General features: G+C 40.4%; 2 long non-coding RNA genes across 3 annotated transcripts; one reads left to right on the top strand and one right to left on the bottom strand.

Annotated features, from left to right (window-relative positions):
- Positions 1-55,475: 55,475 nt before the first annotated feature.
- On the bottom strand, positions 55,476-56,892 carry LOC131919275 (uncharacterized). Its single transcript, XR_009381205.1, has 2 exons — positions 56,738-56,892; positions 55,476-55,844 (listed from the first exon to the last, which is right to left on the bottom strand). It is a non-coding gene; the product is annotated as an uncharacterized LOC131919275 (long non-coding RNA).
- On the top strand, positions 56,876-135,618 carry LOC131919276 (uncharacterized). 2 transcript variants are annotated; one of them, XR_009381206.1, is made up of 5 exons: positions 56,876-57,579; positions 62,074-62,186; positions 98,203-98,360; positions 126,199-126,298; positions 135,441-135,618. It is a non-coding gene; the product is annotated as an uncharacterized LOC131919276 (long non-coding RNA). The 2 variants fall into 2 exon arrangements; XR_009381207.1 differs by lacking the exon at positions 126,199-126,298 and having other exon boundaries at positions 56,897-57,579.
- The last annotated feature ends 8,561 nt before the right edge of the window (positions 135,619-144,179 follow it).

Raw genomic sequence — 144,179 nt, 5'->3', positions numbered from 1 at the left:
CCTTTGTGGTGGGCTTCCTTCTTACCCTTCCCTCCCTTCCTTCCTTTCTTCCCCTCTCCTCTTTACTTCCTCCTTATCTTCATTATCACCTCAACATAGTCATAGAAACCATTGTCTGCAGCCATCTGTGATTCATAAATTAATTTTGATAATGGTACTTGAAGTTGTCTCAGTTTATCCATGAGGGAAGAAGGAAGAAATGCAGCATTTGGTACTTTCTTGGTGCTATACACACATTTTAAATTTATTATTATTACTGTTATTATTTGTGTGTGTGTGTGTGTGTGTGCGCGCGCGCGCGCGCGCGCGCGCTTTGGGAGTGAGTATGTGCAGGCAAGTGCAGGCTCTTGCCAAGGCTAGAAGAGGGTCTCAGATTCTCTGGAGCTAGAGTTACAGGTGGTTGTAAGCCTCCTGACTTGGGTGCTGGGAACTGAACTTAGGTCCTCTGCAAGAACATGTGTGTTCTAAGTCACTGCACCATCTCGCCTTCCCGACTTGGTGCTGTATTTGACAGCTTGTAAGAAGCTCATTTTCCTATTTTTCATGAACGTCTTTTCACTTGGAAGTCAAGTAGGCTTTCCAGTAAGTGCTAGTAAGTCAGGCATCACACACAGAGAGCTCTGCCTGTTCCATCGAGCAGGTCCCCAGGATCTCAGTGACTGAGATAAACCAGAAAATGCTATCCCACAATCTGTTGGTAGAGGAAAAAGTATTTCTGAGTAGGTTAAAGAAAGAAGCTAAGTGCTAACTGCAAAGACAGAAGATATTTTGGGGATGCAGGACAGGGTTCTGAGCACTATGTCCTTGGGAACTATGAGATGTACAGTGGGAGGAGGCTAACTCTGATACTCACTGAGGTGACTGCCCAGTAGTGTAGGTTAGGATACAATGAACAAGGTGGGGCTCTACCATAGCAAAGGTAACTATCGAGGCACCCTCATGATCGTGTTTTAGTACCACAACACGACAATTACTGAAACTGGTGAAAATTGATTTACTTCACTTTATGGAGGAAAAATTAAAATTCATAAGACTACTCAGATAATTTGTAGCGGTTTTTGTAGTATTTCTGCATAATTTGTTCCTTTTACTGAATGTAATTTTTATTCTTAAGGCTGGGTGGGAATAGCTTTCTTGCTCCTTGCCTATGGAAGATGGAAGATGAGGGAGAAACACACACACACACACACACACACACACTCACATACAAACACACACACACACACACACACACACACACTCACATGCACAGAGACTAAGATATGCTTTGAACTGAATAAACACTTCCCACTAATACAGTTCTTTGTCATTTCCATCCTGACCTGCTGAAAGGAGCCAGTTTTTTGGCCCTTTGCATACCTTTCAGCTGGTATCATCATATTATGTCAATCTATTATTTATTCAAGGGAATTCTTAGTGGAAGCATTAAAAAGGAGACCCCCAACTTGGTGGAAGCACTGTTTTGTTAGGGAGTTCCTTGCATTATTTTATGCCACCTTCACAGACAGCCAGGATTCACTGATGAGCAGTATAGGTCTATCATCAGCATTTTATAATGCAGAAGAAAAGCTCCGAGGAATCTAATACTTGCTCAAGATCATGTGTCAGGGAACAATGAACTCAGCCCAGATCTATAGAAAGCCAGACTCCACTGATGAGTAGCCACATGTCATCTAAGTATTGACAGCACAAAGCAGGCTGCCAAATGTGCACACGCAGTTCTTCAGCCATACTTCCTTGATTGCTTCACCCTGTAGCATTGAGAGTTTGTTCTAGGCTGTCCATAGCCTTGTATGCATGACTATGAACAAAGATCTTGGAATTTTTACTTTTTCAAAGATGACCTTTCTTTCATCTATTTCTGTTGATGGTATTTTTGTTTACATTTTCAAATACAATTTTTATTTGCTTTATTTATTTTACATCCTGACTGCAATTTCCCCTCCCTCCTCTCTCCCCATCCCCTCCTCCCATCCCTCCTACCCCCCTCCTCAATACACTCCTCCTCTGTTTCTGCTCAGAAAGGCACAGGCCTCCCATGGGTTGCTGTTTACAACATTTTTAATTTGCTTTGCATAGAGCCTTGAAATAAATGCCACCCCGACTCCTGTCAGGATACCCCAAAAAGACCCTGGCCCAAACTGATGGCTTTTATGAGGTCTTTGCAAGTCCTTCGGGTGCACATTCAAAGCATGAATAATTTTGGCTTTGTTGCTGGGAGATAGGAAACTTCTAAAGAGAGGGCTGAGAACTGAATCTTCTGCAAGCTAATACAGGTAGCTACATGATATGCTTCTGATATAGGTGCATTAAGTGAAATCCAGAAACCTGATGTTTTATAGGGACCTGATCAAACACCATAGTTCCAGAAGACCTGGAGTTTTCTCAACTTCTTTCTTTTCCTTCTAACTCTTGTAAGGGTGATCTTAACATTGGTGCCGTCTGGAGAATGACAGCTCACATTCTGAGAGGCCACTGGAGCTGTGGAATGAAGCCAGTAGTTCAATTTCCCAAATGGAAGTCTACCTGATTAGCGCCACTTGGCCTTCAGAGTCCTCAATCCAGCTTGATGACTTATGATAGACTGCAGTCAGAACCTCAGAATTTCCAAAGGTTAAAAGCATTGATGATATTTAATTAAAACAATGCTTTAAAAGTTTAACAGTGCCAGACATGAGCTTCTTAGAACAGTGCAAGGGTACTAACTTATGAACTGAGCTGAGGAAGCTCTTTTGCATCTTCAATAACCTTCTGCCAAATGCCCACCGGGGAGCAATCTGAAGCTCACAAGTTTCATTAGCCAGTTAATACAAAGAGAAATTAAAAATTTTCAAATGGTTACCAATTCACCCTTGTCCCTAAGAAAAGTTCATTTTATATGGCAATCAAACAATACCTTTGTTTTGGGGAAACCTTTTCCACTGACTATCTGATTTGACTCATTATAATTGACTTAAATCATACTAATTAAAGTAGAGCTGAAAAAATCATGTTTCTTATGTTTAATGATAAATTTTAAGCAGTGTATCAGCTAAAGCAGTCTAACACATTTCTGCAGTTAAATTCTATATGGATCTATAGTTTCCTTAAAACAGAACATAGACTGTCCCAACATAAAGTTAACTTATTGTGATCAGGTTTATAGGTTTAAAAGAGACTTTTATATCTTAATTTGCTAATAAAGAAAACATTGGTGGCTAGAAAGATGGCTCACCAGTTAAGAGCACTGGCTGCTCTTCTAGAGGACCTGGGTTCAAGCTCCAGCACCCACATGATGGCCCCTTTAACTCCAGTCCCAGGGAAACTGATGCCCTCCTCTGGCTTTGGTGGGCACCAGGCATGCATGCACAGGCACACATACAAAACAACACAGCTATGCACATAAAAATTAAATTAAAAAGAAAAGCCATTTCCTGTGATACGAAAGCTGAGAATTCAGTGGCTTAGACAAAGAGGTCTCATGAACTTATTCTTGATGCCTGCCTTTCGTTGTCAGTCATTCAAGGACCCACTTTCCTTCCATCTTGTGGCTCTTTTCTCCAGGCTGTGAGGGCTGATGTGAAAAAGAACAGTGGATGACCATCTACTTAACACATTTGTACTGGTGGTGACTCCAGGATTTGCACCCAAAGTTGTGATGGTATTGTGTTCCCCAAAATATTGTGCACGCTAATAAACTTATCTGGGGTCAGAGAACAGAACAGCCACAATATTAAACACAGAGGATAGGCAGTGGTAGCACACACCTTTAATCCTAGCATTTCAGAGGCAGAGATCTACCTGGATCTCTGTGTTCAAGGATACAGCCATGCATGGTGACTCACACCTTTAATCCCAAAAAGTGAGCCTTTAACCCCAGGGAATGATGGCAGAAAGCAGAAAGGTGTATAAGGCTTGAAGACCAGAAACTAGAAGCTTTTAGCGGGTTAAACTTTTAGGCTTCTGAGCAACAATTCAGCTGAGATTCATTCTGGATGAGAACTGAGAGGCTTCCAGTCTGAGGAAACAGGATCACCTGAGGAATTGGGGAGGTGAGGAAGCTGTGGCTTGTTCTGCTTCTCTGATCTTCCAGCGTTCACCCCAATACCTGGCTCCAGGTTTGTTTTAATAAGAACTTTTAGGATTCGTGCTCTACAAAGTGCATCATCAGGAATCATTAACATGTAGAAGAGAAGCTGAAGATGAACCAGGCAACCATCCCATCTATGCCTCATTCTGTTTTCCCGTTGACTTAGAATATCAGTTCTTGAAATGCTCCATTTTGTACACAGTCAGATATCTGAATAGTCATTTATGTGTGTCTGTGCATGTATGACTGTGTTGTACATGTGTGTACTGTGTGTGTGGTGTATGTACATGTTTGCATGCAGGTATAGGCAAGCAGGCACACAAAACCAGAGGAGGATTTTGGGTGTTCACCACCTTACTTCCTTGAGACAAGATCTTTTAGTGAACTGAAGCGAGGCTGGCAGCTGGAGGGCTCCGATAATCTTATCCGCACTCCTGATAGCTGGGATTACAGGAACAAATGTGGCTATGCCTAGGTTTTGACATAGGTAAAGGAGATTCGATCTCAGGACCTCATGTTTGTGTAGCAAGCATTTCAGCCCCAATATCTGAATTCCTTCACACATAGAATCAAGCTTTGAAAAATGGAACTTGATTTTATGATTGCCAATAAGTGACCGTATTGTATATAACAGTGAGGTTTAAAGACAAATACATTCATGTGGAAGGTGGGAATTAGGGATAATGAGAACACGTAGCACAAAGACAAGTTTATTGCACAAAAACCATAGAGCAGTTCTGACAAGTTTCTGACCTCCTCTTTGCAGTGGTCTTATGTCACTTTACTCTTCCCAAGCATGGACAGAATCTCTAGCATCCTAAGTCGATGATCAAAATCCTAGGGTAGTAGTTCAGCGTGATGCATTATGGAACTATAGCTCCACCTGCTTCGAGGCTGAAGCAGGAGAATCCTTTAAGCCAAGGAGTTTGGGGCCAGCCTGGGAACATTCTAAAAAATATCCCCAAGCCCTAGGTTGTATAAATAAGATTATATAGTCTATATGTTTATGTCATCTACTATATAGATTAGTTAGTACAAGAATGTGACTGATCTAACTATTCAGAGTCATTCTGCCTTGAGTTAGTGTTAATAGGGGACAAATAGTGTTTACTGAACACTAGCACTCATAATTATTAACAAGTTTTAAGATATAAAATGATGATCACTTTATAGCTTGCAGACAAAAACTGAGGCCAATATTAAACCCTCGATTTGGCTTCAAGTCCAAGTTTTCTTAACACTGGAGTCTGTGTAGGTTCTTTGGAAGATGGCCTCCAATTTCCCATAACATGAGGAGAAGGAGGAGCAAGCTGGATTCGAGTAGATATTGATATTTTTGTCCTCAGCTGTGTCTGCTCTTAAAGCTTTCAACCAGAGTGAGATGCTTCCAGAATCTGAACACATTTAGTCAGTGTAGTAGTGATGCTTGAAAACATGCCCCCTTTGTCATGAAGTGAAGATTCAATTCCCAGCACCTGCATAGAGGTTCACAACTATCTGTAGCCCTCTTCTGGTTTTGTGGGCACCAGACGTGCATGTGGTCCACTGACATACATGCAGGTAAAACACTGATAGACGTATAATAAGTAAACACAAAAAAACCTATTTTTACGATTTTAATTTTGTGTAGGTGTATATGTCTCTGTGAGGGTATGTGCGCATCAGTGCAGGTGCCTGCCAGGGACAGATATTTTGAATCCCCTGGAATGGGGTTTCAGACAGTTATGAGCCTCCTGGTGTGGATGGATGCTGGGAACTGAACTCAGGTTCCCTGGAAGAGCCAGAAGAGATCTTAATTATTGAGCTGTCTCTCCAGCCCTGTAGCAAGCACTTTTGCCTGGTGTTTTACAGCTAGGAAAAATTATGGATATTTATTGCTCTTGCTTGTGACAGCATTTCTGTTTCCACAGAACTCTGTCCAACGGGCTTCCCTGGTCTTCTATGTATGCCCCAGTGACTACTCCTGCTGAGACACTACAGGTACTAACAAGGATACAGGGAGACTGGTTTGTGGATGTTACTTTACATTTTGGAGCTTTTCCTGCTTTATATGTTTTCTCCTCATGCCTCGTGCTTCCAGAAAATTGGAAAGAACATTTTGATGGCTTTCAAGTAATAAACCCAAAGCCCTCAATTTATCAGTTAGATTGCCTACTTTCACATTAACTTTATATCTACTGATTATAACTTGATTAGTTGATGTATAGTTTCTGTTCTGTGAGAAAATGCTATAAATTAATCTTAGAAGCTAATGACTAAGCCAGGGATGGCAGCGATCATCTGTATTCTAAAAGCATTTTGTTGTTGTTGTTTTGTGACTCAGATTTGTGAAGGATCACAGACATTTTCCAAAATGAAGTTGTAATAGTTCATAAATAATTAAATGTTTGGAAAGAGGAGAAAGAAGTTGTTGGAAAATGTAAAGTTGACTTAAAATTTATAACCAGTCCTTCTAAATGTGTATGTTATGATAACCATAGGTTAGTGTTACTCACAGCCTTGGTCAGAGAAGCTTTTTTTCCCCCAGTGGGCAGCAGTTAATTCAGAGACTCATAATAGGTCAAAGAGCTGAGAAGAACTGACTGTTGAGTGCTCAGTCTTGGATAGTAGTTCTATATCCACCACCACAAAGCTCAGGAAACGTTGTAGAGAATGGGGTGGGGAGAATATAAAGCCAAAGGATAGGGAGGGATGTGTGTGTAATGCATTGGAAACAGCCAGGCATAGTGACTCACGCCTTTAATTTCAGAAAGCAGCCTTTAATCCCAGGGAGTGGTGGTTGAAAGCAGAAAGGTTTATAAGGCGTGAGGACCAGAAACTAGAAGCATTTGCCTGGTTAAGCATTTGGCTGGTTAAGCATTCAGGCTTCTAGCAGCAGTTCAGCTGAGAGTCATTGGGATGAGGACACAGAAGCTTCCAGTCTGAGGAAACAGGACCAACTGAGGAATTGGCAAGGTGAGATAGCTGTGGCTTATTCTGTCTCTCTGATCATCCAGTGTTCACCCCAATAACTGGCTTCAGGTTTGATTTTATTAATAAGAACTTTTAAGATTCATGCTACATCTGGCGCCCAACGTTCGTGGTACGAATTCATGAAAAAGGCCTTGTGGGCCCCAGCTCAGACCTGAGCTACACGTTGCCAGTTGTGGTGATGCACGCTGGTAGGATTTACTGAAGGAGCCAGAGGCAGGAGGATCCTGAGTTTGAGGCCGGCCTAGGAAGCTTGGGAGAAGCTTCCGCCCAGACGGAACCACAAAATGGTGGTGGGACCATGGAGCCAGCGGCTGCTGCTCCGAGTTGCCAGCTCCTTCTCATCGTGTTGGTGACTGCAGTGATGCTGCTACCTGGGACGAAGGGTTTACTGCTGCTGGTTCAGAGAAGAATTGCCAGGACCATCGTGTTACAAGAAAGCATGGGCAAAGGTCAGTTTGGAAAAGTTTGGCAAGACAAATGGTGGGGAGAAATTGCTGTGAAGATTTTCTGTTCTAGGGAAGAATGTTCATGGTTACAAGAAACAGACATTTATCAGACTGTGATTACTCCAAACCACAGAGGAGGCAAAAAAAAAAAAAAAAAAAAAAAAAAAAAGTCTGCAGGGAACCATGACCACGCCTAACAGTAACTTTGAAATCTTCAAAAAGACGACGGGACTCCACAATGATGATTCCACATGGACTATGGTAAAGCCATTAGGCTGATTAACACCTCGGAAAGATCTGCTTTAGACTACAAACTGTTAAGACTACAATTTTGAGATGGCTAGCTGAGATGATCCAGCCTGACAGACTACTTGAACAAGGACTTGAAACAAGCCCTGCACTTTCTTATTATGCAGCAGCTGGACAAATGATATAGGACTTGACAATTAACTCAAAAATTTTCTTTTCAGGATCCCCTAAAGATGGAAGTAATTTTAAGAAAAAGACGCCCACATTCCCAAGAAGTGGGGTGGGTAGTTTTTGGTCATTTAATGAGTTATGGATATTGTCATTGTTTATGATGGTTGGTTACACATTGTTAATTGTTAATGGTCAGGAAAAAAGCTGAACATGGAGATTAGATTTAGAGGTTTTGTTTAAAAAAGAAAGTAAAAAGAGAAAAGAATATAGATATGAGATAGATCACTGAATCTATTCTGAGAAAAAAAGATAAAGAATAATAGGATAAATGGGTAGATTACTGAATCTACACTAAAAATAAAAAGAGGAAGATATAAAAATGACAAAAGGTAGCCGGGCGGTGGTGGCGCACACCTTTAATCCCAGCACTCGGGAGGTAGAGCCAGGCGGATCTCTGTGAGTTTGAGGCCAGCCTGAGCTACCAAGTGAGTTCCAGGAAAGGCACAAAGCTACACAGAGAAACCCTGTCTCGAAAAACCAAAAAAAAAAAAAAAAAAAAAAAAAAAGACAAAAGGTAGATTACTGAATCTATTATGAAAAGAAAAAACACTTTTAAAAAGGAATTGTTTTAAATACAGTAAGTAATGAAAATTTTTTGTCTGAATTTGTCAAATGTTACTGAACTGGACATTGTTACATATTAATGGAGTTTTTTGCCTGAATCCGTCAAATGTTGATGGACTAGACATCGTTAATGTAACCTTGACTTATTGGATATAATTTTTCTTGTATTAGTTATAAGCTTTTTTAAATTTTAGACAAAAAAGAGGAAAGTTGGGCGCCAGATGTAGCAGGAATCTTAAAAGTTCTTATTAATAAAGTCAAACCTGAGCCAGGTATTGGGGTGAACTGGAAGATCAGAGAACCAGAACAAGCCACAGCTAACCTCACCTGGCCAACTTCTCAGCTGATCTTGCTTCCTCAGACTGGAAGCCTCTGTGTCCTCATATCCAAATGGGACTCAGCTGAACTGCTGCTCGAAAGCCTGAAAGCTTAAGCAGCCAAACTGCTTAACCAGCCAAATGCTCTAGTTTCTGGTCCTCACGCCTTATAAACCTTTCTGCTTTCTACCACCACTCCCTGGGATTAAAGGCTCGCTTTCTGGGATTAAAGGCGTGAGTCACCATGCCTGGCTGTTTCCAATGTGGCCTTGAACTCACAGAGATCCAGAGGGATTTCTGTCTCTGGAATGCTAGGATTAAAGGTGTGAGTGCCACCATTTTCTAGCCTTTGTATTTAGTGTCTGTCTGTTCTCAGACCCCAGATAAGTTTATTAGGGTGCACAATATTTTGGGGGAATACAATACTACCACATACATTTCAGAACATCTTTCAACCAATAAATCAATTACATATATTCAGTAAATATCCTACCATGACTGTGGCCAGTGCTGTTCCACACATGAGGGAGAAAACAAAAGAGAATTTATTGTGCCTTTGAGAATCTTATATTTCAATGGAGGAAGCACAGCATTGTGCTGTTAGCAATAAGGCAAATACTAGGGAGTCACTTTAGTCCGTGGCTCTCACCCTGCAGCCCTCAAGCACTGTTACTATAATATTTCACACCCAGAAGTAGAGTACTTGCTAGGTCTGAACAAAGCCCTGGGTTTGATCCTCAGCACCATATAAACCGCATGGTGGGGTATTCTTTCAGGAATCCTGGCATTTGGGGGTTGAAGGCAGGAGGATCAGGAGTTCAAGTTCATTTTCGGCTACACAGGGAGTTCAAGGCCAGCATAGGAGATGTGAGACGTGTCTCAAGACAGGCAAGGCAGAAGAAGCAGAAGAAGAAATGATCGAATCCACATGGACTTCTCTCAGTGTAACATGTCAACAGCATCTGAGATTGCCAAGATCGTCCTTATCATGGTGGAGCTGGGCAGTGGGTTCCTTCGTCCCCTGCTTTGATATGTAAAGTTCACAAAAGCCAAGATGAGTGAAGAACTAAGGGTCTCTATCAGAGTTGTTCAAATATTTGAGGCAGGATGTTTTTATAAAATCTCCTGCTTTTCCAAGTATGTTTACTTAGTATTGATTTAAATACTGAGGGGAAAGAGCAGGAGGGAGGGAGGCTTATGAAAATAGAGAGAAGACCTTAGAAGCCTCCCCTGGGGAACCCCTTGTCTGTTCTCTTTCAAATTATGACCAGATGGAATTTACTTTCACATAAGTTAAAGGATAATTTCTGATTTGTCATTTCCATAAACCCGATTGTGTAATTAAACTAAATTCCCTCTGCATATTAAAGTGAAGTTCAGCGAAGAAAGAGGCACCAGCTGGCACACTTAGCTGCTGAAGGCATTTTTATGAATATCACCCCCAGCTTCCATCTGAAACCCCCTCTCATTTCCCACCTGACCCATAATGAGAAAAAATAAATAAAAGAAACTAAACAGCTTGGTTTATTTTTGATCTATCCCGAACTCAAGTAAGGCATAGGTATTTCTGCTTCTTTTTCTTTTATATCTATCTGTCTGTCTGTCTGTCTATCATCTATCTATCTATCTATCTATCTATCTATCTATCTATCTATCTATCTATCTATCTATTACCTATCATGTGGGACATGGGGATTTAATTCAGGTTGGTGTTAGGCTTAACAGCAAGTGTCTCTACCCACTGAATTATCTTCATGACCCAAATAGGTATTTCTGAATGCTCTTAACACCATGAGGCCTTCATGGAGGATGCCCAGGGGTTGGTCTTCCTTCTTCAAGACCAAGTTCAAGCCTACATGTCCACGTGGCTCTACTCTCTTAGTCTCACAGATCTTTCATGTGTGTTTATTTCACAAACAGAATCTTGAGAACTCTCTTAGTCTGTCACTATTGTAAGTGATTGTAAGGCATTGCATTCTGTCCCCAAGGACACTCGGGAGGCTTTGGCAGCTCATGGCTCTGGCACTGGTCAGGATGGATGCAATGAACTGACACAGCATGACCAAGGATGGTAGAGGAAGTGATCAGAACATTTTAATGAGAGGCCGAGGATCGTATAGGTTTCCCAAGCCTCTTGTCTCATTAATGAAGCGTCAGGTGCTTCATTAACTGTGTGGCTTCTAAACCTTTCAGTCTATTTACAGCAGCATTGTACATACTTATGACTGATATATCGCTCTTGGTCTACTTAAACGGATAGAGTCTTCTCAAAAAACTCATTTATTATTATTGTGTAGCTTATGATGTGCATGTGGAGGTCGTTTGAATAACTCTGTGAAGTTGGTTCTCCCCCTCTACCTTTATGTGAGTTGTGGGGCTTGAACTCATGTCATTAGGTTATGCTACAAGCTCCTTTATCCACTGAGCCACCTCACTGGCCCAAGAAAGTTCTTCCACACATGATTTGAGATTCTGAATTTCCTATACATGCTTAGGATTATGTTAAGTTTTTTTCTAAACATGCCTAAGGGCCTTTGTAACCATGATTCTTCTTTCGATAAAATGTGAAACAAGCTGGTATTTTACTCTAAGATATGTTGGTGCAAGGACATATCCCAACAGTGTGGACAGCGTCATCCAAGTTTTTACAGATCCACAGTAACTCACTGAAAGCAACAATGTGTGGACCAATTAGCTTCTAAAACCATCTGCCGTGGGTCGCAAAGCTAAAGCGATGATCTTCCACATTTACTCTAACCTCCCATTCCTGGAAAGGCCATGCCATTTAATTTCATAAATGGAGAGGTCTTGACTTATTGCCAGGTGCCAACTTTCAGTGCACGGTTTTATAGTTCCATTTACACATCCTTCTGAAGAGCAGGGCTAGATGGAAGGGTTTATGATCTCTTTGCTGGTAAAACAAATGAAGCTGCAATAAAAAGTACATCTGCCAGCACCAGTTGTGACAGGCCTATATCTTCCAATTTTCAAAATGCAGTGAAATACAGCGGGGACAGAAGCGCCTCAGACAGCTTCCTGGCTTCTAGATCAATACTGACGTCTTTTCTGTGCAGTGGATGCTGATTTCCCTGGTTGGCTTCTGTTGTTTTTTTATGGTGTGGGCAATGTATTATTGTTATTTCTTGGTAGAATTGGAAAATTAACTTAATTTGTTCTCAGAAGAACCCCTGTCCTGTGTTTTGGAATTATACACAAAGTAATGTTGGGAATATTACAGAATCCATTCTTGTTTTAAAAACCCTGGTGTTATTGAGTGATTATTTTCATAATCCTAATTACTTTATGGAGAAAATTTAGAATTGGTTACTAAAATCTTAATAGATAGGAGAAATGAAATGCTTATGTTTTTATTTTTTGTTTTGGACACTGTTTTTGTGGCTGATGGTCTCCTGGGACACGAGTTCCCTGAATTACAATACTAGTGATGTTTCCTATAATTCCCTGCTGTTTTCTGTATCCTGCGAAACTGAACCTCTTCCCTTTCCCTACAGTTTCAGCTTTCTGTTTTATACTCACTCAACACTTTCTGCTCCTTCTAGCTCTAATCAGCTCCTCTAAAAGTATGCATTACTGTGCTGCATACAGACAATTTCTTCTTACCCATTCCAGGTTCTAGGCCACCATTTTCTACTGGTAGCCAGTGAAATCTTTGCTATGACCTCTCAAAGCTTGGTGCCTATCATATCAATTTTCTTTCCTCATGTGTGTGTGTGTGTGTGTGTGTGTGTGTGTGTGTGTGTGTATGCATTCACACTGCATGCCTGTGTTCTCTCTCTCTCTCTCTCTCTCTCTCTCTCTCTCTCTCTCTCTCTCTCCTATCTATCATCTCTATTATTACCATGTATCTATTTCTATTATCTTATCTTTTCTGGTAGTTTAAACTTCTTTTCCCCTGACTAATTCTTGTTTTCTTTTACTGTATACAAGTACGGCTTCTTTTAATAGCTGTTCATTAAATATTTATTGAGAAATCAATGACTAAAAATCTCCTAGGAGAGTACTGCGTAAAAGATGCCTTTAATGTTTTTGCAATGCTTATGGATTCATTGCCTGGGTCTTTGTAACCACTTCAGGTTTTACCATCAGACATTTTCTAAAACCACCCTCATTATGTCAAACAGGTCAGTCCTGGGTTAGACTAAAGACAGAAATCAGAACCCAGGGCACCCTCCCTATAGTCTGTCCATTTTTTCCCCTGTGCTTTCTTACTCTGAGCAGTGGAGAAATAGCCAAAAGTAGACCCTTTGGCTGTATGTGTTCAAATTCTCAACTTTATTTTCTTTACAATCAGAATAAGGTCACTGTCCTTTCATCAAATTATATTCTTTTTTTAAAAAAACACTGCCACATCACAAAAATATCTTGAAACTTAGCAACAAGACCATTATTATTTTTTCTCTTTGGCCATAAGTTATTGATCCTGACATGGTCGCTATATGTGCTTTCCCACCTAAAATTTCTTATATAAGAAAATTAGAGGCTAAGAGTGATCGACATTTCCTAGTCACAGACACTGGGGGATAATCTGCAGGACTATAAAGTGGCATTGGTTTCAGAGCTTAGGAAAGAGTCATGCCATGCCAAGGATTTCCTTACCATATATATTCATCTTTGGAAATCTCTAGAGTCATCTTAAAGGAAATGTACATTTCAGTCTGTAGACTATCAAAAGAAAGGAACATTATAGTTTTTAGGATTCACTGTATTTGTTGGAAAGCTGGTTTATCTAGACATCCTCATTTTTGATAAAGATATAGAGGCATGTTGAGGGATTGCTGGAGTACATATTCTGTGCTGGTCTTTGAGAGGTGGATGTCAGTAGAGGAGTGAGATTCAGTCTAGACAACATTGTCCCGAGTGCTGTAGGTAACTCAAAAAGGGTCAGCTAGGAAAGAGAGAGCACTGGACAACTAGAGAAATGTGAGTCAGGAGCTCAGACCCACAGGCATTCCCAAACCAACAAGTCCCTGTTATTACTGCAAGACCTCGCTCTATACCAGCTGAACAACCAGGCTAGTGAAAACCGAGATTGGTTTCAAGTGATTACTGTAAAATTTCTGAACAGGCCTAGAGCAAACAGAAGACTTTTTTAGATAGTTGTTAGGATAAAAGTCTAGAAAGTTTGCAGTCTGGGTTCCTGGGAAAATGTTCTGAGAAATGCTCCACTGTGGTGGGAGATCCATATCTCTTATTATTTATTTGAGAAAATATACTATACAAAGTTTAATTTTAATTCAAGATTAAATGTAAAAGGCTCATCTTAGAGGAGTTAGGGGAGGAGAAGCCATGATCAGACTATACTATATGAAAAAATATGTTTTCAATAAAAATAAAATAAATAAATTTAAGATGCCATCAAATTAGTCAAAGCAATTGCTTTTTTATGTTTAATTGTTAATATTCTTTCAGGAAGCCATGCTATTGATTTTGTATTTAGAATTTAAAGAGTTTAACAAGTTAGATTTCTAAATTCCTAAGATTTCTTTTTTTAGATTAGCCTTTTATTTTATTTATTCATTTTTTATTAATCTATTTATTTTACATCACAGTCACAACCTCCCCTTCCTTCCTCCCCTCCTAGTCCCTCTCCTTATTCTCCTCCCCTACCCCGAAATCTCCTCCTCTTCTCTCTCCATCCAGGAAAGGGCAGGTCTCCCATGAGTATCAATAAAACATAGCATATCAAGTTGCAGTGAGACTAAGCACCTCCCTATGTATTTAAGCTGAGCAAGGTGACCCAGTACAAGAAGTAGGGTCCCAAAAACCAGTAAAAGAGTTGGCTACAGCCCCTATTCCTGCTGTTAGGATCCCCATAAAAAGACCAAGCTACACAAGTGTAACATATATGCGGAGTGTCTAGGTCAGTCTCATGCAGGCTCTCTGGTTGTTGGTTCAGTCTCTGCGAGCCCCTATGATCCCAGGTTTGTTGATGTGTAGTAAGCCTTCCCATGGTGTCCGTGACCCCTCTGGCTCCTATACTCTAAGATTTCTTTTTAAAGTATGACTGATGTATGAAAGACTAGACATGTTTAAGGAATAGCACTTGATGCATTTGGAGCTAAGTGGAATCCCATTACCCATCACCATGATCTGCGGTGTATGCCAGTGTATCCCTTCCTGGTTTCCTCTGCTTTTATTCTTAGCATTACTGTTATGTGACATAAGAGCATTTCTGGGAGGTCTTAACAATTCTGCATATTTTAAAGCAGGCAATACAGCAGTGCTGTGACCCACAGTCACTGTGTTGGACACTAGATCTCCAGGATTTATTCATCTAGTATTTTCCTGGGACTGACAGCCTTCTTCCACTCCCATTCTAGCAATCATAGTCTACTGCTACGTGCTGGACCATTTTAAATTAGGACATAAACAGTGTCATGTAGCATATGTTGTTCTGTGCTCTGGTTTATTCTCTTAGTATAATGTCTTTTGGGGTCCTTGATGTTATCCTCCATGCCAGATGTCCTTCTCTTTTAAATGATGCATGAATATATCACATTTCTTTACTCACTTATATGTGGATGACCATATACGTTGCTCCTGTTGTGAGTGGTGTTTCAGTATATCACATCAAACTAAGACACTTCTGTACAGCAAAGGAAACAATTGAAAAGGAAAAAGTAAGTATAGCATATGATACAATATTTTGAAACTTTGTCTGATAAAGGCTTACTATGTAAAGTATATATGAGCTTCTACAGTAAATATCAAAACAAGCAGATAAGCAAATAATCAAACATAACCACCCAACCAAATAAAGCCAAAAAGTTTCAAACTCAAACCAAAGAATTTATCTTTAAAATGGACAAAGGACCCGAACAGACATTCAAAGGAGTCAATGAAATGACCAGTAGAGAGATGGGAGGGCACTCTATTCATATTACTAATCACCAGAGAAATACAGATCAAAGCTACAATGAGATCTAACCTGACGCCTGTTATCACAGTTATCACCAGACAAAAACCAAATAAGAGGAGCATTGATGGGCATGGGGAGAAAAGGGGAACTCTTCTATTTGGGAGAGAGGGTTATAAATTGGAGAACTGTTGTGGAAGACAGTATGGAGTTGCCTCAATGTAAATTAGGTGAACTATTTTATGAGTCAGCAGTTTTCCATCTGGGAGTGCATCCAAATGAATTTAAATGACAATCTCAAAGCATTTGATTAATTTCATCTTTGTTATAAATAATGAATGCAAATTATAGTCACCGGTTATTCACAAATTAATTAATTGACTGGGGGATTTAATGGAGGACCTCTTTGTGTCAGAGAAGTGTTCTACCACTGAGCTCTATGCCCTGCCTGTTTTTAAGTTTTCAACTCAAAATTTGAGTGAGGTTGTAATAGAAAGATGATCTTGAGTGAGTTGTGTGTGGCTGTGAAGAAAGAAGTGTATACTTTAAAGACAGAAATAAAAGGTGTTTCACTCATATCCCCCTGAAACAAAACACAGAACAAGGTCCTACTGAGAGCAAGCATAGATTAGAGTTACACTTTAGTCATGGACCTCAGCCTACTACTGTTGAACTGTTGTGGAGAAGGAATGTATACATGAGAGTGTAACCCATCTGTCAGGAGAGAGAAATGGGCTGATACATCTCAGTGTCATATGCTTTGCGAAGATCTTGAATAAGACACTTTCTCTAGGGTTAGGAATCTCCAGAGCTATGGTCTCTGCTACGGTTCCCATTTGCTTTTCATCTCATCCTCTCTGTCGCCTCTGTTGCCACTTACAATCCCTTTAAATAGTTTTCTTTGTTCAGGGGCAAGTGAGATGGACCTCATTTATATGAATTTTATTCTCTTCCTCTTTACACACACACCTCCCTATTCTCTCTGTTCCCCTCTTTCTTCTTCACTCCATCCTTTTATCATCTACTTATCTACAAACATTACATGAGAGTTCCCCTGATTCTTTAATTTTTCTATTTTCCCCACGGATGTTGAACACTTTCTTGTTTCACCCTGAACCACGTGTGGCTCGCCATAACTAATATTCACCCTCATTATAGATGTTGCATAGTATCGAGACCACAACTGCGCTTCTGCCCTCAGGGCTCTTTTGCTTCGTGTTCTTCAGCTGGTGGCAGGGCTTCCTCTCTGCCCGTCTTCTGTCCATTTGCTTTATGTTCCTTTTCTCTGCAGTCACAGCTTTCTCTGTCACTTTATCTTATCTGTCTCATGTAAAGACACATGTATTTATAACCCAGCTGAGAGACCTTGTCATTTAACTGGGTAATGGAAGTTACATGTATTCATGTATGTTTACATTTATTAAATATATTTGTTAAGTATATGTATTTATATATCATATATTTAGTTTTATGTATCAATATTTTAAGTACATTTTCCTGTTTTTCCACTAAAAATCTTGTTCTTATATCATACTCCCTTCAGTGATTTAGAAGGTATATATCCACTTTTCATGGCTCTGTTCCTCCGATATGAGTAACATGTAAGTTCTCCCTTATATAGTAAGAAAGCAATGACATAATTTAACTTCCCTTGCAGTTTTTCTGCTCCTGTGTCCACTCTTACGTTAATACAGAACAGTGTTCTGCTCCATTTATGACTATTTATCTCTAATCTCACAGTAAGACTGTGTTTTAGAGACTATCTTGCCTTTTTGCAAAGATCTTCAGGTAGTGTATTTTCTAACATCTTGCATTTCTGAGAATGTAGCTTTTGCATTAGATCAATAATTTCTGATGATCTAACTTTAGATTGTAACTTTTGCTCTGCAATACCCTGTCCATTGTGAAGCATTTGTTTAAATAAACTGACGTCTAAGGACAGCAGAGGACTAGAGCCATGGTACTAACATTCTGTGGACTCGAAGTTTTCTTTGACTCTTGGTTTTGTGTTGTAGAATTCTCATTGTCTTGGGACAGCATTAATATCACAAGACAGATAATGTTCAAATATCCCTTTTTCTTCTTCAAATATAGTTTATTTTCTAGTCTCTTAAATTCAGTTATGATGCATATTTCTTATTCATGTCCCCTGTTGATTTGTTCACTTGTCTTTGTCTGTGCAGAGCTCTCCTCTATCTTGGTCCTGAATACACTGAGGCTGCCTCTTCCTGTGGCTGTAATCCCTCACTTCTTTCTTTGGGGAAGGCTGCAAGTCCTGTGTGGCAAGATCCTACTGCCGGGGGTGCAGGGGAGTGGGTTGCAGCAAGAGCCAGGAGCAAACATCAGTAATGTCTTTCTGTCATGAAACTGTTGAGATAAGAGCCAACCTTCTGCATTTAAGTATTAGTATATCCTGCGTTACAGTTAAGCTTGACTATACCAAATTAAATTAGACTCTGGGGAAAAAAGGGACATGAGCATCGATATTTCTTAAGGGTCCCAGGTGATTCCAGCATGTAGCAGGGCTTGGCAATCACTGTCCATAGTGAGTTATGACTGGACTTTTGCAGGGCCTCTTGCACCAGAAACCGCATCACTTGCTGACTCTTCCCTTAGGTCTTCTAGAGTGATGGTGCTTGTGTGTAGCTGTCCAGCAGTGGTGAAACAGGCGTGGTATGGAATGCTCCCCTCCCATCATGGCCATTTTTTGCCTTAGCCTTCTTTTTTTTCTAACAAATGAACGCCAATGGCTTTGTGTGAAGCTGTGTTACCTGTCTTTCACATGATGCACTGTTCCGGTTTACTTTCTATCACTGTGGTGAAATATCCTGATAAAAGCAGCTTAGGAGAGGAGGGTTTATTTTAGCTCATAGTTCTGGGTTCTAATCCATCACCTCAGAAATTCAAGGTGGTAAGAGCCTGAAGCAACTAGTGACATCCACAGCCAAAAGCAGAGAGAGAATGAGGGCCTGCATGTTCACACTCGGCTCATTTTCACTCCTTATATATAGTTCAGGACCCAACCCCAGGAAACGGTACCACCCACTTTAAGACTGAATCTTCTCACATCAATTAATGTAGTAAAGAGAACTATCACAGACACAACACCTTGGTCTACACAGACCCTCATTGAGAAATCCATCCTAGGTGATTCTAGATGGTGTCAAGTTGACAATTAAAACAGGCATCATGCCACTTTGTCCATAATGGACTCTGAGTAGTTTACTGATAACATCACCAAATATCTGCCTGCTTTCTACTGCTGATACTTATATGTTCCCCTGGGAAGTTCAATTGCTGTCTATGAGGGAGAAAGATACGTATGCTTCTTCGTAATTACTTCTGTTTCTTTTAACTACTGTGGTACTGTTAGATGCCATAGCTGCATCCACGGATGGTCGTGTTTAACCTTCATGGCAACTTTGAGAGGAACACACTCTGCACCCATTATATATCAATGATCCTTCAGTGGTCATCCTCCACAACTGTGGGTGTGATTAGTTGTTTCAAGTTCTTATCACCTTGATTTTCTGCAGTGATGGACTAGAATCTGGACTGTGAGCTAAAATAAACCCTCCTCTCCTAAGGTGCCTTTGTCAGGGTATAGAAAGTAAGTGATAGAAAGTAAGCCGGAATAGTGCATCATGTGAAAAACAGAAAACACCTTTGCACAAAGCCATTGGCGTTCGTTTATTAGAAGAAGAAGAAAAGGAAGGCTAAGGCACCATATTTATTGAAGTATTCCATCTCATAATACGGTGGCGATGGTGGAATTGAATTAATGGGTGACAAACTGCTATTGATAACTCAGAGTCATGAAGGATCAGACTCAAGGAGAACCAGGCTTACTGATGTAGTTGGGAACTACTTTCCAACAAATATTTTTTAGAATTAGCCTGATTATCCCATTTCCTTTCATTCTTCTGGCAGTGACTCTAAGCATTGCTGGTGCCTTGGTGCCTAATGCCACAGATTTGGAATGTGGTTTCTATGTAATCACTAAAACTTAACTAAAACCCCTCACTGCTTGTGTTTGGTTTGCTTGAAGGGTTTTTAACTTAGCTACTTGGTGACTTATTTTCAGTGCTTGGGAGCTGACTAAACACCATAACCTATTATCTTACATTTAACAGCCTTTTCCAGTGGGAGTAGGTCTTGCATGTCCCATCTTCAATGGCTTATTTTATCTGCTGAAAATGGCCCCCGAGTCACAAACCTCATCACTCTGTTCTCTTGAGATGGACAATATCTTGTCCAGTGAGTTCTTCATTTATTTCTCAACAACCATCGATGACTGTTTATCTCTGGCTATGCAGACAGGAAGGAATGAACCGTCAGAAATGCAGAGGTTTCCCAGGCTTGGATGTACCACAAGAAGGAGAGAATGCACTTGAGTTGACCCAAAGCACAGGCTTTCACACCATTGCGTCTCTATCATCCGACGGCTGAAGGTTTTCAGCATGTTGGCAAGCCCACTCTATTATGCACTGTCTGTTCTCTCCAGGAGTTTCTCCCCCAGGTGTTCAAAAAATGTCAGTCTTTTGAACTTTTCACAACATTTTCCATTCCAGAGAGACAGCCCTTGGCTGGGAAATCGATTGGGTGCTTTGAACCAGAAGGTCAGGTTGCTGAGGACTGGGCTCCGCAGCAGGGGCAGGGATGAGGAAGAGAGCTTGGAGAATTTGTTTTGAGTTGCCTGCTGATTTTATTCTCAGGATATACAAAGACCAGCCTAGGAAAGAGCTCTCACTGATGACTTGGGATGTCAGCTCTTCTAAAATGTACTTGTGTTTTCAGGTGTTTGCTGAGCCCTGGGAAAATGCAATTCCTCTCATGACAGCAGGAAAGACATGATCTAGCAAAACAGCACTTTTATCTCTCATGGATTCCAACAGAAAACCACCATTGGCCTCCAGGTCTAGAGGTGCAGACCCTGGGGAGGAAGTGACAGGAAGGAATTAGGCAGAGGGTCCTTTCAATTACCGAAGGTCTTCTGGGTGTGATCTTCCTACTTTCTGGTTTTTACTCTGGTAGTTAAAAGGAAACCTCTTTCTTGTTCTTTTCAATGACTCCAGATCAACTCAGTGATTCCTGTGTTAAGAGTATTCATGGTCTTTTTGTTTTTGAGCAAGATGAATGTTTTCCTGTGTTAAGAAAGTTCATGTGTCTTTTTGTTTTTGAGCAAGATAAATGTTTTCCTGTGTTAAGTTTGAGCAAGATGAATGTTTTCTCGCTTGCTGGCTAGTGTGTTTCTTAATCAGGCAACATTATAACCAGGACAGTCTTTGGCAGTATTGAACAGGATCAGAAGAACAAATCTCATGAACAGACCTTCCAGGGAGAACCCGACTTCTCTGTGCTTCATTTTCTTTGCAAAGAAATGAGTCCATTAAGCCACTGGCTCTAGAGGGAATGTCCCGACTCCCGACTCTCCTTTCTGACCTCTATACAGATTTATTTGCAGTCCATGGAATGGATATTTCTTTCATAAATCAAAATGAAATAAAATTAGTTCAACAATAGAAAAAAGGGCATTAAGTAAAAAATTTAGCATCCAAGGATAGAAATACGTGACATTTGGTGGGTGCAGAAATATTATGCTAGGTCTAGTGCTCAGCTGTTTGCAATGTGGCTTTACTTCATACAACAAAATTTACGAAATGTCACTGCCCTCACTAATGTTCATAGACATTGAAGAGCTCCTTCTACCTCATACAACAAACACGGGGTAGAGCCTGCTCTTTAACTTGGATTGTCTGATTTTTAATCCCCACCTCAGATCCATCATGTGATGGATCTTAGTAAAAAAGACACTAGAAAACCATGGAGTGTGGTCTATGTCATTATTAGGCTTATGATAATCAGCTAGGTTGAGTAGGTATTTAATAACTACATCTTTTGTGGCGATGAGATGTCAAGTATCTGTTGTTTTATGTTTAAACCTACATGGAGGGTTTAGGGAAATGGCTCAGTCAGTAAGTGCTTGCCATACAGTGTAAGGGCCTGAGTGTGATGAACTCATACCAAAACAAGCAAACAAACAAACAAGCAAACAAAGATTTTTATGATGGCATGTGCTAATAATACTAGCACTAGGAGGCAGAGGGAGGTGGATCATGGAGTCATCTGGTCATCCACCTTAGTCCAATTGGTCAGTGAACATCCTTGTCTCAAAAGTCAGGGGAGGTGGCATCTGGCTTCAACACGCACATGGATCAACATCCATGTATATAGAAGAGCATGCACGTACATGATACACATGAAATAAAAAATAACTGTAGGATGTATGGTCTAAATCATGACGTTTCTAGGTTTTAAGGTAACCGAGAACGATGAGAGGAGCTTGGGAGGATGCTTACCCAGAGGCTCATGGTAGCATAATATGCTGATGCCCTGGATCTGAGACTGAGGCTCACCAGGTTGACGGCATTTAAAAGCGACCAGCGCTTTCAGCAAAACAGTCCTATGTACTTATGGTTGACAAATCTTCTTTCTAGAACATTTTCTTGTTTGACTTTAGTTGGAACCAGGTAAAAAAGGGAATAATTAACCTACTCTTATAGATGGGAAAACATGTTCAAAGGGGCTAAGTGGCTTGCCTAAAGCCAAAGACATCCTAATGCCAGAGAGTGAAAGTCAGTGCTAATTGAAAGCGAGGTGCCCCCATCATTCACAGGGTAGAGTGGGGCAACAGAAGCTGCAGCCTATGGAAATGTTTTTCAGTCTATAAAATCCAGATTAATTAGCATGATGGTCAGGTTTTAGCAATTTGTTCAGGATTTACTATTAGAGACTGAAATCTTAGTGAATCCTTCCATGCATAGGGTTTTTATAATAGAGGAGGAGAGAAACAGACAGAGATACAAAGAGAGAGAGACACACACACAGAGGAACAGAGACAAAGAGATAGACACAGGCACACACACACACACACACACACACACACACACACACACACACACACACCATGAATTCTAAGGGCTGCTTGGGCATGAAACTGAGCTCCTCAGCACAGAGCCATCAAGTGGTGGCATTTTGGTTATGGATCAGATACTTGTGTGTTAAAGAAAATTAGCCTTAGCTAATGTGAAACATGAAAGATTGTACAGTTGACAATGTCTCTAGACATTTACATCTGTGTTGCCTTCTTGCTTGTTACTCCCAAGTATTGTAGTGTTTGCCAGGCTGCTGCCATACCAATTAGTAGTGACCTCCGTAACTAGGGAACCCTATTTGAGTACAAGATGGGAGGAGCAAGAAAAGGTTTAAGCTCGACATTGAAATGTCGATGTCACCAGGCTCAGTGGTGCACATCTGGAATGCCAGCACCTGGAAAGCTGACACAGGAGGATCTTGAGTTCTGGGTCAGCCTGGGCTATATAATAAGATCTTGTTTCTGTTGGAGGAGGATGAATCAGTTTTCTTTAGGGATGCGGTAACTGAGTGGGTGGGTGCTCATGCTCCTGGAGTTGGTCCTACAACCTATGTGCTTACAGGCAGCAATAAGTGGACTAAGTGGTTTTATTTATTATTTATTTTAGAGCACATTAAGTTGGGAGGGGTAAGTGATGGGGGGTAGGGGGAGAATCTGAGGGGAAGGATGCACGGGGTGAATTTAATCAAAACACATTATATGCATGTATAAAATTCTCAAAACAACAAAAAATTAATTAATTAACAATGAAAAATAAACTAAAAACCCAAACAAGCAATACAGTGGTTTCTCCAGGATAGACTTTTCCCCTTTGTTTTCACTAAGATTTTAATTCCATTAGTTTTAAAGTCATTGAATGCAAACTGTGATTTCCTTGGCCAGGGGAACAATAGATAACTTCTGTATATTTAATTTAAAAAATGACTTTTAAGGCTGAGGATGTATCTCAGTAGATAAGAGTACTTGCTTAACAGGCACACAACCCTGGCTTTGATCCCCAGGTATGACATAAAACCAGGCTGGTGAATGCCTGGAATTTCAGTGCTTGGGAGGTGAATTGAGAATCTGAATTTCAAGGTCGTCCTCAGCTATGTAGTTCGAGGCCAGCACAGGCTGTGTAAGAACCTGCCTCAAAAAATTTAATTGGTAGTTATTATCAGTCTTTTTTTTTTCCAACCATCAATTCGATTCACAAGTATATTTTTCACATTCACTGAGGCAAAGCACACTGTTGATATTTTTTTAAAAACAATAATATTATATTCCTTATATTATCACATGACTCCCACCGAAGTATTTTTCTAGATCTCACTTAATGTACCACATACCTGTCTTACGTTATGACCAAAGCACAAGTAGACTTTTGCCGAGCAGGGAAAAATGAGCTGGTTCCTGAAGGATGAAGGTGCCAGTCAGGGGTTCTGAAAGGCAAGATGCTAAGTGAGAAGAGAAGATACTGAGATGGTAAGAAAACATGTGTGATGCCTGAGGTCAGCATCTCCCTCTTGCAAGCTTTTGATGTGATGTGGTGTGAATCCTAACAGATACTGTCACAGAAGATAACATAATTTTCATGAAACCACCAGTCTTTGCATCCAGACTGCCCAGTTTACTGATCATGATGTCTGAGTTCAGAGACTCTTGGAGATGGATTCTGAGCCATCAGAGCAGGTCCTGGTCCAAGTGGTCCCTTCATGTGAGATTCTGGCATTGGCTGTGGACTCAGACTTGAGATTGAGTTTAGGCTCAGGTACTATTTGGCTGGATAGCATTGTTGAGGTCTGAAACATCTCTGAGTGTAAGTCCTCAATCATATAATGCCAGCAATAATGACACTTGCCACTGTATATGTGTGCTGTTAAATCCCTAACAGCCAACTTACTGGAAAAAAAAATAAAAGCCTCAAATTGTATCATTTACTGATTCCCCTTATACAAGTAATCACTCTGATTTTTGAGCTGCTGTTATGATGCCACTAGATAGGGATCTGCAAAGTGAAGCAAACACAAAGAGATAGCCTCCTGGACTGATTCAAGGTGGCTCTAGCCTTTTGCTGCCTATCACAGGGGGTCCTGGGAGGACTGAGCAGAATTTTGCTGGTAAAGTGCTTAGTAGAGCGTATGTCAAACAGCAGGGGCCCAGTAATGTTTGCAGCTGTCTCCTGATGTGCCTATCTTCTAGCATCATACTGCTTTCCTACAACATTGCTCATACTCCCGTGACTCATGTCTGTTGTGAGACTTTGCCTGCACTGATTAATGCAAGTGGAGCGTAGCTTTGTCCCTAGGTGCTGCTGGCACCCACTTAACGCACTCTTTCTGTTTTAGAATCACAGTTAAAATGATTTGTCAAAGTCAAGTTGGCTGAGAGTTTGCTCCCTACGGACGGCATCAGTCCATTCTTCATCTTCTACACTGTAGGGTCAGCCTCCAGGCCTAATTTCATCTGCGGGGTTCCAATACTTCTTGGCATGAGGCATCTATTCCACATTCACAGTCCTCCAGACTTCCACAGCCATTGCCTCCTGCAGCCTAGAGGACAGCCAGGCTTGTGGGTAGGTGCTGAGCACGCCTGTGTTCACACTGGCAAGGCAGCCCCCTCATAGCTAAGGCTCTTTCTTGTCTGACTGTATCTCAAATCATGATGGTCTTTCGGACTCAATCACTTAGGAGGAGGCAACACATGGTACTCTGTTTTGGTTTTCTAAATAACCTTGTATTCATAATAATTAAAAAGAATTTGAGACCTGGTGAATCTTATTACAAGGCAAAATGGAATTTGTTACTTTTCTTCCTTCTTCCAACTTCATTCTGTTGTAGAAAATCTGTCATATTTGCATAAGATGCCTAAAACAGCAAAATGGATTTCTCCCTCTTCTTCCTTAAGGAACATTCTTCTTGTTTCTAAACTCTTATCTGCTAAGTGACAAAGGATAGTTCACAGTTAAAGAAATAGCTTCTTTTAGAACATGAAACTTATATTGGAGGAAATATCCATCTTTATCTATCTCTATGTACATATGTCCAAAATTCTGAACATGGTGGCCTGGATAGAAATGATGACTGGTATAGGCAGGTGGAAGAGAAGCATTTGGGGGTATAGTATTGAAGAGCCCACTGTCGGCATGAGTTAAGAGCTTCTAATGCTAGTAAGAGTATTGCTGTAAGCCAGACAATGTCTTGAAAAAGTCTTTAGCTTAAAATGATCATATCTTTATTCCTTAACAGGTAGGATTAATGAACTATGCATGGACCACTAGAATTGCGTATTCAATTCTAATTGTATATACTGGAAAGATGGCTCAGCAGTTAAGAGCAGTGTGCTGTTTGTCCAGAGAACCCAAAGTTAGTTCTCAGCACCCAGGAATATCTAACAACTGCCTGTAACTCCAGCAGATTTAGGGAGATCCAATACCTCTGGCTTTCTTGGACACTGCACCCAGATGTACATGCCACCTACCATACATATACACATAATTAAAAAATAATAAAAATAAATATTAAAAAAGAATTATATATCCAGAGGAATATTTAGCTGGAACTATTTCACAGACACCAAGTCCAGTAAGATTCTGTGCCATATTTTCCTAAACAAAACAGAACTGTTTGCAGTAGCTACCACATGCCATGTGGACAGTAATTCTTGCTAGTTTAGTGGGGCTAGCAGAGAAAGTACTCCATATAGGTCTCTTACAGTCTCAGGTCTTTCCAAGAAATGAAAGTACATGTTTTGCAAATACCTATTCCTTTGGGACTTAAAAAAGAATTATTTATTTTCATTTTGTATGTATATGAGTGTTTTGAGTGTGGTTCCAGAGGAGGCCAGATGAGGGATTGAATACCTCTGGCCTCCATGGGCACTGCACTCAGATGTACATACCCATCCCACCCCATACACATACATATAATGAAAAGTGATAAAATTAAATATTAAAAAGGAATTGTACATTCAGAGAAATGGCCTTACGGACAGTTTCAGGCTGTTCTACGTAGGTGCTAGGAGCCAAACCTGAGTCCTCTGCAAGAGCAGCCAGTGCTATTAACCACTGGGCCATCTGTTCAGCCCCTTCTTAAGGGTTTTTGTATTATTGGGTTTGAATATTCTTCTGAGATTCCTTGGCTCATGGGCAAGTGGTTCTCAATCTTCCTAATTCTGCGACCCTTTAATACAGTTCATCATGATGTGGTGACCTCCATCTGTAAGAGTTTTGTAACATGAATTCCTAAATGGTCTTAGTAGAAAACCCAGAACCAGATATTGGGGTAATTGCTGAAAGATCAGAGAGACAAAGGAACAAGCCCTCCCATGTCTCACTTCGCCAACTCCTCAGCCTAAAAAGGCCTCAACCAATAGGCCTCTAGCCCAATGAGCTTCCTCAGCCGAAAAGGCTTCAGCCGAAAAAGCCTCTAGCTGAAAGGGACGCTTCTGCGGAAAAGCTTTTAGTTCCTGTCTCCTCAGGCCTTATATACCATATATATATATACATACATAATATACATATACATATATACACATACATATATATATATATATATATATATATATATATATATATATATATATATATATAAAAATATATAAAATATACCCACCCAGCCATCATGTCCTGGGATTAAAGGAGTGTGTGCTTCCCAGTAGTGGGATTAAAGGTGTGTGCCACCACTGCCTGGCCTCCTTGTTTAATCTAGTGGCTTGTTCTGTTCCCTGATCTTCAGGCGAATTTTATTAGGGTACACAATATATCACCACAAGTATTTTCCTTGCTACTTTATAACCACAATATTGCTACTGTTATGAACTGTAGTGTAAATATCCGTGTTTTCCGGTGGTTTTAGGCGACCCCTGTGAAAGGGTCATCAAACCCTCAAAGGGGTCTTGACCCACAGGTTGAGAACTGCTGCTCTACATATTCCCTTTATCTATCTGCTCTGTTCCTGTAGGGTTTCCCCTTGTCTCAGAGGAGGCCACCGTGACTGCACGCTCAATGGAGTTGCTGCTTATACACTTGATGGGGGAGATTTCTCAGGGTAGCCTCCTCACATGGACACCTCTGCTTGGCGAATCAATCCATCAGGCAGCGGTATTGATTGTGCGCCTCTTTTCCCAAGGCAGCCGTCTGGGGTTGGTTCCAAGAACAATAATCTATTATATATTTATCAGAGGCCTTTCTGGCACAGGGAAGCTCTGAGTGTACATTCTTATTTTATTCTCCCTGAGAGAAATTAATAGAAATAGATTCCATTCTGCCTTGATTTCTAGTCACACAAGCCCAATGATAGTTTGTGACTTGTTCAAGGTCACATAGAGAGTGAGAGTGAGATGCTGACACCTTGTGTCATCATTAAAAAGGCAAATCAAATGGTCACAGAGGACTTTCAAGTTGCCAGCTAGTGTAGTACCTAGGACTTTTCCCCCCTGCGTGTTCTTGAGGGCTTGTTTTAGCAAATGACACCCTGTACAGGAGGTACTCTGTCCAATCGTTGACACCATCCATCTTCAGAACAGAGTGTCAGCATTGACTTTCCATTTGGCCATTTCGCCTGCTGGGCAAGGTAAGCATAATCCCAGGCAAATTTCCGCGCCTCCTCCTGTTCAGTTTGTGCTTACCTAGGGAGGATCTTCAAGCACAGCAAGCTGCTCTCTCAGAGTCACTCAGGCGTACTGTGACGTTCACCTCTCAGAGCGGAGATCTTCCTGACGCAAACTTGACAAAAACAAGACGTTGACCTTCAATCCACTGCTGGGGAAGGGAGTAAGACAGGTGCTGGTTATTTTTAAAATGCTGAAATGCAGTTTGATTGACAGTCACAGCTAACCTTGAGTACGTTTTGGGGGTACTGTTGTCAGAAAACATTTCTGTTCTAGTTTCTTGTCTTTTGCTTCAATAAAATATCCCGATGAAAGCAACACGTATGGGAGAAAGCATTTATTTGGAGTGTCATTCGAGGTTACAGTCCATATTCTGGTGAAGTGAAGGTGGAAACTCAGGCAGCCAGTCACACTCCATCCACAATCAAGAGCAGAGAGGAATGAGTGGCTCTCATCTGGCTTTCTCTATAGTATGTAGCTCAAGACCACCCCCACACCCCAACCCACCTGGGTGGTGGCGTCTTCACAAGGGACTAAACCTTCCTTTATCAACTAACAATCAAGACAGTCCCCCTCACAGACAAGCCCATAGGTCCACCTGATCTAGAAAATTCTTTATTAAGATTCTCTCTCTTCCCAGATGAGCCTGGGTTGTCCCAAGTGGATAATTAAAGCAATCAGCTCAAACCTTCAAAATCATTTATGAAGTGTATGGCTTCAGCATGGTTTCCTAAAGAGGAGATCTTAAATGTAAAGCAAACAATGTAAAACAAATGTGTTGTATTTTTAATGGTAAATGTCAGTCGTCCTGGCCATGTGGGGGCTTATCTGGTGAGATGCGGAGGGATAGGATTATTAGCCTGCTCATTTTGTATCACAATTCCACCCCCTCCATGCACGACTGGCAAACTTTGTTGGATTCTGACACTGCAGTATTTTTCTTATTGGGCGCTGGATAATTTTGTATTACTATAAATATTCTGAACAGTATAATACTAAAATACTATAAGAATTTAATTATATATATAAATATTATACAAATATTTTAAGTACTGTAATATTAAAATACTGTAAGATTTGCCATGCAGGTAAGTTTCTTGGCAACAGTGATCCTCAGGAGTCTTGCTTTCAGGATTGTTGGGAGGGATCAGAGCAACAACATCTCCCACTAGCCCAGGCTAGCCTCAGACTCACAGAGATCCATGCTAGGCATTTTTAAAAACACAAATTATTATCAACCATAGTAACGCTGCTGTCCTATAGCGCATTAGCAGTTATCACTCCCTCTAACTCCTCCTTCCTGTATTATTGACCATCTCCTTTTTTCCTCCTTCCCTCCCATATCTGTCCTAAGTTCTTGTAACCAATATTCTACTTTCTGCTTCCATTCAATTAATATTCCTTCCTTCCTTTAGTGACCCAGGAGCTCATCATTCAGTGAGATTGCCTAGCCAGCAAGCTTCGGGAATCCCTGTCTGCACCTTTCCAATGCTGGGATGGCAGGCATGTCTCACTATGCCTGGATTTTTGCTGGGTGCTGAGGATCCAAACTCAGGTTCTCCTGCTTTCACATCAAGCACTTTACTGACTGAGCCGTCTTCCCAGCATTCCCACTTCCCATTGCTATCCTAGCTTCCACATACGATGGAGGACATGTGTTGTTTATCTTTCTGGGCCTGGCATTTTATTTAATATGTTCTCCAGTTCCATACACACCATTACAAATGATAGAGTTCCATTTACTTTATGGTGAAGCAATCTTCCATTGTACACACACACACACACACACACACACGCACACACACACACACACACACACACTACATTTTTTTATACATTCATTTGTCAATCAACACATACTTTGATTCCTTTTTTTGGCTCTTGTGCTGTAGCAAACATGTGAGTACAGATGTATTCAACATATTGATTTCATTTCCTTGGCCATATGCCCTAGAGTGGAATTGCTGGATCATATGGTGATTCTATTTCTGGTCTTTGAAGAGACTTCCATACTGGCTTCCATGATGGCTGTGCTAGTTCACATTCCCACCACCAGTTTCCTTCCTTTGTGCTCACCAGGAGTTCTTTTTTTTTTTTTTTTTTTTTTTTTTTTTTTGATAAAAGCTTTCCTGCTGGGCAGAGGAGATTTCCCATTGTGGGATTATTCGCATTTCCTGCTGACTAGTGATGCCATGCATTTCCTCAAGTACTTCGGGCTCTTAGAACATCTGTTTGGAGAAATGTCTCTTCAGGTCATTTGTAATTGGGGCTTTAAAATTCTTGTCAGTCATCCTAGAGCTGACATCTGTCAGTTTTCTTTTTATCACTCAAGCAGAAATTTTCCTGGTTCTTGGCATTTTCTGTTTCCCCAGAAAAATGATCCTGCTTAGGTTTCAGCACATTGTGTGGGTGGATTTTATACGATGAAATGCCAGTGGCGTTTGAATTTTCAGGGGCCTTGAGGTTGTAACATGTTCATTTTTTTGTACTTTTAATGCTGCTGTGAAGATCTTAGTGGAGTTCTGTACTATAACTGAGTTTTCAGACTTTCAGAGTATAGGTTCTGGTCCATTGCCTTTCTGACTGGATTGGTCAGGCGCCCCATTGTGCTGTCAGGAATCCCTTCTACACCCTCCTTTCTCTTAGATCCTCCCCTGACTCTTGTGTTGGGAGGGCAGTATATGTTGGTCTGGAATAAGAGATTAATAGAGTGGGGTAGTGCTAATCTGCCCTTTAGGGTGTCAGGTCCCCTGCCTGGTTTCTACTGGTTCCACCAACAGGCCAGGAAGATGCTTTGTCACTACATTTCAAGTAGGGGATGGAATGCCCTGCTCAGTCTGAGCTGGTGCTGCAGTCTTGTGCCGAGGCAGTCAGTTAGGAATCTTGGATACATGGAGTCAGAACCATCACAGAGGTCTTTGCTCTGTGCTTCCTGCTTTTCTCATTCTTGGGTTAGAGTTTCTTGGGATGCCACCATGTATCTTTCTTTCTCCTTATTTTCTCCCCCCTTCCTACATATCAAGCTCTTTTACTTTGACATCTGTTGAAGGTCTGAGTTCTTTAACCTTTCTATCTCTTAGAAGATGTATACAGCAGATAAAAAGAAAAACCAGAGAACTCGCTATTTATATCAACCCCCAAAGCCTAGCTAGTCAGCCTTCCTTGTTCTTTAAAGCTAGTTTTAAAATTGATTATTATGACTTGGGTGGGGGGATATTTGTTTGAATTTATAGGAAAGGAGCTTGGAAGTAACTCTGATCTTTTCTAGAAAAGGGAGCTCCATCACAGTCTTTAAATATTGTTATGATATTAATACAATCTTTTATTTGCCTGCATGCTTTGTTTAAAATAGTGGCCTAGCATTTCATTTGCAGAGATAGTCTGAGAATGCAGTTTGCAATTGAATTCAATAGTTATGCTGTGCCCATTGTATATGCCAGGCACCGCACTGCAGGTTATAAGAATTTTAAAACTTATAAGAATCTCAACCTCATGGTGTAGTCAGGGATGTGGACTAGGCAATAATTAACCTGGGTCACAGAGCTCAGGCTTTTTTGAAACTTGTTTAAAAAGTGGCAAAAAAAAATTGATGAGAGGGCAGTTAACAGTGCCTGGTCAGGAAGGCAGGGGCTGAGAGAGTAATTTGGAAAGGAGATGAAAGGATGCAGCAGGGTAAAATTAGGCATGTTGGAATTTATCTGATTGTGAAATAAGATCACAGCAGTTTGGGCAGGGGAAAAATGGAATATAAGGGATATTACAGTATAGAAATATTGAGAAGCCTGATTTTCCAAAAGTAAAGGTTACATGGACTTAGACCAGAGTGTGTGGAGCAGCATGCTCAGGGTTTTTTTCCTGCTGTGTTACAAGTTTGGGAGTTACTTAGCAGGAAATGAAGTCCCTGCAAATCTCCTAAAGTGGAAACTTAGAATCACAGGGCCATTTCAGAAGGATTCTGACACAGAGTGTAAATGTGAACAGTGGGCTGTGAGATTGGAAGAGTGGAGACAGGGGGTTAATTAAAGGTGATGGCAAAGAGCTGTTATTCAGATGGATGACAAAAATTCAAATAGTGCAGAAAATGCACCAAGGTATTCTTCCCTACCTCTTGGTTAACCCCCAACTTGACTTCCTCTTTCAAAAAGGCGCTGTAATTCGGTGTGTGTTATTACAGAAGTTCTAATGAGTACAGAAGCACACATATATAGCACGGGGTCTCACACAGGTGTCCTTTCCATTTACATTTCTTTCCATTTTTGTTTTCTGGCCTCTAGGCACTTAGAAACCTTTAGTTCAGATGACAACTCACCTTGGTCTATGTAATGAAGCTGCATAACTGTCATCTGCCCACCTCTAAATCTGCATCCCATTCTCTCCCATGGCCACATGGTCTTGGGTTTTTATGCACACTGTATCACACTCAGTATTGTCTTATATGTTTCATTAGTTTGTATACACAACATTTATTCCCTCCCCTTCTTACTATAAACGCTATGTCAAATAGATGTTAGCATATCTAGTTTATTCCTTTTATTGGTAGCATAAGAATTCTATAAAACAAACCACTAGAATTTATTTAATGATGATAATTTACCTTTGTCACCACACTATAAAGAACCACACTGTCATAATTCTTATTTCAATGTCCTTATAGACTAATGAGAATTTCACAAGAATATCTCCCCAGCATTGGAATGTCTGATTGTTTATAGATAGGAAGAGACTTTGGTCTCATCAAGTCTACAGAGTGTTTTTCCAAGTGGCTGCTCTAGTTTATTCTTTTTCTTCTGGAGTGCAAGATTCTTGTCTCAACATCCGTTGTCAGTCCTTGAGATAACAGACCTGTAGAGCTGTTATGTTACATCTTTCTTTGGTTACTGGAGAATTGGATGGTTTGGTTCTTCTTGTTTTTATTTGTCCAGCCATGAAAAAGTTAAAGGAAAGTAATATACATCTATTGAGCACTTCATGTGTGCTTTATAATTTGATAAAGTGTGAATAGAAACAATTCCTTCAGCAAAATCCAACAAAGAGGGGCTGAAGAGATGGCTCAGTGGTTAAGAGTACTAGGTGCTCTTCCAGAGGACCCGAGTTTGATTCCCAGAACCCACATGGAGGTACACAATCTTCTGTAATTCCAGTTCCAGAGAATCTGACACTCTCTTCTGGCCATCATTGGCACCAGGCATGTGAGTGATAAACATATATACATGTGGGCATACAAATAAAATACGTTCATAATTTGGAAAAGTAGATAAGATTATGCTCATTTTAGGCAACAAAAGCAAGGCTTAGCATTGATCAAGATTACAAAACGCTGAGAGATGATGGCTCAAGGGTTAAAAGCTCTGGCTGGTCTTTCAGAGGACCAGAGTTCGGCTATGGCTATCACCAGTCACTGTAGGTGACTCACAGCTGCCTGTAACTCCAGCTCCAGGGTGATCACATGCCCTTTTCTGACCACTACTGGCACACACAGACACAGAGCCTCCCTACCTGCAAAAAAAAATGAAGCATTTTTTAAAAATTACTAAAAACTTGATGGTACCTCTGGTTTGTGAAGTTAGGTTGCTTGAACCTGGAGATCCTGAACTCGTAATTTTACTATGAAATGGTGTGAAGAGGAAAGCATTCGACTTCATTTCAAAGTTATGTTTGAGACATTTAAATCAGGAGAAATATAAATTTCGACATGGAAGAAATTGGGGGAAAGATACAATCCTGAAACCACATACAAACTGAAAGACAGCAATACAAATGGACTATTTTCAGGTTATAGCTGTATTTGCACACACACACACACACACACACACACACACACCTATAACAATAACACTCAAATGAAAAGAGAGTATCAACTTGAGAGTGGGGGCACAGGAAGGGTGGGAGGGAGGGAGGGGTTGGAAGGAGGAAAGAGGGGGAAAGTGATACAATGCTATTTCAATTAAAAATACATTTTTAAAAAATGGATGTAAAACTGGACATGACAATCTGAATCAAGGGAGAAAATGTCTCCCCCTCTTACGCATAGGCTTTTAATAAATTATTCTGTGGGTAAATATGGCTTTTCAGAGAGACCAGCACAGGGGACCGGCTTAAAAAAAAAAGACTGTTAGATTAATGGATGAAATCCACTAAAATACTAAATAGCTTTTATCATTTCATTATATAAAATACACAGAGGCTATACCCTACCATCCCCTGACTCCCATTCTGGCTCTGTTGCGGGGATCTTGGGTCTCCTGGGTCAGCCTTGTAATGGATCTGGGTGCCTCCAAACAAATCATCCCCGGCACTGGTTGACATTTATAGGAAAGTTACGCAAACCTTTGGCCCAGTTGAAACAACTCTCAAAGTAGAAAATGTTGCTTAGACATAAAGTCGTGTAGAAAAGTGAACCAAGTGAAGAAGATGCACACATTGCATCCTGGGTAATACAGATGCAGGGCGGCACAGCTGGATGTGTTTCAGAGGAAAAAGCACTTAAGTAATTTCAGGCAATTCAGATGTTTCAGAAGCAGAGGTCACTGGAGTCTTTGTTTAGAGAACAGATGATGTCTATGAGTCCCCCAGAAATGGAAGCTTAGGGCCATCCTGCATGGTTTTGTGGACTGAGTCAGGCCACGTTGCAGATGGAATATAAAGAGCTAGACAGGTGAAGGGCAGGGGGTCATAGCTGTCGTCAGCGAAAGCAGAGGCTAATTGCAATTGAAGCCTGTCTCCAAGACATGAGGTATTTGAGCAAGTGAAAGGTTTGCATAAAACGAAAGATAATAAATAGTGGTGCATTCTTTTGGAAGTGAACCAGCTCTTGTTTTAATCAGCTAAATACCTCATTTGGATAAGTGCTCCAGAGAGAGGGAGCTGGCTTTCTTTCTCATGTCTATGTAATTTCAAAGTATCCTCAAAACTCCCCTTTCCTTCTTTTTTTCTTTGTTCCTGTTTCTTATGTTTCTTTTTTTCTTCAACTTTAAAGAAATACTTCCCTGGGTCAGGGAGATGGCCCAGTGAATGAATCTCCTCATATACAAGTATATGAATCAGAGTTCAGACCCCAACACCCACATAAAAAGGTGGGTGGGCATGGTGGCCGGCCTGCAATCCCAGTGGTTGAGTTAGGTGGAGATGGGCCATTTCTGGGCAAGCTGGCCAGACAGACTGATAGAGTCAGTGAGCTCTGGGTTCAGTGAGACTGACTTTTTTTTTTTTTTTTTTGTGTGTGTGTGTGTGTGTGTGTGTGTCATCATTTTTTTTTAAATTTTTATTTTGCAATACAATTCAGTTCTACATATCAGCCACAGATTCCCTTGTTCTCCCCCCTCCCGCCCCCCTCACCTTCCCCCCAGCCCGCCCCCCATTCCAATCTCCTCCAGGGCAAAGCCTTCCCCACAGACTGAGATCAACCTGGTGGACTCAGTCCAGGTAGGTCCAGTCCCCTTCTCCCAGGCCGAGCCAAGGGTATTGACTGCACTTTTATACTGATACATAGGCTTCTTGATTTGGGAAGACTATAATACTAGGTTCTGATATCTGGTTTTTTCTTTGTTTGGTGGTTGTTTTTCCCCTTGGTTTCTGTTTCCCTCTCTGGTTCTTAGGAGAATGTAGTGGCTGTGTAATAACTGAAAGAAACTCTTCTGGGGCACTTTTAGATGTGGCCATTGAGGGTTTTGGGTAAAATGTGTTTCTAGGTATTGGAAGCTGACACTTAGGAATGGGGACAGGCTAGGAGTGGGGGCTGAGAAGATCCATAGGAAGGAGGGAAAGCAGGGTGTTCCACCAGGATCTGCTTCGTCCCATGGGAATCGGGGCAGGGAGCGAGGAGAGGCCACAGTGGAAGGCTCACTACTGAGCTATGAATGAGACTAGGGAATTGGACTTGGACAAGCAGAGTGAGAGGTAAAGATCTGTAGTTAGCCTCCCTGCTTCCCTGGCTGAGTGGCCCTAGGGCTTCCAGGGATTGCCTGCTGGTGTTGGGGGCTGGGATAAAGCATTTGGAGTGGGGGCTAAGGCTAGGAGGGAAAATCTATGTGACCCACTGGAGATGGGGCACAGGGTTACCGTAGCAAGTGACGAGCTACAGAGCTGGGGAGGAGACTGTGGGATTGGATTAGCAGGAGAGGAGCAATAGTTGAGGAGCTGATGTTAGCCTAGCTGTTTCCATGGTCAGAGTGGCCTACTGGTTAGAAGTTCAGAGAGCTTTGAAACATGAGAAGTTAGTCATATGGAGAAACAACGAGGAAAGAACAGAGCATACAGGAGACTGTGGAAGGAGGATGGTGCAACTTTGAACTCCAGTTTCCCTGGTTTTGTTTCCCTGCTGCCTTTCAAACACACGCGTGAGGCAACAGAGGCTAATCAAGACCGTTTCCCTCCACCCAGACCTCAGCTCCACGGCTTACACGAATGTGACTTGTAAAGGTTACTTAACCTTGAGGTCTTGGTTTTCTGATCTTTCAAAGGTGCTGAAGTTAACTATTTGACATTGGGAATGTCAAAACGAATAGTGAGTATGCATGAAAGACTTACAAGTGGTGGTGCTTGGCTTGTTGCAAGAGGCTGTCATCATGAGTTTAGTCCGTAAAACCGTCATGCTACATATGAAAATGCAAGACAGTTTTGATTACATTTGTTGATTAATTTTATTAAAGGTGTCAACTTAATGAAACGGGGGTTGCTTGTTGCATAAATCTTGATATAGCTATGAGCACTGAAATTCCTAAGTAAGAACTCTGCCAGATGTGGAGTTCACATCTATGGTCAGTGATGCCTTGGCCTCAGTTTTACATAGATAAAAAGTGGCTTGTCTACAGTCATACCTTTGAGTGTTGCAATGCTCCCAAGGGTGGGTGTGTTCTTTCCCAGACTATCTATTCCTGTCTGTCCATACTCTTTTAGTTCATTATCACTTCATTTTTCTGGCTTTCTTACATCTACCATTATGTTACTTCTGATACAACAACCTCCAGTCTACAAATGAGCAAAAGTAACAGAGTAGCCACAGCATCCCCTCCACTTCGGCACCCTGTCTGCAGCCACAGCTCCAACACTGAGTTGGTCCCTAGTTGGATGCTGCCTTTAAGCCTGGGAAGGAGCAAAGGAAGAAGAGGCTTGCTTAGGGGTTACAAAATCTTTCTCTGCTTAATAACAGTATTAGTTTTAAATTTTTGAGGCCAAGAGTCTCTTCAATCCCCAAATTTAATAATTGCTAAGATGACAGTATGATGCTCTTGGACTTCCTGGTATTTCTAAATCTACATCACCACAGATCTCTCCTTTCTCCATTAGGCATTCTTGGGTATTCTGACAGAGCAACAGAGAAGGGACTAAGACAAGAACAGAATTCAGAAAACTGCTGTCCAACTTTGCCCTGGGGGAATTGGAAGTTCTCAAAAAATAATAAGAAGAATGTTAATATCGTAGTTCTTCAAACACAGACATCAAATATTCAGGTGAAATAAAGTGTCCACTACTTTCTGGAGGCTGAAGAAAGACAGTCAGTTTTTATTACTGTTGTGAAAATGCCTGTATGAGTCTCACTGCTCACTTGGGTCATAAAGCTATGCCTTCTAATTGGAGCTGTAGAGTTTGCTTTGCTCTTGTAGAACCAAGTGTGAAATGGTCTTACTAATAAACAACCCAGAGCCAGGTATCGGGGTTAAAACCTGAGAGATCAGAGGAATAGGAAAAGCCACAGTTACCTCACCTCACCAACTCCGCAGCTTCCAAAGAGACCTACTTCCTGTGTACCCCACGCCTATATGCCTTTCTGTTCTGCCAACTCATTTCCTCTCTTCGCCCAGCTACATCACTTCCTCTTCCAGCTCTGTTACTTCCTGTCTGTCTGTACAGACCTCCAGAACTTTATGGTTAGTGCTGGGATTAAAGGTATGTACCACCATTCCAGGCTCTGTTCCCAGTGTGGCCTTGAACTCACAGAGATCCAGACAGATTCCTGCCTTCTGAATGATAGGATTAAAGGCATGTGCTACCATTGCCTGACCTCTATGTTTACTATAGTGGCTGGCTTTTTCTTCTGATCCTCAGATAAACTTTATTGGGGGGACACAGATAAAATATCACTACATGCTCTGAACTCACTTGACTCTGCCGCAGATAATCAGCAGCAGCTGGAGTTTTCAAGCACTGCGTGCTGTTGTCAGAATTACTTTCCTAACTGTCCAGATCGGGACCTTGCAGCTTCTTCTCCATCTCTCTTGCTTTGTTGCTTCCAGGTTGGATTGTTGGATCCTTGTTACTACAGCAGATCGTGAGGTGCTGGGGAGAATTCCAGCTCGGTATTTATTGAGGACTTACCCATGTAAATGCTTTAGCAGACATAACTCATCCAATCTCCATAAGAGTCATTTACACCAGCTACTCTCAGAATCTTTACTTCAAGCTCTGCCCTCTATACCTATCAAAAACTCATACTTCCCATGAATTCCCATATCATTAGTATGTGAGAAGATCAACCCTGCCCTTCATTTGTTTGTCAAAAACAGAACCAAACAAAAAAAACATCCCAAACACTTCATTTGTTAGAAAAAGAAAAATTCAGTTCTTCTATTTAAAAACTGCACAGCTAGTTAGTGATGGAAATGGGGTTTTGTGGTAATTGTTGTTTCCTACCTTTATGGTGGTTGCTTCCTGTTCCCCTGCCTCAAAGAAAACTTACATTGCGTGAGCCCACTGAGATGGTTTCTTATTGTATAGATACGGAATGAAAGTGTGAAATGAGGGCATTCCATAACATGAAAGTTACCAAGGTGAAAACTGACTTTGCTATGACAAATTCTGATACTGTGTACCAGAGGCTACAGAGAAGCCCTCTATGTGTGTGTTGGTCATATACTGTGTAATCACAATAATGAGATACTGGAGGTATTGGCCTTATAAAGAGAAATGGTTTATTTGGACTATAGCTTTGGAGATTTTAATTCATGATTATTGGGCTCTATTGTTTTGGGTCTGAGACATGGCAGCTGTTGGTGGAAGGAGGGCATGTCAGATCAACACATCCTACTAGCTAGGGATCAAGGGACAGGAATAAGAGGGGGTCATCATTCAAGGTCAACCTAATGACCTAATGATTTCCCATTAAGCTGAAGGTTCCACAACTTTTCAATAGCACCATACTAGACCACACTGTACTGCATGGGCTTTTCAGAGATATCTAGCACCCACACTATAGCACATACCTTACTAAGAATTCTGTGCATGTCCTGCAACCCTTCTTACCCCACGTACAGCCTGTAATGTCGGTCATGAGACATTCCCCTGGCCTGTAGCACTTCAGTCAGACTGAATCAAGGCAGGTGATGGACAATGGCAGTGTCCATCAAATCCTTTTGAGACCAGTAAACCATTCAGTGTATATGGACCTCCTTTCTTTGTCTGTAAAAGTTGCTTCTGTGCCCTGACCCTTTGGATGTGTGTATGATTTGTGCTGTGGGATGTATGGCAAATGTGTTGCTGATTAATCAATAAAACACTGATTGGCCATTGGCTAGGCAGGAAGTGTAGGCAGGACAAGGAGGAGAATAAAGCTGGGAAGTGGAAGGCTGAGTGAGAGAGACACTGCCAGCCGCCACCACGATGAGGAACAGCATGTGAAGATGCTGGTAAGCCACGAGCCATGTGGCAAGGTATAGATTAATGGAAATGGATTAATTTAAGCTATAGGAACAGTTAGCAAGAAGCCTGCCACGGCCATACAGTTTGTAACCAACATAAGTCTCTGTGTTTACTTGGTCGGGTCTGAGAGGCTGTGGGACTGGCCGGTGAAAGAGATTTGCCCTGACTGTGGGCCAGGCAGGAATACTCTAGCTACAGATTTGCCTAATATGTACAGCCTCAACTGAAATTGTCATCACAAATAAAGCTCTTTTGTGTGTGCAAGGTGGCTTATCTGCCTGAATTCTTCATGTTGTCAGTATCATAAGAATTCACAAGGCCTTCGATATATTAATTCTTACTCCTGCTTCTAAGTCTGTGTTCTTAACATTTTCCAGACTCAGAATGCCCTCGATAGCTTTGCTAATAACCAGAGCTACCAGCTGGGACTTGGAGCCATAAGTTGGTTGGAGGGTTAAAGAGGGCAAGATGCTTCAGACTTAGCTGAACCCCCTTGTCTCCAGGCGGTTGCTAGGGATCTTGGAGGAGGAGGAATGAAAAGTTACTAATTAATGGCCAATGGGCATGCAGTTTCAATTGAGTAAGATGAATGAATCCTAGATGCTTTGTATGCCATTATGCCCTGACTCACTAGTAGCATATTGTACACTCACACATATTTAGGAGGGTACATCTCATGTAGTGTGCTTACCCAAATAAAAAGAGTTGTAAATACATGCAACACAATTTTAAAAGCTCCTCTTATTTATGGTTGAGATGGGGATTTCATGAGTTGTGCAGAGATTTAATCACACCTATAGAATATAAGGCCAACTCAGAGCCAACTGCTCCATAGTCCACTATAGAAGAGTATCTGAGTTTTTGTTTTTTGTTTTTTGAAATAGCAAGAGGGCTTCTATTCCTAGGGGCTGGCTAGATAAGACATTATGTGTCTTATTTAGTCGGTTCCGCTAAGGTGTTTTCTATTGTTTTGAATCCCTGCTGCTGCTGGGGTTCCTGCTGGGATGTTTCAGCACAGCAGAAGGATGAGTTGATGGGCGGGAAGCTGAACTGAGGCTCAGCCTCCCACCTGGCTGCAAACCCAGCTCCATCTGTCAGTTGTTCCGGGTGGCTGATGAGTCCAGCAGTTCAAAGTCCTACTCTGATCCTGTTTTGAGCATTTCTTTACTCTCCAGGGACCTGGTATTTCTGGCCATAGGAAAGCAGGCTGGAGCCAAGTGCTCTTCAGCTCAGTGCCCAGAGTACATGGGACTGGCAGCCGCAGAGGGTCCGTACAGTGTTGCTCCTTGGGATTTTTTTTGAGAAAGAATGCTGTGTTTATTCCAGTTCATTTTACCATCCTATTTTTTATGACCCATCTGTGTGAGGTTTGGAATGATGTTTATACATTTAAAACCCAACCAGGCATGAAATTAATGTCGGGTGGAATTTCAATAACTGCACAGATAATAGGGCTGAGTGTGTATCGACTATGTCAGGTAAGAACAGCACAGCATCAGAGCGGAAGGATGATTAGCATACCAGATCCAGAAAGGGCTTTGTCAGAAGGATGGGGAAGCCTAGTTGATGAGTGTGCTTCCCTTTGAACATTCATCTTCAACAGTTACATTTTAATACTGGGATTATTGCAAAGATGGCTCAGTAATTAAGAACTCTGGCTGCTCTTCTAGAGGACCTGGGTTCAATTCCTAGCACCTACATGGTGGCTCATAACTGTCTTTAATTCCAGTTCCAGGGAATCTGGTACCTTGTTCTGGCCTCTGTGAGCACTACATAGAAGTGGTACACACTCATACATGTAGATGAAATACTCATACACATTAAAATTTTTTAAAAATTTAGTTAAATTTAAGGATTTAGGGTTATTAGTCTATGTCATAGTTGCATGAACCTATCAGATAAGCAAAAATTTTACTCTATTTTCTACCACTGTATATATGTGTGTGTGTGTGTGTGTGTGTGTGTGTGTGTGTGTGTGTGTGTGTATTTCCTGTGGTCTAGGAACCTAAGCTCAGTTTAGTTGTATTTTTAATCCAGGGTTCCACCAGACTGCAATGAAGGGGTAAGATGGGCTGTTTTCAGCTGAAGGACTGACTGGAAGAGTCTGCACCCAGAACTACCCTCATTGTTGGCAGAATTCCTTTCCTTGATATTATACTTAGGGCATCAGATTCTGGCTATCTTTTGTCATCTCCAGTAGCCATCAGCAGGTCCTCTCTGAAAACTTCCATGTGGCACTCCTTAGAGCACGTCTCTTTGATTGTTAAAAGCTAGAAAGATAAAAGGTAAACCTTCTACAGAACAACATTGTCTACATGTAACAGTTGCTGATGTTGCATCCCATCACTTTTGCCATGTATGGTCAAAAGCAAGTGAAAGTCTTGTCAACAGTCAGGGAAGAGTTAGATGTAAGAGCAGACCCCAGGAAATGGAGCTGTGGGTTCACTTCAGAGTCAGTCTCCATAGTCCCTAGCCACACACCCATTTTTAAGCAGCCAGTCAGTACTTGGATCAAGCCTTCGATAATAAACAGTGGGCCATCATTCTCTATGATGCTCCATTTCTATAGTTGCGAAATGATGAACAATTAACTATACTCTTGGCTAATTTATAAGCTCCTAATAATATAGTCTCAAATCCACATGTTCATTTCCCTACCATCAGGAGTGACCTAGAGATCTTTGGTCCAGATTTCCTCCTCTCTGTGCTCAATCTGAAGCTCATCTCTTATTTTGAGCGGTATCCTCTACCTTCATTTCTTGACTGATCTTGATTGGTGTTTTGAAGGACTTAGCTCATGTTCATCTCATTATTCCTCTTCTTCATGTCTTATGGGAGGGCAGGTTGCTCTTAAATGTGGCAGTAATTCTCTTGCCCATCCATTAGGGGTTATCTGTAGATGTGAGGTGGGATGTTCTACTTCACAGGATCATCACAAGGAAGAAATACTCCATGGAAAGCCCGTTCACTTGCTGTGTGCTCTCTCCAGTTGCTAGGTTCCTTTCTTCACCCTCTACTATTGCCTTGTCCCAAAGGGATCTTGCTTGGGATTGTGGGTGGCTTATTTGTCTGTTTTTCAAATGCTAAGTCTTTAATAAACTCTAGTAGAGTTAAATTGTGGGAGCCTTTCGGAATTACTCACTTTGGTAAAAAAAAAATGAATATGCTGATGACGGTGTCTAGTAGTATAGATAGGACAGGTGCTATCGTAGAGTAGTAGAGTTCTGTGACTCATTACTATCTGCCTCTCACACTATTGGGCAATTACTTAGACTTTTTTGTCTTAATTTCCATTGCAAAAAGATGTGGCCATAACACCAAAGTCTGGCTCATGGAATGTAAATAGAATTAATGCATGTCTCTTGTCATCCTGAATTTTAAGCATCTTCATTATCAATTTCATGGGTTTTTTTTGCCATCCTGCTGCTGAATGGAGTAGAAACGAGGGGGAAAGTGAAGGTACAGGATGGAAGGAGCCAGATCACTCAGTGACCACAGAGAACAAGCTACGCCCTACCCACTGACATTGGCATTCTCTACACTGTGAAGAGACTGTCACTGTGTCACTTATTCCAACTGAAAGAACTTTGAGTAGGCCTTCACCTCAAAAGAGTCTTAATAGAAATGCCTAAAATTCTCCAATTATGTATTCATTTCCCAAGTGTGCTCATCACTTTCCCCAGAGCATATTTTAAGATAAAAATGCCCTTTGAAAAAGGAAAGGAGAACTCCTTCAAACACCAGTGAGAAGCTCATAAAATTGTGTTCAGTGAGGGAAGTGGGCTAATTACACCCAAACCATGACTAGGAAGGAAGAAAGTGGAGTAGAAAAGCAACAGATATGGATTCCTCTCACAGATATTTGATGAACGTATATTGAGTGGAATGAACTGAGCAAAGCTCAGGAAAAAACAATTCTGTGTCCCCGTCTTTATGTGTGAATTCTTTGGGAGTGAAACCAAAGAATATACATATGTGAAGTATATGTATATAAGGTGTTTATGTGCCTATCTTTCTTTTCTTTGGTGAGGGTTGGGTGCTGGAGATCAACTGAGGTTCTTGTATGCTAAGAAAGTACTCTACCACTGCCCTGCACTGTAACCCACTGGTTGTGTTTGTCCTCCAAGAGTGACTGTTAACTTAATGTGTCTTTTCATTCATGCTATCTCAGCAGCAAAAAAATTGCCATGGCCTGAGGCTTCTCATACAGCGTTTCAGTAAATCCTCTGGACAACACTGTGACAAGACATTATTAACCCCATTTAGCTCAAACTTATCCGTTAGCTCTCGGTTCAATTACCTGGAAAATTGATCTGATTCTGTACATTATATCATTTTTTTTTATTAGTGACTCACGGGGACATGCTTCTTATCTCTTTAGGACCTGATTATACTCATGGATGTGTTTAATTTACCTTTTTCTACTGTACTGCAAGATCCATGAGGACAAGATTCATAAATGCTTTTGCCTTTTGAAAATCCACCACACGCAGGACACCAGTGACTGACAGAAAGTGTATTGAATGGATTGAAAAATATCATCTAGCAATCAGTTTTCTAATAGTGCAGGAAAGGGAAGATTATCTCTCAGTCAAAGGTGAGTTGCTTCTATGGGGCAATTTACTAAAGGCTACATCCCATCTTCAGAAAATGTTCATCCTTTCAAATCACGGTGGAGGTTCCCTCATGTCATGAGGCTCCAAGAGTAACCCAGACAGGACAGGCTACTTTCCTAATGCCCATTTCTATAGTGACTGAGATGTCCCAAGTTTTGAAAAGAGAGCTAGGTTCCCTTGTTCCATCCATTGTCTGATAAGATAGTTTCCCTTCTCTTTACTACAATTGAAACTACCAAATGGTCATTTTATATGATAATTAATGATTGCTTGTTAGAGACTATAATTTCCATAAAACAATGTTATTTTTACTTTCTCTTTCTCCTTTTCCTTCAGTACCAAACATTTTGAGGAAAAACAGCTTGAATACCTCTTGGTACTGAGAACATAAACCATATAATTTTTCTGGGATAAGAATTCTTCATAGAATATTTTTCTTTCTGTAATCAATTGCATGGTGGGGGATGCTAATGGGTCTCAGAATATTTAAAAACCCATTACTAAACTGAATTGCTACATGGGGTAGAGTGTAGGTGAAGCGTGATCATAGTGATCATAGGGGAAGTAGACATTCAAAGCTTATTAGAGAAGGTGGGCATTAAACCCAGCATGTAGATGTGGAAAGAGAAGTAAATCACTTGTAAGATCTTCAAACCTAACAATTTCAGATAAAATAAACATTAAGGCAGTGTAGTGTGATCTTTTAAGCTGTGATTTTCAGTTAATATGATTCATTTAGGAAAGTACTCTTTTTTATATCTGTCATGCTTATAATTTTAATATCTTTAATCATTCTGAAATACTTTGAGGGACAGAAAACTATTATTTTATTTCAATACATTAAAAATGGGCAACTCAACCATAATAATAATAGGTAGATTGATATGAATAAAGTCATTTAAAGTAACTTTATGCTCCTACCATAAGAAAACAAATTGGAATGGAGTGATCCTCTGCTTTAAGGTTCTGAAAGTTGAGGAATTCCAAATACAATGATCTTTAGACACAGGGTAACCGACAACAGAGGAGACAGGGAAGCAAATGAGGGAGTCGTCCACCCTGTGCCTCCCTTTCAGGGGGTGAAACTGTGGCCTGTGGCTCAGGGAATGAAGCTCTACAGTCTAACCAACCTCATGGAGCAATGAAAACGAAGTTGAAAGGACAGAGAAGGTAAAACATCTAGAATTCTGGGGAAAGTAGAGAAGGTGTGGAGAGATGCACAGAAAGAACTTTGGAATTGCTGAGGAGGGTCTTCACACATCTTTGGTTAAAGATTGCATACACATAAGGTGTGACCCTAAGAGGTTGGTGAGGGTGACTTCCGAAGAAAGAGAAAGCACTGAAATACTATAGGTGACTTACTCTTGTGCTCTCTCTGGTGTGGAAGCACTAAAGTCCCCCTGGGAGCAGTGGGGTGCTATCATTTAATGCACAAAAAATTAAGCAGAGGCCACAGAACAGTGATGTGTGAAGATGGGGCCAACCCTAGGAATGAGTCTACTCTGGATTCCTCCTAAAGATTATCAACTTGAAATGATGTATGTACCCTGTAAAGACTATTGCATGGAATAGTGCAGTTATCCTTCGGGGGGGGGGGGGCGTACAATACAATCAATTACTTAATAAAAGATAGCTCAGAATATTCAGCTTGTAACAAAAACAAAATCTAGCCACATGCTATAGACTGAATGTTGTTCTCTCAAATTTGCATGTTGAAATCTTGACCTTACCTGATGTGATTGTTATGAGATGAGACCTTCAGGATGTAATTAAGTCATGAAGATGGGATCTTTATAAATGGGATTCATATCTTTATAAAAAACTATCTTCACTACTGGTGCCATTGAGAAGGTGAGGATTCAGGGAAGAGATGGCTCTTTGTCAACCAGGAAGCATGTTCTCACCAGATGCTGCCTATGACACTGTGTTTAGCTTGGTCTTTGTTAGAACATGGGCCTGCTGTCTTGGGCCTCAACCTGTATATTGAATCAGACCATGCCTCCTCCAGCTCCCTCTGGAGGGAGTTAATAAACAGTCTATGCTATGACTTGACGACTCTCATTTTATGGGACTTGCCTACTCCACACTCCTTGTAATCTACAGTATGGTGAATGAAATCACATGATGTAAAACTTCTTGGTACCACCAGAAAGTTATAAAAGTCAGACTTTCTTTTTCCTTTGGGAATTTGGCCTGAGACTTCTCAGGAACTCTACATGGAGACTGGCACAGAGACAAGGGCTGCTATCTGAAGAGATTCCCCTACATTCCTCATCTCTCTCATGGTAGTTCTCTAGCTCTCTCCCTATCTCTTTCTTATTCTCATCCTTAATGAAGTTCCTCCCTAGGCTTCACATGGAAGCCTCTCCTTCCCTTCAAGACCCTGTCATGTTTAGCTCTCGACATACTATGATTAATGTCTAATGCTTCACCTCTCACCATGTGTTCCCGTCATGGCCTTGAGGCCCTCTCATTAGAATAAACCTCATTATAAGGGAATTCTGTGTCAGCTTCCTCTGTGGACTGACTGCTGTGGCTTGTTTAATCGTCTTCTCAGAACCCTTCTCTGTGTCTAAAATTAAGAGATCCAGTGTATGGTACCTCTTCTAGCCCAAATAAAATATGGTACCATATGAAGAAAAGGAAAATATGACTCATAACAAAGTAAAAAATATATAAATAGACTAAGAAATGATATATGCTAGAATTAGGTAGAAAAGGGCATAAAACAGCTATAATTAAAATGCTCTATACGATCAAAGATATGAGGAAAACACTGGCTACTGAAATTAGGCAAGATAAATAAGTGGATGACATAAAAACTGGAAAAGAAGTTAGAATGAGAGCTTTTTGAAGGTATCATGAACTTACACAATGGGTATTATAAAACAGGTTTTAGAAGTGACTTCTGTAATGTCACAGAAATTAAATATAAGAGGGAGAGAGAAGGGACAAATAACACCGAAGATTTGATAAAGCCTCAAGGAAGTATATTATTTTATATTTACCCAGAATTACAATCTCTCTCTCCCTTTCTAAGTTATATATACATACATCTTTATCTATGAGATGATGCCCCTTAATCTGACAATGCTCCCCACAAGAGTCATAGATCACCTGATAAAAATCTTAATACCAGTCATGAGGAACCTTCATTTGAGTTGTTGACCAGGGTAGTCAAAATGGCTCTCCAAACACCATAATTTATTGCTATTGTCCTTGGTTGCCTCCCAGAACTTCCCTATTGTTAAAGACAACACACTTTGGACCAGAACGTGGACTATTTGAGCTGAATCTGAGCTGAAAGCCTCCTTCCTGTGGTCAAGCTTTCACAGTACCAAAAAGCACTATGTAAACTTCCAAGGGAGGGAAGAAATCAGCAGTCCTATCCTGTTACGATATCAGTGAACTCTAACAATGATGGGCATGGCAAGTGTCTTAGTTAGGATTTCTATTGCTCCGAAAAGACACCATGACCATAACAACTGTTATAAGCAAACATTTTATTGGGGCTGGCTTACAGTTTCAGAGGTTTAGTTCATTGTCATCATGGTGGGACATTGAAGCATTCAGGCAGACATGGTACTGTAGACAGTGCTGAGGGTTCTACATTTTGATCTACAGGCAGCAGAAGGAGAAACTAGCACACTGGGAATGGCTTGAGCATATATGAGACCTCAAAGCCCACAGTGACATTTCCTCCAACAAGGCCACACCTCCTAATAGTGCCACTCCCTACGGGCCAGTCATTCAAACACATTAGTCTATGGGGGCCTTTCCTATGCAAACCATCATGGCAAGATATCCTTAAAGGTGCACTAGTAGCACTTACATCTTATATACACTTATATACAATTGTCTAATTGGACTTAAGGCTCTCTCAAAGGAAAGAAAACAAGCCTGATCCTGGAAACCTAGCCCACTACTTGGGGCTAATCAGGTTATGGATCTCAGAAGAGAATCCATACCTGCTACCATCACTTTACCAAGATAATTCCCAACGGCACTGTAAAACTTATCCACAAATGCAAAGGCAGGCATAGGAGCAAGGTGACCCAGTGGGAGCATGCAACCTTTCCAGAAATGATGAAACTCACCCCAGGCTTCAGATGGAGTGTAATCTGACTTCAGGCTTACAGATGATCATAAACATCAAAAATAGACTTCCAAGAGAAATGGGAGGGCATTTCTTGCCTTTGGATGGACTAAGATTCCTTATAGAATGCAGAACCTCCAAACATGAAAGAAAAGTTTGTTTTAATATATACAAGCTCAAACTTCTTCTCTTGCAGAGACCTAAAGCAAAAATGGAAGCCACACACCTGAGAGCTGATTTTGCTACAAACACTTGAGAAAGAACATGTGTCTAGAACCTGTAAGGAATTCTTCATTTCCCAAATAAGACCATATGCTCAATAAAAGTGGGGAAAAGGTTTACAGAATTTACAGAAGAAGACACTCACCCAAGTAAGTAATAAACACACAATTAAAGCTGGGCATGGTGGCACAAATTGTAACCCCAGTACTTGGGAGGTTGAGGAGAGAGGATTGATTGCATTGCCATGTGTGTGACAAGCTTGGGCTATAGACATCCACACACATACCACACACTTATGCATAGAAACACACTCATACATACACACATACTCATATATACATATCCATACAGACATATGCACATATACATACACACACATACACCTACACACACATTCTTGGTCTTTTGAGTGTGTGATTCTGAGTTACAACTTATAAATGGGCTGCTCAGTTCTTCTTCCTTCCCTTTAGGTGACAGGAGAAGTCCTGTCTACAGCAGACAGCAGGTAGATATTCTCCTTTGTAGGTGGCATCATGGGGGAATTATCTTGGTAAATTTGAGAGTTACTCTTTTCTTCTTCCAGGGAGACTAGACTGTTTTTTCATGACTCTTCATGAGTTTATGATAGGGATGCTGGAGGTAAAAACCAATGAAAATTAAAAACCATTTCCTTCCCTGGAGTTCCTGATGCTCTTGCTAGGCCACAGCCAGTTTCTGGCAAGCTAACCATCCAATAGCTGGGATTTGTCAGATAATGGCCCCAGTGGCTTCCTCTGAGGCTAGGAGAGTCTCTGCTGCAGTTAGGTATCTGTTTTTCTCCTCTGTCTACAGAGTAGTAGCTTGTCCTCTGATCTCAAGCCTTTCATGGAGCTAAGGACAGTTTGCTCAGTTTCTTGTAATGATGTAAAGGTTGATGCCCAGATTTTCTGCTGGAAACTGCCTGTGTTCTTATATACCTCATAATCTACTTCTATCTTACGCTGTTATTACTTAAGAAAACACTTTCTTTTAAATAAATGGGCACAATTAATTTATTTAAGCCAAAAATTTTAAGTCAAAGTTTAAATTTTGAAATATGAAATTAATTTCTAAATTTGAAATTTTAATTGTAGAAACCCATTCATAAGAAATCATTGAGTCGCCGGGCGGTGGTGGCGCACGCCTTTAATCCCAGCACTTGGGAGGCAGAGCCAGGCGGATCTCTGTGAGTTCGAGGCCAGCCTGAGCTACCAAGTGAGTTCCAGGAAAGGCGCAAAGCTACACAGAGAAACCCTGTCTCGAAAAACCAAAAAAAAAAAAAAAAAAAAAAAAAAAAAAAAAGAAATCATTGAGTCAACTGTGGGCTTTTAATTAATTCATTAATAAAAGACTTATTTAGTTTTAGTATATGTGTATCTGTGTATATATGTGAACATCTGCATGCCTGGGGACGATGGAGGCCAGAAAAGGATCCCATGGAAATGGAGTTATGGACAGTTGTGAGCCACCATGTATACTCTGGGAATCAAATTCTGGCTCTCTAGAAGAGCGGTATGTACTCTTAACCATTGAGCCATTTCTAAAGCCCCATAAACCATGGATTTTTTAATACAGAGTGATAACCTGGCTTATGAAAATGTATGAGGGGAAAAATCAATTATATTATACATAGTAAGTGAAAAATAAATATGTTGATCATATTTGTGAGTACATATAAGCAAGAAAAATGTGCACCTATGGTACTATAACTGAGTAAACTTTGAAAATAGTAAATAAGAAATGTGTTTGTGAGCAAAGAAATACCTGGAGAATTAAGAGCTCACAGGTGGATGGACACATGCTGTTCATGCTATGTCCTTCTAGGTTAATTGATTTTTAACACAGAATGTGAAATAATATATCTACTAGTTATAAAACCTACCTTACCTAAAATTATCCCAGTAATGATTTTAGACAGTGCGTCCATTTGGTTATTGAAACGTGGCTCACTGGCTGTGTCTGAAAATGAAATCTTTTCAGAAAAGACAAAGCATTGGAGAAACAATCAGAGAGAACATGAACAGTGTTTCTAAACAGAAGCACATAAAAAGAGCAGCGAGACATTCAAACACAGATATTGAGGGATTTTTAAAGCTTTGTTTCCTTGTAGTAGCTGAAAAGAATAATGCTTGGCAGTGACAAAACACATTGATTCCAGCAGCTGCAGAGAAAATCTAGCTTGTAGAAATTGGTGTTAAACACCAAAGATAATTAATTAGGAGAAAGAAGGAGAGCATGCCTTCCAGGGGGATGTTTGTTTATTAGCCCCTGGCACATTGTTATGAGTTTATTCTCATTTCTTGGATATAGTTGAGATTCATCCCTTTCAGTTTCCAAAATGCTTCTGGAACTTTCCTCTTCACTGATTTACTTGGGGATGAGAAATATTATTCTCTTCTCATTGCTCATACATTTGCTGTAAACAATATCGAAGACCTAGGGTAAGCATAATAAATACCCCGTATCATGCTTTAGAGTAATAAAAACTGCAACATTTTCAGCTAGCAGAATGCAAATATTTCCAAACACAGTCCCTCCCTCCAAAACACAGAACTCAGCGAAGAGGCAATGACCCACATACAAACTAGAATTTCTCGTTATAGTGATAGGAATTGAAGAAAATCCTGAATTTCAGAGACCTCTGAGAGAAGTGAACTCTATGTTCCCCCTGCCTGAAACCATGAGCTCTTCAAACTTGTGAGTATGGACACAAAGAAATGGGACCTGCAGAGAGTCTACTAAGAAGTGGAGTAGAACAGAGATAGATACCATACCAAAACAGTATGGTATTGACACAAAAATAGGCATGTTGATGAATGGAATCGGATAGAAGACCCAGACATAGATCCCCATATCTATGGGCACATGACTTTTGACAAAGAAACCAGAAACGCACACTGGAAAAAGATAATATTTTCAACAAATGGTGCAGGTCTAACTGGATGGCTGCCTGTAGAAGAACACAAATAAATCTGTTCTTATCACCCTGCCCAAAACTGGAGATCAAATGAATCAAAGACCTCAACGTAAAACAGGGTACACCTAACCTGTTGGAAGAGAAAGTGGGGAATAGGCTTAAACACATTGGCACAGGAAAAGACTTCCTCAGCGGAAGATTGTCAGCACAGGCACTAAGACTTAAGATTAATAAACGGGACCCCATGAAATGGAGACACCTCTGCCCTGCAAAGGACACTCTCATTTGGACAAAGCAGCAGCCTAGCGTGGGATTTTTTTTTTTTTTAACCAACTACACATCTGATAGAGTGCTAATATCCAAAATATATAAAGAGCGTCTTAGGGATTTTACTGCTGTAAAGAGACACCATGACCATGGCAACTCTTTTTTTTTTTTTTTAAATTTTCTTTTTTGGTTTTTCAAGACAGGGTTTCTCTGTGTAGCTTTGTGCCTTTCCTGGATCTCGCTCTGTAGACCAGGCTGGCCTCGAACTCACAAAGATCCACCTTGCTCTGCCTCCCAAGTGCTGGGATTAAAGGCATGCGCCACCACCGCCTGGCCTAAACAGTTTTTTTTTTAAAGGTTTATTTATTTACTATATATACAGTGTTCTGCCTGCATGCCAGATCTCATTACAGATGGTTGTGAGCCACCATGTGGTTGCTGGGAATTGAACTCAGGAGCTCTGGAAGAGCAGCCAGTGCTCTTAACCGCTGAGCCATCTCTCCAGCCCCCATGGCAACTCTTATAAAGGAAAATGTTTTTAATTTGCATGGCTTACAGTTCAGAGATTTAGTCCGTTATCATTCATGGCAGGACATGGCAGCATGTTGGCAGACATGGTGCTGGAGAAGGAGCTGAGAGTTCTACATCTTGATCTGCAGGCAGCAAAAGCAACCGTGTCACTGAGTGTAGCTTGAACATAGGAGACCTCAAAGCCTGTCCCCAAGGTGACACACTTCCTCCAACAAGGCCACACCTCCTAATAATGCCACTTTCTATGAGATTATGGGGGCCAATTACATTCAAACTGTCACAAACTAAAAAACATCAAGAAAACCTATAACCCAACTTAAAAATGGAAGTCTGTGACCATTATTATTTATTCAAATATGCTTTGTTGCTTTTCAGCTTCTTTCTTTTGAATCTCCTATTATGTGCAGATGGTATATTTTATGGAGCCCCACAATCTCTTAAAGCTTTCTTCACTATTCTGTCATTCCTTTGAACGGACAGATCTTCAATTTTATCTGTCTTTCTTCTTCCTGCCCAATGTGCTCTTGGTCTTCTCTGATGGAATTTCATCTAATTTGTACTGTTAACCTGCACAATTTCTCCTTCACCCTGTCATTTATATATCTTTATTGATAGTCTTTATTTCATGTTGATACTACTGTTTCCTGCATTTTCTTCCAGCATGGTTTCCCTTGGCTGTTTGAAAACATTTAAAAGAAATAATTTAGGGGTGTGTGTGTGTGTGTGTGTGTGTGTGTTTTAAATTCAATGTACAGAGCTTATGAATATTCTCTTCATGCTTACTTCTCTATGTATGAGCCAGTCTTTTTGTTTCTTTGAATTTCATAACACAGACATGCATGTGCATGTATAATATGTATTACATATAACACATACACACACATACTTCAAAGCCTTTGACTTAGTTACTGAGAATAAATTGACTATTTTCTAACATTCTTCTTCATCTTTTTTGGTTGTTGTTCTTTTTTTACCCTTGTGGAAGAGATTTAGTGTTTTCCAGCCAAACCTTTATTTGAGTGCCGTTTGAATGAGTCACAGCTGAGTTCATTAAGTTTCAGTGCCTCAGGGACACTGCTGAGAACCGGAAGTCGGTGTTTGTGGGATGTAAGCTACTGTGCCTGGAAAATAAAATAGAACACTGAGACAGTAGGAATCTATCTCTGTGTGATGTGTGTCTCTTGGTGTTTCTCGTGAGGATAGCCTCGGCTCACCTTCAGTGCAGCAAACGATCCGGAAGGAATGTTACATCATCCCATTCCATGAGGTTTCTCCCAGGTTCCAGCCATACCATCTCTTGACAAGCATCAGACACAGAGGGAGTATTCTATATCAGGTTACAATGTCAGTATCCCAAGAGCTAGGGAGATGGCCCAGAGGTTAAAGTGCTTGTTTGCAAGCACAAGTACCTGAGTTCACAACCTCAGTAGCTACATGAAAATGGGGCATGGTAGAAACCACTTGGAATCCCAGTGCCATGAAATAAGGAACAAATAGATCCCGGGGCTCGTTAGCCAACAAAGCTGGGCCAGCATAGATGAAACAATGAACTTCAGGTTCAGGGAGAGATCCTGTCTCAAAAACAATGTGGAGAGCAACAGAGGAAGACACTGGGTATCAACCTCTTGTCTGGACCTGCTCATGTACACACACACACACACACACACACACATGCACTCGGGAATTGATAACCCTTGACTTCAAGAAATAGTTAAAGGATAAGCATGTGGAATACATTCTTTGACTTCAAGACTGTGATCTTGTTGGGAAGTGGTGGATATGAGTGAGGAAAAAAACAAGAGTTATAATCCTGTAGCCTGGTTGTCTAGAACTTTAATCTCTAATAGGGTTTTAGGCTATTGTGGACCAGTGCCTATTGACAGTATACAGCTGCAAGTATATGCTACTTAGATTTTATCAGAAGTCCAACTCAGCAGAATACTTCTCAAGAAAAATGACTTATACCATTCATTTTCTCAAGATTAAAACTGTGTTGCTGGCTTCTGTCAGATCATTGGAAGAATGTACTTTTGACAATTTACCAAATTGCCTTAATGTAATTATATTTAGCATCTTGTCTTCAGAATTTAAAACATTAAATATGGGCTCAAGTCCCAGCTTTGTCCTTTGTATGATATTGGGAGACTTCTTAACCACACTTAATTTTCATTGTTTTAAATTTGAAAACATGTGATAATAACTACTTTACAGTTTTATACAGCTTCCATGATCCAGTCCACGGAGAGAAAACAGAAACCTACAGTTCTTAAAAATACCCTGTAGCTTAAAATTTGTAGGTAATAAACAAAGCACCATATGAAATTCATTTTGCTGTATTTGCAGTAAAATCTGTCATAAAAGCTGTTGTCAAGGTCATTGCCAATTTTCAAGGTCTCTTATAAAAAAATTCCATTTCAGTTTTACAACCAGATTCAAAAGGACTCTGCTTCTCCTAGAATGTGGCTATTCTTTCCTTTTTCCTCCCCAGTAACAAGAGTGCACTAATTTCTCATGGTTCTCCTACTGCCCTAGGGGTAGAGAACAAAACGGGGAAGTCCATTGGCTTGCCTGGCTTGTTTATCTATTTTCTCTCATTTCTCCCATTTTTAAACATTTGTTTGACAATCCGTATATACATTTGAATTTTAAGCCACCTCAAATTCTTTTGGGGCAGATGAGGTATCTAAGTTGAGTCAGAATGTTACATAAAACTTCAAGGTCCTTGTTTCTTTACCTGAAGGTTGAAAAGAATCATGTAGGGTCACTTAATGCCACCTGGGAAAACAGACACACAGCAAAGTCAAGTTCAGGTTGGGGGTGCAGGGTGCATCCTGGAAAGTATATCCCACTGGAGAACAGCCTAGGCTTAGATGTTTGGGGCTATGCAGAACCCACTTGATCACAAACAAATGTGAGCAGTGTAGCTGTCTTTCATCACCATTTTTATTTAAGAATAAAATGCTGTTGTTTTCAAAACTTAAGGGGAAAGCAAACCCTTTAAATGAAGCAGCTATCAATAAGAGGAGTTCTTTTATTATACATGGTGTTTACTCTGCTACAAGTATCACAGATAGTAAATTTCTAGCGGTCTCTGCATAGAGTATCACTGTTTTTGTGACAATTCTAGATGGCATTGTTTGTTGAGAGTATCTCAATGTGCAGTCTGTCACTCCTCCCAGAAATCTGGTTTCCCCAACCTTTGTACATCGCCGGTGGGGACCAGAGCATCCCTCATAGATGTCATCCTGAAGCAGCAACGTCACAAAGGGTGCTGTCAGCTACAGCCTGTTTCTGCTGCGGATGAACAGAGGGAACAGTACATGACACAAACAAAGAGAGTCTTTGCCCGGAGGGTGGAGGCACCACAGTGGAGTGCTCTGGAAGAGTTGCATCCCAGTGAGAACCGACAGAAAACTCATCCTGTGTCCAGGAGAGAAGCAGGGGCCAAGCACATCTGCTCACTTAAGGAGAGAAGGGTAGAGGACCAGCTTGTTGAAGAAGTGTTGTGCTGTGGTCACAGAGAGTGCTCCTCCAAACACAGAGGGAGACGCTTTCTGAAACATTCATCCTTTCAAATCCTCTTTAGTTTATTCACAGTTCATCTGCCCGTCCATTGTTACCCAGACTTGGTGCTCATCAGCTCCCATCTGACCCTAAGGTGAAGTAAAACTATGCTCTGCCATTTGGGAGTTCACAGTTCAGTGAGTGACTTAATGATCTGAAGACCCATAACCACAATAACAGGAAAACTATTAACTGAGGAGCAAGACACAGAATGTCTGGGTATTGAGGCAGGGGGATAGCTGCCAGCAGTGATTTGAGACAGCCCTTCTCAGTGCTGCAGAGGGTTGCAGGTCTCCTGGTTTCCCTAACCAGTGACAGGGTTTTCCAGTATGTGTCTTTCCCGAAAGAAGATCTCACCGTCCTAAACCACACTGGGCCATCAGCAGCTCTTTCAAGCCCTGCCCATCTATATGAAGTTCCAGTGAAAAGGTGGCACCAGACTCCACCTGAGTGAGAACTGGTCTTCCTGCCCTTATTTATTCCTCTAATTCCAAGAGTGGGTGATGATCCTGGAGTGGTTTCCTAAGGCAGTAAGTGTAACAGCAGATAGGACAATTGGGATAGGAAGAACACCCGCTCCCCCACCCCCCCACCAGCCATTTGCTGCCCGGCCTCTAAATGACCTGCAGGTGGTGAGTGGATCAGATCCACACATCCCAGAGGGCCCAGGTAGGAGCCACCTCAGCAGTTTGTCAATGGAATAAACTGAGCCGGAGGCATCTGGGACTGGGAGGTGCAAGTGGTAACCTCATCCCAGAGGATCATGACTCAGAGGACAAAGCTCTCACCTGATTCCAGAGCTGACGTCATAAAGCAGCTAGGCATTCAGGGCCAAGTCCCTGAGCTGTGCTCTGTAAGGCAATTGGGCATCACACCTGGCTGGTACTCAGGGTCCAACAGGAGGTCAGAGCTGAGGCTCTTGGAACAACTAGGAAAGAGGAAATGGCTTACAGAACACCACGGTTTAGATGGATCTGGATTTGGAGGTCCTCATTGCCGGTGAGGAAGGCAGAAGGGTTTTAAAAATTCCTGATGGCCACTTCGCACTGCAGACAGCTTAAATTAAAATGTGAAGGAAGTCAATGCGGTGATGATTCCTGTCCTTCCCCACCAAAAGAATCTAATGAGCGGAAAAGACAGAAACCCTGAACAACTGCAGCGCTCCAAGCATGGACTAACCAGTGGGCGGCACTCTGGAAATGACTAATGTTGTACCTGCTCACTCACTAAGCACAACACCTCAGACAGGAAGGACGTTTTGCTGTTTGCAAACCATCTCACACAAGTCATTTAACTGATCCTTACAGTGTCCTGGCAGAAAATACATGTCATATGTACAAGGGGCACCTTGACTGGCCAGGATCAGACCATGATTTCACACAATTCCAAGGAACTGAAGAGACCCGAAAAAGATTGCAGCTTCTCCTTTGTTACCCAACAGCGGCAGAACCCCGAGTGGCCTGAGGTTTTGTAACTCTGACTTCTGCTCCCACTGCCCCACTCCCTATTCTTTAAAACAATAGAATATTCCTAGGGAAAGGAGATCTTGTGCATCCAGTGTGATCTGGCCAAGCCTGGATTATTCCCTGAGGCAGCCTGGCATTTGAAACAATGTGTTTTGCTTGTTTTCTGCAGAAAGGTATTGGCAAGCCACTCCTGACCTGGCCTGCCTGTTAGAACTACCTTGGGAGCTTTTAAAAATCTATGTTGAAGTTCCTGGACCAATTAAGTCAGAATCTCCAGGGATGGCCTGAACTTTGATATTTTTAAGCTTTCCTACAATTTTAATGAGCAGCCCATGTAAGGGAATCTTGTGAGACTTTGGGACATGAACTGATAAAGTTAGGAAAGTACTTGACTCTGCCGTGTTCTTCAGAAGCTGTTTTGAAAACCCCATGTGTGTATGCATGCTTCTACAGGTGGAATCTTCATTTCCATGCCATTTGTGTTGCTCATAAACCGACATGGTGTTCTCTCTCCACCATCCTGACCTGGTGCTTCATCTGTTTTATCTCCTACCATGCAGTTTATGTCTCTCAGGATGTTTCCACTTGCAATTAACATGTAACCCAGTTTACAAATGCCACGGACATTTGTTATACGACATAATAAGAGTGTAGAGTAGGACAGCTTCCTGGGTGCTCAGTTCAGCAGATCAATGACATCATCAAGGGCCCAGATTTCTCTCCCCTTTCTACTTTGTGATCTTTCATGAGTCTGCCTTTTTCCCAGGCTTCCTTCCTCATGATCAGGCATTATAGAAATATGTTGAAAAACAATATTTATTGTTGTTCAGGGTTGAGAGTGAGAACATTTTTTTTCATCAAATACTTCGTTGATCAGAGCTAGATCACAATCTCTCTCCTCGAGTTCAACACACTGGGGTTTGCCTCACTGGCATAGACTTCTCCAAATTAAGGCAGGTACTGGGGTGCAATCATTTCCCCATGGAGTCTCTCTTTCAACAAACTTAGGGTTCTAAGATGGTCTGCATGATGAAAGGGGAAGCTGTTGGTTAGAAGCCAGCCATATTTGATAAGATAGGAGCTTAAGTTGAATTCAGAAGTGAAATCACTGCACATTTCTTCACTATTTTTGTCTTTGAATATGTCAAAGCCTCTTCAAATGTGTGTTCTCTCGGGTGAGAGGGGACCACTGTATCACTATGATGGGGCAGCTGTTACTACCAGATATAGGAGCTGCCCTGGAAAACACTGGTTCAGGACTGTAACATGCTGGTCATGCTGTACATGTCAATACGTTCTTCTCCTTTAGTCTTCTCTACCTTGCCTGGTGTGTAGGGTTCCTCTGGTAGTGGTTGTACTTAGCAAATGCAGTCTGACATCTGGTTTCTCCTTAGTTATTTTTATTTCCTATTCATTTGAAAGTTTCAAGATTGTTCTTTGCAAAGCAAGTGAAAAATCTTCTGTCTAAACAGTGGGGAGTTTTCTGTCTTATACCAAGTCTTAACATCTAGAATACCGTGAAGGAATCTACAGACAGAGGTGGTTACCAAGTTCAGGTCCCTCCGTGTTCATGGCAGGAGAGGTCGATTTTAGAAGACAATTAAGACTCTTTTAGATTTATGTATTTTGTACTATGCATGTGAGTGTTTTGCCTGCATGTACCTCTGTGCACCATGTGGGTGCTTAGTGCTTGCAGAGTTCAGAAGAGTGCGTCAGATGGCCTGGAACTGGAATTAGGGCTGGTTATAAGCCATCATGTGGGTGTTGGGAACCAAAGCCAGGTCCTCTGAAACAGTAGCAAACTCTCTTAACCACTGAACCCCTGACGTGCCCAGGCATTATGAGGCAATTTAGCTCTCATGCTTTACACATGAAGCAGCCAAACATCTGAAGTATTAAAATCCTTGCCTCAGGTGCACTGTAAGTAAACTTGCAGCACAGCAAAGCTCACAGTTCTGTATAGCTCCTTCCCCCATCCTATCAGGCTCTAGAGTCACTTTGAGGATGGAAACCTCATTTCTGGATCCCTTTCAGTCTACCACATCAGAATCTCCAAGAATCTGGGGAGTGTGTGCTTTCGATAGGTCCTTGGTTATTCCTAGGACTAGCCATGTGTGGAGTGCTGCTTTGTGAACTGCTTTTCAGCTAGGCTTTATCTTGTGGTCCTGACCATTATGGTAGCTTTGTATTTTGCTAGTTGTATCAAGAAAAAAACAAACTTCTCCTGCCTTAGGACTTTCTGGCAGGACATTCAAGTAGGGAGGCATAAAACAAGGACAGGTGAGCCAGTCTGGTCCCTCTCTATTCCTGTGCCCAGCCTACCCTGCATTCTCTCCCCGCCCTGAAGCACTCACTCTTGCTGGATGTTCTGGAACTTTAGTTCTTGACCTTGGCATGCTCTGCCCAGGCCTGGCTCTCCGTGGATGTCCCGTCTGGATCTGTGTCCTTTTGTGGCTCTACCTTGCTGAGAGGTATCAGAAGCTAGCTATTCCTGGCTCATTTCTTCCCCAAGGAAATATCTCCTCTTTTTCCTTTCCTGAATGACTAAGATACTTGAATTCTTTCAACTTTTTCTTGTACTTTCACTTTCAGAAAAATAAATGTGGACATTCTGAGAGAATGATGGAAAGTTCAGTATGATGCTTAAGATCTATTTTATATTTTTACTATGTGTATGGGGGCTTGAAGGGGTTATGTGTACACAAGTGCAGTGCCCTTTGAATCAAGAAGAAGATGAAGGATCACTTAGAGCTGAAGTTACAGGTGGTGGTTGTAAGCCCCCTGAATGGGTATCGGGAACCAAACTTGAGTCCTCTACTAGAGCAGTATGCACTTTTAACCACTGAGTCATCACTCCAACCTCTAATAGGATGTTTAGTGTCAACTACATAAATATGGAATGACCTGGAAGACATACTCTGTGTATGCCTGTAGGTGATTATACAGAGAGGAGACGATTGCCTACTGTGGACTGTGGCATTCCTTGCTGGGGTCTTGGACTGTATGCAAGGAATAAGGGAGCTGAGTGTTAGCATTTAGTAGCAGCTTTCTGCTTCCTGATAATGGAGGTGATGTGGCCAATTGCTTCAAGCTCCAACTGTCTTGACTTACCCACTCTAACAGACTGTACTCTTGACCTGTGAACCAGAATGAACCATTCTCCATTGAGTTGTTTTTGACAGAATATTTCATGACAGCACCTAGAAAAGAAACTGAGACACATAGACAACTAGCAGTGGCTTCCCAGCACAATATTCTGCATGTTTATGGAGGTTGTTAAGTGACAATAGATATCCCTTTTCGTGAGAAGGAAAAAAAAAATAGTTTCTATCCTGAGCCTTAAAGAACGATGAGTTTGTTTAAAACACATTGGTGTAAATGAAAGTACCTTCCAGACAAAATTCCATTGGCATTGTTTGTTTGCACATTGTCATCTAGGTCTGCATAGGTCCTTGGGGGAATCCATGATGTCACACAGTGCAGAATTAGGAAAGAGGTGACAGTGCAGGAATGTTGACAATGCTGTACAGTCCTTGTTCTTCTTTCCTATAAGGAGCAGGCTTACTCCACATGGAGATACCCATGGAAGGACACTGAAGCCTTCTTCCATCACCCCCTTCTCCATCTTTTTCTATAGGTGTTAATGTTTGAAATGCCACTGTTCAAAATCGATGGCTTTGAGGAAATCCCAGAGTGCTGTGCTTCATTAGGGAGACAGCAGCAGAATGCTCTCTAAGAGTGTTTAGTCATTACTGGGACTTTACTAACTCGTAGTGTGCTACCAGCTGAATACTAGGAGAGCAGGAATAGTGGCTTCTAGAACAGGTAGAATATTGTCTTAATATATCAAAACTGTAGACAAGCGGTATCAGTATCCTATGATAGCCAGACCCTAATCCTGAACAAAATTTTCCAGATACCTTAGTTTCTCTGAGGGAAATTGCCTGGGAATTAGAGCAATCATATCTAATATCTGAACACTTAGCGAAGGTCATATGAGCAATTTCGACTCCCATACATTTGCTCCTTAGAACATTCTTTATATGTAGCTGACATTGCTCAGTCTAATAACACTCTGCTCACCTTGCTTTCCATTAGCAGATTAATATAAAAGCAATCTTTAAAGGATATTGCAGATCTTCAATTACTACATCAATGCTGAAATTTATATTGATGCAGCTAGAATATATTAAATGTTAATGGAGATCCCAAGGAACGTTTTGGCAGGGTTTTGAGACATTAGCATAAATTAATTTCTTCTTAACAACTGGCTTCCTTTTGGAGCTGAGGAAATGGGTGAGGGACTCCCTCTAGAGTGGCTTTGCTGCTATTATGCAGCATCTGCCAAGGATAAGCTTTGGGATGGCAAAAAAGGAAAGAGAAAAAGCAAAGGAAACGGGTGTCCGAGTTTTAGCCTCCTTGCATTACCTAATTACCTACAGAGACATTTAATTACAAAGAAGAATTTTCCCCCACTTTCCTTCTTTGAACAGGGCCCCCTGGTTAGCCAGCACTGCCGATTCTAAAGGAAAAGGCAAGGTGGATGCTTAACTATCGCCTTCAATAACTCATTCGCAGAGTAGAGAAACAAGAGCTACTTCTGAAGGTAATGATTTAGTTTTTGCTTAGTTGTAGTCTTAGTTCCTGGCATCCTGACGTTTGGTTGACAGATCTTTCTGGAAATACTATAAATAAGAAAGCACAGGACTGGAGCCAGACTTCTTGGTTTGAATCTGAGACATATATCCCTCCTTAGGCTTGTGATGCTGAACACAACATTTGACCCTCATCATGGCTGATTTTCCTCATCTGTAAAGTCAACATGATCATCACAGTATTTCAGCTGGACTTACTACCTATAATCCCCATTCAGAAAGCAACCGTGGACTATTTTCTGTACTTGGGCACTCCCACGTCCTGAACACGCAACAGATCCATAAATGGTCCTGTATTTCTCTGAAACTTGGGATCAAGAGTCAGTGTTGGCATGGTGCATGCAGACTGCATCCCCCCATCCACCCTCATGGGGAGTTCTGCTCAGGCCCAGGACTCTGCTTCTGCAGATTAGCTATATCCTTATACTAGAAAGTCACCGTTTCCTGAGGCTGTTAAGATTGACAGATCACATTGCTGCTGACATTGGCACTGCTGTGGTTTCATAGTGCAGGGAGGAGCTGGGAAGTGGAAGAGTTCGATAGCAGAGCATAGCAACCAATCAACTTATTGAACTTGTCATACCACGTGCATGGGGCATAATGTTGAGTAAGAAAATCTCATTTCTCAAAAGTACTGATGATCATTTTCTCACTCCACTTTGGGTCAATTCACTACTATAGAGACTTAAGTTAGTATAGTATATAAACGCTGCAAAAAAAAAACCCCAGAACAATATTTTTCAATATGAAGTAATTCATATTTATCTAAAAATTGCACACATGTCAAAGCACATATATATTTGACGCATAATTCTGATTCTTTAAAATGACAACTTGACGAAGCATGATCCTTATTTTTTAAATGACAACTGTAAAATGTAAATGACAAATGTAATTGTACAAAGGATTTAATTTTTATGTGTTTGCCCATAGTGATGCGGTATACAAAAGCACAAGACAACGAAAGATAATTGCTGGATTTTAGAGATTAAAATGATCACATTGCACATATTTTAAAAGATAAATGACATACCCAAAGACCTATAGAATTGTGATGAACTTATCATAAAATGGATAATGATTCTCAGCTTAGTGATGACTGGTTTCCAGAATTACAGTAGAAGAAACCAGTTAACACTGAATGAAGGAGTGAGCAGGCTAAAAGGAAATGGAATTAGATCATTAAAGTAATGACAAGGAGCAGAGGACAGAGATAACTAAACACTGATGGTAATGGAGTAGTAGAGGAGGAAAAGTTGAAGACACTGGTGGAAGGGATAAACAAAAGGGGAGAAGGGGCGAGAGATGGAGCAGAGAGATGGGAGGATTCAGAGAAGAAACTGGAAGAAGCAGCTATGAGAAGATAAACAAAGTCATTTGGTTTCTTTATTTATTGGGAGAATGAAAGAGTTTGGAAATGAACACAGATACTTCCATCACGGGAGACTTGTGAAGAATGTGCAGCATCAGTAGGTGGGTGGTGCCACATTGGCAGGAGCAATCACAGTTGGTGTGCTCTTACCAATAGTAAATAGACACAAGGTAGAGAAATTCTTAACAAAATAAGTTGGGATAGTAAAGAGTTTTGAGAAAAGGTTAAGTGTTCAAGAAATCAAATCCTGATCTTGATGCCACTTGCTCATAGAATCCCTCTTTCCTCTCTTCGACTGAACTCCTGGAGCTCGGCCTGATTCTTGGCTGTAGATCTCTTCATCTGCTTCCACTAGTTACTGGAAGAAGGCTCTATGATGACAGGGTAGTCACCAATCTGATTACTGCATAAACCAGCTCAGGCATCCTCTCCACTACTGCTAGTAGTCTAAGCTGGGGTCATCCTTGTGGATTCCTGGGAACTTCCCTAGGACCAGGTTTCTCCCTATCCCCATGATGTCTCCCTCTATGAAGATATCTCTTTCATTGCTCATGATGGGGAGACCTACAGAGACAATAGAACCAAGCTAGTAGGAACTCATGAACTTTAGACCAATAGCTGTGAAGCCTCCATGGGACTGGACTAGGCCCTCTGCATAAATGACAGAGTTGTGTAGCTTGGTCTGCGGAAGGGGCCCCCTGGTAGGAGGATCAGGATCTATCCTTGGTGCATGAGCTGGCTTTTTGGAACCTACTACCTATGGTGGGACACCTTGCATAGCCTTGATGCAAGGGGAAGGGCTTGATCTTGCCACACTTGAATGTACCAGGCCTTGCTGACTCCTCATGGGAGGCCTTACCTTTTCAGAGGGGGGACTGAGGGGTGGGTTGGGGGGAAGATTGGGGGAGGCAGTGATAGGAGGGAAGAGAGGGGGATCTGTGGTTGGTATGTAAAATGAATAAAAAATTTCTTAATAAAAAATAGAATTTTAAAAAAAGCAATTAAATCCTAAATGCAGATGCTACTTAATGTCAGAGATATTTTCGTTGAGTTCTTATACCCAGCATAAAATTTGAGAAAATTGAGGTCATATATCGAAACCCAGGCTCACTTGGGAGATGAGTGCTCAAATCACATGGTGCCAACTGCTCTGTGTAGACTTTTTGGGATGTCAGTTTTCCATCGAAACTCTCTGCTGTATATATATGCATATATGTATGAACATAAAAGCAACTGCCAAGCACTTCATTATTGCCAATTAGCTAATGTATGCATTAAGGAATGTGCTATAGCTTATTGATCTCTTAGAAGCCTGTCAAGGTTGGATAAAAGACAGCTGGATAGGAACTTTAGCTTTTAAGATTTGTTACAAAATCCTTGAAATGTGGGGACAGGAAATAATAGAGTGAAGACAGATGGAAAATTGTCATTCTGAAATAATGTTATATTTACACATGACTCAGGTCTCAACCAATGAAAGAGTTAGGTAGTGAGCAGCAAAATTGCAGACATACAATTTCAATATTTTTAATTTAAGAAAAATTAGAGAATAGAGGAAGTACCCCAGCAGTTTCTTATTGGAGCAGGAACGGCTACTGTCAGTCTGGGATAAGGTAGGCACTGATTGTCAGTTTCAAAATGTCTTCTGCTCTTGTGTTCACAAGGGTGCCAGTTCCCAATTCCAGGATGTTGCTTTTCAGCCTAAAAGCAGCATTGATATGTGCCATGAATAAATATCAGAACTGCCAATCTCAGATTACACAATGTTATACACATGTGTGAGTATTAGAGTGTGTTTCTAGTCTGTGTCATCTCTTTCCAACTTCTGAAGGCAAGAGTGATGCTGTGTGCTGCTCTGCACACCTCATGTTGCACACGTGCTCACACATATGCCAAACAGAGTGTGTAAATTGTCATGAAGCGTGCTTATTCGAACTACTTTCTGTAATAGATCAAATTTAAAAAGACAAGTTTCAGTGTTAAAAGCACCACATTCATATTTATTCCATGAATAAAAGAATCAGTTGGACGTACTGTAGATATGACAGAATTTAGTACTACTTTACTAATTCTCAGGTATATATGGACCATCTCTAAGAGGTTCCACAAGCTCTTAAGTATGAAACTCCAGCTCTGGTGGAGCAGAAGCTAGAACTCAGTACTGAGAATTCTTTGAGCTGTACTTAACTAAAGCAAGAGGGGATGGAGAGGTGGCTCAGTGGTTAAGAGCACTTGCTGCTCTTGTAGAGGACCCAGGTTCAGTTCCCAGCACCCACGTGGTAGTTCCCAACTAACTGGAACTTGCCTCATGGATCTAATGCCCTCTTTCTCACCTCTTCAGCTGCCACGCAGACAAAACATTCCCTCATAAAAAGTAAATAAATCTTTTAAAACATGAATTAAAATAAAATACTTAAGCTAGACAAGTGACATCAGAAGGGCATGGGGACTGATGCAGAATGCAAAGTTGTAAGGAGTTTTGGAGATAAATTCAGAGGTAGCAATAGAGACTAGGCAGTGTTTCTGTGTAAAGCCCTTAGGACAAGAATGTCCATTTTCTTTTTGTCCCAGCGTCTACAACGAAGGACTCCATGAGGGAGGGGCACAGAAGCAGCAACTTCTATGAAAATGAAGGCTTTTCAGTGCTGTTTTTCATTTTACTAGGAAGACTGTGTGTGATGTGCTGAGTGAGGGATGGGGGGCAGGGTCAGAATTGGTACAGGACACACCCAAACACCAAATTCTCAGCACATAGGGGATTTATTATCTTTTTGTTGTTGTTGTTTTGTTTTTTGAGACAGGGTTTCTCTGTGTAGCTTTGCGCCTTTCCTGGATCTCGCTCTGTAGACCAGGCTGGCTTCGAACTCACAAAGATCTGCCTGCCTCTGCCTCTCACAAAGATCTGCCTGCCTCTGCCTCCCAAGTGCTGGGATTAAAGGCCTGCGCCACCACTGCCTGGCGGGGTTTGTTATCCTAGAGGGGTAAGCAATGTCTGACTCTAGATTGGGCAAAGGCAGACAGCAAGCAGCAGCAGCAGCAGCAGCAGCAGCAGCAGCAGCAGCAGCAGCAGGTGTTTTTTGCAGAGTGGGTTTTTAAGGACAAAAAGGGAAGAGTCTGTGCTAGGGTGAGTTGTCAAGTCCTGACTGGACAGGTTAGTTAGTATAGCCAATAATGAATTTTGATTGCTGGCCCTTCGTGTTTAGTCTCAGGAATGAGTCAGTGGGCAAATAAGGGAATGGACCCCGCAGGGCTGTGTAATCTAGTGGTTTAGCAAGGGAGAGAGAAGGGTAAAGGATAAAACCTGCTGGTGCCATGTTTGCATGGTAGTGCCTGTTAGAGCCCTTCATAGTATGTCTCAGGGAATGTCACTGATTCTCAACTGAACCTGAGGTGAAATCTAAATTATGTTAATATTTGACTAAGGTCTGATGTAGCAAGTCTTACTCTGCCCCACCAGGGAGACATTATTAATTATGAAAGCTCAGCTGATAGCTTAGGCTTGTTTCTAACTAGCTCTGATAACTTAAATTAACCATTTCTATTGATTTATTTGCTGCCACATGGCTCATGGCTTGTTACCTCATCTCCTACATGTTATGTTTCCTCTGCAGCTCCTTGAGACTCTACCTTTCTTCTTCCCAGCATTCTCTTTGCCCCCCAAATCCTACTTAGCTATTGGCCATTTAGCTTTTTATTAAACCTATCACAGTGACCTATCTTCACAGGGTATAAAGGAAAATTCCACAACAGACTGAGGCTTCATTCTGCTGAGAATTGAGAGAGAAACTCTATAAGAAAATGATGATCTTCCTCTAAGAACTGGCTTCATCATTTTTTTACACCCCTTTTGGTCATGTTCCCATTGCTTTTATTTATAATCATTTGAGGAGGAAAATATTTTAGTCATACAATTTATTCAATCAAGACAATTAAGCAAAACAACCTATTAATTTAGTTGTTGAGTGTGTGTGGGAGGCTTACTTAAAAGCAAATACTTGGATCCAAACACTAGCATTTACAAAACCTGTTTAGAAACTCATAATTTGACTAAATTTAACCATACCATTATTATTTTTTAAGTGCCATTCAAAATAATCTTTTCAGGGCCAGCGAGATGTCTCAGCAGGTAAGATGCTTGTCACTAAGCCTGACCACTTGAGTTTGACCACAGAGATCCACTTGGAGGAAGAAGAGAATGGACTCCCCCAAGTGGTCCCCTGACTTCCTACACATGTGAAGTGGCATGCTTGGGCATGGATGCACGTATACATATATGCATTCATGCACCCACACATACACAAACATACACATACACTAAATAAGTAAATATAACAAAATTTTAAAAATGACCTTTCATTTAACACATTCAGTTTAGAAAAATAGAAAACCTAGATGCAGTCTAGCCTGAGAAGAATCTCTATTAACATGTTGAGATCCAGCCCTTCAAGTGCATGTGTAACACAATACAATAAATGAATGCCTGGATTTCCTCTAAGAAGTAAATCCCATGAGGCTGTCAGTGCATAACTGAATGAGCAATGTGTAGCTAATGGGATTAGACTGTAATGTATATGCAATTCTTTAAACACGCTGGTTTTTCATAAGGTGCATTGTATTATTTAGTCACTAATCACATATTTCTGTTTTTGCCATGCTGAGGGCTGAGTTAAGGGCTGAGTTAAGAACATACTTACCACAGAGCAACAACACTCCTAGCCCAATCACATGCTGAGACAGTGTAGCTGAAGTTTTCCTGGTCCCAACTGGCTCCCGTGGTCCCACAGTCCCACAGCCTCTCAGACCCAAATGAACACACAGAGGCTTATATTAATTACAAACTGTATGGCCTAATGGCTTAAGCTTCTCACTAGCTAGATCTTACATCTTAAACTAACCTATTTCTATAAATCTATACCTTGCCATGTGGCTCATGACTTACTGGTATCTTTACATCTTGCTTCTCATGGAGGCGGCTAGCAGCATCTCCTCTGCTCTGTCTTTCCCCTTCCTCTCTATATGTTTGGATTTTCTTCCTGCCTCTAAGCTGCCTTGGCTTTATTTATCAACCAATCAGAGCAACATATATTCACAGCATACAGAAAGACATTCTCCCATCAAGACACACACACACACACACACACACACACACACACACACACAGAGAGAGAGAGAGAGAGAGAGAGAGAGAGAGAGAGAGAGAGAGAGAGAGAATGTTTGTGTACATGGGCTTTAGCCTGTTTGGTATACATAAGCCAGAAATTGATATTACAATGTCTTTTTCAGTCACTTCTTTGCCTTATCATTAATTTAATTTTTTTTCTTTTAAAAGTTCATTCTTTAGAGCTGGGTGGTGGTGCATACCTTTAATCCCAGCACTTGGGAAGCAGAGGCAGGTGGATCTCTCTGAGTTTGAGGTCACCCTGGTGAGTTCCAGGGCAGCCAGGGCTAAGGAGAGGAACCCTGTCTCAAAAACCAAAAACTGAGAAACAACAACAACAACAATGACAAAAACAAAACAAAATGTTCATTCCCTGACATGAATCCCATACATATATACAATGTATTTTGATTTTTATCAGTATCTCAGTCCAGCTCCTCCTGCACCCCAAGACCTTCTCATCAAGTCCCCATCCCAACTCCATGACAAATGTGCTCAGGTCTAGGGCTATCCCCTAAAGTATAGGCAACCTACCATGGCCCATCTCTCTGAAGAACACCAACTCTCCCTACTGCAGCAGCTTGCAACCATCTAAACTCCTCAGCCAGGGGTAGGACTTTGTGCGCCCCACCCTATCTGTGATAGGGTTATGAGTGGCTTGATCTTATTCAGGTCTTGTACAGGCAACCCCCACCCTGGGAGTTCATGAGTGCAGTGCCCTGCCTCATCCAGAAGATGGGTTTGCAGAACTCCTCTTCAACTTCAGGCTCTTACAATCTTTAGGCCTCCTCTTCTGAGATGTCTCTGGAATCATCCCAATGTATTCTTTTTTTTCGACAAGGGTCTCTCATTGAACATGGAGCATATCATTTCTGCTAGACTGGCTGGGCAGTGAGCCTCTGGGGTCCATGTTTCTCTACCCTCCTATGCTAGGGTTACATATATAAGCTTTGACTTGGCTTTTATGTGGGGGTTCATTCTAGAGACCCAAACTCAGGTCCTCTCTTTATCCCCGGCAATATTTCCTCAGCCCCAATCACACATTTTTAGTGACTGCATGTATCGAGTTGACTTTTATGGGTTTTTAAATGTAAACATTTACATTTCCAATTCTTTTGCAGTTCTAAACAGTACCACAATTGATATCCTTTGGGTCATCTTTGGCTATATTTACAACTATATTAAAATCATTTCTGGAAATGGAAGAGTATAAAAGCAGTTTGAAACACCTGTAAATACACCATTTAAAACTGTGGTGTGTATTTTCAAATGGAGCTAAAAATCATTTGTTCCCTTTGATATTATCCCAGGCACTACATGAGAGTAGTCATTGCTTGACTCTTGTTAGTGACAAATTATCTTTCTGTATTTCTTTTAAAACTGGCACTGCTATGATGCATTTATAGCATGTTTACATATTTTAATACTGTCATTCATGGTCATCAGGAAAACTTTATGATTTTTATCTGTTTCTCATAGTAATATATTATTATTCTTTATATTTCAGGACTTTGTCATACAGACCCCAATGTAGCTCAAATACTTTCAATTGTAAATTAGCATTTTATTTATCTACTTACAAATTTTTATTTTTTAACCTTTTAATATACATGTATAATTCAATTTGTTTTCAAATCCATTGCTCTTTTCATTTTGCCTTTGGAGTTATTTCAGGAGAACTAACATTGATATAAGCACTTTGATTTTCTTCTTGTGCTTTTTTAATTTAAAAAGTTATTTCATTAATCAGTTAATTTTATGTTAGGGCTTAAGTGTCCAACTTTATGTCTTGAATTTTATGTTTGTTATTGTGTATGAGGTCATCTTGGTTGGCACTGTGCATTCTAAGTAGTTATTGTTGGCATATTTAGAGGGCATTGATTTTAAGCATCATACCATCTTTCCCTAGAACTTGGTTGCATTTTCTTACCCACTTAGGCCAAGACCCAGGTGAAATGAAATCTAAGAATGGACAGGGAAGCCCATGTCAGCCCTGCCAATATTTCCAGAGACTATTTGGTCCACATTTCATCTTCTCTCTATTCTCTAGGTTTGCTTGTGTTCCAGTAATTCACACTAGCTGGTCTCCCCTTTCATCCATGTGAAAGGATGTAGAGAACACCATGCGTGTCTGATGACACCTCACTTTAGACTTGTCCAACACTACTTCTTGGAGAAGTTTCTTGTAATTGTTTACCTGTGGATGGTATGTCTTTGGTTTTAGACACAGGCATAGAGTTTTATCTCTTTTATATTCCTTTTATTGTGTTCATGAAACTGAAGGAGAAGTGCAATTTACATAGGTAGCCTGATTTTGCTTTGAACTGGAAACCTCTCATCACTTCTTCATGATGGTTATCTATGCTCTGTACAAAATAAAGAGTTAAATGAGCGGAAATCGAAAAGCTCCCAGCAAACAGTTACAGCTAGCAGCCACGTCTCCTTTTGTTTAGGCTACTTCCTACTACAACTCTAGGATGTACTGTAATGGAGTCAATTCAATGGGCAGGATCCTTGCTGAGAGCAGAAATCAATGCCTGTCATCTTTCATCTTGGCTTCTTCATTGCAGGGGAATCTCATTTGGGGTAGGTGGCTTTGCATTCTTTTCTGGCATGAGTATAAGTTGCATTTGTAATACAGATCCTCATTTCTAACAATAGAATAAAACTTTAAGGTGCAAAACTTGTATTTGGGACTTCCAGATGTTTCAGGTGGGAAGTTGTGATGTTGAAGAGTAGAAGGCTTCTATGACTACAGAATCAAAATGAATGAGACATAATTAGCTATGCGACTGATTACCAGCATCTTGGCTATTCACATCTGACCTTCTGGGAGGCTCTCAGGTTTGAGAAAGTGCTATTCTCTCAAGAATTAGTGCTACATTTCTTGAGGAATGGACTTAAAGTGAGCAGAAGATTCTACCCACCAGTGTGGTTTTCTTTTGTGTAAAAGCTTATGCTCTAAATTGCTTGATCATGGATGTGGAGGCCTTTAGATAACTGGTTGCTCTGAGTTGCAGACATGAGAATTGGGATGGGTAACTTAACTTTTTTGCCTCTCAGAACAGTCATCTGCTATAAGGATAAGATATAAGATGGAGATAGGTTTTTGTTATACTCTTGTCCAGTTAATCAGAAGATACAGCATCCAGCTAGTTCCTAGATTTCAGGTCACTCGAACCCCAGGACAGAATTTGTTCTCCCCCTTTTCTATAAATAAAAATAAAAAGCCCGTATGATGCATCACAAAGCATCCTCTGTCCCTGGCAGTGTGCTGGGCTATGCTGAGCTGTGGCTCACTGGGATATTTTCTGCTACACGAGCAAGTTGACTTCCATTCTGAATATTTCATGCATTCTGTGCATGCTTGGCAGAGTTGAGAGCTCTCACCAGTGGTGAATTCACAGCACACACACTGGCAGCCTTCCTGAACTGTTTACTTCAATAACATCATCAGCAATTAGCCTGTAGAGTAGAAATTTAAATGGGCTCTGCAAACAAACATGCCTTTGAATCAGCTAATAACAAGATGGGTCCAAAGAGGGCTGGTGTAATTAGGCAGGACAACAGTTGAGAGGGAATTAATCAAGGGCGGGGGTGGGGCATAAAAAGCAATGGGTTCTTTCACCATAGCTTTGAAAAATGATGTAATTCCAAAGGGAACACTGGAGGGTGGAATAGGATATGGGCAAAATCCATCAATACCTACTTATCCTGTTGGTTGACATTTTTAGTATTTATTCAAAAGCTATGTTGATCACTGGAGAGGAAAAAAGAAAGGAAAATGCGGGGGTTATTTATCCGGCACCTTCAGCATGGACGATGTGGTGTGTTTTGAAAACACATTGTAATCCTTAATTTTGACAGTATTCTGCAAGGTAGGGATTTTCCCAGTAAAAATTGTGTGGGTAAAGAGTCATTCAGGAGGTGGTCAGTACTGCACAAAAGAAAGCAGCTGTGGCTGTCACTGAGAAAGGCATGCCACTGTTCAAAGACAGGCAGAATGCCACCGTAATTGCCGCCAGCATTCAAAGAGAGGTTCACGTGGGCTGACACAATCTGCAGGGCTTGTGTGTATGGAAGTGGGTCCTAGCATACAGATAGGAGGGTTGTAAGTGAGTGAAGGGCTGGATGGGATGGATTTTGGGGGGGTCACTGTTTTCTTTTGCATTTTTGGTGTTGTGTCAACAATTTCTTCTAAAGGAGTGAAATTCTGCAATGAGGTAGAGAAGATGAGAGACGGGGGTTGGGGGAGGGAGGTAAGGAGAGAGACAGAGAGCACTTGAAGGAGAAGACTGGTGAATGGTAGATTGTATGAACTTTTGAGTGGCATGGAGGAGGCTTACAAAGCACTGGAGAGGCAATTCCTTCCTAGACTCAACATCAACTTCTGGCCCTGAATGTGCATATTAAGGGGGCAGAGCTACTTGGTGGGTCCTTTCTCTGGCTCCCCAGTATACCTGAGACCCTGAGGGAGCTGACTTAGCTATAGCCAAAAAAGTATGAAATTTTCTTTTCTGAGAATTGTGAAAGTGCAGGATTTGTTTCAGATCTGAGGTGAAAAGTCACTTTTATTAAACCCAGTTCTGGAGGGATGTTGGTAAAAAGGCTTTTTTGTTGTTGTTTGGTTGGTTGGTTTTTCGAGACAAGGTTTTTCGGTATTTTTGTTGTTGTTTGGTTGGTTGGTTGTTCGAGACAAGGTTTTTCGGTGTAGTCTTGGCTGTCCTGGATCTTGATCTGTAGACCAGGCTGGCCTCAAAGTCAGAGATCCACTTGCATTTACCCCCAAGTGTTGAGTTTTAAGGCACAGTTATGTCTGTTTTATCCTGTTTCACATGCATGAAATCAAGGCCCTGGGAAATGGTTTCATTTGGCTGCAGACACTGAGACAGATGTCCTTTTGTGCAAAATTGACCTCAGTGTTTCCATGAAGATTTTATGACACTCGACTTTCTAACCACGGCATAGTGTATGACTCTTCCATGTTATGCTTGTCTTTTAAATAAAAAAGATTTATTTTTATTTTTGTCATATGTTTGCTTACATATATGTATGTGTATCACATGTATGCAGCACCCACAGAAGCCAGAAGAGAGTGTCAGATCCCCTGGAACTGGAATTACGGATGGTTTTGAACTGCCCTGTGGACACTGGGAACTAAACCCAGGTCCTCTGCCGGGGCAGCAAGTGCTCGTAACCACTGAGCCATCTCTCTCATCCTCATGATAGTTTTTTGCAGTAAACACATTGCACCCTAACATTTGTAGAGTAAGTGTCCTTTATTCAAAATGCTCTGGACTTTGGAAATATTTAAGATGGCACATATTCAGATTTTGGAATATTTGTGTATTTGTAGTGAGATATTTAGTTGATGGGGGATGGCATCCAAATTTCGACACAAAATTTGTTTCTGTGTCAGACACCTCTGACGCACACGTGCTAAAAGGTGGCTTTACATAACAGTCTTAGCGCACCTGCACTTTGTCTACAACGTAGCACATGATGTCAGTGTAGACCTTCTAATTGTGAGATCATATCAGCAAGGGGAGAATCTCAGATCTTGGAGCATTTTGGATTTAGGAATTTGTATTTTCAGATTTGGGATGCTTGGATGCTTGTTCTTATTGCACTTTATGACTCCTCCTTACCATTTTATTCAGCTTGCTGCAAGGGCAGAGTTGATGTTTTCCTGCCACTGTGTGCCAGTACAACATGTGATCAGTAAATACTTCTTGCACAAACTGCTGAATAAAACTTTGTGAATCCAGAATGACTGGTTCGGTGGTGTCTCTGGTGAGGGAAAAGTCTCTGTACCTCCACAAAAGACTATTCTAGTTTCCCGTAAGGTGAGCCACCGTGCCAGAGCCCTCGCTTCTCTTTATGATAGCGCTACTCAGTCTGTGTTAGCGTCGTCTTCCGGCTAGAAACAAGTTAACAGGGCTCCATGTTCCAACTACACAAGGTATTTACTGCAGGCCACACCTTTTATAATGATTCGGAAAGTAGCTGCAGACTCTAAGGAGTCCCAGCTTCAAGGAAGAAAAGGGAGAGGGGCTGCTGGGCAGCAAAGACCAAGTAGCAATCAATGGCGGCACGGTGTGATGGCGGCACGGTGTGATGGCGGCACGGTGTGATGGCGGCACGGTGTGATGGCGGCACGGTGTGATGGCGGCACGGTGTGATGGCGGCACAGTGTGTGCTCTTTGAATGGAGGTAGTTGTCAGTTCTCGATCTCACTGGATAATCTCTCATGACAGGTATTTAAGTAGCATCATCAATGTCAGTACACTTTCAATGAATGCCTTACTTCACCAGTTTTAAAATATTTAAAATAGCCCATAAAAACCAGGAATCATCTGCCGAAGCATTGGGTGGCAAGTGTCTATCCCAGATAAGGTATAGATAACTGACTTACAAAAAGAAATGATTGCATCCAAAGTTGGTTTAGTGAACTAATGAGTTTATTGGGATTGCTTTGAAGAGTATAGATGAGGGCTTATTGATAGAAGTACGGGTATCCCAGAGGCCACTGCCAGCGTCAAGAAGCCCTCTCGAGCGTGGGTGATGACTCTCTGAGGCTATATCCCTGGAGCTCCCTTCACTGCTTAGAGGTAGCACAGCCAGCTGGAGAATCTCCTTCCCCAGCCACTGTTACTGCTGGCACACCCTGGCACACGCTGGTAGAAGGGCTGGTGTAAACCTTGTAACCCAAGCTTTTGGAGCTTTGTAAGTTAAGTATTGTTATGTTCATTTTCCAGAGAGCAATCAAAGTTCTCTTCCCTCCAGGAGAAATGGCTGCACATATACAACACTTAGGTAAGAAGTCAACATCCAGTTGCTATCTGAAGACAACTATCAGAAAACCCTTTGAAGACCTGAACATGGAGACTCAGACCCACAGCAAACCAGCCAATGTCATGATAGCTGTTAATGCTCAATAGCATGGGCTCTGGCATCTGCCTGTTTTAGGCTATAATTTAGATCATGTGACTTAGTAGTTGAAGGTTATTAGATAAAATACTTGAAGTGCTAAGGGCTAAGTATCTTAAAGTTAGATACTACAGTAACTTCCACTAAGATGTGTGGTAAGAATTAAAGGAATGATGCATTTTACGTTCTTACATTTGGCATGTAGTTTATGCTTAATATTGATAGCCATTATAATTACTAATAACAAATTTAATAATGAGTAATGAAAAATGCTTTATTAATTTAAAATAGCTGTCAATTAATGATCATAAAAACAGACACTTTGGAGCTGAGGAGATGTCTCTGTTGGTAAAGGGTTAGTTTGTATGCATATATCAGAGCATGAATTTAATCTTTAGTATCCACGTTAAAAAGACAGAAGATATTCCTAATTCCAGTACTGGGGAAACCAAGGCAGGTAGATTTCTAGAGCATGTTGCCCAGCCAGCCTAGCCAAATTGTATAGCCTCCTGCTGAAAGAGAGAGACCCTGTCAAAACCAACAACCAAGTATCTCTACCATACACTAAAAACAAAAACCCTAAATCCAAGACATAAAAACCAAACCAAAACCAACAGAAGCAAAGTAGCTCCTAAGAATGAAATCTGAGACTGACCCCTGATGTCCACATGCACACACATGCATGCATACCCACATACATGTGAACAACTGCACAAAAAAGCCCACTTTAACATACATAATTCTATACTTCTTATAGCCCTGGACTCCACAGTCCTATACTCACTCTTTATTAGTCTTGCCCAGATAGGCATTTAGAAGATAGTTCCAACTCAACATGAATCTAAACATAGTTCCTTGCATCTTATTAAACGTGCTATAGCACCAGCCCTGTAGAATCAACCCTGCCATCTAACGCCATGCCGTCCTCCAGGTTAGGGGGATTTCCTCCTATTTCTCTTACACCTGCTGCCTAATGCTTTAGCACCACAACCAGGCAGGACTCCCGAGGCAGCCGCCTTCCTCCTCCCTCACCTCATTTCTTAATCCGTACTCCTACAGCTCACTTTATTGCAACAACTAAAGCAATTCTTCTAAAATGGACACAAGATTATGCCACTGTAGGCTTTCAACCTTACAGGGACTTCCTGTCAAACTTTATCTTCGTTTCTATGGCCAAGAAGGACCTGCAAGGTGTCCCAGTGCCATCACCTACTAAGTTCTCCCTGTTCACTTGGCATCTGTCTCTGTCTCTCTCTTTTTCTATCTCTGTATCTATACACTTGGTATCTACGTACCTGTCCCAGATTATTTGAATTCTTTCTCCTCTGCCTTCCCCAGATATCTGCCTACCTTGCTCCCTCCTTATCTGGTACCCGACTCAATGTCACGTTCTATCAGAGCTTTTCTGGCCACCTTACTTAAGTCTGCAATCCTGTAGTCTCTTCCCCTATCCTTCCTTACAGTATCCATTGACGGTTACTGGATGGAATGCCTGTGAATAGGACTTTTTTTTCCCTCTCACTGCTATAATCTTAGCATCAAGAAGAGAGTACTTGGTCCACGTTAGGCACTGAGTAATATCTCAGCAAAGAATGAGTGTATTAATTCCTCTCCAGAGAAGGAGAAATGAGAATAGCAAAATAAATATATTTATGTGTATGTATGTATATATACACACATATATGTGTAAATAATAAGATATGGAGTGATGTAGGATTCAATTTTAATAACAGTCCTGCCCTTTGTCACTCATGTAAGGAACTGAGCATCTCTGAACTTTGATTGCTCTCTGGAAAATGAACATAACGATACTTAACTTTTGAACTTGTGAGCAGGCTTGGGTATTAGGCATGTATGTCACTTGGCACATTATTCAGGAAGTAATCATACCAAGGATGATATTCCTTACCATCAAATAGGTTATAATACATGAAGATGTCCTTTCTTAGAAGGCACTAGTATGTTATGAACCCTGTATTCATAGCTGCAGTGCTGATATTGCTAGGAGTCTGCTAATGTAGAATGCTTGGTTTCCTTTGTATTGTCCATTTATTTTCCAGTGGTTATGCCATCTTAGATATTACCTTCCTCCGTTGGAGTCATTACACATTGGCTCTTGAGTCTACAGAGAATTTAAAAATAGATACACAATATATTGAAAAAAAGGAGCATCGCACCAACATGAGCATTATTTTTAAGTTTTAATTTGGAAAGTAAATTTCATTGTCATCATATAGCTACCTACTTCTTCAAATTCTAGTCTTCATAATTTTTTTTCTAGAAAAACGTTGAGGACCTAGTAAAACTCTTCAAGCAACCTTAGAATGGACTGTGGGTGATTTAATCACAGCACAGCCAGAAGGAAATATAACAGATTGCATAAGCCACACTATCGGCTCAAGATCAGACCCATTACATTATAGCCATTGCGGCCAAAGACAGCTCGTCTGCCTGGGATTACATTATATTGCATTGTATCTCATTCCAGGCTTGGAAAATGAAGGTGCAATCTTGATTATAGGACTGGTTTGGCATATGACCAAGTAGAAATGGTTACAACCTAATGTTTGATTCTGCTGACATGGTCTTTTTTTCTCAAATTCTGAACCACCGGTCTCCTTTTAGACATCCCTCACCCTGACTGTACTGTACACTCTCCCCACTCATCATGTGTTATTAAAAAATACTCAGGAGCCAGTCTTTTAGAGATGAGCTAAAGATTTTGACATGACTGCCCAGGGGATTGGCTTCAAGGTACTAACTACATTTGCACCAGAGAAAAAGGAGAAAGAGAAAAATTGTAAAGTAAACCTGATTTCAGAAACTGCAGCGCCCGAGGAAACATGAGTTACTAGAGGATGAATAGTCTTAATCTTTGAAAAATGATAACAATGCTTTGTCAGCTGTGTGCAGTGAAACTTTCTAGGGCCTGGCAGTTGGCATATGCCTGCTAAGCTTCTCTTTTGCAAGATGCATTACATGCAGTTTGTACTCAAGAACTGTTTTCCCTGAACCATGACCTTCCTGCATCTTTTTTTCCGCCCCTCTCTGACTGAGTTAACAGCCTTGATTCCCACTGAGTCTCTATCTTGTTAGGGACATGCATTATCCTGGGGAGCAGCTGGGAAGTGCAGGGTGAGATGGAGGGACAAAAGCTTTTCTCTAATTACTTCTCAGCCTCCTGCACCTGCCTCCCACTCTTCTGACAGCAGCCTCCTATTCTAAGTGGTGCAATCAGTGTGACCAAGCACCTCCTTCTTACTGCTGTGGGGAGACAAGCTGTCAAGACGAACTCTGTAGACTAGGATTCGGAAACATACTTTCTCTTTCTGTCACAGTAAAACAATACTGACGCTCAAACCTGCAGCATAAAGAAAACGTAGTTTTTAGATGAGGCTCAAACATCCCCCACATCCTTCCTCCTTAAAAAAAAAAATCAAATTATAAATCAATGTAGCATTCAGTTGTAAAGCTCACTTTCCAGGTTTATGGGGCATATTTAAATATGAACTACTTTTAAAATCTATATTTCAGTTTTGCACCATGTTTTAATGAAAGGACAAAGATATTTTAAAGAAAGCTACGAAGTGTGAGTTTGAGCTCAGTTTAGATTGTGCATTAAATGTTCTCCCTTGCTTCAAACAAAAATGAGAAGTAAATTAATGACGAAATCTAGTGTAATAATTTGACCAGATAGAGATCCACAAAATTCAGCTGGCATCTCAAACTATTTTTTAAAAAAGAGATGATCTGTGATGAGCCATGATCAGTCATGATGGGCGTGTTCCAGAGTTCCACTTTCCGTATTCTATAAATTTTATCCTAGCAACTGTAGGGAAATACATAAAAAAGCAGGATGTGTGGACACCTGCTTCACAAAGGTCTTAAATGCTTAAGAAGGTCATTCACTACACGGAAGGCAAAATGCCTTGCACCTGATATACAGCATGCACAGTTGTATACTAATTTTGCTTCTTTGTGAATTAGGCATGAATGGATATGAAAGTTTATTGAGGTCAGGTGACTTCCTCAAGGTTTCAAAATTGTTATAAAATCTAGGTGTAGTGAGATGTTCTTGGTGAGCAGGGAGCTTTAAGGATTTTACATTTCTCGGACATGATCACAAGAGGAATTTTTCCTCATGAAATAGAAGTGTGTCATAGGGACTAGTAAGGGAACAAGGACTTCTCTATTCCTCTTCAGGATTGGTCAGACTTTTGAAAGACCAGAGATAAGAAACAAAGAGACTGAAAATGTCCTTGAAAATTTTTCTTCCCGTCTGGCCAGGAGACTTGGTGGGTAAAGGCACTTGCCACTGAGCCAGGCAACCCGAGTTTGGTCCCCAGAACTCACCTGGTGAAAGGAGAGAAGCAGGTTCCTGTGAGCTGTCCTCCAACCTCCACAAGCATGTCCAGGGCACACATGCGCAGAAAAACAGGAAATACATGGACAATTAATTAGAAGTTTCTTTCAGCTTTGAGTCAGGCCTACTCGTGTGTGTGTGTGTGTGTGTGTGTGTGTGTGTGTGTGTGTGTGTGTGTGTGTGATATGAGCAAACAAATGCAACTATTAAAGACTTTTAAAGTGAACTGTGTGGAAGCATTTCCAGGAGCATCGCTTATAAGAACCCAAATACAAAAGGCAATCCCATGATCTCATCAACTGGAATAATTCATAGATACTTTACATAAGGTAATGCGATGCACCAATAGGGAGGAATGATGACCTGTTAACTCTCCATTATGTGAGTTCATAGGGGAATATCAAAAATGTAATAGTGATGACAATCAAGCTGCTTCCACTTTCCTGCAAATGACATAATTTCATTCTTATTTATGCCCCAAATGAATACCATTGTGTATCTATGCATAGTTTCTTTATCCATTCCCTTGTTGCTAGAAATTTAGGTTGGTTCCATAGCTTAGGTATTGTGACTAGGACTTCAAACACACTGCAATACTGATGTGCAGGTACCTCTGTGATAGGCTGTCTTCGGAGCTCTTCAGGAAATCGCCCAGAAGTGGCATAGCTGGGTCATAGGGTAGGTCTGTTGCATTCAGACTATAATTTTCAGGTTTTATGCAGATACATAAAATTAGATAGGTAGAGATTTCAAGAAGGTAGAAACAAAACTGACTAGTTCAGCAAAAGAGAATATTAAGAGAAGGGAGGAGAATGGGGGAGGGTAGTGAGGAATTACCAGAGATATGCTCAAAATACATTATATACTTGCATGAAAATGGCCTTAGGTAACCCAGTATAATACAATAAGATCTTCAGAAATTTAATTATAAGAGAAGGAAGCCAGACCAAAAATACACAGCATATAATCTCATTTACGTAAAGGTCGAAAAATAAGCAATGCTAACGACATTATTTAGAGATTCATACATAGGTATCAAAACTCTCATGAAATGCAAGCAGATGATCACCATCCAACTCAGGTCAGGGTTAGTCGAGGATATAGGCAAGAATTCTGATTAAGAACTGAGTGCCACGTGCCTTCAGGCTGTGAGCAATGTTCTTATTTTGCCCTTGGAAGGGACTCGAAGGATGTTGGCTTTACAATAATTTATTAAACCCATGAATTTATATTTTATGCACTTTACTATGTGCATATCGAATGTTACATTTCACTAGAAAAGAAAAAAGGCTTAAAGGGAGAATAGAAAAGTATTCCAGGGAGACAGATTCTGCAGTCGGGGAGGTAGCTGGCAGCAGGGGCGGAACCTCGCCCCCCTCCCTGGTTTCTGCCATTCTCCTTTCTAGCCTGGATGGAAGCCAGGCACAGCTGTGCAACAGCAGTGACCTCTCTGCTTTCTGTCTGCTATGAATCAAGCCAGACAAGCGGTGTGGCCCACACCTCAAGGGAAATACCTAGTTCCATTTCCCCCTGCAGAAGGAGGGAGAAGAGCTGGAAACGATGGAATGATGTTTGACAATCCATTATGAAGAGGTTAAAAGATAGAGAAACATTTGAGCTAGTTTGTCTCCAGGGATGCTGCGATTTCTCTCTCACATTCAGGAAGATAACCAGAATATGCTCAAGTAAAAAGTCATCTTTATTCTCAGCCAGTTTGAGACCTAAAGTCACCCTATAGCACGAATCTTAAAAGATTTTATTAATAAAAACAAACCCGGAGCCAGGTATTGGGGTGAATGCTGGATGATCAGAGAAGTAGAGCAAACCACCGCCTCACCTCGCCAATTCCTCAGCTGATCCTGTTTCCTCAAACTGGAAGCCTCTGAGTCCTCATCCGGAATGAATCTCAGCTGAACTGCTGCTAAAAGCCTAAAAGTTTAACTAGACTAGTTCCTGGTCCTCACGCCTTATATACCTTTCTGCTTCCTGCTATCACTTCCTGGGATTAAAGGTGTGTCTCACCATGCCTGGCTGTTTCCAGTGTGGCTCACAGAGATCGAGATGGATCTCTGCCTTCGGAATGCTAGGATTAAAGGTGTGTGTGCCACCGTTTTCTGGCCTCTGTATCTAGTGGCTGTTTTGTTCTCTGACCCCAGATAAGTTTATGAGGGTGCAAAATATATTGGGGAACAGAATATCATCACACCACCCCCCTTTACCTGGATTCGTATGTATATATATCAGCTGACTTATGGCCCACTTATGGCCTAGTTTTGGGAGCATCAGGGGTTCAGGGTGGGTGAGAGTACATTATCTTGAGGATAAAGGAGAGCACAGCATCCAGAATGCGGCTAGCCTGCAGAAACCAAAAGGCAGCAGTGTGGACAGACATTTCCAAGACTGGGCAGGATGCCATATACACCAGACATGTGGGTATCTGAGAAGTCAGAGTGATGGGATGCTGGCTCAGGGAGAATGTGACATTTGTGGTGAGGTCCAGAATGAGGATGGAGTGTGCACACTTCCAGAGATGCTTCCAGAAACCTGATTGAGAATCTACACAGCATCCTCTGCTTCTCAGGTCAATCAATGCCAGGGCTGAATCTCAGCCACATTGCATTATTTAGAGACAGGGCTGTCTGCTGAATAAAACAGGAAGGAAGGAGGGCCCCAAGGGTAAACTGAGGCAGGGAGGGCACTGTGTTCACTGTGTTCACAATTTCCAGTAGAAACTTTCAGCTGTGTCTGCAGAAAAATGATACTAAAAAACCTTAAAATTTTCTCTCATTTACTTTATGAATTTCCCTGATTTGTTTTAAAAGAAAAAGATGTGTTTTATTGTTTAGTGAACTGGCTTTGCCATCCCAACATCTGATTTTTCAGTTTGTTAAAGATTATAGAAAATTGCAGAGCCATTTGTTGATCTTAGTCGACCAAGCTCCTTACACCAACAGAAGTCCTTGGGTGTCTGCAGATGCCACACAAAGCTGAGGAGCTGAAATGAAAACAGTTACAACTGGACAGAGTTGAACGGGGCTCGGGAGGTAGGTTCAGCAGCTGTGTGAGGTTAAAGAGCTTCAAGAATGTTTTCACGCCAGGATTTCCTCAATTCCGACTAGAAAACCATCTTTCAGACTATCATGAGAAAGAAATCAAAGAGATAGTCTAGTTATGTGAGCACACAATAACAAGGTCTATGCATCTTCTGTCTGTTGATTGGTTGATTTATCAATCATCTATCTAAATCTATGTATCTAATTTGTGTTGATTGATTATCTATATTTGTTAATCATCTATATCTGTCATCATCTATCACATATAACATCTATGTTTCTATGTATCTATCATCTATCTATTGATACATTTATCTATATCTAGGTATCTATTTCTATATGTATTTATCTAATCTAATCTATCACATCATCATATCATACTAATCAATCTTACATAAGTTTATTCCATAAGTTAAGTCATGGTACCATGCTTTTTTTCCTAGACTTTCTCTAGTGATGGCATCTAATTAAAATTCTTATCTATAAAGATAGCAATGTAGTACCCTTTTCCCATTTATTTGCTTGTTTGTAACAGTCTTATTCTGAAGCCATGGTTGGCTAGAAATTCATTACGAAGACTAGGCTGGCCTTGAACTCACTGTGTGTTACTGTGCCAAGAATATGGTGTTCTTCCATTCGACCCTCCCTTCCTTCTTTCTTTCCTTCCTTCCTCTCTTCCTTCTGTTCTCCATGCCCCCCTCTGCCACCTTTCTTTCCTCCTTGAGCACTGAACCTAGGCCTCATGCCCAGTAGCAGCCATGCTATCATCAAGTGGTATGGCTGACTCACTAATACCAATCTTTAATTGAAGTTTGGGACCCCAAATCATTAGCGTATGTTGTGTAAGTGATTTTAAAGCAAGATGTATGAAAATAATTCAAGTATCCTTAATAACTTTATACAAGTTCAACTATGAGTCCAATACCTCCCCCACCTTTTTTATAATTCAGAAAGGCAAAATATATTTCCTGCCAGTGAATCTGAAAACAACAGTTCAGATAGACCAAGCAAGACAAATCTCATTCTATAATGAGGTTTATATTTTACCAATAGAAATATAAGCCCATTTAAGAGGCCAGTTTTCTCATAAGATGTGTAGATAAAATCCTCTATTCTCTCACCCATCCCTGATTCTAAGGCATGCTACAGTGAATTCTCTTAATTACCTTTAAAAATCTACCTCCACAGCTCTAAACACCATGCTTCCATTGTATTTCCTATTTTTATCAAGTATCAATTTCATTTACACATTAGAATGTTTCCCTTATGTCCATATGTGGGACTCTCTATCACTAGCAAGAAGCAGCTGTCACCTTCTCTACTATTGGTATTTAGTTATATCAGTTACTCTCAGACCTATAGGCATCCAAGTCAGCTGGTCTGCTCATTTCAATACAGATTCTGCCCCATTCCCATCCCATCTGGGTGAACTGGAGAGAACCTGGGAAACCTGTATTTCAAACAAGGTTTCAGGTACCACTGGTGCAGCGGCATGGCTTTCTAAAGGACCACACTCGAGGAACCACTAAGTGACAAACCTGTTCTGTCTTCACCTTGTCGTTGACCTTGGTAGCTGAGTCCTGATGTACACCGTAGCTGTTTCCTTTGGATCAACTGTTTTTTTTTTCTGTCCTCCCTATAAAGAACAACTACCTTTTGTTGCATTTGATTAATTTTTATATTTTAACATTCCTGTTATGAATTTATAACTGAATTATTATCATGATGTGAATATTCTCTCAGTATGTCCAATTCATTGCATGGTTTTGATGTCACCTTTCACTAAGCAAATAAAAAGTCATGTTTTTTACCCTCTTTCTCTGGTCACCACTCATTCCCTCCATGTTGGTATCTTCATTCCCTCAGGTCTGGAGTTTTTGCCTTCTCTTTTGGGCTACATACTCTATTTTCTGAGTTTTGTTTCATTATATTGAGAACGTCTTTTCATTCTCTCCTCATTGCTGATCAAACATTTGGCTGAACAGAGCTCTGTATTAGAAATAATTTTTTCCTGAGAACATGGCCTCCTGGTCCTCTGTATTCTCCCTTGGATCATCTGACACCAGTAAGGTTTTGTTCTTCTATATGAAATCAGTGTTCTTTCTTGAAATGTTAAGATTATTGTGGTTTGAATGAGAATGGCTCCTATAGACTCATATATTTGAATGCTTGTTCCCTAGTCAGTAGAACTGTTTGGGAAGAATTAGGAGGCATGGTCTAGTTGGAGTAGATGTGGGTTTGTTGGAAGAGGTGCATCCCTGGGGGTGGACTTTGAGGTTTTAAAAACCAACACTAGGCACACACACTCTCTGTGTCTCCCTCAGCCCCCACACACCCCATGCCCCATATCTCCCTCTGCCTGCTGTCAGTGGATCAGGATATAAAGTCCTTGGCTATTGCTCCAGCATGGTGCCAGTCTGCTTCCTTCCGTGATGATCTGAAAGTGTAAGCAAGCCCCCATTTAGATGCTTTCTTTTATAAGAACTGCGGTGGTCATGGTGTCTCTTCACAGCAACAGAACAGTAGCTAAGACAAGGTTATTTTCCTAATACTTAGTACCCTAGGATATTACATAGGTGCCACCACTCTCGTGTGCTGAGCATGAATGGGCCTCCCTGAGAAACCCACACCCTACAATTCTGAGAAACTTCATTAATTATTCCATGGCTGATTTCTAACCCACCATTTTATTTGTCCCATCTGAGACTCCTATGTTTGTGTGTTGGACTTTCTGAGAAGGTTTGTCTCAAGCCTCTAGTCTCAGCTGCTTGGGAGGCTGTGGCAGGAGGATGTGAGTAGTGCAGATCACAATATATCCCTCCTCTCTCTGTGAAGATAAACAGGAACTATTCAAAGTCTCTCTCACTTGCTAGGTCCTCCTCAGATTTCAGAGATCATTGTAAGGAAAACACATTTACTGAACAGGTGTGATGCTGCAGGTCTGCATTTGCTGTTCAGTTTCACAGCATGGCATATCCTTCATAAGAAACATGCAGCTATGCACACCAGGCTTCTGTGAAATCAGAACACATTAAACACTCATGCAGAAGAGCAGGTGGATTCAATGGAGTGGATTTGGGATGGAGAACTAGAGAGTGGAGTAGGGGAGGAGAAGAGGTAATTGATGCACATGTTAGCTTCTTATCAGGAGGGGGTTTCTGGTAACTAGAGCTGTCAAAGTGATGTGCTATGTTGATAGTGAGTGGGCTTCCTGTCTCCAGATAGATGAACACAGACTTTTGCAGAAATTCTCTAAAAAAATTCTCTAAAGCAAACTTCCTACTGCAGGTAGATCATGCCATTAGAATAGATATTCCACAATTTCTTTCATCTTTAGGATTACGACTATCACAGAATTGTAAATCTTAAAGCTAAAATCTAGTTCCACATGGTGAAAAATATACCAATGGTCTAATTCCACATGGTAAAAAATAGTCACAAATGTTCTCAGTCAAATTTTCTTAAGATGTTTCATAAACATGGTTTGAAATAAATCAGTGAAGGGGGAGAATGTCCTGCTTCATTTAAATCTGTAATGCTGATTGCACCTTCAGAAAGTGGGATTTGGTCACTGCTTTGGAAAGTCACAAAGCTCCTGTTGGACAATGTTCCTTCATGGAGACTGATCCTTCATCCGATCTTTTCTTAGAGAAATGACTGGAGATTGGGGAATGGGGACAGTGTGCTTCCAGTAAACGGCAAGGCCTCCTCCCTGAATCGGCTCACTGCCCAGAAGATGGGTTGATTTGCATTTATCTGCAGTGCATCCCTCATTTATGTGCAACGCCGCAGCACTGCTGGCATCTGCCTAGATACAGCCTGGTCCCTGGAGGAGGACTGCCTTCATTTGTAACCATCTTATGCTCTGCAGTTGACAGGCCAGGACTTTCTCCCCTTCTTTCACCAGGACCCCAAGAAAAGAAAGTTCCTTGTGAGATCTTTTTTAGCTTTTCAAGGTCACTTAAGAAGAGAGCTAAAATAAGAACACATCACTCTGTTTCTGTTTGAGCAAGGATTCACAGGGTAAAGATGTGCCAGGAATACAAATCATAACCATTGAAGATTGAGTTATATTTGCAGACGGTGTGAGCCAGGTGAGACAATAGCACCTTTCCCCTTCATCTAAGTTGGGAAGATCCAGGTGGAATTGCTGGGTTTAAAAAAGAAGTTCTGTAGCCTTAGATTTGCAATGTCATGTTTGAGTAATCCACTCTGATACCTGGCAGAGTTAGCACTGCAGTACAGGGTGAGCTAATGTTTTCAGATGAAGCATCTCTGTGTAGGTTTCGCTCAGGTCAAAGACAAGGTGAGAGAGAGAGAGAGAGAGAGAGAAAGAGAGAGAGAGAGAGAGAGACAGAGACAGACAGAGAGAGACAGAGACAGAGAGACAGAGACAGACAGAGAGAGACAGAGACAGAGAGAGACAGAGACAGAGAGACAGACAGAGACAGAGACAGAGACAGAGAGACAGAGAGACACAGAGAGAGACCCATGCTTGCAGGGAACAGAGGACTGTGCTGTAGACTATGTTAGGAGGCATGGCAGTATGACAGTATACCTCTCTTTGCAGGTTTCTCATGGCTCTTTGTCTTCAGTCCTTGGAAGGAGGTCACTGAGTCCCATGTTCATCATTGCTGCCTGATGGTTTCAAGCCTCCACATCATACCCAGATATTTCATTCAAATTTCAACCTTATAATCGACATTTATCTAGAAACATACCAAATTCAAAAGCAACTTCTTGTGGGTAATAAAGTAAGGGATTACATATCTTACTTCTCACATCTCTCTGGGGGGTTTCTCATACATAAGGAGTAAAATATCTCTATATATAATGTAAAAACTAGATGGGAACCACAGTGGTAATTTATTATGGGTTGGCAGTTACCTAGCAAAGCTTATGAAATTTTCAGCAGCCTTCTCTGTTAAAACTGATTTTGTAGTTGAAGTTTTGACTTCCCCTGTGAGATTTCCTTCCCATCCCTGTCCTGACCCTAAGACAGCTGATTCAACATTAAACTCCAAACCAATTACCAAGACAGGTTCCATACAGATTGGGTTCCTACTCCCTAGTAACTAGGCCCTATCCATAATTGTGTTATACATTCCTCCCAAAGTATCTAAATAGAGGATAGAAAGGCTGTATAACATTATGAACTTGACTTTAAACATGGTTTTCTCTTCTGACTGAAGGCCTTCCTTTTACTGCCTGATGAGGATGAAACTAATCCATCTAAATCAGGCAAGTTCAATCTACAGCCTACAGGCTGCATGTGTCCAAAGATGGCTATAAATGTAGCCCAGTAAATTTACAGATAACAGTGTCATATCCTGATAGCAAAAGGTTGGATGCCCTTGATCTAGACAAAGCTTCAGTGTTTCAGGATACGGAAAGAAATTCTTGTGTACCCAACTTTATGTATCCTGGGTTCTCACATTGTATTCCTACCCTGAGCCTGTGGTTCTTAGTGGAACATGGGTTCTCATCCTGTATGTCCACCTGAGCCTATGGTGCTTTGCAGTTCTGCTCCACATTCTGGGGACTGGCCTCTTCAGCATGCCTTCCTATGTTCCTAGGCCAGCTTCCTGTTGGCGTCAGTCAATAGGAGACAGTAGAAGAGGTCAGAAGCCAAGGACTTCTGTTCTCTGTCTGTACTGAATAGCTTTTCAGCTATGACTGTGACCCCACGAAATCACAGCCTCCCCTTTGTAGTGCCACTTCTGACATCTCTTATGTTTACTCTGGTTCCAACAGCCCTTGCTTTTCTGAGATACCTTCATGCCAGGAGAACTGTATCCTCATGACCTTATTACCCCCAAGGTCTCACCTCTGTATAACATTACTCTAAGACTGAGAGTTCAACATGAAAATTTAGGAAGCATTTACTCAAACTCTCACCTTCCTTCTATGCGGTTTTTTTTTGTTTGTTTGTTTTTTTGGGTTTTTTTTTTTTTTTTTTTTTTGCAACTGGACCAATGACAATCTATTAAGATCTTGTCATATTTCTTTATACCTTAAGGCTATTATCTGAGGAAATTTGACACAGTATCTGCTTTTCCAAACTTTCTGTACTTTTAAAATCATTGTCATGCCTGGTTAAATCATTGAAATTAGATTCCAGAGGAAATCTGGGTCCTGTTTATCTATTGATTGTCACACACTCGAGAAGTTCACTATTCTCTTGGGGCTTTGGTTTCTGCCATGTGAAAAATGAAAATATTCATAATTGTAAAATGGCTTGTTTTTATGTTCGAAGTAGATAGAGGCATATGCTTGTCATGTAAATATTTAAAGATGCTAGTATTCTGTCATTATGTTCCAGAGAAGTTTGCAAATTTTGCTGGATTCTTATTTTAAGCTTTACAATACCTTTCCTTTTTAGGTCTCTTTCAGTGTTCATATTATTTAATATTATTTTTAAAAGATAGTAAACCTGCTGTTCTATTATACTATAGCAATTCTTTCTTAACGTAGCTGGTATGGTAGGGTGAAAGTCCTTTAATCACTGAGCCTGCCCTGACACTCAGCAAGGAGATGCCAATGAATTATGTCTCTGGTCACCGAACTGAAACCCTGCAGTATGTTCCCACTTTTGTTCTGTAGGGCTTTGGGCGGCAGATCAATCTTTGAATATTAGATAATGGAAGCCCTGAAGCGGTGGTGCCTCAGTTCTGTTCTCTAAATGTGGTAGCTCAGAAGATGGGAAATGGATAGTACTTAGCTATTCACTATCCGCTGCAAGTCGGCTTGTCCCTAAGTAGCTGACAAGATGCTGTTTTTTTTGTTTTTGTTTTTTGTTTTTTTTTTTTTTGAGACAGGGTTTCTCTGTGTAGTTTTGGTGCCTGTCCTGGAACTTGCTCTATTGACCAGGTTGGCCTCAAACTAACAGAGATCTGCCTGCCTCTGCCTCCCTAGTGCTGGGATTAAAGGTGTGCGCCACCGCTGCGGGGCCAGATGCTGGTTTAAGGAGGTGGAGAGGGCATTGGGAGTTGCTGAGGTGTTTTCTTTGTTCTGATTTTGTAGTTTTGGTTATGTTAATCCCTGCATAAAAGCATCTGAGTGTGGAGTTTTCTACAACCACCGACTAATTTAAGTCTCTAATGAGTTTTGAAGCAAATAATTGCCAAAGCCACTTTTAACAACAGCTGTGAACCCCGCATGGGACCAGACTAGGCCTTCTGCATATGGAGACAGTTGTGTAGCTTGGTCTGTTTGAGGGGCCCCTGGCAGTGGGATCAGGGTCTATCCCTGGTGCATGAGCTGGCTTTCTGGATCCTGTTATCTAGGGTCACCCTTGATACAGAGGGGAGGGGCTTGGTCCTGCCTCAACTAAATGTACCAGCTTTGCTAACTCCTCGTGGGAGGCCTTACCTTTTGGAGGAGGGAATGGATGTGTCAGGGGCAGGGAGGGGGAAGGCCAGAGGGGGGAGCAGGAGGAGGGATGAGAGGGGGATCTGTGGTTGGTATGTAAAATGAATTTAAAAAAGAAACTTAAAATATATATATATATGTATATATATATGTATATATATATACATATATATATGTTAAAAAAAAGAAAAAGAAAATTCAAATGAAGGACTAGAAAGATGGCTTACTCGGTAAAGTTCTTGCCTTGTAAGCTACAAGTACCTGAGTTTGATTCTCAGAACCACTGGGCGTGGTGGCATGGTGCTGGTAATCCCAGCACCTTTGGGACTTGGTAGATATCCAGTCTAGACTACTTGGCAACCCAGGCAAGGATGAGACTCTGGTTTTGTTGTTGTTGTTGTTGTTTATTTTTTTTGTTTGATTGATTGATTAAGAAGGTGATTGACATCTGAAGAACAACAACTCCAAGATGCCCTCAAGCTTCCACATGAACATTCGTGTGTGTACACACACGCATGTGCCCAGGCATGCACACACACACACACACACACACACACACAGGAAAGAAAGAAAAGAAGAAGAAAAGGTTGACTCAATAATTTGAGTTCTGAGAGTTTAATAATAATATATCATTGTTTTTAGAAATAAATTGATTGATTGATTGATTGATTTTACATCCTGGCCACAATTTCCCCTTCTTCCTCTCCATTCAGTCTCTCCCCCTACCTCCCTCTGTGCGTGCCCCCCATCTACTCCTCCATTTCTATTCAGAAAAAGGGCAGGTCTCCCATGAGTATCAACAAACCATAGCATATCAAGTCACAGTAAGATTGAGGACCCCTGCTTGTATTAAGGTTGGAAAAGCTGACTCATAAGGAGTAAGATCCCAAAAGCTAGTAAAAGAGTCAGAGACAGCCCCTGCTTCCACTGTTAGAAGTCCTACAAGAAAACCAAGCCACCCAACTGTCACATATATACAGAGTGCCTAGGTCGGTCCCATGCAGGCTCTTTGGTTGTTGGTTCAGATTCTGTGAGCCCCTATGAGCCCAAGCTAGTTGATTCTGTGGGTTTTCTAGTGGTGTCCTCGATCCCTCTAGCTCCTATAATCCTTTCTCCTCCTTTTATATAGGATTCCCAGAACTCCTCCTAATGTTGGTCTGTGGCTCTGCATCTGCTTCCGTCAATTGGTGGTTGAAGCCTCTCTGGTGACAATTTGGCTAGGCACCAATCTGGTCACAGGAGATGTTCAGTTCATACTATGTATCTGCTATTGCTAGGAGTCTTACCTAGAGTCATTCTTGAAGATTCTCAGGAGATTCCCTTGTATCAGGTTTTTACTTCACCCTAAAATGCACCCCCTTTATGCCCCTCAACCAAGGAATGGATAGAGAAAATGCAGTACATCTGCACCATGGAGTACTAGTCAGCTGTTAAAAACAAGGACACCAGGAAATTTGAAGGCAAATGGGTGGAACTAGGAAAAATCATCCTGAGTGAAGAAACGCACACAGAGAAAGACAAACATGGTATGTACTCACCTATAAGTGAATATAAGCTATAAAATAAAGGATAACTATGCTACAATCCATAGACCCAGAGAGACTAGGTAACAAGGAGGGTTCATGGGGGAAGGTCCCTGGATCTCCCTGAGAAGGGGAAAAGAGATTTCTTGAGTGGACTGAGAGCAGGTGGGGATGGGAACATGAGTGATCAGACTGGGGGTCTTGGAGGGGGAGAGTATGGAAAGAGACTACAAGAATACGTCATCATGTTTATCTATTCATACATAACAATACTTAGCTGATTATAACTCAACCAAACGACCTTTGTCCTTAGTATTTTTACTGCACTGTTTTACTTGTAGGTATGTTTAGAAGCACAGATATTTGCCACTGGGTTACAATCGCCTACAGTGTTCAAGACAATGACATGCTATGTAACTTTGTAGCCTGTGCACAATAGACCATCCCATACAGACTTGGCTATACCATCTAGGTTTACATAAGTGCACTGTATAGATGAGCTCACCTAAGGATACACCTTTATCAGCAAATGATGCATGACTTTATAAACTGGAGCATATAATTTGTTAGTTATTTCTGTGACTACATTTTTCCCTTTGTACAATGTTTCTAAGATTTACTCGTGTTATAATATACATCAGTAGATTATTTCATTAATCATCAAATGACAATTCATTGTAAAACTATAGAGATTTTATTTATATATTCATCAATCAGTGCACAGTTGAGCTGTCTGTGATTTTGAGCTCTGGTGAATAATGCTGCTATGAACATTAATGTTTAAATGTTTAGTCATTTATTTTCATTTCTCTCTGGGTAGATACGTAGGACAGGAATTACTGGCTCATGTGATCTCTGCATGTTTAGCATTATGAGATATATCTAAAGTATTTTCCAAGTAGTCCACCAGTGACTTTTATTTTACAAAATGATTATTAGTCATTTATCAAGCTTTATCACTGACTCTTCTGTACCCATTCATATGATGATCATCTAGTTTGCTTAAAGTCCACCTTACCATAGCTTTGTGACACTGGTAGGCATCCTGTCACCCCATCCCTGCACCTTTTATTCCCCTCCACTGTCCTGTCTTCTCAGCATCTGGTTTCAAAGGAAGAAAGCTCACCAACTATTATTCTAAGCTGATTCTCTCTCTCCTTCTCTCTCTCTCCCTCTCTCTCTCTCCCTCTCTCATATGTCTCTCTCTGGCTCTGTCTCTCTGTCTCTGCTTTCTCTCTCCTCTTCTCTCTCTCCATGCCTTGTGCCTTATCTCTATTATTTCAACTCAACTTGAAATTTCATGGCTTTTATTTTTTCTATCCCTTTCCTTCTTATGCTCAATGTTCCAGCTCCTGTCCAGTACATGTGTCAGTTACCCCAGAGACAGTCCCCTTCTCTGCATTACTCTTACCACACTACCTTACTCAATCAACTTCCATATTCCTTCCCAGTTGTTCTATTTATTTTCCCTTTTCTATCACGGCTGTAGCATCCACACACCTTACTTAAGAGTTCAAGCACATTCATCTGCCTCCTCTTTTGAAAACGCTCAGCGGTTCTCTGTTACCATTTAAATAAAGATCCCTAGCTGTGTGTCAAAGCCCCCAGTGTGTTTCCCAGTCCTGTCTCCTGCTGTGTTTCTATAGTGAGCACATGCTCGAAGCACCTCATTCCTTTGTGCTATGCTGCATTATCCTTGCTTCCAGCTTTGCGCATGTCTCTCCTTGGGCTGCCCTGCCATTTCTCCATGTCAGTCTGTTTCTTAAGGCCCCAACAAAATGTGTCACTCTGCACACAGATGTCTGTGTGCTCACTGACTTGAATGTATTACTCTACTCTTTTCTTTCAAGTTTTCCAGTGTCGTTTTAAATTAGGTGTAACAACTGCTTCGTACCTATTTGGTCGTCCCTCCTGAAATCAATGGTTTTGAGGGCAGAAGCCATGGTACATTTATCACAATTAGAGAAGCTCTGTATACTGTGTGTTAGCCATGATCTAAACACCAAACTAGGTATTTTATAAGCAAATCTTCTTTAATTACAAACATTTTAAAAATAGACACATTTTAAATCCTCGTTTTATAAATGAAGAAGTTAATGTTTAAAGAGGACCTGTGACTTTCCTGAGGCTAAACATATATCTAAATGGCAAAGCCAGGATTTTAGCCCAGACTGACTCCATTACTACCTCTTTCTTCCCAGCACTTAATTTAATAAGTAACAATTAAATAAGTAAAGAATGGTCAATCTGTACTGCTCAAAAGCATATGGCTTAGGAGTTATGTATTAGCTTGAGTTATGTATTAGCTCAAAGTAAACGCAACGTTTTCTTGGCATGCGGTATTCATCACATGTGAGGTGTTCACTCATTCATAAGGTAGAGAGAGAAGGAGATGATTCTGTGAGGACATATAGAACTGTACTCTCAGTGGCATCTGTTGGGTGGCTATCAGTACATGTTGGGTAGTGACAAGAGAAATAAAATTCTATGTTTGCTGTTCACCCTGGGCATAGCAAGACGAATGGACAGCCATGCCACCAGAAGAGGCTATAGTATTATCAAAAATCCACTCCACCAGGGAATGAACATTTTTGTTCACTTGTGTGATCCGTAGTCTTTGTCCTAAGATAAAAATACCAAAATGTGTGATGCTTTTCAAAATAGTGCTATTTTAATTGATTTATCTATCAATTTCTATTTACCATCTGTCTGTCTAAGTATCATCTATACATCATCTATGTAGCTATCATATTGTATCATTATTAAATTGGCAAGGTATTTCTGTCCCTGTGTTTCTAGGAGCCAAGTGGGTATAGCTCAATCTTCACTAGAATGCTGACCCTCAGGCCTAGATTTCAACTCTCATCTTCCTCTTTTGGTCATGCGGTCTCAAGCTTGGAGTGGAAAAGGGATGTGATCCTCAAACCTTCAAATATTGATGTTTCCTAGAATAGAGTCCTCTCCAGCAAGGCCTTGCATCAAAGGAAAACTTCAAGTTACAGGACATGTTCATTAAATTATACCACTCTTTACTATTAATGTCATAAAATAAATGCCTTTGACTTTCAAATGATGTCATGACTAATTAGTGGTTGAAAGAATACTGCATCTGCTATTAACATTTTCTATAAGGTGGATCCCACTTTCAATGTCCCATTTTCCATAAAATACAAAACCTTGCTTAAGAGACAGAAGTAAAGACAAATGGCTGTTGGCTGGGGAGTAAGGTTGAAAAGGACAATGAATTTGATGGGGAAATACAAGAGTTAATTTTCTGGTTGGTCTACTCCATCCAAATATGGGTAAAGTCTATTAAGATGTCACAATAAAGATGGGCTTTATCAGTTTCCAGATCCTTAGTTTCAGAATTATAGATGGAGAATTTTTGATGCAACTCCTACTCTACTGATATTCAGAGGGGGAAAGTGCTGTATCTATGTGTTTAAATCATAGTGCCATTTGCAATTCTTATGTGCTGTCTTGATTTATTTGTTTGGGTTTTATGTATTCTAATGGGAGCTCTATAATTTCATATTCATATCCTGGAGGGATTACATAAGTGCAGGGTGCAATTTAGAACATTGTGTAATTTTTAAAAAGCTTTGCAATCTGAAGGACTTAGAAGAGTATCCGCAATCAATATTCTGATCATTGTTATTTCTGTATTAGTGGCTAAAAATTAAATCTCATTTACTATCATCTCAAGGAGTCTTTGATGCCACAGGGGACACTTTGTATGTTTAGACTGCCTGGAAGAACAGTGTTTCACCAAGCCCGAGACAAGAACTCCCTGCAAATAGCAACAAGGCAGAGCTGTTTGCTCTGCCCTTCCATCTTTGTGAGTGGTTGATAAAAGACATTTATGCTGATCAGGCTGTGGGTGGGAAAGGATGGGGCAGGAGAACACTGCAGTGTTCTGATCTTCAAGGACGTTTCCCATCTGTGCTCCTGCAAACTGGACACCCAAAATGTCCTCCGTGGAAAACAGTGAGCTCCAGTCACACTCACCAGACTAGAACAGACACATACCTAGGAATATACAGCTAATTATGATTTACCTAGAGCCACTATTACAGAGCTGCTTGTTTCATCATGGAGAATAATCTCTCTCCCCATCAATAACTTAGACAGTCCTGTGAGAAGATAATGGCACAGTTAGCTTCAGCTGTCCACTTGACACAACCCAGAGTCTCATGGGAAGAGGGGAACCTCAATTGAGGAAATGCTTGGATCAGATTGGCCTGTGGCATGTCTGTGAGACTTGTCTTAGTTGCTAATTGGTATAGGAGGAGCTGTCCCCATAGGCCATGCCATCCCTTGAAAGGTGAGCCTGGGTTATAAAGTTGGAAAGATGGTGCCCACCCCTGGTAAAATTCTGCAGGTCCTGCTAAAATTACAGTTTCAAAGAGAAGATTTATAAATAATGTCTGTTGAGATTGTTATAACTCTATGGCATATTGAAACCTAATTATAATAATTAGATTAACAATGGGCAGCATATTTTATTTAAGGCGTCATTTAGTCTCATAACTAGAAAACTGTCAAGGCTGAGCTCATCAGAGTTTGCTTACTGGAATGGGAATTAAAAAAAAAAACTAATTCCAGAAGCATTTATTTACTTTGTACCTCGTTTTAAACTGGAGATACTGAGGTGAATGGTATGGCCACTTCACGATGGCCAGTCTGAAAGATGAGAACAGTGAGCAGCTTAGGAGTTATAGTTTGTTTAGATCAGGGCTTATTGGTCTGTTTCCTCTCACAACCCATTTTATCTGAGAAAACTTTAAGTGACTAAGAATATATAGATATATGCAATATGTATGCAAATCAAACATTTCCTCATAATAAATTACAAAGGAATTTATTTTTAAAGACTTCTTTGGTTTACATAGCATTTTACTATTTACTGAAGACAAACTCAAGTTCGTATACAGATGTGATGCAAGTGTTTATTGTCTTTACATAAAAATTAAAGATTGGTTGGGTACTAGATACTGTGGGATGTACAGCATATTTGACATTTTTCCAAGTTAATCAATATTTTTATTTTATAATCATCAATGCTGAGAATTCTATTTCACACATACACATATAATACACAATGGCATAATTATGTTTAGAACCATTTCAGAAAGGCTTAGAAATTTTCCCAAGCCAAGATTAATTTGACTACTTTTATGAAATTCAAGTCAACAACTTAAATATCACTTTAAAAAACATCCTAACCCAATACAATTCAAATATACACTAATTTGATACTCATATATCAATGTATGACAGGAAGAAAATGTTGAGTCTTTCTTTTTAAAACAAGATTTATTTTTAAATTATGTGTGTGCATGTATAGGGGGTTTATGTACATGTGAATATATAAGAGGGGGTTGGATCTCCTGTAGCTAAAATTATGCATGGTTGTATGTCTCCCAGTATGGGTTTTGGGAACTGAATTGGATCCTTTCCAAGGGCAGTCTGTGCTCTTAATTGCTGAGCTATCTCTCCACCTCCAGCTTTCCTATTTTTCCTCGAGTTTTACGTTATGACAATAAACAAAGTTTACATGGTATTATTGAAAGATGATCAGGCTCAGCCTGTGTGTTTGATTTCTAATCTGAATGTTTCCTGACTTTGAATCACTGCAAATATGTCTCCATCTCTTTGGACCTGAGGCATTCCAAGTATTTTGTGTGTGTGTGTGTGTGTGTGTGTGTGTGTGTGTGTGTGTGTGTGTGTGAGTGGCTGAGTCCTGGCCTATAGGATCTAGGGTCAAGTTGGATCTGACTGAGAATCAGTTTGATCACTTTCTTGAAACTGACTTGAAAAAAATTTCTAACTCTGTCTGAGACCTTTTGTACTCACTTGTATAAAATAAATATCAACATGAAGGAGGTATTGCTAGGACTATGTATTATGAAGTCTGAAAATTAGACATATTGGGGGCAGTAGATGAGTATTTAAACAGGTATCGCCGAAATTAATGTTGTGTGTTTCATCCGATACATAGTAATTGACTCTACCCTAGTTATAAATCAAATGGCCTTCTCATCCTTCTAAGGCTGTGATGGAGCCAGTCTTCTGGCGGGTGAACTTCTTCACCCTGTGGAAGGGAAGGCTTAGGTTAGGAGGTGGAGGAAAACAAGATGAGCACTATGAGACGATCTATCTCCACTCCTTCTCTTTGGCACTTCCTCCTCATTCAGATCGAGGTACCTCACATGATCCTTAATAAAGAATGTTTAAAGAAAATGGAATGAGTGACAAAAGGAGAGAAGACAGCAGCCACCTAAACTCTCACCCACCAAACCAAGCATTGACTGTTCCAGCACACACAGGATTGTGACATGTCCTGTCTCTAGAAGTGAGTTTGGTGTGACAGAGATCTACCTGTCCATCCACCGTTTACCTACGTTTATTATTATTTTTTTGCTTGCTTTTGTTAAGGTTAATAAGCACATGCATGTGGGTGTAAAGGTCTTGAGGATCTAGGTGCTTGCATATTTATAGATCATTGCTCAGCCTCCAGCAGTCTCTGTCCTGTTTTTATGTTTCTGTTTTTGATACTGAGAAACAAGGAGAGGAGCCTAGTCTGATGCTGTGTCCTTCAATATACCATTCTCTAGGGCCTTTAGGACAATTGCTTAGATCTTATACACATTGTTTCCTCTTTTCATAAACCCACCAAGTAAATATTGTCATTTTCGTGATTTTACACTTAAGGAAATAAAATACATAGAAGGAGTAATTAGTCTAAGGTCTAACAGAGGATATCAGGACTAAAACACAGGTTTCATTTTCACTGTTTCTCATGGCAAAGCTCTCCTGGGGGTGGCTAGTACTGTTGGTTGAGAGCACTTGCTAACATTTAGACCTAAATTTGGCTATGTAGTCTGGGATCTGTGAGCAGTGCTTTGTTGGTTTGTCTCGTGTTAGGACATTGGAGATTGTTTTGTTTTCCCAAGGAGAGCAGGTGTGAGTCGGCCCCTGGTGTGGCTGTGCAGCATGCTCCTGTTTGTACTGTATTTAGCAGAATGTGGCTTCCTGTTTTATAGTTTGTGAACAGCAGTGTCTTTTCACTTCCAGTACTGAGGCATGCTGTCTCCCACTGTTATTTGTCCCTCAGGTCATTTGGTGATATTTTAGGAATGAAAGTAGCTAGGTGTTTTTATCCAAGATGATATTATTTTAGGAAGCCCCTTAATCTCCTTTTAAAATTCCTTTAAGGTGTCTTATTGAACTCCCAATTTCCACCTTGCATTTCAAGATCCCAGATTCATGACAGTGTGCTGTGTAGTATTCTCTTGATCTCCTCCTCTTATGTCTTAATTCACTCCAGGAGCCAGTCATCAGATGGATTCCTTTCTTTATTTCCACAGGCAGGTCCCCAGTTTTCAGCCTTTATTCTGATTAGATGTATTAGTGAGGGGTTTTTAAAATGATGTTTTAAAGAGCAATTTTAGGTTCACAGCAGAATTAAGAGTAAGACAGAGATTTCCCGTGTACCATAGTCCCTGACCCTGTACACACCACACCCCCGCCCCCAGAGTAGTGCATTCTTGCAACTGATGGACTTACACTCGCACATCTTCACCACCTGAGGATCATAATTTACACTACCCCAATTCACTGTTGGTGTTATGTATTTTATGAATTTTGACAAATTCACAATGACATGTATTCACCATGACAGTAGTATCACCTAGAGTAGTTACACCATCTTAAAAATCCTCTGTGCTCTGCGTGCTCCTCTTCTTCTCTAATTTCAGGCAACTACTGAGTCTCCATTTTCTCCATAGTTTTACGTTTCCTAGAATGTCATTTGGTTGGAAGTCATGAATTTTTGAACAAATAAACAAAATCTTCCTTTGTTGGACAAGCCATAGCAATCTTTTCATTCTGATGTTTTTAAGACCTGAAAATAACTTGCATAGGCAAATATGCTTTTACTTATCATTCCCCATCTATGGGTGATGAAAGCGCCATTTTTTGTTATTGGGGAAGACATTTAAGGGACACACATTATTATCTAGTTGTGTGACTTGCTTCTTCCTATAAATTGAGATGGTTGACTGATCATCTCTTCCTCATTTCAAATTGACTTAATTTTAGTTGCAAGAGATTAAATATACTTATTTTGCCTCAAGCAAATGGAAAGAAATTGAATAGAGTTTCTGCTTGGGAAACTAGGAAGCAAAAAAGATAACAGTGTAGGGACTAATCCTCTCTGTGTAAAGAGGTCCTTTATAACCCAACATTACACTTAAATGTCATAGACTTTGGCCATCTGGGAAACTTCCATTCTAAAAGCCCGTGACCTTTCAAGGATATGGAGGAAAGAAGGGGGCATAGAGACCAGCACACTTCGTTAGCACCTCTCACACTCTTATTAACACAGGTTTTCATTCTCCCTAAGAGCCCTTAAACTCTCTGTAGCAGAAGATATTTGATTAGTCATAAAGGTACTTTCACAGCACATGGAGCTGATGCGAGGGGACAGAGAGTCTAGGTGGAATTAAACCTGGGCTGGGAAGCTGAATTTCATCGTCAGCTGTTCGTGGAGCTTAACACATTATAAATTTATGCGCTGCATATGGCGAGTGGGGGGTGAACTGGAGACTCTAGCGAGCCACGTTTCCTGCATGTGAGCATATTCTCTTTCTTGCAGAGAAGTAAACTATGTAAAGAGGCAGCATGAAAAAGCAAAAGGAATTACACTTATTTAAGAATTAATTTCCATGATAGAAAGGATATTAAGATATCTGACACCGTTTCCAGTGATTGCAGCTCTCTTTGTGCATGATCCAGGAATAATGCCCAAGGCCAGCCCTGAGACTGCATGAGAACAGTCAAACAATAGAAGGGTTTGCTTGGATTTATCTAAACCTCTTTCCAAATTAAAGCATGCAGGAAGCCCAAATTTGGGAACAATAAAAATCATGTGTTAATATAGACCAGAATTTGGGAATGACAAAAATCTCTGGATCTAAAATAACTCAAGGGTCAAGAAATAGTATTTGTCATTTGTGCCCCATGCTAATGAAAACGGGGAGGCAAGAGCTCCTGGGTGCATTTGATACCTTGGGGTCCTGCTGAGAAGGCAGCTCCTGGCTCTCTCTATAGACCTAATTCTGGAGCTGAGGGAATAAAAGCATACACACCACAATAATGAGATTACTGGGACAGCTCCCAAATTGAAGCAGCTGAGCCAAATCGATAGATGCATTTTTCTTTCCCTTAAAGTTGCTGAGCCCATTAGAAAGGCTAATACACTTCATGGTTAGACCTCGGGAACTTAGAGAGCATGTGTCAAGCTCCCTCTAGCATTTTGCAAATTAAAAATTTAAATGCAGGGATGATTCCAAAATACAGCCACACCATCAAAATGACAGTTTCCCTGCGATGAGCATTCCTAGTTCTCATTAGAAAAATGCCTTACTCATTTTGAACGTGCAAACTGCACATGGGCGCTTGAGTGGTCTGCTTTTCAGAAGGATGGGGCACCACGTAGTCTAGCAGAAAGGGCCGGGAACAATGAGTAGCATAGATTGTAGGTTAGAATGAAGACCACATCAGCATTGCTATGTAGACTCTATACATTCAACTGCAGAGTAAAACAAATGAGTTCTCCTTCCCTTCTGTGAAATGCTGCAAAGTAGGTAAAGACAGAACCTGGAAATTGTCTTAGAGAAACAATGGTAACAGTATGTATTTAGTTCCAAATATGTTCTCTAAATCATTATGTTAACAACTGAACATAATTACAAGATTTACTAAGAGAGGATTGCTTAAATTAACTGATATGATAAGCAAAACATGAATATAAATTTATCTAAATAATCATTTACAGAATATTTCATGTAATGGAAAGAGACTCATGGCATAGCATTGATTTAAAAAATAAGCTGGAGAGATGAATCAGTGGCTAACAGCACTTACTGCTCTCACAGAGGACCTAGATTTGATTCCCAGCACCCACATGAAGCAGCTACAATCACCTGTAACTCTAGTTCTGTGGCATCTGAGGCTCTCTTCTGACCTCTGTAGGCTCCTACACAAACATGATGCACATAAACTAACACATACACATACATAAACAGATCTCTACCAGACATCCTGGCACATGCCTGTAGTCCTGGTACTCTGGAGGCTGAGAAAGGCATATTTTAATCCATTTCTGATCAGCTTGAGCAACAGAGTAAAGTCTTTAAAAAAATTTTGTAACATGTATGGTTTCTGAGTTCTCAAACAATGTATAGTTTAATACATGTATCATTCATATATGTGTTATGTATATTTTTATTTCTTCAGCTCCAGAATTAGGTCTCTATATGGGCCATAAACAACACAGAGACACACACAGAGATATACAAACACATGCATAGAAAAGGACATTAACTAGGTTGTGGACAGAAACTAAAGTATGTGCAGAAAGGAGCATTAATTAAACCATGGCGGCACAATCACGACTGTGGCGCCACTGTGGATCAGCTTTACTTCCCTGGTTTCATCTAGGTGTTATTAAGGTCTCATAGAAACACAGGGGTTGTTTCACAGAGAATAAAACTGAACAATATTTCATAAACTAGCAGAAGAGGCTGAGTCATTCTTCAATGGAACAAAAGAATATTCTAGCACATGGATGGGTATCACGTCTCCTGATAGAGAAATCACAGTCTGTTTCAGGGATATCTTCAAGCATATATTATGAAATGAGTGTGAAAAGAGGGGGATGAGAAGACAGCAGTCTGAAACTGGGTCAGGTGACAGAGATGCATAGTGAGTAAAACAGCCAGAGGATTTCAGAGATCTTAAAGGCTGGGCTGACAGTCAATGGTAGACCGTGCTGGTACTGTTGTCACAGAACATTCCCTTTACTTTCACCATTTCCAGAGAGGTGGAGGCCGTTGACAGGCGGCTTACAGGGTCTGACGTCAGAGAGACCAGGTTTAAGTCATGATTTCCCCATTGACTAGATACTTGACCTTTGTTGGCTTTGCTGTCTGAGACTTCATTCTTCATTGTTTGACAGTAGCCATCATTAGAATGCTCAAAATACACTGGAGTACTTCCTGTATCCTAGGCTTAGCTTGAAGGGTCACCCTGGAGACTGTGCGAGACTTGTCAGTGATGTTACTAAGCAGAATTACAAAGAACAGTGCACACACAGTGAGGGCTGCTTATCAATATTCCAGGGACATAGAACTAGTAAATGCACATCTATTAACCTTTGCCATTTGTGTCTATACAAAGTTCTATGTTATAAAACAAAGAGAATGAATGAGACACTTTCCCTGTGCCCTAATAATCTCTGATTTGTGGAGTAGCAGATGAAAGAGGAGATGCTGCATGCATTCCCAGCATGAAAAATGACGGATCTCAGAGGCTGGAGAGACGGCTCAGTCGTTAAGAGTGGTTGCTACTTTCATACAGGACTCATGTTTAGTTTCCAGCACCCACAGTGGCTGGGTGCTCATACTATTTTAGGGTACCGGACACACTCCTCTAGTTTATCAGTCCCCCCCCCCCCCATTTAGTGTGGGAGCGCGCGCGCGCACACACACACACACACTAAATCAAATAACAAATCTCCTAAGACAAAGTGAACTTTGTGTATCTGTTTTGCCCTCTTTCTGGATCTGTGCCAGGATGGCTACCCAGGTTGGAGTCAGACTCCAGCCTTGTTTCCATGTAGGAAAAAAGCAGCAGGCATTTGTTTAGCTTCTATTCAAAAGTTCACTATAGAATTTAAATTCCTTATTTGGCACAGCTGGGTCTGGCAGTGAAGAACATAGTCATAGTTTTCCACTGACAAGCTAAAAATGTTGTTTTGTTTCCTTTTAGAGATGTCACGCACAAAAAAAAAAAAACCCACAAAAAACCAAAAACCCCAAAACTGTCTTTTTCCAAATGTGGAAAAAATAGTATATAAACAAGTGATGTTTGAAGCTAAAACAAAACAAAACAAAAAAACAAAAAACAAAATACCTATATACTGTAGTTGCATGGTTCTCTTACACTGTTCCAGGAATATTCCCACTTATTTTAGTTTTTTCATCAGTCTTGTGAGTCAGCAAAAAGCGGCAGCCTTAACTTAATTCTACTGCTAATGAAAAATGAAATATCTGAGGTCTAGCATCCATCTTCAAAGTCACATAAGGTGGCTGCTTTAGGATCCAGGTCTCTTAACTCTCACTCTCAAAGTGTACTACCTCTACTGTACCCCAAATAGATAGGATGATGCATATGACTTTGGCATTTGAAAATAGAATCATGCAGGAAGACTTCCAGTTTTCAGACTGATTGGGAGAGACTGTGTGGAAAATCATTTAGTTTTGTTAAGTCTACATTGCGGAGAATCCTTCACACCATGGCTTCCTGTGTTCCACACATCGCTGGCCCTCTCCTCTCAAGAAGACTACAGAGCTGGTACCCAAGCTCACAGGAGCCCTCATGACTTTAATGCACTGATGCTCTGTGGCTGCACGTGGCAGCCTGATGCTGTGGCTCACTGGTATTCATTAAAGTATTCCTTTTGTTTTGAGTGCGCCTTGAGTGTGACTGATGAATAAAGCTGAAGCAAGCTCTCCAAAGGGCAGGTGTGAAGCACACGCTGCAAGGCTGTTAGTGGCCAGCGATGAGTAACACCAAGAACGCTTTGATATCTCTGATAGAATGCAGAGCATCTAGAATATCATTTCCTACATCTTTCCCACATGAGGGAAGATGTGGTTTTTGTAACAGCAGCTAATGAGTCCACACAAGTAAAAGAGAGGATCATAAAATGTTCCATCCTCAAAACTTGAACCACTTCAAAATTAGTTAAATAATTTCTTCCAAAGAAAGGCCATTAATAAACCCAAGAACTTGAATATAATTTAAACGTGGTTTTTTAATTTTTGATATTGTAAGATATTATTATATTAAATATGAAATCACTCTCTAAGCAGTTAATTGTAGTCCACCCACACAAATATTCTTTATTCAAAAATAGTACACATTAAAATTTTAATTTAGAACCCTCATACACACATTCACACAACACACACTTAATAGCAACTTAATAATGATTACTATATGTTTAAAAAGGCCAAGAGAAGAAAAAAGGACTTGCATCATACAACAAAAGGGAAAGTATTGTTAGCTTTTGGATACATTGTCAGAGGAGCTTTTGTGTCTGCCAATTTTTTCATGTATTTATACCTTGCTAAATACCGTATCCAAATTTGTATTTTACCAAGCCAGAGGATATATGTATATATTGTATATGCTATTTTCCTTTTGATATAGAATTATTTTTCTTTTTGAGTAGAGGTTGCTAATAGCACATGAGGGAGGGAGCTGACCTTGAGGTTCCTAGTGCAGAGTACTAACCAGGACTTCTAAGAGTGAAGAGTTGTTTTGACCCATTTTCCTCTTCACTGCAATATAAATTTTGGATAGTAATCTATATCCATGTGAACTAGATATATTTATGAATTCATGCACTGTTTTGAAAACTGCCACATAGACTTGGATAGGCACACATGGAAGTGTGTGTGTGTGTGTGTGTGTGTGTGTGTGTGTGTGTGTGTGTGTGTATGTGTGTACATGTATGGGTATGCTTGTGTATAACTTATTTTCAAATACTTGGATTTTCTTGTGTAGTCTCCCATTATATAACTGTTCTCCTGTTTCTCTCTCTGTCTCTCTCTCTCTCTGTCTCTCTCTCTCTGTGTAACTTTTTCTTTTTTTTATTAATTAAATTTTGTCATTTATTTTACAATTGCAGTTTCTCCTTCCTCCTCTCCTCCCTCCCTGCCCCACACCTTCCTTCTACCCACACCCCCACCCCATCTACTTCTTTTCTGTCAGAAAGGGGCAGGCCTCCCATGGGTTTCAACAAAAGCATGGCACATCAAATTGAGGCAGAATTGAGCTCCTCCCCCTGCAACCCAGCCTGGGGAATAGGTTCCCAAAAGCCAGCTCAAGTGCCAGGGACAGGTCTTGATCCTACTGCTAGGAGCCTCACAAACAGACCAAGCATGAATTGTTTCCCTATGTGAACTTCTTTACATTACTATACTGCTAATTACACATTCTCTTTTCTTCTCTGAGGGATCTTGTTTTTAACACTCCCTGCTCAACCATGACTAATGTCTAATCAAGAGCAGAACTTTTACCATGAGGAACTGAATAGCTTTCTTTGGGTATAGTGATTGCAGATATACACCTTGGAATCAGGAAATCTCAAGGTGAAGCCTGGGCTCTGCTACTTAAAATTGGGGGTTATAATTTGGATGTAGTTTGCTTCCTACTACCCCATGCTGTAGATTTGTGTGCTGAATACTGATACTGAGTGGTAGAACTGTTAAGGGATAACATTTTGTGTAAGATTTGGTTGGTCACAGAGGCACTGTCATCAGAAGAGATTAATGCTAGTCTCATGGGATGGATTTGATCTCTTGGGTTAAAAAGACTGAGTCTGGGGTTTTCTGCTGCCTTAGCATATGGTCTCTTTGTCTCATACATGATTTCTACCATAAAACTCTCACCTGAGCCAAGTCATTGCTGGAAGGGCCATGTTCTTGAATCTTGTGTGTACATGTATGGGTATAACTTATTTTCAAACACATTTCTTCCTTTATCATGGATCCAGCTCTAGCCACACAAACGGAATAAGATAACATGTGATCAGACATCTCCCCTGCCTGTGCTTCTTTAAAATGGAAACATTGGCCTTATGGGATTTATATAAAGATTATATGGGCTATTTTAGGAGTTTAGTACATTGATCCCATATTATAACCCAAATAATATATTAGCACACACATTTATTACTTCCTTGTGGTAAGAATACTTAAAATCTACTCCTCTGTATTCACAACTCATTGCTCTTAACCATAGTTACAAAGAGTGATGGTTAATCTAGATTGTCAAGTCTACGGGACTTAGAATCATTGTGGAAACATACTTCTAAATGCATCTATGATGGTGTTTCCAGGAAGGGTTAAATGAGATGAGAACCTGTACTCTGAGTGTGGGCAGCACCATCCTGTGGACTGGGGCCCTGTTCTGAGTAAAAAGAAGGTAAGATACATAAGTGCAAGCATTCATCTCTCTGCTTCCTGACTACAGTCACATGTGACCAGCTGCCTCACACTCCTGGTCCCGCAGCTTCCCCACCCAATGGAGTACACTCAGACTAGGAGCCAAAGTCAAACCTTTCCTTTCTTAAGTAGCTTTCATTAGGTATTTTGTCACAGTCAGGAGAAAAGTAATGAGTGCACGCTGACCACAACACACCTTTAAGACTTACTCCTCATAACTGAGAATTTCTATCTTTTGACCAACATTTCTCCAACAAGCATGCCTAACACACCACTGGCAAATGCCAATTTGCTCTACGCTTCCAGGAGTTGACTTTATTTTGATTCGACATATAAATATAAATGAGGTCACGTGATTTTGTCTTCTTGTACCTACTTCACTTATTTATGTATTTATTTATTTCCCAGAATATCTTCTAGGCTCATGTTGGTCTTTCCTGTAATAACATAGATTTCATACAGGTGGTTATCAGACCAATATGGAACAGTGTTTCATATATTTAATGGGTGACTCAAAGCCAGCTCATTCTGGCTTATAGATGAGAATGTCCCAAACCAGGAATTTTATGAGCTAGTTATTAAAGATAACTACTGTTCAAAATTAAATTATACATGCTTAAAAATTAAATAATGTCTTTGGAGACCCTAATAATTTTGTTTTATTGTCACCATTTCCTATATTTCTGAAGTTAAAAATCTTGCACCAGCAAGGTTGCAATGAATATGATGTTGTGTATGTCTCTTGCTTACTGTACACCCAAGACATCATGAAGATACCTTAAAAATGACTGAGGAATGTTTATGTCTTGGAGAGGAACAACTATTACCATTAATTGTTTTATTGACTGTTTAGTCTCAAGAAATGATGGATAAAGTGTTAATAACTTGGAAAATATTAAGCTTAGACATGACAACTCATTAACTAAAATCCAAGGAAATGTTCCTTTAGTGTGCTGAAGTCATTAGTTTTAGCATGAAATTTGCTCACGTCATTGGCCAGTGAATGGAGATCTGACAAATTTCTTCACTATTTCACTGCCCCTTGTTATTATAACCAGACCCATCAGATGTGCTGCAATTACACTTGTTTGTTAACTGTAAGTGCAAATGTAGGGGTTAAAAGTGTGAGCACTCAGGAAAAGTCAAGGAAGCATCCTGGGGTCAACAATGGAGACAAGGAATATTGTTTGAAGAATTATGCTACTCACAGCTATGACATACATTGATATCTAAAACATTTGCATATACGCAGCCATATTTTTTCAGAGACTTATAAAATCTCCACTCATATAACACGGCTTATGGTAGAAACTCAGCAAATACAGGTTAATGGCAAAACATTTTTCATTTTTTAAAGATTTATTTTAAGTGTTGTGCCTGTGTGTGTGTGTGTGTGTGTGTGTCTGTGTGTGTGTGTCTGTGTCTGTGTCTGTGTGTCTGTGTGACACTGAAGCAAGGGGGCAAGTGTCTGTGCACACATGAGTGCAGATGCTTATAGAGTTCAGAAAAGGGAGTCGGATTCCCTGTACCTGGAGCTATAGGCAGTTCTGAAGCTCCCTATGTGGGTGCTGGGAACTGAACTTAGATGCTCCGCAAGAGCCCTGTGTGCTCTTAACTGCTGAGCAGCCTCTCCAGCCCCAACGAAACAGTCTTGAGTCATGCTTCTTCATGTTTCCTGTCTTATACAGAACATTCCTCTAATGAGAGTGTTGAGATGTGGTAGTGATCGTGAGGAGAGTTTGAAGGGGAGGAAAGAGCTGGACAGCAGACCTCTGCCTCATGAACCTGTGGTGTTGAGGAGCTGAACTTGGAGGTGGAGGGGAAGAGAAAGAGGTACTCTCGCATTTTTATTTTTCACAAGGATCTTTGTTTTATGAAGAGGACTTGGCTAAAGCAGCCCCCAGCAGTGTCTATTCTAACTGGAACTTGATCCTTCCTCTTGACCAAGAGAACTTCATCTTGACTGGCATTAGGTTGTGTCTTAACTCAGTTTTTCTGTCTGTTCTTTTTCTTACACACAAATCTGAATTGCTATTGTTCTCCTTTGTATGAGAAATCTGCTCCTTGCAAGCACTCTTGTTGAGTTTGTTGGAAAGAGTTGTTTCAAAGGAAAATAGTTGCTCTCAGCTTTCCCACAGCTCTGGGTTTTCCCTACGTGGCATGTGAAATATTCATTTGCAGCCGTTGTGGGGCATTGTGGGAGGTTTTCAGGGTATTGATCATCTCATACCAAATCAATAATATGTGTTACACAGAGAATTAAAAGATGTGTTTTCATCACCTACTAGCTTCATAATATTGGTTTCTTTACAAGAACTGTGTCTAAACAGATGATCTCAATGTCTTTTTCTCTGACAAGGAAAAAACAACGACTGAGTCCAACCCCACCTTTCTCGTCTTCTGTGTTCATTGCCGTAATTACTGTTCATTTATTTATAGAATTTGATAAATAAGCCAAAAGAGAGACAATTATCTGTTGACTGCTTGTCTTGATGCCAGGCACTATGTGTAAAGAGCTCCAATAAATTCTCAAACTAGCTCTGCAAGCATATAACTATGTTTCCTTTCACAAGTGAGGAAAGTGGAAACCGGAAAGATTATGGATTGTAGCCCATGCTGAAGGTTGACACAGCCTTCTTACTCTGAAGATTGCTTTTCTACTACATGTAGTTAGTTTTTCTTGATCTTTAAAACTTCACAAGCCAAGTTGCAAATATGACAGCATTACCAATATTTTTCACTCCAAGAAAACAGCAAGATGCAGAGGAAAAACATAAAAGCTCTTCAGAGAATCAAAAGACAGATTTAAAATGTCCAACTGGCTCTTTAAGGACACACTATATTGGTTAAGTCGTGTAAAACTAGGTGCTGGGACTTCTTTTGAAAGCCAGGGATATGAACTAGAAGATCCTTAAATTTAATTGGCATCACTCAAATTTCCTTAAATGAGTTTCCTTATAGCCCTACATTTCTCTTAAGGAAATATTGCATGTTTCCTTTATGCAGAAAATTGGATATAAGTGGTAAGCAGGCACCTCCAATCCCAGACCAATATAGAAATTGATAAATGCTTGTCCTTTTGAGATAAAAGACTTATTACATTTTGCCACAAATTATGTTAGAACAATATTTTATCATCTGTGCCTTGCACTGATTGATAACAAGAAGCTGTTATCACCAGCAAATGGTATTTTTCCTCTACTGAAATAGAAAAAAAGGAAGGAATTGTAGTTTTCAGTATAGATGGTCAAATGGTCGGTCAGCCTGGGATAAGGCTGTGTCTCCTGATATTTATTGCCATGGTTACCACATATCCTAAGATGCATGTAATGGAGAGCCAAGTGTCTTGTGCAGAGGAGCAGCTGGGATGCTATGACAAGGACATGACCCCAGATTGGAGAGAGAGCCTAGAATGAGCCATCAGTCTAATCAGGGATCACTTCCCAGGCTGCAGAGTTAAATGTCTCCTAGGATTCTGCAAGAATCGATTCATCAAAAGAAGAGAGACAGACTTCTGTGTGTGAGATCAGTAACTGGAGATTCTGTGGCAGTGAGGCACGCTCTGTAAATTATTTGTCTGCCATAGGGTTTGTATTTGTCTAATAATTGAATCATGAAGTTCATCAATGACTCTTGTATTAATCTCCTCTAGAATATCTCTGGAAGGATGCTCACTCAGAAACACCAGCATAAGCCTTACCTTATCACTCATCCAATTTGTAACTAACTGTATGGACTTTTAGTTCTGTATCTGGCACTTGCAATGTGCTTTGATATAACTTATTATCTTACCTTGTTTTCATAAGAATATTGTGTGTGTGTGTGTGTGTGTGTGTGTGTGTGTGTGTGTGTGTAATTTTTTTCAAATGAGGAAATAGAACCAAGGTCCAAGTTCACAGAGGTAGTAAATGAGCAAACCAATGAATGTCATAACCCAGACCTATCGGACTCTAAGTTTACAACTGAGCACAGCCTTGAACTTTCTTTTTCACAAACTAATGATCAAAGTCTGACTTCTTCCATGGTTGTCTTCCTCAGTCCATCCTCTTTCCATTGTTTTTACAGTCACTGTTTTACCATAAACTTTTATCAAGCCTCATTTGAATTATTTGCAAAACTTCTCACATAGTAATCTTTGCAACTTATCTTTGCAACTTCGTACATTTGCAATCAGGTCAATTACTCCTTTACTTTAAGATCCTTCAATCTAAGGTGACTGTGTAGATGATAATATCATCCAGTCCAAACTCAGCCTGGCATCCTGACTGCTTACAATCTAGCCACAGTATTTCTTTGTTGCCTTGTTCAATAGTTATTGCAGCTTTTCCCAAGCCAAGGAAAAAAGGGATCCCGTGACCATAATTTCAACCATGTGAGCTTCCTGACTTTTCTTGAACTATGTATACATCATTTATCCATTTTGGCATCTGTGCTTAAAGGATGTTGAGTAGGAAACAACACCAGAATACTGTAGCTCTTTGGAAGAGAGCTGGAGAGGGTATATTGTGTTGTATAATAATGTCGGGGGGTGGGGCACTGAGTTGTTTCTTTATTCTTATTTGTCCAGTTGTTTAAAATTTAAGGGGTCTTTTTGAGTTACTGCAGCATATTCTTCACAATTCCTGCCAATGGCCAGTGCAAACTTTGGAGCATGTTCAGTGTAGTGTGAGCAATCATAGGGCAGTACAGGTTGTGGAGCACATTCATCATAGTGGGAGCAACCACACCTGTAAACATTGATGAGTGGCTGAGGCAAGCATACTTGCAGAGCACAGATTGGAAAATGTACAATATGAGGGTTTTTTTTTTTTTTTAAAGTTTGTCAGTATTGGGACTCAGCAGACCCATCCAGGAAAAAACAGCTAAATGCACTGCAAAGGAGTGGGTCTCATCTATACTTTAGATCCTGAAAATTGGGTATCTGGAGACATTAGATTATTCTACTGTTATCACATGAAGGAGGATCAATGGGGAACAGTGTAGACTTTCACTATAGGGGCTCAAAAATAAATTTATTATGTCATCCTCTTGTCTCTGAGAATCAGAGGGATGATTCTACATGAAGGAGCCCAGATAAGACCACTGGGTCAAGGACATTGAGAGTGATTTTCCAAGACATACTGATTATAGCATAGTACAGTCAATGCAGATGTATGTATGTGCATTTGATAGAGATACACAGCAACAAATCTCTGAGTTATGTTACAATTTGAGCCCCATAATTATCATGTGATTTTTTCACTATATTTATTGTAAGTTTAAGTATTCCATGTTGACCTTTGAGTATTACTAGGTAACAATAAGAATATGAGCTAACTCAGACCTCCCAAAGAATCTAAGCATTGATATTAACAGACAAGTGAGTGGAAGCCTCCTCTCACTCCATTGCCTGTCTTGTTTTACTTTGAATGAATATGTGTTAGTTTGCAAGGTCTACCATAATGAAGTGCCCTAATCGAGTAGCTTAAGCAACAGGAAGTTACTGTCATGAAGTCTAGAGCCTGGAAGTCTGAGACCAAAGTATCAGTGACCAATTGCTTCTGAAGTCTGCAGGAAGAGAGAGAGAGATGGGTTCTAGGGATGGGCTGCAGGGATGGGCTGCAGGGATGGGATCCAGGGGTGGGCTGCAGGGATGGGATCCAGGGATGGGCTGCAGAGATGGGCTCCAGGGATGGGCTGCAGAGATGGGATCCAGGGATGGGCTGCAGAGATGGGATCCAGGGATGGGCTGCAGAGATGGGCTGCAGATCTGCCATCTTGGCTTAAAGATGCCTACTGCTTTTCCAAAACACTGTGACAAATGCAACTTAGGAATAAAAAGGGTTATTTAAGCTACAGTTATAGTCTAACATGGAGGGAAGTCAAGGCAGAAACTTTCGGCAGGAACCTGGGAGCAAGAACTGAAGCAGAAGCCACGGAGCTACTCTGCTTACCGGTTTGCGCCTCATGACTGGTCCAGTCTGCTTTCTTATACCATCTGGGACCATCTGTCCAGAGGTGATACTACCCACAGTGAGCAGGGCCTTTCCAACATCAATATTAACTTAAAAAATGCCCCACTGGCCTGTCCACGGAAACATCTGGTGGGGGCATTTTCTCAATTGAGATTTCCTTTTCACAAATGACGCTAGCATGTGTCACGTTGATATAAAACTATCCAACACACCTATATACTCCTTGCATATTTTCATGCTGTCACTATACATGTTTGTAATGTGCATCATGAAAACATATCATTGTATCACACTGAACTAATAAAAAGCAAAACAAATTATAGATTAATCTTAATGTATATGGAAAAGTCTTATATTCAAAATTAGTTGAGGATATGAGCAAAGATGGAGCCAAAATAAGCTTCCGTGAACTAATACATAAACCAAAAGCCATTAATCAGACAAATTCATACAATGAACATAAGGTATATAAATGACCAGAAAATTCCTCTTGGGTTTGCTTTTAAATTAAGATATTCATTATTACTTCTATTGAATGTTGTGGAGTAGCCCATCTCATTGATATAAAGCAAAAATTAGAACCAAAATTTATGTTTTTAACAGGAAGATACTAAATTCTATTTACATATGGTATTGGTTTATAGAAAGAATCTATGGATACAACTGAATTCATAAGTGATCATCAGTGTTGTTCATTATAGGGTAAAGTAAACTCATTTAAATCTTTTTACACATAAAAACAAAGGCATACATGCTTAACAGACATGATTTGTAATGGTTTCAAAAGTATTAATGCTTTACAAGTATATCTAAAGAAACCAGTAAACGATCTCTACACTGGAAACTAAAACATAATTGAATTTTATTTGAAAGTCCTAAAGTTGATATGCAACCCTACTTGCATAGATTAGAATGTTGTAAATATATCTATGCCCTCAAACCGATCTATGAAACAGATGCCATCTGTGTTAAAATCTCAGCAGTGTGATTGACAGGTTCATCATAAAGTTTATATGAATATTCAGTGCATAGGGGTAGCCAAGGCAATTTTGAAAAATAACATCCTGGATAGGATTATATATAAAGATAAGCTAAGTGAGGCAGTGTGGCACTAGCCCAAATAGGGACATTAGACCAGCAGAGCAGAAGATAGTGCACACCCATGTGTCCTTTGTTTATAAAGTAGTGCCTGGCAAGATCCACCACCTCGGTCTATTTTCAGAAAAGTACAAAAGCTTTATCACACCACCTGGTAGAATTTCAACATAATTTGCTTTCTTCTCCAGGCATTCTAGGCTTCTCAGATGATGCTTGTCTATCTATGATCCACAGCCTTTGAACAGTATTAAAATATTGGTATCTCTTTATCTACACATTAGCTTTGATTCATTATATCAGTCCATTTTCTATAGCTAATAATAATGGTGATGATAAAGTCCACAGTGACAAGTATTCTAACAGCAAACTGTAGATTATAAATACTTCAGACAGCATCTAAAGATGTGTTAATATGTTTAATCTGAATGAGTAAATCTATTCCCGATATTCATTATGCAGATAATCTTTGTTCCACTAATTATAAAGAATAATATAATCTAAAAGATCATATTCAGCAGAATCAGTAATTGTTATGTTAATATTTGTCCAAATGAAGCAAAGTCTGAATCTCATAAAAGATCATGCCGGTATATTATTTTATTCATTCATTTTGCTAGCCCACGTACAATTTTTAAGAACTTGCATCTCAGTGATTTTAGTTGTTAGAAAATCCATTCTTCCATTTGTTTTTTTAAATAAGGACACAACTAAATGAGTTTCACATACATATTTACTTTGCTAAATTTATCAGATAAAATGTTTGAAAACCCCCTAAAAACAATGCATTTGTATGTGACATAAAGGTTTTGTGTACCTGGGGTTGGGTTGACAAAGAAATTGTGTCTTTTACATGTGAATAGACCTATTGAGGTTTCTATTTCTATTTTGAGATATAATTCAAACATTGGTACATTTTAAACCAACAGGATTCTTCAGAAGGATCTCCCACACACTGTGAATTAAAATTTATAAGAAAATGATCATTTTAAAGTTACAATAGGTAATTGCTGAATTTTTTCAAACTTAAATATTTGGAAATCCATACAACTCATGGACCATTTTCAAAATCTTTGTATGCATGACCTTTAATCTATAAAAATGATTCTGTCTGTTTGATCGCCAGAGAAAAATTGAAATTCTTGATTCTGATGAAAATGGGTAAGTTCTAAAGCATACACATATACACAGTAAGACATGTGAATTCTTTTAACATTTTTCTGGGGTTGTTCCAAGATAACTGAACATTGCTGTTTTTACTATTTCCTTGTTTCTTCTCCTCCTTACCGTATCAGTTGGCCGCTTGATTGCTGGGGTGACAGAACACATCTCTGAAGCCGGAATAACAAGCCAAGCCCATTATAATTCATTACACTTGATTTTCCCAACACTAGCAGCTATTTCTTTCAACAGTTTTTTTCAAGGCTTTCCTTCAGGGCCAGCCCCATGCATATGTAGAGGAGATAGGTGTTTCTAAAACAAGATACAGCTTATTATTTGTAACGATGATGCCAACAGTTGAGTGGGCAACACTGCACACGGTGCAGGCTCTTGTCTGTATGCTTTGTATAAATCAGCTCATGTAATCTCCATAGCCACAGTAGGGTACAGGCATGCCATCGTAATTCTGTTTACCCAGGAGAAAGCTGCAGCACAGGGAGTTTCAGAGTTATACCCGTGTTCACACAGCTACTGTGAACAAACACAGTGAGATGTGGATGCAGGTCTCTTGGCTTCAGGTCAAAACTTTAAATGGCTAGCTATATTCTACTTCCTCTAGTCAGTTGAGGCATATATACCAAGACTATACTATATGCTTAACTCTTCACTAAGTCCCAGAGTCAACAAAGTAAGCACAATATCCAATCTTCTGTGGGTTAATGGGTCATGGATGCAACGAACAGACTAAAGACCGGGGAGACTTCAGTGGATGTGAAGTATCTGAACAGAGTAAGTAGTCACTAGGTAAAATGCAAGAGCTTTTGGGGCACAGCAGCTTGGGAGTAGGGAAGAGTCAGTTATGACAGAAGAACTGTGGTGGCAGTCATCAAGAACCAAGATGAGCTGGAGAGATGGTTCAGAGGTTAAGAGTGCTAGCTGCTCTTCCAGAGGACTTGGGTTCTATTCCCAGCACCAATATGGTGGCTCACAATTGTCTGTAACTCTAATTCTAGGGGATCCAATACCCTCCTTTAGCCTCCACAGGTACCAGGCATGCACGTGCCCAGGCTGTAGGCTACGTGTAAGTGGGGGATGATAATTCGCTATCTATTATTTGTAGGAACCAAATCTGTCCTAGCCATGAAACTTGATGAAACAAAAAAATCTGCCCCTCACCCGGTTTACAGGAGTGGTTAAGGAAAATTGACATCGAATCTATCTTGACATCAAAAGATTCTTTTTTATTCAACAGCAAACACCTGTTAGTGTCACATTCCTGTCATTTTCTTAATTAATATTTATTAACTCATAATTAATTAATTCACATGTAACCTTCATTCTCTACTCTGGGCCAAAAATTCACTTACTTGGAACCAATCAGTTTATTGGAACCCCAGAATAAAAAGAAAATATTTAAAATACAGAAAAAAAGGAATACTCAGTGGGAATCTTGAACATCTGACCAGTCAGAACTAAAGAGAAGTTTCTTCACATAATCTGTCCTGTCTGTCTTGTTCATATGAGACCAATGGACTCATGAAGGGTCAATAAGAAAAATAATGAACCAGAAAACAGGGGAAAACCAAAGGCTCTGCAGGTGTCAGTGGGCCTTAAGATGAAAGAATTCTGACTTTCCCACTATACAAGCCAATAATCATCTCAAAAATGTCTTATCCACTTGGCTTTGGAATTTTTCTTTGTGTGCAAAAGTACCAGTCCTCAGAATATTGAAACTGAAATACCATCCTCTAAAATACAATAACTTTAGATCAGTATTTCAGTCAAGATATGTTAATCACCATAGCATCTTATTGGCTTTAAACATTGTATTTTCCATTCACATTCTGGGCTAGGATGACTCTGTACTCTCATTTTCATTCTGAGGGCCAGGATGAAGGAGAAATCTTATCTGGTAAATGTCTCATCCTGCTGTAGAAGGTAAGGGAGTGGGGAGGCAGAAACAATGGGTACCATTTAGTGCTGTGGGATGGTCTGTATGTCAAGTGTGTTGCTGATTGGTCAATAAATAAATCACTGATTGGCCAGTGGCTAGGCAGGAAGTATAGGCGGGACAAGGAGGAGAATAAAGCTGAGAAGTGGAAGGCTGAGTCAGAGAGACACTGCCAGCCGCCACAATGACAAACAACATGTGAAGATGCCGGTAAGCCACGAGCCATGTGGCAAGGTATTGATTTATGGAAATGGATTAATTTAAGCTGTAAGAACAGTTAGCAAGAAGCCTGCCACGGCCATACAGTTTGTAAGCAATATAAGTCTCTGTGTTTACTTGGTCGGGTCTGAGTGGCTGTGGGACTGGCAGGTGAGAGAGATTTGTCCTGACCGTGGGCCAGGCAGGAAAACTCTAGCTACAATTTAGAACTCCTATTGGAACATGAATTATGCTAATTTTGCTATATTATTGGCAAGTAAGTCCCCCATAAGAGCAATACTTTCATCAAAATGGAAGGAGGTATAATCCCACAGAGAAGGAAGTACTTAAAACAGTAGTACCCATTCATACTCACTTTATCATGTCAGTCAAATTATACTTGAAAATATGCATAATATTCACATCATCTACCAGAATTAGTGTAATATTCAGACCTTGAGTTAGGAGAGACATCACACTGCAGCCCTGGGCACCCATCTCTCTGATGTGCCTCAGTAGAGAGGTTTAGCTAGACTCAAAGCCGACCCCATATTGAGAACACTGTGTGCAAGTGAATGATGGGTCCTGGATCTCAGGTGCCATGGGTCCTGGTTGTTCTGTCACAGGGATTCTACCCACTGCTGGGATTGCACATAATATACTGTCTTGCTAATCCAACATGCTGTGGACCCCTCTGTGAGCTCTGCTGAGAAGGACAACTTTGCCCACATAGTGCATGCTAACAATCACTCTACTCCTGACCACCCAGGGCTTCTGCTCTTTGAGATTTTACTTCAGGCACCACTGTTCCCTCTGCTAGGACATCTGAAGCACATTTGCAGCACATCTAGATAAAATCTCTTCACAGTAGCTTCCTTCGTTAAATTAGACCTCCAGTTCAGATCATTCCTACCATTCTGAGAGTTATCCTTGGGGACTCTTAGGGTCTTCCGTGCTGGTGAATCTCATTTGGCACCCTTTCAGTCTCTCAGGGACTCCATAAAATGAGGGAGTTGATTCTTAGTCACTTTCCATACAAAGTTCTCTCAGCCATGCTTTTTGTGACCTTGTGCCTGAAGGCAAGGTTCACTCAGTGGAACTGACAGGAGTCGTCTTTGTTTAGTAAGTCACTGAGGAGCTGCACATTACATGATTAGAAAGTGTTTCATAAGGGGCTGGAGAGATAGTTCAGCAGTTATGGGCACTGGATGCTCTTCCAGAGGTCCTGAGTTCAATTCCCAATAACCCCATGGTGACTCACAACCATCTTATAAAAAGCCCTCTTTTGGTGTGCAGGCCAAGCAGACAGAGCACTCATACATTAAAAACAAAACAAAACAACCCATAAATAAATAGAATTTAAAAAGAAAGCATATCATAGGTTGCTTTTTAAAAGAAATCTTGTCCAAAATAACTTGCCTCCAACTATAAAGGGAAGTGACTGGCAGTTAACTACAGTTCTGTTCAGCAGCTTTTGTCTACCTGACTCCATTCTTCAAGTAAAATTCTGTGAAGGAAATGTCTGTGGCAAGTAAGAGGCTTCTTTAGCCAAATAATATCAACTTCATTATGGGTTGAATTTTATACCCCACATTCACATGTCCAAATCCTAACTCCCTGCATATAGGCTCACTTGGAAATAGGGCCATTATAAGTGTATCATTTAAGATGATGTTGGAGTAGAAGGGACCATAGCATAAAATGATTGATACCCTTATTAGTGGATGAATGGACATAGGCATGCACACAGAAAGGACATCATGAACTCAGCTATCTTCAAGCCAAGGAGAGATGCTTGAAATGAATCTTTTTTTTTTCAGATCCCTGCTATCCTAAACTACGAGAAAATACATTTATGAGATATGAGCTATCAAGTGTGTGGTATTTTGTTTTCAGAGCAAACAGGTTCAGATTCCTGCTACACAAGTGCTTAAGGGACTTCTTGAGTTCTTAGTGTGTATAGAGCCTAGATTTCAATAGTTCTGAAACTCATTACATCCACACAAACACCTGAAGGTAACAATATGGAATTATATAAAGTCTACATCCTAAATTGCTTCACCTAGTTGAAAGTGCCCCCAATCCTTCATTGTAACAGGGAGTCATTTATTTTTAGAATGGGAAGAAAAAATTAATGTTCAGATAGAAAAGATGCAAATAGAAAAGGTGCCTAAGATGCCTAGCTGGCTCTAGAGTTGAAGACAGTTGGGGATTTTGTGATCGATCCCAAGATACGGGCTCTAACAGAAGAGGGGTGATCTCAAAGACAAGCCTCTGGCCTTTGAGTGCCCCTGCTCACAATTTAGTTCAATGCAATCCTTCCCTGAACCACTTCAGAACCAATTCAGTTCTAGGCATCCTCATCGGGGTTTCTATTTTAATGCTCACTTTGCTCACATGAATAGTTTGCTGAATTCTTTTGGATTTACCCTAATTTTAAAAGCAAAGTGGGTGGAATAGATTGTCTTCCAAAAGAAGCACTGTCAAGATTCATAAATGTTAAGTTTGTATTAATAACCAGAACTTCATTTGCCTGAAAGTGTGAACATTAAAAGCATGAGACAGCATGTTTTTATACTTCTTTAATTGGGCTTGTAGACTCATTTACTAGAGGAAATGAAACAGCATTTCACCAGGATTGTTTTCTATTGGAGAATTATATTGATTGTTTTTGCTTTTTAGAATTTGTTGAGTTATTGCAAAGTCACTACTTAACTTTAAATAAATCTATAACTAAATATAACAGATTCTTTTTAAACTGTTTTCATAGCCAGGCGCTGAAGTTGCTATCCTAGATATCATCTGTACACACTATTTTGCTTTCTGCAATTAAAACGTTAGAAGACAAATTTTATTTAAAAAAATTATTTCATAGGAAATCTACTATACAAGTCCATGTAGATAACTTTTGTGAAGTAATGTAAATTTGGGGAATAGACTAGTGGTTCTAGAGTGAGGGGTCAGGGAAAGAAATAAATGGCACTCTAAAAGTCTAGCACAACACAGTCTTCCAGGATGGTGTAGCTGAGTGTTTTGATATTGGTGTTAGTTAGGGAGGTACATGTGTGATCATGCAAAGATACATATTTTGTCCTTGGCTTTTTTCTGCCTCCTAAACTTCCTCATGTACTTTTCACTGTTAAAATTGGTTCCTATTCAGAACCCAGGATCTAAAGGCATCTAAGAGATTTTAGAAGAAGATGATGATGATGATCATGATCATGATTTACTTTCCATTCTTGCAATACAACCTGAATATAGAAGAAGATGGGACTGGATGTCAAGTCCATTAACAATAGCTTTATCCTGGGTTGATTTCCCCTCAGAACAGCACTCCACTTAAATTAGCCTCTGACTGTGACTGCTTCATTGTTCTTTGTCATGGTTCACTGCACAGACCATAGTTCATCCAGCAGTCCTCTGCTTTTATTGCACATGTTTTTTGTTTCTTACTGATATACACCAAGGTTTAAAAAAAATTAAAATTGCTTAGATGCTATTCTAATTATTCTTACCTAAAGCCACAGTGTTACCTGAAATTTTGCCATGTCCCTTCATGGTTACCAGATGATACTGAGGAAAATCAGGTCCCTTCTCATTAATAATAATAATAATAATAACATAAGAATAGACTAAAAGGGAAGTTCAAGGAAATTTTCATTAAAGTTTAAAAAAAGGTTGGCAAGCTGTAAATCTCAGCAGCTACCTGGAGAAGGAAAACGAAGAGAAGGAAAAATAAACAGCCATGCTGTTTGAGTTCAGCAGGCATGTAGAGCAGTCCCATGGTGACAGGCCACAGGAAGTCATGTGGCAGGAAGAGGAGCTTTAGATAATGAGTAAGAAAGCCCAAAGTGTTAAAAAAAAAAAAAAAAAAGCATGCTTAGAAAAGAAGTGGAAGGAAGGATAGGAGAAGTTAAGCTTCTCTGAGAAATTAGTAAAAGCAGGCAGACCTATGAAGCAGCTTGGCTATGACGCTATAAACAACGTGCTAGGAAGTGGGAATCATGGGAAAGAAAAGTGCAGTGTCTTACTAAAGGGCCCATTATCCTGCTTCTGTCTTTAGCATGGCTTAAGGTGAACCCACCATTATAGGGGTGGTCTCACCTTCCTGAGGGTGGTCATTGGCCAGGTGCCTGACCAGCCCAGCTGGGATGTTAGGTCTAGATTTCATTTTCTTGACCGGAAGGATAGCTTCTGTTAACTGGCTTTTACTCCTGCTATGTCAACAGTTTTGTCAATTTCTTCTATACTTTCCATTGCATCTTCAGCAATCAGACTTTACCCCATGCCATTGTTATTAGACTTCATTAGAGTCGCATTTGGTCTCTTGCAATCTTATAATAATAATAAATCTTGTTCAATCTGAATTTCTTATTTGAGCCTTCTCCTTACTGTCACTTGCTTCCCGGACATTTATTAATTGCTGAAAATTAACCCAGATGCTAGGCTTCTACCATTCTGTCTGGGAGTCCATTGCAAAACACTCTTTGTGATATTTTTGGTTTTCAACTTGACACAAGCCAGAATCCACCTGGGAAGAGAGTCTCAATACAGGAATTGTCTGTATCAGGTTGGCTGGTGGGCATGTTTCCTGGGGAACTGTTTTGATTATCTTAATTGATATGGGAAGACCCAACCCAGTATGGGTGAAACCATTCCCTGAGCTTGGGGTCCTGGATTGTCTAAGAGAGCAGCTGAGTACTAGCATGCTAGTTAAGCAAGCAAGTCAATGAATGCATCACTCCTCATCTTGACTGCCAAAGTGATGTGACTAATCATCTCAGGTACTGAAATATATAAAACTCACCAACTCATTTTCCTCATCCTTCTCTCCCATCCATTTAACAAAACCCAGAATGAGTGTGAAAAATCAGTAGATGGGAGTGTTTAATGCCATCTCCATATTCCGCAGCGTCTTATTCTCTTGCTTGTGCCATTCATGAGTTCCAGTCTCCCCCTCCTTCAGCTTTCTCAAGCCAGGAATTCATTACTGCTCTTCACCTTATGCGTTTTCAAGATCTCTTTTTTTGTTTCCAGGAACTTCTGTCTAATTACATTTATCCAGTAGTTAAAGAGAGAAGGAGTAAATGAAAGGAATGGACAAATCACCTTTCATCCCTCTTTTCTTGTCAATGTTGTTCCTTCTCTTCTTTGTAAAGACTTTTCAACTTTTATTTGAAAACTGTACTTGGTATCTCAAGTTGTACTCAGTAAACAGCTTTCTCTGGAAATTCCCTTCTCCGAGAGTCTCCAAATAGTGTGGTTGGAGTGGCTGACTTCTGTATTTCCAAGTTTATTCTGTCAATTTCTGTAGACACTATATTGCTAATTATTGTCTAAGGATAATAGAATCCACAGGCACTTTTTGCACATGTTCCCTCCTTGTAACAACACCAGGGCCCTAGAGATCAATTATGGCCTCAACTGGAAGTCAAGCAGGACCTTGTTCCACCAGACCCTTGGTCCATCATATTTCCTCAGAAGGAATTCAGCACTGTGAAGATCTCAAACAAGAATTGGTAGCACTCTTCATTACAAAATAACATTTCTTCATCACATTTTATATGTTAAAAGCCTTAGCTGTGACACAGTGGGTACATAGGATATCTGATATGTGACCTCCAAAGGGATCACAACCAACAGATTGAGATCCACTGCTACAACATATTGTCAATACATACCCTTTCCATTAGTGAAAAACATTTTTAAAGTGAGAGATAACAAGTCAATATTTAAAGATAACAATATGAAAAGAGTGATAAAGATGATCTTTTCTTCAAATCTGTGAAATAGTAGCTTCTTAAATAACACCAAGGTGGTAAAAATGAATGGGAAATGGTCTCTTTTGTTTGTTGTTATGTTGTGTTTTAAGTTTATTATGCCTTCATAATTTTGGGATTTTGGGACAATTTTATAAGGAGATATCTATTTCTCAAAACAAAACTCTCAACCAAACCGAACCAAACACCCAGCTTAACTACCAATCAAAGCTTTCTTGAAGGCAATTGGTCAATTTATTCTAAGGGATCTCAAGGGCACACTCACCTAATTGGCTTGATTAAACGTGCTTCCCCTGCAGTCTTCCAATACTGCATATTTTCAGCTGCTCATTGTTCAAGGATTACCTTTATGTTCTTAATTTCTTGCAAAAACATGTATTGCCTAATTAGACCCATCTCCTGTATGCGCTATTCTGCACTTAACCTGAACACTATATTGTAGCATGTTTAAACTACTGTTGATTGAAATTATTTTAAAAATATATTTCCTTCTAGTAGGCATTCTATTTTTCAAATATTTACATTTATAGAATTATGAATTACTTATTTTAGCTCACAGCTTCAGAGGGTTCTGTGCATGGCTGTTTGTTTCCAGGAGCTTGGGCAGAATTTTATGGCAGTGGTAGCAATATAGTAGAAGAGTTTTTCCACTTTATGGCAGTCAGGAAACAGATTAGAGCAGCTAACATGGCTAACAAGGAGCAGAGTAAACAGAACACAAGAAGGGGCTAAAACAATGACAGATTTCTAAGGACAGACCCCTAATGACTTACTTCTTCCATTTAGGTAGGAAGTTCTACCACCTCTCAGTAATCTATTCAACCTTCATATCCACTAATGGTCACAGCCTTCATGCACCAATACTCTCTAGAAACAATCTGATCGCTCTTCAGAGGCTTGTTTTTAATTCATATAATTAGGATTAACCATCACAATAAGATAGTGTTTTTCTTTAAAAAAAAAAAAAAGAAGATAGTGTTTCTCAAAGTAAATGCATAATCAGTGTGCCACAATTCATTTGAGGTATTCTTGTGTCTGTGTCTGCACTTAATTGAATTCCAGGTGATTCTAATATAGAGCAAAGTCAATAAACTACCAACAATACAAATACAATCATATCTGTACTTAAAAGACCAGGTTTAAGAACCAAAATTTCTAATATACTTTGGCTGTGATTTTGAGAAAGCTGTTTATTTCTTTGAGTTTTAATTTCTTCATCAGTAAATTGGGCAGTGTGATAATGATTGCAAAGGCTGGTGGAGATCAAATGATACACAAAGTGGGAACTGTTCCATAAACTGTAGAGTTCAGGAGCATTTGTTAGCTGCCGTAACTCATGACTCCTCCCCTGGAATTCTCTAGAAATGTTATTTAGCTCATGCAATTTGCTTGGTGGCTGTTTATGTGCTTTAATAAGGTTACATCACTTTCATAGTAAAACGGATCCATAAATTCAAATTGGCTTCATGGGGAGTTCATCTAATGTGATTAGTCATTTTGGTCCAGTTGGTCAAAATGATTGCATGGAAAATCATAGGATCCCTGGTTTGTATATATCACTGCTATATACAAACAAACTGAGAACAAGTAGAGCAGGATTCCTCTCCAATTCCATGATGCTGCTCAGGACTACACCTTGAGCAGTTGCACCGGTGCCTTCAGATTCCAGCTGCTCCAACAGATGCAGGGTACACACTGGAACCACTTCTTCCAATTGCTTCTGGTTCATTCTTATTTGCTATATCCTCCAGCTGCTTTGGGGGTATTTTAAAACAAAGCATTTTTGTAAGACCTCAAGAAGCCATAGCCATACTGCCAAATCCTTCTTAGGAGATTTTCCCTAACTAACCAAATTCAATTCTAATAATTTCTTTAATTCTTCTGTACTAGAGTTAATTTTGTTGTCATGAATTTGATGATCAGTTTTATACTGTTTTCTGCTTTCCCATTTATTACTATAAATAGCAGATAACGCCTAGTTTAACTATATGAGAGAATATTTATGAAATACTCAATGGATCCTGGGCAATGTTGAATGGCAAGTGATTGAATTCTTCATTCTTATCTAGGAGGCTATAACATTCTTGAAAAGGTAAGATATATACCTTGCTAAACATTTAGCCAGACAGTGTCAATGTATGAGTCTGAAAGCTCAGAAAAATCACTTTTTGTTTTAAGCCTACCATTAACATACTAGGCAACATCATGCATGATTGTATTAAGAGTAGTGAAGAATGGGTTTGATGTTGATGTTTTCTGGATAACTGTAAATACTGGTAACAGAATGTAAGGATGCTTTGAGTAAGTCTTACAGTGAAGTTTGGATTCAAGAACATTAGACATTGAAAACAGATGGAAGAAGTGAACTATCCTATAAAGATAAAAACAAACATGTCCCTGGAGACCATTGAGCAGAGGGTGATACAGTATTGCTACTGAGTCAGTAACAACCTCAGAGCCTAGATATGTGGCAGGTTGTATTAATGACCTTGCCCATGGTTATGTAACATAAAGGAGACCCTGTCTTTGGAGCCAAGTACTTAAAGAGATTGGATTATGTTTTTATATCTTATTAGCTGGTCTATTTGAAAATTTTCTTTGCAAGCCATTTTCTAAATTACCTATTTGGCCCACATTATATTCTCTAAAAATGAAGATAATGTTTATTCAGAAGATTTTGAAGAGCACATTAGGTAACAGCACAAAGATGTAGAAAGTATACGATACGTGATAGGAATTTTATTTTGTTAAAGTGCTGGAGTGTTATTTTAGTGTTAACTGTATTGGATTAACATGGGGTATGTTTGCAGTCTCAAAAGGTTATCAAAATGAAGCTTAATCTTTATTAATAAATTAAGAATAAAGCCCCAAACTTCTGTGTGAGGAAATGAAGCAATTATAGAAACCATTGCGGCTTCTATCTCAAGACGAGACTTGGGAATGGGAGAGACAATTAGGTCATTATTTCTCATAGGCACAACAGTGAACATGCTAGAAGTTTCTGGAACTCTAGAGAAGGACCCAGAACTCCCAAGAGTCAAGGCCTGGAAGCTTCTTTGGAACAATCTTTAAAGGTATTTTGTGATTAAGCAATAAAAAAAAAAACTAAATTCATCAAGAGAGGACAAGATAAAGCAAAGACATAGAAAGCAGCTACAAAGCAAAGCCTTTCATTATGTGTTCTAGAGTTTCTATTAAGTTTTATGTCTATCTTATACACTGTAAATTATATAGGGAATTTGTCCTTCAACCTTAGGTTTAAATCAACCATCTCTGGAGATGGTGTGTAGGAGAGTGTGGAGCATGTGGATGAGAGACAGGCTCGCATTCAGTTTCCAGCCTCTCCTGTAATCACATGACTTTGCAAGCTTTACCTGTCTGTCACTTTTCTCTGAGAAATGGCTCTAATTTCTGCTCAGGCAGACACAACAGATCCTTTTTATTCTCACTTAACAGGATCATTTGGTCTGTTTCTGGTTATCCCTGTTATCCCTGATAAAATCTTGGATATTCTCCTGGAATTTAGGCTCAAGTAGAACCAACTTTTTCTTCATTTTTGCTTTGCTGATATTTAATATGAGAGCATGATCTTTTGAAATACAAGAAACATGAGGAATATTTTTCTTCTACTAGCATATTAATATAAACTTGCAAACTCTGATATTATATATTATTAATTTATATATATACATATAACTGTGTGTATGACTGTGTGTATGCTGTATGTGTACATACATGTTCATGTGCATGTATATGTGTGTACAGTTGAATTTGTTGTACACATGGGGGATTGGAGTTCTATTAAGGTAAACAACTTAGCCAAGGTTTAAAAATACATCCTTTGAAGTGCTGCAATAGATTACCTCTCCCAATCAAGCACCATTTACATTCCTCAAGATGCCTAGGATAATTGTTTCAGCTTGAGTACCTAACATCAAGGGTATGATCTCATTTGTTTGTTTAAGACCAAATCTTTAGTCCACATTGGCATCAAATGCTCTATTAGTTGGGGATAATTTTGAACTTCTAATCCTCTTGTCTCCTCTGTGTAAGAACTGGGATTGTATGTGCACAGTACCATGCTAGTTCTGGGGACAAAATGCAGAAATTTATGAATGTAGGGAAAACACTCAGCTAATTGAGGTACATCCCCAGCACTGGTCTCTATGTTGATCTATCCTGGGAAACTGAGAAATAACTCCTGTGTGGGAGAATCCAAGCAACCTGTAAGACTAGCTAGTTGTTCAAGGTGGGGAACAGATGTCTCTTAAGTAGTTCAGGTCCTCATATTTGAAAGATTAATAACACTATTTATATAATGATATTTTTTGCCCCAAAGACAAAAGACAGTTGTCCTGCCTTCCTAAAATACATTATGAAATCCATTAAGTAGTGAATGTGTCAAACATGCATTTTTTTTTCTTCACTGGCAAGTTTTGTAATTCATATAAAATGCTCTACTGTGACTTGATCCATAAAAAATAAATTTTCCTTTTCTAAAGAGCTTTCTGAATCCTCTTTACTCGTTTCTGTTCATCTTTTCTCACTGTTTCAGTCTTTAATGCTTGTTAGTAGTGCCTGTCACAGTACCAGGTTTCTACAAACTATTTCAGGAGATTCTGAGGGGAAGACAATCAGCTGGGGCTACAAAGGTGGTACCCCAGCTTCAGGAATGCCATGAATCTGCGCCATGGCACCCCACTTTAGGAAATGCTCTAAATTCATTTTTAGATTTCAATAGATTTATGAAGGTACAAAGCCAAATTGTCTATGCCCATTTTCTCTGTCTGTACTCCCAAGGCAAAGCTCCAATTAGGAAATGACTCCAAGAGAACTTGATTAACCCAAAAGGCCATTGATATGGAGTTATTCATCATGGGGGCATATTAAGGTTTATATTCCTGAAGATAAGTGAAGTTGCCATGTAATTTAATAATGTAAGAAATGTGAAGGTTTGACTTCATTGTGAAAGAAATGCAGGGAGTGATGTGATGAGAAGCCTCATACCAGGAAAAAGCTGTGGAAAAGGGAAACTGACAATTCTTGTTTTGTCTAGCTCTTTAGGGCACACCGAGCCTCTGTTTCCTCTCTCACGTTCTCATTACATTCCTCAGAGTCAATGGTCACATTAAGTTAAATGACTGATTGCCCCTTTACTGTGTAAAGTGGTGCCTCATCATTGAAGGGTTAGTGTATTCCTAAAGTTTTAAGGTATGTCTCAAAGAATAGCATATCCCAAATTTATCAGGAAGAAAGAGAGGAGGCTTTTGCCGTCTAGGTATCTTTATGCACCCCTTCTTCATTTTAGCCCTACAATAAATGACTCCGTGGTGTTCCAGAGGGTGGGTGTGTTAACTGTTGATGGTGGGACAAATAAAAACAAGATATGGTTCTGTTTCTCACAGCTTCAATCATATCATATTTTAACCTGACATTTGTGGCAGAGTAAAGGTAAGGGCCGTGGTGGCACATAAATACCACTGTAGTATTTCTGACAGCTGCTACCACTACCCAAGGTAGTCATGGATCCAAAAAGACACACACACACACACACACACACACACACACACACACACACGCATTGGAGTAAGCAATTGCACCGAGTAATAGTGTGATCCTGGATTCACTGATAAGTCAGTGTGACAAGTGCCCAGTTCCTCTGGGAGATTATAAGCGAGCCACATATAAAGGGACAAAACGCAGAAGAGGTTGAAATAGAGATGAAAGCTGAAGAACAAGATAAAGACTTGGTCTTGTGAACAATAGGCTATAAAGCCCACTCGAGTGAAAAGACTGATAGGAAAATGTAGGCAGAAGAAACTGTCTTACTTACTTAATGTCCAGGGGTTTCCCACAATTTCCTATCACTAAGTCTTTTGGGAAAAGCCAAAATGAGTCAAGAGCAGTGGTAAAGACCAGATCACAAAGGGTCTTTGAGATTTTGGAAAAAACAAAACAAAACAAAAAAACAACCAAAAATTCATTTTCTTTTCTCTTCTGGGGAAGTGAACTTTATGAAGCTATTGAAAACAACCAAGCAACAAACAATTATAATTTGTATTTATACGTCTCACTTTACGAGGATCACTGTGTATCAATTGGGGAAAGAAAATACTAAGGAGAAGGAGGTAGAAAGGCTCTGCTACAGCTACATCACTGAGGTTGATGAAGAGAGTGGTGTGAGTCTTGCGTGGAAGGTTGGGTGCCCCCACTCAGGGATTAGTAGATGTGGGAGAGGGAGAGACACCAGGTCAGTCAGTCAGGTGTGTAGATACAAGCTCAGGATGAGTACACTGAAGGCTGAGTAATACACACACACACACACACACACACACACACACAGAGAGAGAGAGAGAGAGAGAGAGAGAGAGAGAAAGAGAGAGAGAGAGAGAGAGAGAGAGAGAGTGCATTCTCAGGCTGAAGCCCCTTACTCACAGTGTAGATATCACCAAATATTACTATCAGTTTAGGGGATATTAGCGAAACTCTCAGAAAATTAGCGATTTTTAAAGAAATTGTAAATACATAAGCAGTTTCTACATCAGAGTCTTCCTTAACTAAGCCAACCTTCCCTATTTACGCAATTCTATGCTTCGTTTTACTCTAGATTATGGCAGATACTCTTCTCCACTAACGCCATACCCATTCCAGCCAATTCTGTCCCTTGCGTCCTTTCCTGAGCGCATGCTAGAAACTGAAGCAGTGGCGGCTGCATACCACAGTTCCAGGCAACTCCATGAAACACAAGTCTCACAATAATTCCACTTTAAAGATTTGTTTATTTCCTTTATGACACGTGTGTGCACCTGCAGCATATGTTAATTGCCACATTGTGTGATAACTATGATTTCGGAACTACCGATCCCTTTATCTCCCTGCCTTCCTGAAATATCTGGATCATGGATAGTCACCTTGCATTCATAAGAATCTCTGGGAATTCCCAGACTATCACTGAACTTCTAAACCAGGCCTAGTTACTGGGCATTTCTTAGTATAGAAGAAAAGCCTTTAAAAGATCCCACCTGTAGACAAAATTCTAAACAGTCTTAGTAAATAAGAAACATAGAGCCAAATACAGAGTTAAAAGCCAAAGAGATCAGAGCACTAGCAAAGAGCCATGACTACCTTGTCTTACCACCTCGTAGCTGTCGCTTCCCCAGAGGAGAGAGTTTCTTCCCGTTAGACTTGTCTTTTTATTGCCTTTCTGTTCTGCCTTCTTATTGGCTCTAAACCCAACCACATGACTTCCTCATCACTGCCTGTCTATACAGACCTCCAGGTCTCTATGGTTGGTACTGGGATTAAAGGTTTTTGTCACCACATTTGGCTGTGTCCTTGACCACACAGAGACTCTGCCTGCCATGTGATCGAATTAAGGGCGTGTGCTACTACCGCCTGACTCTGCTTATGGCTCGCTATGACCTCTGATCTCTAGGTAAACTTTATTTATTAACATACAAGTAAAATCACATTTCAGCACAAATAAAATATTACCATACCCACTTGCATTTATGTCTCTTAATTTCGACTATATGTGTTCTTAGTTGACAATCACCATATAGAACTTTAGATACAAAATATGATTTGTGATCTGGAAATACTAGAATTCATGAAAATAACTAAATTTACTAATAAAAATTCCTATGCCTCACAGCCATCCCTGGTACTTATAAACACATGCCATAAAAATGCCCATGCAAATATGTCTACATGTGCCTGTGGGCATGTATGCATGTTTGTGTAGAGTCCATAGGTTGATGGTGGATACTCTCTCTTTTCATTCTCCACCTTAGTTTTTGAGGCAGGGTCTCTCACTGAACCCAGCACTCAATAATTGGCTAGACTGGGTGGCCAAGGAGCTATAGGTCTTCCATATTAAGGTTATAGATACACATCCAGCCTTAAAAACTATAGATGATGGGATTCTAAACTCAGGTCCTCATGCTTGCATGGCAGGCACTCTGCCAGCTGAGCAATCTCTCCAGCCACTGATTTTTTTTTTAATATAAGGAAAATGAAGAAAGTTGAGCTTTAACAATTTTAATCAATTATTTATATTCATGTCTCTGCAGTATAAGCAGAAACAGAGTGAGAGTGCTTTCAGAAAAGGCTGATCTTTGAAGGCACAAATATTAGTTTCCTTTATACAATGATCCTGTTTGACAAGTCATCTCCAAACTCTGGCTCGAAGTAATGCTTATGGGACTGAGGGGATGCTCAGTGGTAAAGTGTTAGCTGCAGAAGCAAGAGGATTTGAGTTCCATCCTCCCCACCCACATGAAAAAAACACAAGTTGTGGTGTTCTTTTGGGTTTCCAGAGCTGGGGAGGTACAGATAGGTAGATTTCTGGCATCCACAGGGGCACACACACACACACACACACACACACACACACACACACACACGGAGAATTCACAGACTAGCTTTACAGCTTGTCCAGCTCAATAGGGCTCCTTCTTCTACCTGTGGTCAGCTGTAGGTCAGCTAGACAGGTTTGCTTGTACTAGCTAGACTTCCTCATAGGGTCAAGGCATTGGCTGAAACAACTGGGCCGATTCACCTTTGCTTTGTGTGCTGTGTTACCTTCCACCAGATGACCTTGAAAATGATCACCTAGTGTAGACTAATATCCAACAGACAGAGCAAATGGATGTAAGCAATTTGGCTGTATACCTTCATAAATCAAATCTACTGAAATCTGAAGATGGATTTAGAGTATCTCCTAAAGTGGGGTGCCACGGTGCATATTCATAGCATTCCAACAGGAAATCCAATAGTGTGCAACATGCCTAGACTTCTAGACAAGGCTTGGTGTTCCATTCATCATATTCTATTGACTAAAGGAAATTACAAGGCTGACCTATGTATAGGGGGTAAAGGAATAAGTACCCAATGGATGGGAGATATCTCAAAGGTACATAGCAAAGGATATGGATGTAGAGGGTCTTTTGTTAATCATTGCCTTTCATAGTTGAAGGGACCAGTATACTGGTATTGTATTGGCTCAAGACACCTCAAGACTAGGTTCTCAGCACATAGCAGATATATTTTCCCCAGAGGGATAAATGGCAGGGAATAAGAGACAAAGACAGGAGATAGAGGACAAGGGAGAAGGGAGAGGGAAGATATTTGTCCCAGAGGGAGAAAGGACTGCCTCTGAATAGAGAGGAGACAGTCATGGCCCATAGGAAAATGGCCATTTATAAAGGTAAAAGGGGAAAACCCATGTTAGGATGAGGTGTTTAATTTTAATTGAGCATGTTAATTAGATGAGCCAAAGGGGGACTTCTGATAGCTGGACTTTGGTAGTCAGCCTCAGGAGGAGGAAGTGGCCAAATAAGAGAACAGACCTTTATGGCTTTAGGAATGTAATCTAATGGTTTTTAGCAAAACAGAAGGCATGGGGGAGAAGGGCAAGGCCTGCCAGAGCCAGGTTTGCCAGGCTCGGACTGCCTGGAGTCCCTTCAATAGTCTCACATCAGAGTGTGAGGATTAGTTAGGTGTTTTCTAGGAGCTCTGTCTTCAAATCACTGAATAGAAATAATAAAACTTGGAAAGTGTTAATAGTTGTCTTATCTCAGAATGTTACATCCAGAGAGGTAGTTATCTTCCATTGCCTCAGATATGCATAAGTGAGGATTTTAGTTCTCGAGGTGATGTGTGTGTGTGTGTGTGTGTGTGTGTGTGTGTGTGTGTGAGAGAGAGAGAGAGAGAGAGAGAGAGAGAGAGAGAGAGAGAGAGAGATATGCAGGCTCCAAGATAAAGTATGCCAGAGAGTCCCAGAACAGTCCTCTGAAGGAAGGGATAGCATCCTGTCTCTGATGGTGAGCAGACACCCATGCAGAGAAAGAGGAAAAGGGAAGGTTGGATGGAGACACCTCAGACCTCAGTGCACTTTGGAGAAGAAACTCTGGCCATAACATATGTGATATTGACCAGGTGTCAGCATCAATTGTATGCTCAGATGCTGGTTGTGGTGGGACACAGAGGAAGTGCATCTTGTAATTCCAAGTGTGCCAGCTGGGTGTTGCCTTTCAGCTGCTCTCCCCATAGAACATGTTCTTGAAATGAGATCTGGGTAGGGAAATCCCAGAGCTGTTGTACAGAGAATATAAAATACAATTTATTCAAAAAGTGCTGGTGTCAAATTGTATCCATCGTATCATTATAAGAGCCAAGGCTGACTCTGATTATAGGCAATTGGATTGACTACAATGGATTTCTACAAACGGGCACCCAACTTGTCAATGTAGTACAACTCAAACCAACATAATGTCTTTCATTTGTCATAGGTGATAATAATTCTCTCTTTAAACAGCCTCTTATACTCCCTACCTGTCAAACATACATGCTGAATTTTCACTATTATTAATCCTGGGGTGTCTGCAATATCTCTCACTTAGTTCTTCATTTTTTTAAATGCTCATACTTCATTGTCTGATCTAGATACCAACTTCCATGGCCATTCAATGTCAAAGCTCACCTAAAGATACCTAAGGACTATCATTGCTGTATTTTGAATGCATATGCTCTTGACTTTGGTTATTATGCCACTTATAAATTTGATTCTTTGAGAGCAGAGATGATAAGCTATCTGTATATATATGTGTATATATATATAATTATATACACATAAGTATATAACTATAGTTGTAATTTTTCTTTTGCTGTTTTATTTGATAACATGGAAAGAGAAGGAAGCAGAGTGGGAAGTCGCATGCTTTGAAAATCTTCACATTCCCAGCTAAATGAGTATATGTATAAGATGTAAGAATGTAAAGCTAAATTTTCTTGGGACCTTGAAAGGAATTCCCAGTCTTCATGCGATGCTCACATGCAGCCATGTGCCTGTTTACAGCCCCAAAGAGACTGTGTGAGGATATCCTAAAGATTTAGGAATTCACTCAGTCTACTAGTATTGCTTATTTTCGTATTGTGGTTGATTCTCAGTTCTGAAGAAAATTCTTTGCTTCCTCTGCTATCTTCATATTGGATGCATAAAGAATAGCTTCCACTTGCTCTCTTTGCTTTATTCCATTGCTTATGCATACGGCATTCAGAATGTTATAAAACCACGAATCAGATATGTCATTCTTCTTTGTGAATCCATTTTTTTAGAAGTCTGCAAACATTCTAATTTCAGATATCTGGCATGTGTTTTTATTTTATTGGAATGTTAGACAATTATTTTCCTGGGTGGTATTTTAACTTAGTGGTAATTTTAACATAGAAACTCTTTTGTTAACCTGGGTGCCTTCCTGTACTACCACTTTTTCTGATTTCTTCCAATTTTCTTTGTTCTTCTGCTCAATTTCCATTTTCTTCTATTTCAATGCTAATTTGCATTAGACAATCTCTTCACTAGGAAGACTGAGATGAATCACTAGAAAGTTACTCCCAAACTGGTTTATGAGGAGAATTGGTTTTAATGAGCTTCACTCTGGGGTGACTTTAACACACTTACCCATCTAATTAAGAGACAAGCTATGATAAATTTTAATTTTTTCCTCTAGCTGTCGCTTGAGTATTTCATTTGTCTCATTTCAAACTATAGACTTGCTAACAGTTCAACTTAAAAAAAACCACCCAGATGTGCATGATTCTCATCATCCCCCTCCTTCCTAAAGCAGTGAAATAAATTGGGTTGTCAGAACTGAGGGCAAAGTGCACTACAATGTAAATTTAGAAAGTAGGTCAGGTCCTACTTCTGTGTTGAGGATATAGAAGATGAATCTCAGACTCAGACGGGGAATATTCAGTAACTGACACAAAGGGAGGGCTCCCTAAAGGCAGCAATTTTTCATTTGGTTAAGGAATTCTGGAACTTTAATCAGCAACATCAACTCCAGGGAAGATAGCTCCCATCTGTTCACTGTAGAACTCAGTACAATAAGAGTTTTCGAGTGTAATCTGTGAGAGTAAAAGAAAAGAAGGAGGGGAGGGATCACAGATTGCAGTGGTCAGACAATATAGTTATGGGGAGATCACCGGCTCAGAAAAGAGACTTAGGACTCTACTCTGATTACTAAGAGAACAAGGTAGTCACTGTCTGTGCCTTGGGGTCTGCTAAAATAGGAAATGACAAAAAATTACATGACTTAAATCTGAGAAATATATGCTTTCACAAACATTTATTATTTATGATTAATGCATAATTCCAATTTATGACAGTACCTGTAATATGAAATGAACATTTGCCTTGTTTTATTTACTTAGTTTCTAGATTAGAAAGCTTTCCAAATAAAAGTGAAGTACTTGGAAGGATGTAAAAGAAAGGCTGGCAAACACTGACCCGTGAAACCTAACAACTCAGGTGAGAGTGGATGAAGACTGTCTGGAGAGGAACAGCTTTCTGCAAAGGTAGCTGTGACTTTTTCCAGAGTAGATGGTAAACTATGTGGTGAGTTCAATGTGCCAAGGCCTTTTCACACCGTTCTTTGCGTTCTCACCTGTCTGTGGGGTCAGGAAAAACTGTACCCAAGACAGAAGTTAATGGTTTACAAGTAGAAGAATATTTCTCAAATTTGTTAAGAAATGAAAGACACATTGTACTGAAGCAAATGAGAAATATTATTTATTGAATTAATGATTCCCTTGGTTGATAATAAGATGCTGCATAGTAACTAATAGGTAAATTGACTTAAGAGACTTTCGGGAACCCTTCTAAGAATTTTTAGTAGAATACAGGTTAGTGAGAGCTTTCTTAACTATTTCCCAAGTAGATTGCTTTTAGAATATTCAAGTATTTGTGGTCTACACCTCTGAGTATTTCTATCTAGTTTTGCCTCAACAAACCCTCTTCCTATACTCTTCACATCCCCTTTAAAATTTAGAGCAAGGATCATTCCTCAGGCAAACATTAACTGATTTCCCCTTTTGACTGACCACAAATCTCTTATGTTTGTATACTAGCATTTGCATGGCATACTTGTTACACTTTTCCAGACTATGGATAACTGGTCAGCCTGTGTTCTTTCATTGACTTATACAGTCAAAACAGCAAGACTTCAGGATGATATTTTCCCCATTCCTGGCACAGTATCTTGTATGCTGGCTATTTGGGCAATCATTAAAATCAGTAAAAAACCATGGACATTGTTATTGGAAGACCCAGAATGAAGTACTTGTTCAGTCATTGAAATCAGTTAAAAAAAAATTGGATACTATTATTGTTATTGGAAGACCTGGAATGAAGTCCTCCTTCAGTTCACTTCCATTTTTCACACTTTAGATATTTCCTCACACAGAAGGTCCTGTGTCCTGCAAGCATTTGTGATCTTCTTAGCTTTGTGGTTTCCTCAGCTTTCTGGGTCTTCTAAGTTACACCCTTCTCTCTGGGAAGGAGGGCCTCCATTTGGAGCAAATTACCACACAACCATAGGCGGTGTTCTGAGAGTTTGAGTGACAGATTTTAAATTGGAAAGACTGTAAATAGGCAGGTTGCCTTCCCTTTAATGCATATGTGAAGTTCAAAATACACCGGATGGACAGATAGACAGAGGGACAGATGGTCGGACAGGCGGGAAACTGAGGAAAAGCAAAGTAGAGTTTTCCACATTATCTGGAAACAAACAGTAAATTGGAAAAGGATGTCTGAAAAACAGAACGAAGGCTGGAGTCCTCTGAAGACAGTGGATGGACAGATGTCCAGCTCTGACCCCTTTTCTCAGAGAGGTATCTGCAGATATGGACAGAGCTGTAAGATATCACCCCAGATAGAAGATCTGTCTCTCTTCCTCCAGTCTGCTTTCTACTTTCACACCTCACAGAATAGGAGCAGATATGGGTATATACAGAAGTGGGGGTGGGGTGCAGTGGGGTGCATCTTTATGTAGCTACGTATGATTTATTAGGATCCACAATTGAGAAAAATGGGTGATTCCTGTTTTTCTGAATCTGGATTATTTTGTATCAATTTTCCAGGAAATGATATAATTTTGTTTCTTTATAACTGGATAAAACTCCGTAGTTATGTCTACACTTTTTTTTAAACCTGTTCATCCATTTACAAACATCTAGATTGATTCCTTAAATTGACTTTGTGTATGGTGTTGTAATAAATACATTGGGCTTTCTATTGAATCCCCCGTATTTGAGTACACCCTCAAGAGTAGTATGTATAGGTCATAGGGTAGTTCTATTTTTAGCTGTTTTTTTTTTTTTAAAGGATTTAATAATTGCTGGGCCAGTTTACATTGTTAACAGCGATGCATAAGCCCCTCACGACCCGTTCAGCCTTACTATCATTTATTGTTTCTTTTCTTTTTTATGTGTTTTATGTGTATGAGTGTTTTGCCTATATTGATGTCTGTGTACTTCATGTGTGCCTGGTGTCTGAGGAGGCCGGAAGAGGGTGCTGGATCTCATAGGCCTGGAAGTAAAGACAGTTGTAAGTTGCCACATGGTGGCTGGAAGTTGAAATGGGTCCAGCCAGTCCTCTTCTGCTGAGTCGTATATCCAGCCTGTTTTCTTCTATTTTTAAATGTACTTTTCAATGTTTTCTATATGTAGACAATGCATTGTGAACACATGCATCTCTTACCATTTCTTACCCTCTTCCTACTCCTATAGACCTCCTTCTTTCCAACCAGTCCCCCTCCTACTGTCATGACTTTTTTTTTCTGTGTAGGGTGAGTGCGGGTAGGCATAGCTACTGTGTGCTCATTATTCAAGTGGCCATGTCACGTCCCACCCAGAAGACACTGTTTCACAGAAGCCCTCCCATCCTCCAGCTCTACAACCTTTTTTTTCTCTTTTCTTTGATGTCCCCAAGTCTTGAAGGGAATGTGATAGTAGTTGTCCTGTTTATGGCTGAGACTTCACAGTCTTTTATTCTCAGCACTTTGACCAGCTTTGAGGCTCTGCATTCGCCAACCCCTGCCGCCAACAGCAGCAGTGCTCGTCTGAAGGCACGGACACAAATATTTGAAGGAGAGTGTGCTGTCATGCCTATTTAGTGTAATATTAGTTCCAAGGCCGACCTAGGGCCAGTGACATCTCCTGCCACAAGGTTTTGCTCAAGTTTGCAGTACCAGCTGTTTCTTCCCTTGAAGCAGGCCTGGAATCCGATCAGAAAGTAGTTAGTTACTCACAAAATGATTGTGCTATTTTGGCACCCACAGGAGTTTCTTGCAATACCTCAGATTCATAGCAGGGCGAGATCATTGATGCACTTTCTACCTCAGAAGCATGCATAGAACCTTCTCTCACTGTGGCTGCTGCCCAGTGGGTAAAGGCTTCCATTTTAATTCTGGCTTGATGGATCTGCATGCTGCACCCAGGCTTGTGGTATCTTCAGCAGTTCTTACCAACTGCTTTGGGTGAGTGCACAAGATCAATGGCAAGAGCCTCTATTGTTTTGTGAGCCTCTGAGGTGAGATGAGATCTCTAAGCAGTTTTAATTTGCATTAGCCAGACAGTTAAAAATACTACTTTGTCATGTGTTTATTGAATATTTGCACTTCTTGTTTTGAGAACTATCTGTTCATTTCATTAGCCTGCTTATTGGCTGGGTTGTTTGATTTTTTTTTTTTTAATACTTAGTCATGTTTCAGTTCTTTATATATCCTAGATATTGATCTTCTGTCAGATGTATAGCTTGTAAATCCTTTGCTGTGCAGAAGCTTTTAAATTCCATACCATCCCATTGGTCAATTCCTTGGGTCGTTTCCTGAGTGATTGGAGTCCTTTTCAGAAAGTCTTGCCTGTGCCTGTATTTTGATCTGCCTTCTCTATGCTTTCCCTTAACAATTTAGACTGAAGATATACATTAAGGCTGTTGATCAATTCTAAATTTATACTTGTATGATGTGAGTATGGTCTAGTTCCATTCTTCTACATATTACTGCCTTGTTTTCCCATTGTCTTTTGTTGAAGAGTCTGTCTTCTTTCCAATGTATTTTTTGGCATGACTGTAAAGACAATCTAAACATAGTCCTGGGGTTTAATTCCAAATGTTCTACTCCATTCCTGTGATCCACATGTCTGTTTTTATGCCGGATCCTTGCTGCTTTTATTACAATGACTATATAGTGTAAATTGAAATGAGGTATTGTGATACCTCTAGCACTGCTCTTTTTTCTCAAGATCAAATTGCCTAGTTGGGGTATTTGGGGATTCCATATGAATGTTAGGGTTGTTTTGCTATTTTTGTGAAGAATGTCTGGAATTTTTATACAGATTGGATTGAATTTGTAAAACACTTTTTCTAATATAACCACTTTCAATACATTAATCTTACCTATCCATGAGCATGGGAGGTCTTTCCATCATCTAATGTCTTCTTCAATTTCTTTCTTTTTTTAAAAAGTTTTCACTGTAGAGGCCTTTCACATCATTGATTAAGTTTATTCTTAGGCATTTTATTGTATTGAACTTGTCTTCTTAATTTGTTTTTCAGTATGTTCAGCATTGGTACATGGAAATCTGCCAATTTCTATGTGTTGTATGTCCTGAAAATGTTTATCAGTTCTGAGAGTTTTCTAAAGGTATTGTTATGTCTCTTGTGTACAGAATCATATCATCTGCTGCTGTGGGATAATGCTCTTGTACACTGTAAAGATTTGTCCCTTGAACTAGTTTAATAAAATACTGATTGGCTAGTAGCCAGATGGGAAGTATAGGTGGGATGACCAGACTAGGAGAATTCTGGGAAGAGGAAGGGTGGAGTCAGGAATCATGAGCCAGATGCAGAGGAAGCAAGATGAGAATGTTGTACTGAAAAAAGGAACCAAGCCACATGGCTAAATATAGATAAGAATAATGAGTTAATTTAAGTGTAAGACCTAGTTAGTAATAAGCCTGAGCTACCAGCCAAGCATTTCTAAGTAATATTAGGCCTCCAAGTCAATTATTTGGGAAGCGGCTGCTGGGTATTTAGGAACAGGCAGGTGGGAGAGAAACTTCCACCTACAATCTGCAAATAGTGACATTTCAGCTTCTTCCTTTCCTGGGCACATCACCTTTATTTCTTCTCTACATTGAATAAGACCAGAGAAAGTGGATAACTCTGTCTTGCTCTTGATTTTAGTTCAGATGCTTTGATTTCCCCCTTTCTATAATGTTGGATACAGATTTGTCATATATGGCTTTCTGTTACTGATGTGTCTTTTCTGTTACTCTGTTCTTCAGGCCTTTGTCACAAAGGGGTGTGTCTTAGGGTTTCTATTGCTGTAAGAAGACACCATGTCCACAGCAACTCTTATAAGGAAAACATTTAATTGTGGTGTCTCACGTACAGTTTCAGAGGTTCGGTCCATTATCACTATCATGGCAGGGGACATGGCAGCATGTTGCAGGAAAAGTAGCTGAGAACCCTACGTCTTGCAGGCAACAGGAAGTCAACTGGGCAGTATTCGAAGCATAGAAAACCTCAAAGCCCACCCCTATAGTGACAGACTTCCTCTAACAAGGCCATACCCATCTAACAAAGCCACACTTCCTAATAGTGCCACTGCCTATGAGATTGTGGGGGTCAATTACATTCAAACTACCATATTCCACTTTTTGGCCCCCATAAGCTTGTAATAATATCACAATGCTAAATTCATTTAATCCAACTTCAAAAGTCCCCATATCTATCACAGTCTCAACAATGTTTAAAAGTCCAAAGTTCAAAGTCCTTTTTGAGATTCATACAGTCTCTTAACCGTAATCCCCTATAAAATCAAAATAAAAAACAGATCACATGTTTCCAATAAATAGTGGCACAGGATATATATTATCATTCCAAAACGCAGGGAAGGGTGGCAGGAATCATGTGGTTTCTTTGGGGAGCAAGGTCTGAGAATAGCAGGAATGGCTGTCCTTGTGGCAAGGCCCTGGAGACCATGACCCATTGGCAAAGACCTGTGGACCATTTGTGACATAATTCTGGACATGACCCTGGGAGCATATGTGGGGCCTGCTCTCCTTGCTTTCACCATACTAGCCATACTGCTGGCTTAAATGAGTCACAGTAGGTCATAAACTTTAATATTACATATTTGCATAACTGTTCTGGAAAGAATGATTTTAACCACTAGAGTCTTTGAGAAATGTTTTTAAATAGATGGTATCAGGAGTTAATGGGAGCCGTCTAGAGACAGGGACTGAAGTAGACTCATAGAAACGCACAGTTCCCTCACTTCTAACAACTGTGCCAATGCCCCAAGAAAAAAAAAGGATAAACAATGCTGTTAAGAATACATTTTCATGTTACGTTGCTTATAGGATAAAAGGAAAAACCTGGTATATCCCCAGAGGAGATAGAGTAGTACAGAATGTAGAATGAATTGATACAGCTTTGGCTGGTGAGTTGATCATGAGAACCCAGACCCTACCACATGTAAATATTAGCCACAAAAGACAACACTTCACCCTGCGTGATGCTGTAACTGCATATGCTCCCAACCGGGCACACTCCCTTACCTGTAGGTGTGCCTAGTTAGAAAACTTCCTTTCTAGCTTGCAAACTGCTTATGTTTCTGACAGTAGAGATATAGATCAAAAGGTAATGGCTGCTGGTGGAAAAGTTGGGAGACAGAAGGGAAAAGAGACAAAGGAACAAACTGATAATTATTGTAGCCATTTTTAGAAACTTCGGAAGTAAAAACTGATTGTAAAACTGTTCATGCCAACAATCGAAACTCTATAAATAAAAACCGCCCAGACTATCTGGGGCCACTTGTTTGAACAGCAACAGGTGGTCACAATTTCTTCATAGAGCCAACTTCACACATCCATCCCAGGGCATTGAACCTGTCTGAAGCAAGGCTTACAGCTGAAGAGAGCATAATGAGGAAATACTGGACCAAAGCCACACCGAAAACTAACTGGGCAAACTCCAAACTCTGCATCTTCATGTCTGATGTCAAAGTGCTCTTCAGCTCTCCAACTGTTCAGCTTTGTTGACTGCAACACACTTCTTTCTCTTGAGCTGGTACTACTCCCTGCTAGCAGCTTTCCTTAGCAGGTACCCCACAACTCTGACATCTCCAACATCTTGGATTCTTCAAGGCACTCCAGGCTTCAACTTCACAGCTTCACACAATGGCCTCTCTACTAGGCCTCCATTCATACACACTCCTGACATATGCCTGGCCTCAGTGGCTTTCTTTAGTCATGGAGACAAATTCCATAACCCATTTGTTCTATCCTTATCTCTAAAGCCAGAACCTCATGGCCAAAGTTGACAAGTTCTGCTGCTCACTGGGGCTGGAACATGGATCCCTCGTTCAATTACATCTTCACCAGCTTTCTGTCCTTCACTGCCTAAGCATGGCTGTCCTGAAACTGGATCTGTAGACCAGCCTCACACTCAGAGATCCACCAGTCTCAGCTTTAACAGTGCTTATGCAACACACCCAGCTCTAAACTCTTCTTTAATTCCTTTTCACAAATTGGAAATTAAGCTAGGTGGGATCTTGCCCTGAGGTCACCACTCCCTTTATTCCATTTTTTAATCCATTTATCTCCTTGAACACAGGACTTAGCTCCATTCAGCTTCCTGGTGTTCTTTTTCTCCTCAAAATTTTTACTCTGCCCAGCTTGCTCCTTTTTATGATAAATCTTAGAGTTACCACTAATAACCACGCAACAGAGTCTATAATAGGCTGTTTTGAGATTTCCTCTGTGAAGGGAATTAATCCAAAACTATTCACTTTAGCCTCAGGCAAACTTTTTAGACAAGGGCAAAAACCAGCTACTTTCTTCACCAAAATATCACAAAAATGATCTCTAGACAATATACTACAATTCTTTTCCTCTGTAACCTCTTGAGCAAGTCCCCCAGGGTTCATCAAATCACATTCAACACCACTGTCTCCCATGCTCCTACTAGTATGGGCCATTAAGAAGCACTTAAAGCATTCAATTGCTTTTCTACTCCTCAGTCCCAACGTCCATATTCCTTCAAACATGAACATGTTCAAGCCCATCACAGCAATACCCCAGTCCTCGGTACCAGCTTCTGTCTTAGTTAGGGTTTCTATTGCTGAGAAGAGACACCATTATCATGGCAATTCTTATAAGGAAAACAATTGAGAGGGCTTGCTTCAGTTTCAGAGGTTCAGTTCATTATCATAATGGTAGGGAGCATGGTGGCATGCAGGCAGATGTGTTGCTGGACGCATAGCTGAGAGTCCTACATCTTGCAGGCAATAGGAAGTTGACTGAAACACTGGGCAGTATCCTGAGCATAGGAAACCTCAAAGTCTGCCCCCACAGTAACATACTTCCTTTAACAAGGCCATATCTATTCCAACAAAGCCACACCTCCTGTCAATGCCACTCCCTATGAGATTATGGAGGCCAATTACATTCAAACTATCACAGGATTTTAGACTTTGTCAAATGCCTTCTCAACATTGATTGATGTGATCAAGTGGTTTCTGGCCTTGAATCTGTTAATTTTTTTGTATTACATGTGTAGATTTGCATGTGTTGATTCATCCTTGTGTCCCTGGAATGAAGCCCACTTGCTTATGGTGAATGATCCTTTTCATATTTAGTTGAATTCAGTTTCCAAGGATTTGATTTAATTGAGAAATTTCATTCATTTTTATCAGTGAGATTGGCCTATTTTTTTTCTCTTGTGCCTTCATTCTGTTTTGTATTAGGGTAATACTAACTTTATAAAATGAAGGGTTTTTTTTTTGTTTGTTTGTTTGTTTTAGCTTTTTCCATGACAGGGTTTCTCTGTGTAGTTTTGGTGCCTGTCCTGGATCTCGCTCTATAGACCAGGCTGTCCTTGAACTCACAGAGATCCGCCTGGCTCTGCCTCCTGTGTGCTGGGATTAAAGGCGTGTGCCATCACCGCCCAGCTCACAACCAAATACATAAAATGATTTTGACAGATTTCCTTCCATTTAAATTGTATGTGATGGTTTGAAGAGCATTGGTTTTCAGTTTTCTTTAAAGGTAAGGTCTAGTTTAGCAGTGACTCCAACTCAAGCTTGGCCTTTTTACTTGGGAGGT

The sequence above is a fragment of the Peromyscus eremicus genome, chromosome 9 (genome assembly GCF_949786415.1).
Source record: "Peromyscus eremicus chromosome 9, PerEre_H2_v1, whole genome shotgun sequence".
NCBI lineage: Eukaryota > Metazoa > Chordata > Mammalia > Rodentia > Cricetidae > Peromyscus > Peromyscus eremicus.
The sequence above is the reverse complement of the archived record's forward strand: the minus strand, read 5'-3'. Positions and strand labels throughout refer to the sequence as shown.